Genomic DNA, 114,769 nt, shown 5'->3' on the forward strand with positions numbered 1-114,769 from the left:
AGCCCACACACGATCAGATTTCCCGATAACAAGATCCGATTGCACATTTTCCATCGGAAAGTCAGACCGTGTGTACAGGGCATAAGTTGAGCCACAAAGGTGCCAAATCTTACAATATTTGTGTGATTTCCTGTGTCCTTAGATTGACCTGAAAGCTAAGGGTAACCTGGCTGTAAGACCCCTTTCACACCAGGGTGTTTTTCAGGCGCTATAGCGTTAGAAATAGCACCTGAAAAACGCCCTAAAGAAGCTGCACCATTGTCTGTAGTGTAAAAGCCCTTAGGGCTTTCACACTACAGCGGTGCGCTGGCAGGACGTCAGAAAAAAGTCCTGCCAGCAGCTTCTTTGGAGCGGTGAAGGAGCGGTGTGTTTACCCCTCCTCCACCGCTGCTGCCCATTGAAATCAATGGGGCAGCGCTGTATTACCGCCGGCAAAACGCTGCTATTGCGGCGTATTGCCGTCGGTTTTAACCCTTTCGTGGCCGCTAGCGGGGGTAAAAGCGCCCCGCTAGCGGCCGAAATGCGCCGCAAATCCGCCGCAAATCCGGCGGTAAAACGCCGCTAAACATAGCAGCGTTTTACCGCCGCCGCTATCAGCGGTGTGGTGTGAAAGCAGTCTAAGACCCCATTCACACCTGAGCGTTTTGTAGCCCTACGCCTGAAGCTACAAAACGCTGGAGGGGAAAAAATACATTATTCTCAATGGAGATGGTTCACATCTCCACTCCATGTCGCCTGAAGCCCTACGCCTGAAGCTCAAACAAGTTCCGGACCCTTTTTTGTCGCGCGAATCGGGCTGATTTGGGCGTTTTCATTCCCATAGAAACTAATAGAAACGCTCGATTCGAGCGTTTAGCGTGACAACAAGCATTTCTATGGGCGTTTTGACGCTGTATCTGCAATGCTTAACATTGGTGACCTTTTGCCCTGCACAAATTCGCGACAAAACGCGGCAAAAAACGCCGCAATCGTGGTAAAAAACGCTGCAAATCGCGGTAAAAAACGCCGCAAATCGCGGTAAAAAACGCCGCAAAAAACGCTTGAAAAAGCTACGCTCAGGTGTGAATGCAGCCTAAGGCCGCGTACACACGGGCGGACTGTTCGCCCAACTAAGTTCGTCAAACAATCCGACAAACAGTCCGTTCAAAATTTGCATGAACGGACTTGACCACACACGATGAGCAGACAGTCCGCTGAAAGCGTGCGCGATGACGTGTACAGCACGTACGACAGGACTAGAAAAACAACGTCCTATACACTGCAATGCAACCTTCCGCCGTGTAAACCCTTTCTGAGCATGCGCCATACTTAGTCTGTCCAACTTGCCTACACACGAGCGGACTGTCCGCTGAAACCAAGTTTGGACGGACAAAATCAAGTTTGAACGGACTGTCTTACGGAAATTCCCTAAGACTTTGTTCGTCAGACTGTCCGCTGAAACAGTCCGCTGAAGCCCACACGAGCGGACTGTCCGCTGAAACACTGTTCAGCGGACTAAGTTGGGCGAACAGTCCGCCCGTGTGTACGCGGCCTTAGAGTCCATTCACACAGGGGCAACTTTGGATCCGACTTGAAGTCGTCCTAAGTTGCCTCAAGTTGTGCAACATGATAAAATCAATGTAAGTCAATGGATCCCTCTTGATGCACACTACTGAAGTCGCTCCGACTTCAAAAAAGGTTCCTGTACTATTCAAGCCTACTTCTAGGCGATTTGTACCCCTTGATTTCAAGTTGCCTCCAAGTCTGATCCCCTGTCTTAACTGAAGCAACTTTCCAGGAAGTAAAAATAGTTTTCTAGGCAAAGCCCTCCCTCCCACAGAGCTGATTATTATGTGATTGGCTACTGGCAAATAGTGATGGCCGAACAGTTCTCCCGGCGGTCGTTTTGCGGCGAATTTCGGCTGTTCGCGGTCCGCCAGTTCGGCGGACTATTGGCGCCGTTCGCCCCGGCGGACTTCCATGTTTTTACTGTGTAAAGGAACTTTGACCTGATGACACATCCATCATGGGGTACAGGACAGCCAATTGAGACATGACAGCACATGGACACTTGGACATTCCCCCTAACTTATAAATACACCCAATCCGGCGGCCATTTTACATTCTTTCTTCTGTCACTATAGGGAAAGGTTGCTGTTTGGAGCAGGAAGAGATAAACCACTAGCTATTTGGTACACAAAAGTTCTTTTCAGGACTGGTATAGGTGTTAGGTGTATATAGGTTTGCTGTGCTACTGATTGTTGCAGCAGCCTGAGTGTCTTTTGTCAGTTTAGATAAAGGGACAGGGCGCTGTGTCTGCTGCTATTTTAGGGACAGCCAGATTAGTCATCATCATCATCATCATCATCATTAGCTGTTACTATCAGGTGAACAAAAGAGCTATTCCAGTAACCAGTAATCGTTCCAGTCTCCTCTGTTTTGCCAGTTTGTATAGGGACAGGAAGGAAGCAGTGTGTCAGGCAGTGAGGGTCAGTTTAAAGAGTTGCTGTTACTATTAGTTCCACAAAGGTTCTTTTCAGGACTGGTATCAGTGGTATGGTAATAGGCTTGTACACGTATAATATTCTTTCTTCCAAATATAGAAAGAATATTATACTTGACTGCTGCCCTTCTGCTGCAGTCTGCTAATCATTCACAACTCACTTGTTCCACAAAGCTCTTTATCAGGACTGGTAACTTGGTCTGTCTAGGGTGCTACAGTACATAGGGTTGAGTGAGGTACAGTCTGCCGTTCTGTAAGGACTGGTATCGGTCCACAATAGATAGGGTTGACGTGCACCACTGCTGACCGCTGCCCTATACTGCAGCAGTCCTTCATTGGTATAGGGACTGACGTACAGTCTGCTAATCAGTCACACACAACCTACTTGGTTCACAAAGGTCCTTATAAGGACTGGTAACTTGGTGAAGGGTGCTACAGTACATAGGGTTGAGTGAGGTACAGTCTGCCGTTCTGTAAGGACTGGTATCGGTCCACAATAGATAGGGTTGACGTGCACCACTGCTGACCGCTGCCCTATACTGCAGCAGTCCTCCATTGGTATAGGGACTGACGTACAGTCTGCTAATCAGTCACACACAACCTACTTGGTCCACAAAGGTCCTTATAAGGACTGGTAACTTGGTGAAGGGTGCTACAGTACATAGGGTTGAGTGAGGTACAGTCTGCCATTCTGTAAGGACTGGTATCGGTCCACAATAGATAGGGTTGACGTGCACCACTGCTGACCGCTGCCCTATACTGCAGCAGTCCTTCATTGGTATAGGGACTGACGTACAGTCTGCTATTCAGTCACACACAACCTACTTGGTCCACAAAGGTCCTTATAAGGACTGGTAACTTGGTGAAGGGTGCTACAGTACATAGGGTTGAGTGAGGTACAGTCTGCCGTTCTGTAAGGACTGGTATCGGTCCACAATAGATAGGGTTGACGTGCACCACTGCTGACCGCTGCCCTATACTGCAGCAGTCCTTCATTGGTATAGGGACTGACGTACAGTCTGCTATTCAGTCACACACAACCTACTTGGTCCACAAAGGTCCTTATAAGGAATGGTAACTTGGTGAAGGGTGCTACAGTACATAGGGTTGAGTGAGGTACAGTCTGCCGTTCTGTAAGGACTGGTATCGGTCCACAATAGATAGGGTTGACGTGCACCACTGCTGACCGCTGCCCTATACTGCAGCAGTCCTTCATTGGTATAGGGACTGACGTACAGTCTACTAATCAGTCACACACAACCTACTTGGTCCACAAAGGTCCTTATAAGGACTGGTAACTTGGTGAAGGGTGCTACAGTACATAGGGTTGAGTGAGGTACAGTCTGCCGTTCTGTAAGGACTGGTATCGGTCCACAATAGATAGGGTTGACGTGCACCACTGCTGACCGCTGCCCTATACTGCAGCAGTCCTTCATTGGTATAGGGACTGACGTACAGTCTGCTAATCAGTCACACACAACCTACTTGGTCCACAAAGGTCCTTATAAGGACTGGTAACTTGGTGAAGGGTGCTACAGTACATAGGGTTGAGTGAGGCACAGTCTGCTGTTCTGTAAGGACCGGTATCGGTCCACAATACATAGGGTTGAGGTGCACCACTGCTGACCGCTGCCCTATACTGCAGCAGTCCTTCATCGGTATAGGGACTAAGAGTTTTGTCACAGGGTCATTTAAAAAATGACAGGCAGAGGAAGAGGCAGGCCCTTCCACAGGGGTGGAAGGGGTAGGGCAGGAGCAACAGCCTTGAGCCAAAGTGGGAAGTTGCAGAAGGTGCGTTCAATTACTTTAAAGGACGCACCAGACTTGGTTGAGTGGCTCACTCAGCCTTACTCTTCTGCACCCTCCTCATCCTCTCGATCTGCACCCTCTTCTTCACTCTCTGCTATGTGCACCCCCAAAGCCACTACCACCAACAACACCACCACCACCACCACATACCTTCCGCTTGAGTCACAGGAATTATTTTCCGATCCATATCAAGAGGACATTTCTGATGCGCAGCCACTCTTGGTATTGGATCAGGAAGAGGAGGTAGCAACAACCGCTACTCAGCAGTCTGACGACAGTACCCAGATCAGCCCAAGGAGGAGGTTGGTCCCCGGTGTTGCTGCCTACTCCGAGATCTCTACTTATAGCGGTGGGGAAGGTGACGTCGATGATGACGTGTCTAGTGATGTCACGTGGGTGCCCACAAGAAAGGAAGAGGAGGGGAGTTCAGAGGGAGATATGGACCAGCAGATAGGGAGGAGAAGCAGGACTAACTTACATTGCACAGGAGGGACAAAGCAGACTGCAAATGTATCAGGAGCGAGTCATCGACCATGTACGGTCACATCTGGCGCTCCCAGGACACCGGCACATGGCTCCGCAGTGTGGGCTTTTTTTAATGTGTCCGCTGCTGACAATAGCGTTGCCATCTGCAATCTTTGCAGTCAACGCATTAGTCGCGGTAAGCTCAACATTCACCTAGGGACGACCGCCTTAAGAAGGCACATGGGCAGCCATCACCGAGCCCAGTGGGAGCAACGTAACACACAAAGCCACACTGCAGGCTCTCACCGTCCAGCCTCGTCTTCTACTTCTCCTTCTCCTCTCTCCTCACAATTGTCCTCCACTCCACCTTCCATCACGCCAAGCTCACGTTTTTCTGCAAAAAGGCAGGCTTCCATGGGCCTAATGTTCGAGCATAAAAAAATGATGACGCCGGATAACCCTCTTGCCCAACGATTGACGGCTGGTTTGTCAGAACTCATAGCCCGCCAACTACTGCCATATAAACTGGTGGACTCGGAGGCCTTTCGCAAATTTGTGGCCATTGGAACTCCACAATGGAAGGTCCCAGGAAGGAAGTATTTCTCAGAGAAGGGCATACCAGAGCTATATGGCCATGTTCAGCGGCAAGTGAATGTATCTCTGGCACACAGTGTCGGTGCCAAGATACATCTGACCACAGACACGTGGTCTAGCAAACACGGGCAGGGAAGGTATATCACTTTTACTGCCCACTGGGTGAACCTTCTGACGGCCGTCAAGCATGTAACCCGTGGCACCCGCGTAGATTTGGTTTTACCGCCACGGATTGCATGCAGGTCTGACTCTTCTTCTCCTCCTCCTCCTACTCCATCCTCCTCCCTCTCCTCCTCAGCTGCCTCCTCCTTTTCTGCTGCTAGCGTCTCTTCCACTGCACCGCCCAAGCTCCCCAGAACCTATTCCACATGCCAGGTGAGACGTTGCCATGCCGTGCTGCGTCTGTTGTGCCTGGAAGTCAAGAGCCACACTGGCCCGGCACTCCTTTCAGCTTTGCGTTCACAGGCAGATCAGTGGCTAACACCGCTCAATTTGACAGTTGGTAAAGTGGTGTGTGACAACGGTGCCAATCTGCTTAGCGCATTGAAACAGGGCAAAATCACACACGTGCCATGCATGGCACACGTCTTAAACTTGGTCGTGCAGCGATTCGTTGTCAAATACCCTGGGGTCCAGGACATCTTGCGGCAGGCAAGGAAAATCTCGGCCCATTTCAGAAGATCTTACACGGCCATGGCTCGCCTTGCTGACATTCAGCGGCGACACAATCTGCCGGTCAGACGTCTTATTTGCGATTGCCCGACGCGATGGAACTCAACCTTCTATATGCTTGATAGGCTGCTCCAGCAGAAACGTGCAGTTAACATCTACCTGTATGAACTCTGCGGCAGAACAGGTTCTGGGGAGCTGGGTTTTTTTTCACCGTGCCAGTGGCTGCTCATGCGCGACGCATGCAGACTTCTGCGGCCATTTGAGGAGATCACCAAACTGGTCAGTCGCAGCCATGGCGCCATCAGTGACATGGTACCTTATGCCTTCTTTATGGAGCGTGCATTGCGTCGTGTCATTGATCAAGCTGTGAAGGAGCAGGAGCGGGAAGATGAGGAAGTCGCAATGCTGGATGAATTCCCAGGGGGGGCTACTCTATCTGAGACAAGTCAACAACAGGAGTCTGATGAGGAGTCAGAGGAGGATGGTGTCGGGGCGGATGAGGAGGAGCAAGAAGAGCATGCTTTAAACCTTTCTGGGATCCCTGTTGTGCGTGGATGGGGAGAGGAGAATGAAGAGGACGACATTATCCTGGATGATGAGCAGGAGCCAGGCCACCACACCGCTTCCACTTTAGTGCAAATGGGGGCCTTCATGCTCCAGTGTTTTAATAGGGACCCCCGTATAAAAAGCATAAGGGTCAAGGACCAGTACTGGGTGGCAACGTACTTAGACCCCCGGTACAAACACAAAATGGCGGAAATGTTACCGCCGTCGCAGAGGGCTGTCAGAATGCAGCACTTCCAGGCCTTGCTTCGAGAAATGCTGCATTCTGCTTTTGCGAGCGCTGGCAGAGGAGCAATTCCCACTCCCAGAGAAGGATTTGCGGGTACCAATCCAACAGCGCCTGCAAGAAGAGGCCGGTTTGAAGATGTGTTGGTGACTTCGGATATGAGGTCATTCTTTCAGCTGACCCATCGACAGGTGTCATCCGGATCCAGCATCAGGGAACGCCTAGACCGTCAGGTGTCCGACTACATCGGGTTAACAGCTGATGTGGACGCTCTGAGGAGTGATGAACCCCTGGACTACTGGGTGGGCAGGCTTGACCTCTGGCCAGAGCTTGCCCAATTTGCAATCGAACTGTTGGCTTGCCCCTAATCCAGTGTCCTGTCCGAAAGGACGTTCAGCGCAGCAGGGGGGATCGTGACCGATAAGCGTACTCGCCTAGCTCACGACAGTGTTAACTACCTCACATTTATAAAAATAAATGAGGCATGGATCTCGGAGGAATTCAACACATGTGACCAGTAGACCATGTATATGTCTATAAACAATTTTTTTAATCAAGCACACAGACCTTCTTTCTTCATTTGGCTCACTTCCTTGTCCCAAAAAAGCACACCGTACTATATGCCCCTACCCTCCTCTTTGAAGAGTTTGAACGGTGTCATATTTCTACTGGGGCTGCTTATGAGGGGATCACACCATCCCTGTGCTGTGCTGACTTCCTCCTGGGGGTTCTTATTATGAGGGGATCACACCATCCCTGTCCTGTGCTGATTTACTCCTGGGCCTGCTTATTATGAGGGGATCACACCATCCCTGTCCTGTGCTGACTTACTCCTGGGCCTGCTTATTATGAGGGGATCACACCATCCCTGTGCTGTGCTGACTTTCTCCTGGGGGTTCTTATTATGAGGGGATCACACCATCCCTGTGCTGTGCTGACTTCCTCCTGGGGGTTCTTATTATGAGGGGATCACACCATCCCTGTCCTGTGCTGATTTACTCCTGGGCCTGCTTATTATGAGGGGATCACACCATCCCTGTCCTGTGCTGACTTACTCCTGGGGCTGCTTACGGTGCTGCTGTCAGTGCTGTATATCACGGTGCTGGTGTGAGTGCTTAATGTCACGCTGCTGCTGTCAGTGCTGTATATCACGGTGCTGATGTCAGTGCTTAATGTCACGCTTCTGATGTCAGTGCTCTCTATCACGGTGCTGCTGTCAGTGCTGTATATCATGGTGCTGCTGTCAGTGCTCTCTATCACGGTGCTGCTGTCAGTGCTGTATATCACGGTGCTGATGTCAGTGCTTAATGTCACGCTTCTGATGTCAGTGCTCTCTATCACGGTGCTGCTGTCAGTGCTGTATATCACGGTGCTGCCGTCAGTGCTCTCTATCATGGTGCTGCTGTCAGTGCTGTATATCATGGTGCTGATGTCAGTGCTTAATGTCACGCTTCTGATGTCAGTGCTCTCTATCACGGTGCTGCTGTCAGTGCTGTATATCACGGTGCTGATGTCAGTGCTTAATGTCACGCTTCTGATGTCAGTGCTCTCTATCACGGTGCTGCTGTCAGTGCTGTATATCACGGTGCTGCTGTCAGTGCTCTCTATCACGGTGCTGCTGTCAGTGCTGTATATCACGGTGCTGATGTCAGTGCTTAATGTCACGCTTCTGATGTCAGTGCTCTCTATCACGGTGCTGCTGTCAGTGCTGTATATCACGGTGCTGATGTCAGTGCTTTATGTCACGCTGCTGATGTCAGTGCTCTCTATCACGGGGCTGCTGTCAGATGACTCTATCACGGTGCAGGTGTCATTGCTGTATGTCACGCTGCTGATGTCAGTGCTCTGTATCACGGTGCTGTTGTCAGATGACTCTATCACGGTGCAGGTGTCATTGCTGTATGTCACGCTGCTGGTGATCATCTCCTGCACCCTCTTCTTTGCCTACCCTGGTCCCTGACCTTCCGTCTCCTCCATTGCCTTCATGCGCTCCACAGTCCTGAATTGTCAGAACAATTTCCCATATAAAAAAAGAATGCTTGTAGTTATCGATCCCAAATTCACCTCATACATGTATTATGTCATTGGTCATGTGGTGGGACTATGTTTGCCCAGCTAATAATTATTTTGTGGCTGCAAATTTGACATAAAGGTTTGCGAAGTTCGCCTCCCATTGAAGTCAATGGGGCCCGCCGCGAACTTTCCGTTTCGCGAACTATCGGCCGCGTTCGTGGTCCGCGTTCGCGAAACGTCCCGTCGGAAGTTCGTCCATCACTACTGGCAAAGTCCCCTGTCTTGGTGGCAACTTTAAGTTGCCTTGTAAGTTGCCCCAAGTCGTGTTGTGATTCATACTCAAGTCGTGTCCAAGTTGCCTCCCAAATTCGCGCTGGAAGTCGTGTTGCCCCTGCGTGAATGGACTCTCAGGGTTAATGCTTTTCCTGCCATTTTCAGGCCAGGTTACCACCGCTTACAGGTCAACCAACATACACTGGATTACCAAAAAGTATTGGGACACCTACCTTTACACACAGACACATGAACTTTAATGTCATCCCAGTCTTATGCTGGCCATACAATATACGAAAAATCGGCTGAAATTTGGTCATTTAGACAGTTCGTTTGTTTTTCGACCAGTTAATGGGTACAAAATCAATAATTGTTGGGACGTTTTTGAGCCGAAAAAAAAACGAAGGACAAGTTTGGAAATTTTCTGCCGAACGAACGATAAATTGAAAGGTTAATGTGTTTCCCGTCTGCACTAGGTATATTTAAAAAACATACAAAAATGCAATCATAATGTCCGCTGAATGATTTATTGGTCATTACATGATGACACTATTGTTTGCACTGACGGCCAAATGGGTTCGGCCAATTTTTCGTATAGTGTATGGCCAGCATTAGTTCAATATTGAGTTGGCCCACCCTTTGCAGCTAGAACAGCTTCAACTCTTCTGGGAAGGCCGTCCACAAGGTTTAGGAGATGTGTCTATGGGAATGTTTGACCATTCTTCCAGAAGAGCATTTGTGAGGTCAGGCACTGATGTTGAACAAGAAGGCCTGGCTCGCAGTTGCCGCTCTAATTCAATGCATAAAGGTGTTCTATTGGTTTGAGGTCAGGACTCTGTGCAAGGCCAGTCAAGTTCCTGCCCCTTAAACTTGCTCATCCATGTCTTTATGGACCTTGCTTTGTGCACTGGTGGGCAGTCATGTTGGAACAGGAAGGGGTCGTCCCCAAACTGTTCCCAAATTGGGAGCATGAAATTGTCCAAAAATGTTTTAGTATGCTGATGCCTTAAGAGTTCCCTTCACTGGAACGAAGGGGCCAAGCCCAACCTCTGAAAAACAACCCAACACCATAATCCCCCCTCCACCAAATGATTTGGACCAGTACACAAAGCAACGTCTGTAAAGACATGGATGAGTGAGTTTGGGGTGGAGAATGGTCAAACCTTCCCATAGACACCCTCCTAAACCTTGTGGATGGCCTTCCCAGAAGAGTTGAAGCTGTTATAGCTGCAAAGGGTGGGACTATTCAATATTGAACCCTACAGACTAAGATTGGGATGCCATTAAAGTTGATGTGCGTGTAAAGACAGGTGTCTCAATACTTTTGGTATATATTGTATATTTAAAAATAAACAAAACGGTTTTCTTTTTCCTTTACATTGAAGTTGCCTTTGTGTAGTCACCCTGGGTGTGCTTCGAAGGAGACGTGATGCGGAGAGATGGTGAGCAGTGATTTCAGCCCGCTGTTTTCTTCTGCCCCCAGAACATGGAAAATCAGAGAGGAAATTTTCAGACATCCCTGAGGATTGAAGTGCAGGAGCAGCGATGTCTGGGTAAAAGCCCGTGGCAGCACATAGAACGCACAGCGGGCTCCGGGGGGGACCGACTCTTGGCGCTCATCCGAATTATTAGGGACTGAGGCTCAGAAAAGACGGAAGACAATTCCGCTACACAATGACAAACACAATAGATTGATTGGGAGGGAATAAGTCATTTCTTCAACGTTAAAAGGAAACTCCGCTGTAACAAATTCAATTCTAAATGTGTTTTGCCGTGACTTATCTCCTAGTGTCTGGCTGGGTTTGAATATTTAAAGCTAATGAAGAAATAGTCACATTAAAATGGACAGCCAACAAAGGCAGACCGACTTTTTTTCCCCCCCTTAAAAAAATTATTCCAGGTATGGATATATTTGTTAAGTTACATTGGACCAATGTGGACCATGCCTGCACCATAACTGTGGCATCCCACATTTGGCATGCCGTTTTTTTGGGGGGAGGGGAGTCTGTACTCTTTTTTTCATGGGACTTCCTCTCCCACTTCCTGCTTCCTATCTTCGGCCACCTAGGCGATTCCTCCTCTCGCCCTAGGCGGCCCATCCCTGCCAGCAATCTTCTGGGACACAACTCAGGTCCCAGAAGATCGGCTGGCCAATAAGAGAGCGCAACGTGACTAGCACATGGCCTTGAAGCCATAAGCTGTCATGGCTGGGTGCCCACAGCTACCATGATGGTGCAGAGGAGAGGAGGGCAGAGGGGAGCTAGCCTTCGTGTGTCCACATCGCTGGAACGTGGGGCAGGTAAGTGTCGGTTTATTAAAGGGGTTGTAAAGTAAAATTTTTTATTTTTTTTAAATAACAAACATGTCATACTTACCTCCACTGTGCAGCTCGTTTTGCACAGAGTGGCCCCGAACCTGCTCTTCTGGGGTCCCTCGGCGGCTGTCTCTGCTTCCTCCCGCAGGTGCTTCTCACGTTAATGCGAGCTCCCTCGCATTGGTGAGAAGCACTGCGGGCGCGCTCCCGTGATACAGCCGGCGGCTATAGCCGCTCGCTGTATCACAAGGCTCCGCCCCCCGGCGCGCTGCGTCATTGGATGTGATTGACAGCAGCGTGAGCCAATGGCTGCGCTGCTTTCAATCCATCCACTCCAGCCAATCAGCGGCCAGGCTGAGCGGCGAAGAGGACGGCGGGGGCGAGCGCGGGATTTTCGAGGGGTCAGGTAAGTAAAACGGGGGGACTGGGGGCGCCGGCAGTGTGAGATGTTTTTTCACCTTAATGCATAGAATGCATTAAGGTGAAAAAACATTTACCTTTACAACCCCTTTAAGTCAGCAGCTATGCTTTTTGCAGCTGCTGGCTTTTAATAAACAAAAAAACGGGTGGAACTCCGCTTTAAAGCGGGAGTCCACCGGGACTCCGCGTTTTTTTTTTTTTTAAAAGCCAGCAGCTACAAATACTGCAGCTGCTGACTTTTAAAATAGTAACACTTACCTGTCCAGCGCGCCCGCGATGTCGGCACCCGAAGCCGATCTCTAGATCGTCACTCGGGTGCTGCCGCCGCCATCTTGGGTATGGGAATCAGGAAGTGGAGCCTTTCGGCTTCATTTCCCGGTTCCCTACTGCGCATGCGCGAGTTGCGCCGCGCAATAAGGACGGTCCCCGCTGCCTCTGGGATCTGTGTGTTTCCCAGCAGGCAGCGGGGCACTTGCGGAAGGGGGCGGGCACTTGCGGAAAGGGGCATCATCTACGCCCCTTTCCGCAGAGAGCTATCCTGGAAGTGGGTGCAGTTACCTGGATTATCCAGGTAACTGCACCCCCCTCCCCCCTGAAAGGTGCCAATTGTGGCGCCGGAGGGGCGGAGGATTCCGATGAGCGGAAGGTCCATTTTAGGGTGGACCTCCGCTTTAACTAGGCAGGTGCTACAACTCCTTATCCTTGTGAGCAAGCCAGGAGTGACGAAACACATCAGGGAAGGTTGGTTTTCAGGTGGACACATGTTGTATGCAGTGGCTTTGGTGTCAATCAATAAATACAGCAAGATGAGTTAAAGTGTTACTAAACCCAGCAGTCTGCAGTCACTATATCTGGTCTCCCCAGCAGCCTGCAGTCACTATATCTGGTCTCTCACTGTACACAGAACATGGAAATGCAATTATTTTAGTAAATATAAACTGCTAAAAACCTTTTCTCATCAGCAGTATATAGCAGTCTTGTGAATTCGATCAGTGTCCAGCCTAGCACTGCTTAAAGCTTGTAGGAGGAGTTTCCATTCTCCTCTGACTGTCCTGTGAGGCTGCATGACCCCTGACCCTCTGTCTGGACAGTGCTAATTAGCCCTGTCCTGATCACATGCACCCTCCCCAAAAAAAAAACTTCTAGCAATACGCACCAAACTGAGCATGTGCAGAGTGTTTCCTAGGGCTCTGTGCTATCAGCAGATGTATCGGGGACAGTAAAAAGAAAGGGAGGATCTGTGCATACAGAATCAAACAGCTTTTTTTACACAATGCAGAGGATTAACCCCTTGCATGCTTTACTGCATATACAGACTGATTTTACTGCTGTGGGTTTAGTAAGACTTTAAATTTGGAGTGCAGCTGATATTTTTTTATATCTTCGATGGAGAGTGGGGATAGGCTATTGTAGTGTAATGGAAATTTGTAGGTTCTGTATATAATTGTATTCTATTTTATATGTATTGCACGATGCCCTCACTGTGCACACGGCACTAACAATGTTTTCAGTACATGTTTTGCATTCTTTCAAGTCCTGATTAGAATTAGCCTGCCTATGTAATGCCCCTTGTTACCATAAACGTACAATTGTAATATTAATGCGATACCTATGTAATCATGTGTATAAAAGCCTTCAAATGCGTCATAATAAAGGAGAACGGTTATTTGGAAAGACGCTGAGCGTATCTTTTGTGTCTGTTCCCTACTGCAGTAGTTATTAATTTGGAACCACTAATCAATATGAGGATAGGAGTTGCCTATCATCAAAATATCCATTTCAGTAGCCAGCAACTGGATTGCCCATGTATGTTAAAGCGGAGGTCCACCCTAAAGTGGACCTTCCGCTCATCGGAACCCTCCCCCCCTCCGGTGCCACAATCGGCACCTTTCAGGGGGGAGGGGGGTGCAGTTACCTGGATAATCCAGGTAACTGCACCCACTTCCGGGACAGCTCTCTGCGGAAAGGGGCGTAACTTACGCCCCTTTCCGCAAGTGCCCACCCCTTCCCGCAAGTGCCCCGCTGCCTGCTGGGAAACACACAGATCCCAGAGGCAGTGGGGACCGTCCTCATTGCGCAGCGCGGCTCGCGCATGCGCAGTAGGGAACCGGGAAATGAAGCCGAAAGGCTCCATTTCCTGATTCCCATACCCAAGATGGCGGCGGCAGCACTCGAGTGTCGATCTAGAGATCGGCTTCGGGTGCCGACATCGCGGGCGCGCTGGACAGGTAAGTGTCACTATTTTAAAAGTCAGCAGCTGCAGTATTTGTAGCTGCTGGCTTTTAAAAAAAAAAAAAAAAACGCGGAGTCCCGGCGGACTCCCGCTTTAATAGGAGAAAATCTTGAGCCGAGCTATGGGTTTGGCTATGTTCTTTTTTTTTTTTTTTTTTTTAAATGCTTCCATGTCTCTTGTTGACAAGACCATGCAGAGAAGTTTGAATTTGTGTTCCTGTGTGTGTCCACATTTAATTTTCAATTAAGTAGGTATCTACCAGAACAAAACGTTCTACTCAGAGACAGCCTTCTCTAATCTGGTCTATGAGGGCTGAGCTGTCAGACATCATTGATGATGTAGTGGAATGAGTTGGGTGCACATGGTATGAGAGGGTGTCAAGTGCTGAGTTTGCATATCAGTTACTTGCCAAAGCAAGGGAAGGACTTCAAAGAGCTGAAAGTAATTTAAAGAGTTTTTCAGTTTAAACGAATCTCCTTCTTTGTAATGAGATTGTAGCTCTTTAATTTTGCTGCTACACTTGCTGCATGTTAAGTGATTGCCCCGGTTTTCCTTTTGTTTGGCTGCTCAGCAATGCCCAGAATCAACCTACGTATTCCGAAAACAGAAATCACATTAATTAGCGGGAACTATTTAGAAAGCCTCTATTAGGGAGCTTCAGAATAATAAAGTAATCGGCAGCGAAAGAATCACAAAGAGAACATGAAGTCCCAAGCTTGAGGAGACGGCGATTCAGAAGGAGTCTGCATAAACAGGGGAGATGGCGAGATTACCATTCCCCAAGGAGCTCCCACATTTCATATTATAATACAATTAATAAGAAGCCTTCAGGGTTGACCATCATTGGGTCAAGAAAAGCAAGAGCAACAACGCGCAACAACGCTTCTGAATCTTCAAAGCTTCTCCCCAAAGTTGTTATGAAGAGTAATGTCTGAAAGTGGATGAATAAAGAAGTATCGTATACAAGGCCGCTGATAGAAATCATGGGGCCCCGTACAGTCTACCTGACGGGGGCCCCCTTCAGTTCCACCCTTGGTCCTGCCCGTGGTCCCTCCTTTAGCCCCACCCTGGCCCTGTCCCTGGCCCCTCCCCCTCCCCCGCCTTGAAAAAAAGTGCAGGTTTGTCTACAAGTGATTATTATTTTCTTTTGGGGGTATTTGGTCACCTCTGCGGTTTTTACTTTTAAAAAAAATAAAAAAATAAAAACTATTTTGAAAAAAAAAAATATATATATATATATAAATATATATATATATATATATATATATATATATATATATATGCCACCAATGCCGTAATGTATAGATGCTGCTGCAGTAGTAGTAGATCTCAAATCCCCCCCCCAAGCAAGCACACACCTGTGTTAGCCTGGCCCCAGGGGTTACTTTTTCCCTGATCCTGCTGCTGCCTGGACTGGAGTGCGGGTGTCCACAAACTATTCCAGTCAGATGCCAGCTGCTTCTTTTCTTTCTTCTGCCGCTGGTGGCCCTGCTCGCTTCACTGCTTCTTCTCTTGGGCCGAGTGAAGAACAGAGCAGAGGGAGAGGAATCACTCCGCTGCGCCAGGAAAGGACGTGCTGGCTGGGACTTGAGCCAGCATGAGGAGCGGGCGTGGAAGAGACATTCTTCCACGCCCACAATAGAAAAAAATAGTCCCTCCCCCTGTCGCCACCTGCAGATATTGAGCTATCAAAATAAATAAAATAAAAAAAACTCAAACGGGGGGGGGGGGGGGGGAGGAGGACGACTCGGACAGACAATGTTTGGTCATGGTGGCTGGAGGATTTTTTTTTTTTTTACATTAATTAGTTCTGTGTTCAGGTTTCCCAGGCCCCCCTGCTGGCCAGGCCCGGTACAACAGGGCCAGTTGTACTGGCCTATCAGCGTCCCTGATCGTATACCCAACAATCTGGCCCACACTGAGTACAGTCGAAGAAGGTGGAATCTGCAAAGCTTTCCTGATCCCCCATGAGATTCATACTAAAGAATAGGCTGCTGTTTTGATGAATGTTGTACAGCCAATAGCCACATAGACCTCCCTGGAGGTTTATATCAGCCCTTACACTTTTTATTATTGGTCAGGTGCCTCAGGAAAGCCACCCACTGGGCACCTCCCTTCTTCTACGCTCCTCCCAGGACCTCCTGCTCTCTAGCTCCCTTGTCATCTCCTCCCATGCTCACCTTCAGGACTTCTCCAAAGCCTCTCCTATCCTCTGGAACTCCCTGCCCCAGTATGTCCGGTCAGCCCCTACCCTGTCCTCCTTTAGGCTATCCCTGAAAACTCACTTATTCAGGGAAGCCTACCCCACCTCCACCTAAGAAGCCTACCCCACCTCCACCCAAACCATCTCCATCAGATCGTCCTCCCCGCAGCTATTACCTTTTGTACCACCTCCCGCTCCCTTTAGATTGTAAGCTCCATGAGCAGGACCCTCCTGTCTCTTATGTATAGAACATCAAGAAAAGAGAATCCCCCTTCATTGGGACTTTGTAGGCAACAACCACACATATATAAATTTAAAAAATATAATTCATTGGGTGAACATAAAATCATTTGATCCTAAGATGACCATGTATTTAAAAGGACATAACAAAAATTGTACAAAAATGTACCAAAAAATGAAACAAGAAAAACAAAGAAAACCGCGTGTGTGTGTATGCTCCATCGAACATTTGTTTTCGGACTTTCTGGCAACAAATGTTGGCTAGCAGGTTCTCAAATTTCCCGCCAACAAATTTTTTTGTTGTTGGACTTTCCGATCATGTGTACACAAGTACGTCGGACAAAAGTCCACACGTGCTCGGAATCAAGTATGAGCCGGAAGCGCTCGGTCTGGTAAAACTAGCGTTCGTAATGGAGATATCATGTACGTCTTGTACGTCACTACGTTCATAATTGTTGGCTAGTATTTGTGTGTCCGTGTGTATGCAAGAAAAGTTGGAGCCAACCCACTTCGAACAAAAATACACAGTTTTGTTGTCAGAAAGTCCGATCGTGTGTATGGTGCATTTCACCTTCACACAGGCTAAGCCAGTTCTTTATATTGCAGAGGGTGTATAGCAGTGGTCATCAACCCTGTCCTCGGGGCCCACTAACAGGCCAGGTTTTATGTATTAACTTGGGAGAGATGCAGACTAGAATACTGAGCAGCAAATGATATCACCTGTGATGCATTTCAGTTATCCTTTAAACCTGGCCTGTTAACGGGCCCTGAGGACAGGGTTGATGACCACTGGTGACCCCAGAATTCCTGTGTGCTATTGGCTTAAGAGACAACTCGGTTTGTCCTAGATGTGGCAATCCAGGGTTCCTGATACACCTATTATGGCGCTGCCCAAAATTCTAGAGGTATTAAAGTGGTATAAAGTGCTTTTCGGAACCCCCCCCCCCCCCCCTCCAATCAGTGCCATCTTTAAGGCAGGGCAAAAGGGGCAGCTGCCCTGGGCCCTGTCATTGTTGTGGGGCCCAAAGCAGCTGCCTCATACTTACCAACTATCCTGGTTTAAATTTCCTTGTCCCTTGAAGTTTTAGCCCTGTTGTTGTGTATAGATGTCCAACTTAGTCCGCTGAAACGTGTTTCAGCGGACAGTCCGCTCGTGTGTGGGCTTCAGCGGACTTTTTCAGCGTGCAGTCTGACGGACTAAGTCTTTCGGAATTTCCGTAATATTGTCCGTCCAACTTTGGTTTCAGCGGACAGTCCGCTCGTCAGTAGGCTAGTTGGACGGACTAAGTATGGCACATGCTCAGAAAGGATTTACACGGCCGAAGGTTGCATTGCAGTGTATTGGACTTCCTATTTCTAGTCCCGTCGTACGTGCTGTACACGTCATCGCGCAAACTTTCAGCGGACTGTCTGTTCATCGTGTGTGGTCAAGTCCGTTCATTCAAAAGTAGGACGGACTGTCCGTCGGATTGTCTGACGGACTTAGTTGGCCAGACAGTCCGCCCGTGTGTACGCGGCCTTAGATGTGAAACTTCCAGTGGATCCTCTTACATGTTTATTGGGCTACGTTAACTGTTCATTGCTTAAGCCACCAAAAGCAGATTACTTTCATAGGAGCGCTGTGACTTGGAGACAAATTTTCTCTTACGTGGACTTCCCTGTATCCCTTCCCTTCCCTGTATATCTGACTGGATATTTGATTTTAATAAATGCGTTTTCTATGTCCGACTTACAGTATTTTCTTTCCAAGAAACTCATCTTAGCCCCTGTACACACGGTCGGACATTTCGACAACCAAATCCGTCGGATCTTGTCCGAAACTGTTGCACACACACGGTCGGACCAAGTTGTCGAAAAAATCAGATCTTTCAGAACGTGATGACGTCATTTCGTTACGATGGGACTACATTCAGGCTAGTAGCCAATAGCTTTGATGTAGGAATTTGATCTGAGCATGCGTGGCACTTGGTCCGATCGGAATTCTCTACACATGATCGGAGTATGTCCGATCGGACCAGTTGGTCGGAAAATTTTTTCAACATGTTGGAAAACTTGGTCCGATGGATATTCCAATGCATACCACACACAGTCGGATTATCCGACAACACGGTCCGATAGGACACATTCCGGCGGATTCTCCGACCGTGTGTACAAGGGCTTAGAGGTTTGACTCAATTTGGTCATCGTGGCTATGCACCGATACCATTTTCACAACGAGTACGATTACTAGACTTGTGCACAACGGAAAATTTTGTTTAGTTTCGGGTTCGTTGTCATTCATAAAATACATAATTTCGTTCTGTTATATTCGTTATGTTACGTTAATACGTTTTCGGGTAATTTGTTATTTCTGTAGAGCGTCAATATTCGTTATACTGAATCTCGAAACATGTCAAATTAATTTGTTATATGCGCTATAATTTCGTTCTTATTCATTGAAGTTCGATATCTATGTATGTATATATATTTGTGATAATGATTTGTAGTTTGGAAAGTCGTTTTGTTTATTGAATCTTTTATCACACACAATGACAACGTCTCTTCTCCTCGGCTCAAATACAATACAACACCCTTCTAACTCACTTCTCAGGAATGCACTTTGCCAGTAATCCATCCTCCGGCACAAAATTCATCAGCTGATTGGACTGTAAGATTTACTTTGAGTTGACCTTTTGTTTCATTAGATCTTTATATAAATTACTGAATCATGTCGAATTCATTGGTTATATTCGCTATAATTTCTTTCGTATTCGTTGAAATTTGTTATTTTTTTATTTGGACATTCGGATGCATCCAAATGTCCGAAAGAAGCAAAATTCGGCCAAATTTCGATTCATTACGAAACTAATTGCATAAGCCTAACGAGCACCAATTCTTTTTTTTTTTTTTTTAGTACTCGCCAGTACCAATTACCTACCACAACTGTTTTGTTTACACTTCAGCTGTCAGCAATGGTACAAAGCATTGAAAAGTTATTTACAAATGAAATACATTTTTTTTTTTTTTTTTACATTTTACGTTTTCTGTTTTAATGTGAAACGTGTAAATATATGTTAAAGGTGGGAAAATATTAACGAACGCCGATGTACATCGGCAGGATGGCACGGGCAGGCATATTGGCATACAGGTACGTCCAGTTTTAAATACCGCCCTGCCATCGCGAGCATGCCGCCGCCGGCGCGCTCGCATGCCGGTCGGGACCCCCTTGAGTCCAGTCGCAGGTCCCGTGGACTCGATCGCCATGGGCATACCCGCGATCGTCTCACGTGGGGCTGCTGAACGAGGAGATGCCGTTGTAAACAGCATCTCCCTGTTCTGCCTAGCAACAAGTGACGCTGATCTCTGCTCCATGTGATTGGAGCAGAGATCAGCGTTCACTAAAACAAAGCCCAACCCCCCCACAGTTAGTAACACGCCACCCCTAGGAACACTTAAGCCCTACACTGCCACCCACTGCTTAACCCCTTCACTGCCAGTGTCATTTACACAGGAATCACTGCATTTGTATAGCACTGATTGCTGTATAAATGACAATGGTCCCAAAAATGTGTCAAAAATATCTGATGTGTCCGCTATAATGTCGCAGTCACAATAATAATCGCTGATCGCCGCCATTACTAATAAAAAAAAAATATTAATAAAAATGCTATAAAACTATCCCCTATTTTGTAAAGCTTTAACTTTTGCGCAAACCAATCAATAATAGCTTATTGCGATTTTTTTTTTTTTTTACCAAAAATATGTAGAAGCCTAAACTGAGGGAAAAAATTTTTTTTTATAGATTTTTGGGGGATATTTATTATAACAAAAAGTAAAAAATAATGTGTCTATTTTTGTTTATAGCGCAAAAAATAAAAAACGCAGGGGTGATCAAATACCACCAAAAGAAAGCTCTATTTGTGGGAAAAAAAGAATGTCAATTTGATTGGGAGCCACGTCGCACGACCGCGCAATTGTCAGTTAAAGCGACGCAGTGCCGAATCACAAAAAGTGGTCTGGTCTTAAGCCAGCAAAATGGTCCGGTCTGAAAGTGGTTAATCGTTTATAAAATAAAAGGGAACAAAAAAAGTCAGCAGGAAAATAATAATTAAATGGAGGAGAATAGGCATTAATGATGATTAGAGTAAATTAGGGACTAATAAGGGGTTAAACAGAGGGGCATTTAATAAAAAACACAAAACTATTTTTTTTTTTACTTGACGGGTTGCTTTAAACTGAATTCATCTGCAGATGGAAGTTCATCCCTTTGATCTGTAGATGAATAAACAGAAAGATACAAAAAGTAACAATGTAATGTAATAACTTATTATTTTTCTGTTTCAGCAGCTGAGCAATGTTGTTGATAAACATTAGCCGACTGCTTTTTTTTTTTTTTTTTGACAGCTTCAATTGCTTGACTTTAACATTTCAGCTGTCAACAGGTGCGCTGTTTGTGACTTGGAGACAAATTTTCTCTTAAGTGGACTTCCCTGTATCCCCGACCATATCTGACTGAATATTTGATTTAAATAAGTGCCTTTTCTATGTGCGACATACGGCATTTTCTTTCTCAGAAACTCATCTTAGAGGTTTGACTCAATTTGGGCATCGTGGCTAGCCCACATGAGTTCGGTATCAAGCTAGGGTACAGCCCTTTTCAGATATAGTTGTATTGTTAGAAATAGCTCTCATCTGCAATTTTTTGTTTGCTCGGTTATATCAGGGGGGGGGGGGGGGGTTGGTGATTGCTTTTGGCTTGTTAGGATTCTTTGAGATATGTTTTTGTGTGTGTGTGTGTGTGTGTGTTTAGTTGTTCATAAAATAAATGAAAAAAATTAAATCATAAAATAAAATCTGGATAAAAAAAAAGAGAGAAATAGTGGTCTACAAAACAGAACCTCCCAATAGAACCCAGAGAGCATTAAATAAACAAAAAATAAGTCCTAACTTTTTTTTCTTTTTTTAAAAAGCCAGGTCCTACAATGGAAGATGCTAGACCTAAAATACCCAAGAGAAGCTTCAAGCCAACTGAGGTCAGCATAGCCTAACCTTAAATATCACCTTATCTATTGTTTAACCACTTAAGGACAGTCCCACGTACATATACTGAGGCAGGGGGACGCTTAACCACTTGAGATCCGCGCTATAGCCAAATGACGGCTACAGCGCGGATCTCCTTTTCCGGGACTACGTCTATTGACGTCGTCCCGTGCACGAGCGGCCTGCGCGCCCCCTGAGGGGCGCGCGCGGTGCGCACTGTGATCGGCGAGTCCATGAGACTCGTCTGATCACCGATCCGTGCAAGGGGTCGATCCCGACCCCTTATCACGTGATCAGCTGTCAGCCAATGACAGCTGATCATGTGATATAACGGAGCCGGTAATCGGCTATTATTCCTCCTCGCGCTGACAGCGCGAGGAGAAAAAATAAAAGCCGATCACCGGCGGCCGTGATCGGGACATCAGTCCCGATCACGGCCAGCCCTGCTAGTGCCCACATGCCCCTGCCAGTGCCCACCTGCCCCCTGCAGTGCCAAATGTTTAAAAAGTAAGTGCCCCCGTCAGTGCCACCCAGCAGTGCCCACAGTGCCACCCAGCAGTGCCCACAGTGCCACCCACAGTGCCACCCAGCAGTGCCACCCAGCAGTGCCCACAATCTGCCTCAAAGGTGCTGCACCCCAGTGCCACTTATCCATGCCCATCAGTGTCATCTACCAGTGCCCAGCAGTGCCGCCTATCAGTGCCCAGCAGTGCCACCTATCAGAGCCACCTATCAGTGCCACCTATCAGTGCCTATCAGTCCCATCTATCAGTGGTACCTATCAGTGCCCATCCGTGCCACCCATCCGTGCCACCCATCCGTGCCACCCATCCGTGCCACCCATCCGTGCCCATCTTTGCCCATCAGTGCCGCCTTATCTGTGCCCATCGGTGCCGCATTATCTGTGCCTATTAGTGCCGCCTTAACTATGCCTATCAGTGCCCACCAGTGCAGCCTATCAGTGCCCACCAATGCAGCCTATCAGTGCCCACCAATGCAGCCCATCAGTGCTCACCAGTGCAGCCCATCAGTGCCGCCTAATCAGCGCACTTCAATGAAGGAGAAAAATGACCCGTTTGCAAAATTTTATAACAAACTATTAAAACATGATTTATTTTTTTTTTTTTTGCATCTTTTTTTGTTTGTTAAGCAAAAAATAAAACTCCCAGCTGTAACTAAATACCACCAAAAGAAAGCTCTATTTGTGGGAAAAAAATGATAAAAATTTCATTTGGGTACAGTGTTGTATGACCGCGCAATTGTCATTCAAAGTGCGACAGCGCTGAAAGCTGAAAATTGGTCTGGGCAGGAGGGGGGTTTAAGTGCCCAGTAAGCAAGTGGTTAAGCGCAAAATCGCGTATCTGTATGTGATATCTTTCTAAGACTCTGGGTGCGCACGAGCTGCTGGAGCCCCACATCCGGCTGACCCGATGTCCGCAAAACCCCGGCAATCTTTAGGAGAGAAAGGCAGATCGCCAGTTCTGCTAGTTAGGCCCCTTTCACACATGCGGATGATATGTCCGTATTTCATCCATCCGTTTGCGGATGAAATACGGACATACATGCATCCCTATGGGATAGCGGGTGTCTGCGGAGGAACATCCGCAGACACCCGCTATTGTCCGCCTCCGCAATTGTCCGATTCTGCAGACGGAGGAAAAACCTATTTTTCTATCCGTCTGCAGAGCGGATCGGATGAACACGGACACACGGTCTGTGTTCCTCCGATCCACCATAGAGAAGAGTGGAGAGCTGACAGGGCGGTCCCGGCACAGTGTGCCGGGACCGCCCTGTCTGCCGCCGGCTTAGCGGGGACAACGGAGCCATCCCAGCTGAGCGAGCGGATCATCACGGGGCGGATCATTACTGATCTGTCCCGTGTAAAAGGGGCCTAAGGAAGACAAAGATCTTGCGTTTCTGCTAAGCAGGAATGCGGATCTCTGTCTTCCTACAGTTAAACCATCCCCCCATACAATTAGAAAGCACTCCCAGGTAACACATTTAACCTTTTGATTGCCCCTGATGTTAACCCCTTCCCTGCCAGTGTCATTAGTACAGTGACAGTGCATTTTTTTTAGCACTGATCACTGTATTAGTGTCACTGGTCCCCAAAAAGTGTCAACAGTGTCAGGTATCCGATTTGTCCGCCGCAATGTCGCAGTCCTGCCAAAAATCGCTGATCGCCGGCACTACTAGTAAAAAAAAAGTAGGTAAGTAAACAGTCCATAAATCTATCCCACAGTTTGTAGACGCTATAGTGTTTCCGCAAATCAATCAATATACGCTTAATGGGATTTTTTTTTTAGTTTAAATTGAGCCTAAGCCTAAATTGATGAAGAAATTCGATTTTTTTTACATTTTTTTCTTGGATATGTTTTTGTGACGCACCCCAGGTCTATGTCCACAGTAAATGCTTCCTTTGTCCAGAACCAGCACTATCCAAGCCCCTTTAGCCCACCCAGTCACCAGCCGGAATTCAGTGTAAGGTGAACACCATCATCAAACTTCTTTATTCAAACAAATGTTACAACAGATATACAACTCAGAGGCACTCCCTCTACCCTTGGATTCAGGGCGGGGTAAACTGCCCAATCACAATAGACACACAGGTCAGGTGTATTCAAACTTCTCATCAGCAAACAGTCTGTAACCAATCTCACAGCTAGTCTATATACGCATCCCATAATATCCAAGGCAGACAGACACAATAGAACAGTGATGGCGAACCTTGGCACCCCAGATGTTTTGGAACTACATTTCCCATGATGCTCATGCACTCTGCAGTGTAGTGGAGTATCATGGGAAATGTAGTTTCAAAACATCAGGAGTGCCAAGGTTCCCCATCACTGCAATAGAACATTGGAATACAGCCACACCCCAAACGATCACAGCAAAGAGTCCACAACAGCATGAGACAACACACAATATATACATTTATACAACATTCCAGTGTGGCTGTACAATGTGTCTAAATAGCACAAATCATAGTGGGGTTCTCAGTCACCATGTGCCCCTAATGGACACAGGGTGCTTTACACATAAGAGGGGCCAGCGGAGCAAAACCCCCACCCAAAATCACTCCTGTCACAGTTTTAAAGCAAAAAGTTAAAAATATTTTTATTTTTTTTTTGTTTTTATTTTTTCAAAATTATTGGTCTTTTTTTTGTTTATAGAGCAAAAAAGAAACCGCGGAGGTGATCACATACCACCAAAAGAAAGCCCTATTTGTGGGCAAAAAAAGGACATCAATATTATTTGGGTACAGTGTCACATGACCGCACAATTGTCAGTTAAAGTAACGCACTGCCATACTGGCAAAGAAAAGGGCCTGGTCATGAAGGGGGGGTAAACCTTCCGGAGGTGAAGTGGTTAAACAGCATTTATAATTTACAGGTTACCAATACATTTCCAGTTATTGGGGAAGGTTTTTTTGTTTTTTTTTATGTGGGGAGGCCGTTTTCGTGCGTTACATATGGATTCCATGATCTCTGTGCACGGCACAATGCAGGCATTATAACATCAATGAATCTTAATGGACAATATATTCCGTTAATGCCAGTATTAACAATGTTTCTATTTTTCTATTTAAAAATGACAATGTGGGGGGACATAAAATAAAATATAATTGCTCAGTAATTACAAGGCAAGGTGAATAGATTGTTCAAGCATGTACGAAACATCAATAAAACCCAACGAAAAGGATAATTGAGACACTAGAGCTGGAAATGACACTCACGACGCTACGTTGTTTTCTGAAATGCCAGCTGCTAATAACACGCCGACCTCTGATCTGTTTAATCTATTGTGAAAAGCTAAGTGCTCTCCAATCAGAAAGGGTTGGGGGGGGGGGGGGGGGGGGGATAAGGCAGGAATCATTATTGTGCCATCTGTGACCTGAAACATGGACACAATATAAGTATAAACGGATCACTCTACACTCGTTAAGTTGCGCCTTGAGCCGTATCGTATTGTATGATCACATTACTCTTATCCTTCTGTAATACCTAAAGTGCACCGCAATCTCCCAGACACATTTAAAGGTACATGGCAAACATAAAAACAAAAAAGAAAAGATAAAAGTGCAGCGCTTAACCTCTAAATGTAAATGTGACTTAAAGGGGTTGTAAAGTAAAAATTTTAATTTTTTTAAAATAACAAACATGTTATACTTACCTCCACTGTGCAGCTCGTTTTGCACAGAGTGGCCCCGAACCTGCTCTTCTGGGGTCCCTCGGCGGCTGTCTCTGCTTCCTCCCGCAGGTGCTTCTCACGTTAATGCGAGCTCCCTCGCATTGGTGAGAAGCACTGCGGGCGCCCTTCCGTGATACAGCCGGCGGCTATAGCCGCTCGCTGTATCACAAGGCCCCGCCCCCCGGCGCGCTGCGTCATTGGATGTGATTGACAGCAGCGCGAGCCAATGGCTGCGCTGCTTTCAATCCATCCACTCCAGCCAATCAGCGGCCAGGCTGAGCGGCGAAGAGGACTGCGGGGGCGAGCGCGGGATTTTCGAGGGGTCAGGTAAGTAAAACGGGGGGGACTGGGGGCGCCAGCAGTGTGAGATGTTTTTTCACCTTAATGCATAGAATGCATTAAGGTGAAAAAAAATTTACCTTTACAACCCCTTTAAAGCGGGAGTCCACCGGGACTCCGCGTTTTTTTTTTTTTTTTTTTAAAGCCAGCAGCTACAAATACTGCAGCTGCTGACTTTTAAAATACTGACACTTACCCGCCCAGCACGCCCGCGATGTCGGCACCCGAAGCCGATCTCTAGATCGTATCTCGGGTCCTGCCGCCGCCATCTTGGGTACGGGAATCAGGAAATGGAGCCTTTCGGCTTCATTTCCCGGGTTCCCTACTGCGCATGCGTGAGTAGCGCTGCGCAATAAGGACGGTCCCCGCTGCCTCTGGGATCTGTGTGTTTCCCAGCAGGCAGCGGGGCACTTGCGGAAGGGAGCGGGCACTTGCGGAAAGGGGCGTAATCTACACCCCTTTCCGCAGAGAGCTATCCCGGAAGTGGGTGCAGTTACCTGGATTATCCAGGTAACTGCACCCCCCCTCCCCCCTGAAAGGTGCCAATTGTAGCGCCGGAGGGGGGGAGGATTCCGATGAGCGGAAGGTCCATTTTAGGGTGGACCTCCGCTTTAATACGAAAATTTATGAATTTTGGTAAAAAAACCTAAATAATGAGAATCTAAATATTGTGAATCCAAATAGTGTGAAAATCATTAGTGAAAAATATTTTCAAAAATCAATTATCAGATAAAAAAACATTTGTCTGTAACTCAAATGTCCAATACATTTAAAAAAACAAAAAACAAAAATGAAAAATTCAAGAGATGTATAATAGTGCAACACAGTGTAGATAATGTCCCATGTGAATGAACAACAAAAGTGTAGTTGATCTTGTTTGTTCAAACAAAAATAGTGCTTGACCACGTGGACCCTTCACCGCTGTAAATCAGTAAGGAATGGAGGCTTACCAGATCACCGGTCGGTATACGCAGATACGGACACCTAGACGTTTTGATGCGGAAAACCGGAAAAGGACCCACTCCTTCAGATATCCCGCAATCACCGAATCAGCTCGGATCCTCTCGTGAAGCGGTCTGCGCGGCTGCGGATATGTAGGAGTTTTGATACAGGAAGCCGGAAGACAACCCACTCCTTCGAATGTCTCGTAGTCACCAAATCCGCTCTGGTCCACTCCTTCGAATGTCTCGTAGTCACCAAATCCGCTCTGGTCCACTCCTTCGAATGTCTCGTAGTCACCAAATCCGCTCTGGTCCTCTCTGTTCTGAACACATGAGGGGAGGCTTGTGAGAGGACCAGAGCGGATTTGGTGACTACGAGACATTCGAAGGAGTGGACCAGAGCGGATTTGGTGACTACGAGACATTCGAAGGAGTGGACCAGAGCGGATTTGGTGACTACGAGACATTCGAAGGAGTGGACCAGAGCGGATTTGGTGACTACGAGACATTCGAAGGAGTGGGTTGTCTTCCGGCTTCCTGTATCAAAACTCCTACATATCCGCAGCCGCGCAGACCGGTTCACGAGAGGATCCGAGCTGATTCGGTGATTGCGGGATATCTCAAGGAGTGGGTCGTTTTCCGGTTTTCCGCATCAAAACGTCTAGGTGTCCGCATCTGCGTATACCGACCGGTGATCTGGTAAGCCTCCATTCCTTACTGATTTACAGCGGTGAAGGGTCCACGTGGTTAGAGGTCGACTGATATGGGTTTTTCTCTGGCCGATGCCGATGCCGATATTTAGAAATCATGGTGGCCGATAGCCGATATATAATGCCGATTTTTTTTGGGCCGATATGTTAGGCCGATTTTATTTTATTTTATTTATTTATTTTTAATCCCCCTTGATCTAACACACCTTTCCCACTGGGGCGTTTTTTAAGGCGCTTTTGGGCTAAAAATAGCGCCTGTAAAGTGCCTGCAAAATGGCTCCCCTGCAGTCTGTGTGAAAGACAGAGTGCTTTCACACTGAGGCGATGCGCTGGCAGGATCTTAAAAAAAAAGTCCTCCAAGCAGCACGTTTGGAGTGGTGTATACCGCTCCTCCACCACTCCTGCCCATTGATATGAATGGGCACCACTGCCGAAGCGGTGCTTCATGGGCGCATTTAACCTCTTCCTTGGCCGCTAGCTGGGTTATATGTGCCCCACTAGCAGCCAAATAGCACCGCTAAAATGATGGTAAAGCGCCGCTAAAACTTGCGTTTTACCATCAACGCCTGCCCGCTCCAGTGTGAAAGCGGCCTTCATTAGTGATACAGAAAATTTCTTACACTTAAACATTTATTAAACAAAACAAACCTCCAATCAGTTTACTTGTATGTATGATCTAGATTAAAAAAAAAAAAAACCTATATATTAAATAAAAACGGGTAGTCAAAACTTTTGGACAAAAAAAAAAAAAAATGGACTAACTTTACTGTTTTTATTTTATTTTTATTTTTTAAATGGTGTATTTTTTTCCCAAAAAAATGCATTTGAAAGACCTCTGTGCAAATGCCGTGTGACATAAAATATTGCAACAACCGCTATTTTATTCCCTAGGATCTCTGCTAAAAAAAAATATATATAATTTTTGGGGGTCTAAGTGATTTTCTGGCAGAAAATACAGGATTTTTACTTGTAAGCAACAAGTGTAAGAAAAGTATTTAAATGGTTAAACTGAGAACTTCTACACAGAGATGATTTCATTCATTCAGTGTAAACATTGTATCATTTAGTTCTTTTCTTGGCAGTCTGCCCAGAGAGGAGGAAAGTGTTGCTATGACAACTCAGCAACTCACACTGACTTCTTACAGAAGTCATTTCAAAGTCCCGCTGTAGAATCGGCTTTTTATCAGCAGAATCGGCCGATGCCGATTATTTAAAAAACGGCAAATATCGGCCGATATATCGGTCGACCTCTACACGTGGTCAAGCACTATTTTTGTTTGAACAAACAAGATCAACTACACTTTTGTTGTTCATTCATATGGGACATTATCTACACTGTGTTGCACTATTATACATCTCTTGAATTTTTCATTTTTGTTTTTTGTTTTTTAAATGTATTGGACATTTGAGTTACAGACAAATGTTTTTTTTATCTGATAATTGATTTTTGAAAATATTTTTCACTAATGATTTTCACACTATTTGGATTCACAATATTTAGATTCTCATTATTTAGTTTTTTTTACCAAAATTCATAAATTTTCGTATTAAGTCACATTTACATTTAGAGGTTAAGCGCTGCACTTTTATCTTTTCTGTTTCGTTGTGCCTAGTATCCTGGTTATAGTGTTCAGCTGCTGTTTTTAATTTAATTTTTTTTACTAAGCGCAGATTTTCTATTTTTTTCTTGTTAAACATAAAAACAAAACATAAAAAAACACACGTGCATTTAAAAAAAAACATTGTTGTTGTAGAGAGGAGCCAGGGAAAGAGAAACAGTGTCTTTTTATTTCCACAAATGTGTGGCTAATATTGAGAAATTTTGGAAAAAAATTTTGGTAAATGCTTTCAAATCAATGGGGAAGGTGAAATGAACCATTTTCTGACCATGGCTTTTTCTGACATTTTTTTGTTTACAAGTAAAAATCTGTATTTTTCGATAGAAAACATTATATATATTTTTTTTAGCAGAGACACTAGAGAATAAAATGGTGGTCATATTTAATGTTGTGCTGTATTTTTTGGGAAAAAAAGACGCTCTAATGAATTTAAAAAAACCAAAAACAGTAAAGTTAGCCCAATTTCACACTTCTCCCCAGCAAGTGGGTATGTTCTACGGGAGAGGTTGGCTGGGTGAGTAAGACTCTGTTTCAGACAATGTGTTTGGGGTACTGTGTGGGTACGGGCATTGGGGGACTGGAGCTACAGGCTAATTTCAAAAGTCAACCCATTTGTGATCTTCTTCTGTGTTAGTCTTCTGCCGAAAGGGGAGATGTGTGACGGGAGTCACTTTGGGCAGGGGGGCTTGTGGAACCCAGCTTACCCTAGGGAGCTCTGGAAATGCCTTGTCCAGCTCCTCCGGCCCCTCCTATGTGTGAGTTACACTGTGCCTATTAGAGGCACAGGGAGGCTGAGAACCCCCGGTGGGTCTGCACTAACTAGACTCACCTTACAACCACACCGGACACATTTTGTGTTATCCCTGATGTCCTGGGTTCTATATATGTGGTTTCTGTTGAAAGAATGAAGGGGTTCTTTTCACTTGGGAGAGTAATACTTCTGAACAATATCCCTCATGAAATATATGAAGATAAATTAATTCCACCTTTCTGGAATATTATATGAGCTTGGTCTCATAAACTGTTGTAGACTTTTTACTAAATCGTTTGAGGTGTGGCTGTATCCCATTGTTCTAGTGTTTCTGTCTGCCTTGGGACATAGTATTATGGGATGTATATGTGTTTCTAGCATGTAGACTGGGGGCAGGGTGGAGGGAGGGGGGAATTCCTCCAACAACCCTCCCTGGTGATAAGATGGTCTACTGATGAGAAGTTGGAATACACCTGTATGTCTCTTGTTAGTGAACGCATTTTACCCTGTCCTGTGTCATTATGGAAAGAAGAAGAGGGGGTGGGGGATGGTCCCTAAGTGTATATCTCTTTGTACCTGTGTTTGAATAAACAGTCTTATGCTTCTTCACCCAACACTGATGCTTCGACAAGTGACTGGGTGGGCTAAGGGATCTTGGATCGTGCTGGTACCGGGCAAAGGAAGCTTTTACTGCGGACATACTCTTAATGTTATGCCAAGTAAGACAGGTCCTCTTTATTGAGAGATGTGGGGGTCAAAAAGACTCCACGTCTCTCATTTACCTTTTAAAAGAAAAAAAAAGCAATTTTGACTTAAAAAAAATTAAAACAAATCCTGTCAATCTGTCCAACGACCAGAAGTGACATCAGATGTCGCTCAGGTCCTCCAAGGGCATAGTCGAGTGGGGACAATCTTGCCCTCACTCAGCTTCCTGCCTAGCTATTAGCCGCATGGGATCAGATCAGAGCTTACCAACGGCGTTGGTAAGCTTGGAATTGACCAGGAAGCAACGGGGGTGGGGGGGGGGGTGGCGACACCTCTCATGGCACCTATAAAAGTGATCTTGCTGCAAATCTGCCACTGCGATCACTTTTAGCTGAAAGCCGGCTGCCTGACTGAAAAAAATATACAGGGCTTATGGCAGCTAGTTGGCTAAATATTTCAACGGGGACACTAGTTCTGGTAACAAACAGGGATTCCCATACTTTGGAGCAGTGGGCGGCCACACCATTAGGGGCCACCACTGGCCCTACCTCAGATCACCCGAGGAAGGGCCATGGCCCGATGAGCATTGTCAAGACAACAGCCACGCTTTCTCCTTGCTTCCCTCGACTTTTTCTTCACCATCTTGAGCTCCAAGCCTCGCTTTGAATCTGGTCTCCCTGAGCATTTGACGTCAGGCCCGGAAGTCCCACGCTCACTGGTTCCTATTGGGGCTTGCTTTGACTGTCTCCCGGGCCTGTTTCCACCTACATCTGGCTAGCTGTGCTGCCGCTCACCGCTGGATACCATCAGGGACTCGGTCCAGGCTCTACATCGTCTCCCGGTCCACACTAAATTTGGGGTTTCCCTGCCCCTTCCCCATTTGTGTGGATTCCATAGGGGATGCATGAGGATTCCAACACTGCAGCAAATCTATCAACAAGCTGGTCCATTGGCCTTTGCCATAAGGTATCATTATAGTGGTGAGCAAGCTGATTGTCTACCATCTACGCAAAGGAGAGTTTTAATCGTTTTTTTTTCATTTAAAAAAAAAATCATCTTATGGCAACAATAAATTGATAAATGGTTCTTCTTATTGATTTTTGCCTGTGTATCTGTCTGCACAAGACTGGCTCGAATTTCGATTTTCCTTATGGTTGTCATTGACTGTATATAATTTTTTTAAAGTGTATCTGAACTGTAACGTGGTTGTAAACCCTTACTTCTCAGTTCCAGCAGGCAGGAGGCCAGGATCTGACTTCACACACTGCGCAGCAACGAGCAGGGAGCTGAGTGTAATTTGAGACCTGAGTGGAGGGAAAGGGCACTCCCGCTCTACACAGTCTCAAAAAGAATCATGCACAGCTGAGGCCGTCATTCACCTTTTGTGTGCTGGAGGGGGGCTGGAATATCTCTTGAGAGTCTGTGGGGTCAGGATAACTTGTCAGAAGTGAATAATGCAGATAGCAGAGGGAGGAGAGAGGAGACAGAAATCGAGCTGCTTTGGATTGAGGCCCATACACACTATAGAGGGATATGCATGGTTTATTTTTCATTTCTGAGGTTTAGTATTTCTTGGGAAGCATTAAAATTAGGGATGCACCGATACCATTTTTACGAGTACCGATACTTTTTTTTTTTAGTACTTACCAATACCTATTACTGATACCTACTACAACTGTTTTGTTTACACTTCAGCTGTCAGCAATGGTACAAAGCATTGAAAAGTTATTTACAAATGAAAGAAATATTTTTTTTATTTACATTTTGCGCTTTTTTCAATGTGAAACATAGAAATATATGTTAAAGGTGGAAAAATATTAACGAACAAAGCAAACAAAAATAAAGTTTTCATTATTAATTATTAACAATGTATATTTTTATTTTTATTTTTCAGCGGCTGAGCAGTGTTGTTGATAAACATTAACCGACAGCTTTTTTTTTTTTTCGACAGCTTCAATTGCTGGTCTTTAACATTTCAGCTGTCAACAGGGGAACCCCACTGACAGCGGGATGAGTCATCGTTTGTTAAGGAGGCGGTGGCCCAGATCCTTAACAACCTATAATTGACAGATTTTTTTCTTTCTACATTTCAGCTGTCAGTGGGAGAATCAGGCCGGCAGCTGAAGGAACCAAGTCTGAAAGTATTGGTTTAAAGCGGTTTTGTACCTAAAAATTTAACTTCATATTATTAAAAGCACATGATAGAATACTTACCTAAATGAACCCTGAAAAAAAAAAAATATTCATTACTTACCTTATATTTCAGATGTTTGTGCTGACTTCCGGGCTGTCCTCCCGTGGGAGTAGGCGTGGTTATCATCCTTGCAATGGTCACTGGGAAATTTCTAAGCTGTTTCCCAAGAATCCATGGGGGACAATGAAATTGCGAAATCTCGTGAGATTTCGGGAGGACGCCGGTCACATGACGAGGGCGTGTCCGAAATTGCCATTTTTAAAGTGGGCAGGCAGCTGTATCTGCCATTACCACCGGAGCATGCTGGGAGCTGAGCGTCATAGAATAGAGGAAGTAAATGCCTGTGGGCTTCAGACGCCCACACTTAAAATGGAAAACGCCTGAGTACTTTTTTAAAACTTATCCGAAGCAAAAGAATCGTCGCGCCGGGGGTCAAAAACACGCCGATCGTGGATGCTAACCGACGGTAGCAATCGCCCACCTGTGACACAGGTAAGAAAAAAAAAAAGCAGCGGAATCCCGCTTTAAGTATCAGTGCATTTGCTCGAGTACCGATACTTGAGAAAATGCTTAGTATCAGTACCGACTGGTATCGGTGCAACCCTAAATAAAATATGATTACACACCTGGAGATCCTGCCAGGTCCCTTCACCCTGTTTGTTTCTGACCACACTAGGCGGGGAAGCAGATCCATCTTAGCATGGTCAGTTTGGGTCTGTGCCCTCTAAACAGGAACAACAGGATGCCTGTGCTCTCACAGTCAGACTGCTGCTAGCACGACCACCCACCCAGGCCTGCCTTCTGCTGAGAAACGATGTGGCTCTACTCACCCATGGTCAGATCTCTGCAGGATGCCCTACCACCCACCCGAACCTGCACAGTTGCCTGAGAGCTGCTGGGATATGTGACCTCAGTAGGAGCTGTCAATAGACCCTAGGAGTCCCCCCCCCCCCAGAGCCTATGATGCAGAGCCTAAATAGCAGTTATGTCACTGCTCATAAACGTACTAAAAGTAAATGCATGTAGAAGTTTTTTTTTTTTTGTCTTAAAAGGGTTGCCATAGGTTAGTATTGAAAATGAGTCAAATGTTTTAGGATAGACAAGGTTCACATTCACTTTAAGCATATTTTTCCTTACATTAAAATAAGTGAAATGTTACTGTAAAATCAATTTGACTGAAATCACTCCAACGGGCTGATATGACCCTGACGACAGTGAGCGGGGGGACATTTCTCCATCATCTGAGCTTCCTTTTGCTGTTGCTTGTATTTCTCTCCTCGTGGACTAGACCGGAGCACATGTGTTGAAAGTGTAACTTTACCTATATTGGGTAACATAAGTTCTCCCCTACAGCTAACACAGTTTACCATCTGGTTCCTCAGACACTACTGTATCTGTGTAGCATACAGTACCAGTGAGCAATGCCACATCACCTGTTCTGGATTACCCTATTGGCTCAGATCCACGTAGTTCCTCCCTGAACTTGCCCTTTTCATTACTGTTAAGCCTTGTTCTGCCTGCCAGAGTTGTTCCTCAAGTTTTAACCTTCTTGAACTGGGAGTATCTGGAAGCCACTTAGCATCACCATTAGTGCACCATCAAAGGGGCCCCAACCATGCCGGCAAACAATAAATTAAAAATCTTATTTATTATAATATATATATATATATATATATATATATATATATATTATATCATTTTTGGAGTGTTTTCCTCCCTGTTCATAGTATTTTGACTTTAGCAACGTTTCACCTTCTAGGAACACTGAAGTCCTGCAGGCAGACTTGGACCTAGCAAAGTCACTCCAAGACCTAAGGCAGCATAGCTTCCAGGGGTTTATATTATCTGTTTCTGGCTGCCCTTATGATTATCTAGGTGACTGTGTTACAGTTTAAGCTGATTGGTAAAACCTAGGGCCAGTTACTCATAATTATCCTGTATTTTAAGTGTAACTTTACCATTGTTATTCATATCACCCCTTATCTCTGTCTACCTTTACCTACGCTATTTTATGACAATGTAATTTGTTTGTTTTACTAAATAGTCTGGTGCTTGCATTCTTTAAAATAGTATTATAGCTGGGTACTAATATACTATAATAGTACTCAGCCTGGTGTATCAGAGGGGCTAAAGTATTTGGGAAGGTCAGGCCAGCAACAGAGGACCCATCTTAACTAGCACCTTCGGGGGTAGCGCTACACAAGGACTGAAGATGGGTCCTTAAAGTGGAAGTAAACTCCCCTATCGTTTTCAGCCAAGGAAGCCGCCATCTTTGCCTCTGTTTAATCTTCAACTGCTATGGTGCTGCACATGTGATTCGTTATGACACCAGCCATTGGATGGTTTGATAGTTTGGCTGAGAGCACAGCTAATGTGCAGTTAGCATTCCCGGCATGCCTTTTTTTTTTAACTGTTTAAATCCATGGGTTTACTTCCACTTTAACCCTCAAATACATTAAATGTATTCCTTTAACCAATATGATATGAATTCCAGTTATGGATGTTTTGCATAGTTATCTAGCTTGGATTAATGTAACTATGCACAATCCATACCTGACCAATCTCCCTGCAAGCTGGCAATCGTTGTTGTAGGTACCACTACTACAGTGATCTCCACTAGCTTCCAGGTCTCTTGCCGAGTGGTTGCCCTTGGTCAAATTCTCGGCATGGGCACCATTTAGAGAACACTTTTTTTCAATGAATGCAAAAAGTTCTTTGATTTGACAAGGTGGAGAGGCAGGGCAGTTATATCATGATCTCCAGCTCGTCCAATCAGAGATTGCTTTACATTTATTGAGAAAAAAAGTGTTCATGTAAAGTTCAGGACTCGGAAGCTAGGGTTGATCACTGTACTAGAGGTGCCTACTACAGTGATCTCCAGCTTCCACAGGCTCGGCCAAGTATGGCACATACATACTTACATTGGTCCATACTGGTCCAATGTAAGTAAGCATAAAATCCATATCTTCAATTCACCTTTAAGTCTAGAATCAAAATTTTCATGTGTATAATTCTTCACTCAAGGCTCAACTTGAAGAACCAGCTCCCTGCCTGGTCCCTTCGGGAGTAGACCAGCCCAGGACACTCACAAGGGCCCATAGACCATTTATAAGGGAGGCTCAAAGCTGAAACTCTGATTATAAACAAAAATGGACCTTGAATTCTATCCAGCACACCTAAAGCGTTCTAGAACATTATGCAGCAAGTGAAAAGAGAATTCCCGACCGCCATGTTTCTTTGGGGCCAGTGACTCAGCTGGTGTTGAAGATATTGGATCCCAATTAAGTAACATTTTCAGACAAAAAAAAACTGACCACTACTGATGGTAATTATTTTTTATTTTGCAGTTCCATGTCAATATGGGTTACATAGTTACTCTGGAAAATTTTCATCAGGATTTTTGAAGTGAGATGATTGGACAGATTTGTTATGAGAGCTTGCTGATGTCTTCAGACCAAGCAGTCATTTGAAGAGGTTTTCCATCCCACCAAAGACAGACCTCAATCTGATAAGACTTGCTGCAACAGAATATTACAATCCCTGGTATATAGAGTACTTGTATCCAAATGCATCTGACTTCTGCAATAACTGTTTATTGGTGTAACACGGGAAGTACGGAGTAGCGCACTCATTAGGACCTTGACCTGGTTGATCATTTTCAGGGTACACATCTGAACTTGCATTGTATTTATGAAGCCATTTCTCATATATCCTAGAAATAGTTATGGAAAGATAAAGATAATAAATCTCCATACAAAAATCCTAATACAAAAAAGTCCTATTTCAGTTTTGCCATTGGGGGATTCTGTCAACTTCTCTTCTCCTGTATCACCCAATTACTCCAACCCTGTACAGCGCACACACACCCCACAATTATCCCACATTTCTGGCTTCCTCTGTCCCTGACCACCAAAACATGTCAGACCCCCATCAGTCCCTGATCCTCCAGAGAAATGTGGCTGGAGCAACTAATAGCAAAAACTTCCAAGTTAGCCCTTTAACATTCACAGCAGCTCACCTCCCATTCCATATCCATTCCTGGCCACCTTACTCACTCCTCTTTATCCACTAAAACATATTGATTCCTCTGGCTACCTTATCACCCCTCCCTTCCCACCTTACACCCATCCCTCTCTGATAGTCTCACTATCTTTCACTGACATATCCATTTCTGGCCTCCTCCTCCCCATCAATTCCCTACCCCAATGACAGATATCCATTTCTGGCCTCCTCCTCCCCATCAATTCCCTACCCCAATGACAGATATCCATTTCTGGCCTCCTCCTCCCCATCAATTCCCTACCCCAATGACAGATATCCCTTACTGGCCTCCTCACCCCCTTCAAATCCCTAATCCATGTGCCCGGTCCCTAATATAGCAGGGTACCAGGCGCATGGATTCCAATTTTTTTTTTTTGAAGCACATGATTAATAATTGGCTTCAAAAAAGGATGGGCTTGGGGTGCAGAGCACTGCTCCCCGGAACTGACCCAGTTGTGTGACAGTAGCAAATTAATATTCACTATTGTCTTCCTGATTCTCCTCCAGGCCAATCAGGAAGCAGGTCCTGAGACCCGACTAGCCAGGGGGTATTCCAGACTTCCTATTCCTGGTGCAGGCCTGTGGCCAGGGAGGGCTGGAGCTGGCCTCTGGAAGCCGTAGTGAGCATGGAGGCTGAGGTTGGGCAGGAGCTGTGGGTCGGTGGAGCAGATGACGAATGACATGCTGGTGGTGACTGGACTGCCAGAAGAAGTGAGTACACCCCCTCCCCGCCCATACACCGTACAATCTCATTGATTACCGCATTCCCACCTGTCTCCCGCAAGAGGGGCGGGCTTGGCGCTAGATTGCCCCCCCACCAAAAAAAATATTGAGCACCTGCCACCACTGACGCTACTGTACCCCAATGGTTGCCCTGACCTTGCAAGTCTCCTGACATCTCTGACACCCAGACATTTTAGCAAAGAAATATGGATGCAGACACAGAATAATTCACAGTAAACCAGTTGAGTTTAACTTTGGATTTTGCAGTAAATAGAATCAATAAAAAATGGATCAGATAAGAGAAATCAGGTTATTATTACACTCTTTCTATGAACAAACAAAATGAATGGTCAACTGAAGTCCCTGAATCAGCAAGTTTAACCAATCAAGGTCTATGGCTGCAGGCCAGAAGAGGGTAGGAGAATGAGCAACGTGGAGTCAGACCACTTTCTTCAACCTCCTGATACCATAGCTCCTCTTTAACACAAACACTTAACACAGTTAGCAAGTTGTGTCTGAAGTCTATGAAGTAGATTTCTTAATAAAGAGAGTTTCTTGGTGATATGGGGCCGGATAGATGCCCAATGTTTCTGTCCCTTATGGGGGGATAAAGTAGTAAATGTAGAAATCTTGTGTCTTCAGCTAGATCTAATGGAGGGGCCCAAAGTAATTGTTATTAATAACATTCGGCAGTACATTAGATATTATAGATGTCTCCTTATAGAGCTCTAATGAAGGAGCCAAAGTAACGGTGTTTGCATATCCTTGGGCAGGGCTCAAGTCCTGCGGGAACGCATGGGAACGGAGTTCCTGTACTTTTTCCACAACAGGAACTCGGTTCCCGTTAGCTACCTTGTTCTGCAAGACTTTGAAGTATGCGAGCTGTGTGGCAGGTGCTACACCAGCAGCTCGCAATAGTAAGTGCCGCACACCTGACCATTCAGCCATTACCAGTAGGGGGCCCCATGACAGCTTCCACTTCGATCTACCTGTCAATCACAGCTAGCTGACAGGTTGATCAGGTCCCTGCTGCTAAGAGATTGTATTTAGTCAGACCTCTCGTGATGCGCTCCTCCCCGCCGGCCCCTCCTGATTTTCTGTCTCTTCATCTCCCCCCCCCCCCCCACACCCCAGTGTCTTGTTTACTTGCTCTGTGTGTAGGGCTGCAACTAACGATTATTTTCATAATCGATTAGTTGGCCGATTATTGTTTCGATTAATCGAATAATCGGTTAATAACCTAAAAAAAAAAAAAGGTTTGCTGCAATTTGCATTTTTACATATTTTTTTTTGGCCAATTTGTTGTTGGGCAGATTAAAAAAACACAAATTGCCGCAAAAACGCATTATTACATGCTTTTCTGCAGCTTCCCCATTGAAGTACATTGAACCAAAATAGCACCGTTTTGCGTTAAAAAAAAAAAAGTCCTCGTCTTTTCCAAATACGCAGCAGCTGAAAAAATCATGGATGTGAACGTGTCCCATAGGAAACCATGTAAATGAACTGTAGTGCGTTTCTGCAAAAAAAACACCAAAAAACAGAGATGTGACCCAAGCCTGAGATGTTTAGTAACAAATTGGGATTAAAAAAAAACTAAAATTAGTACAAAAAGAGCAAATAATCGCTACTATAAGGGGTTAATTTTTTACTATGGGGCAGTGAAAGTAATATTTACAGTAGCGATTTGCTCTTTTTGTACTATAAAGGGCTAATTTTATTTTTTGTTAACCCCATTATGTTAGTGGCTGATTATTCGATTATGAAAATAGTAATCGATTAATTTCATAATCGATTAGTTGTTTCAGCCCTATCTGTGTGTCCCGCTGAATTCCCCCTCTCCTCTATCTTCAGTGCCATATGATGAGAGAACCCAGAGGAGGAGCACAGCTATTCTGCTCACAGGACATGCAGGGAGAGAGGTGAGCTGAGGGAGGAACATCAGTTTGGGGTGGTAAGCTGGGCACAATACCTGGCAAAGTTTAATGCCAGGAGGGAAGTTTATGTGGAAATATGTGAAGGGTTGGAATAGCAGCGAGTGTGTGTTGGAGCCCCTGCAGAGTTTGCAGCCCCCCCCAGGCTAACATGCATCTCCTAAGCAGGAACACATCACTATCTCCCCAACATTCTGTCCAGATAATGTGCAGTTCATTTATGACCTTTCCGTTTAACCCTGTGTTATCCAAACTCTGTTCAATGAAAAGTGTAAACTCACCACATAAACACTCTATATACAAAATAACATCCCCAATAAAGATCAGAACATGATGTTCACATTTACATGGAAGAACAACTGAATGAATGCTGATTATTCAGAGAATTACCGGATTTATGTTTATTGAGGATTGTTTTTTTTATGTACGAACAGTTAAGCTTCATACACACAATAAGAAAATTGGATTAAAAATAAAATTTTTGAAGTGTTCGTGCATATGAGAGTATCATTTATTTATATTTTTGGTGGGGGGAGTGGATCTTGGGTGGGAGTTCCCACACCATTTTCGCCAGGACTTGACCCCTGTCCTTGGGTGTAAAGAGTGTAAAGGGTGGCTTTCACCCACTCACCAATTTGGGCGACAAGAAGCTCAGGAGAAATGATGAGAAGATCCTGCAGCCTCTGCAGATACAATGCTCAAGGCATGGCTCTCGACCCCGCACCTCTCAGCACCGCAGCTCTGCTGGATCTGTGATGCAGGTGATGAGGGTGTCTTCTTGGCTAAGACCCGATGACCTGATACTGTCAACAGCAGATGTGCCAACACTTGATCCCAGAGGCTTTGCCTTGCCACCTAGCCCGCAGCAGAGCCCTGGCCTTTGGATCACTGCTTTCAGATGAAAGCCGTGGTCTCAAGACACCAACTCCTCCCCAACACAGGCTATTTATCCCCTCTCCCATCATTCTGTTCTCTTCCTTCAGCCGGCTGGAACTTGTAGTCCAACACAGTCTGGCTCCAATGCAAACTTGGCTTTCCGAACTAGATGTCTCAGGATCCTTTGCTCTTCTCTCACAAATCCTCACTTGCTCTGCATTCAGAATACAGTAAACAGTCTGTGCTGAACAGCGGCAGCCCGTCTATTAAGGGCGCACGCCACCCCCCTCCCCCAACCATGCTTCCGGCCTCCTGATCTACATAATCTACATAAGCAAACAAATACTCTTGCAGTTATCTAGTGTTCAAGGGATAACCTCTCAGGCCTTGCTACCCTCCAGGATAGGGGCATCCTAGCAGTCATAAGAGAAATAAAGAAAAGAGGGCACACCGGCCTTGTGCATTATCCTCAATAAATCTATTAATGCAAACAGATTAAAAACTACTCACAAACAAGTGAAGAAAAATCGCTGTTCTCTTAGGAGTAAAAAAACGCTCATATAGAGCATTATATGTATAAAGTTTATACGAGTTTAGAAGAGTTTTACGTTTTTTTTTCTGCCAGTGAGCTCCAATCAGAAATGCGATCCATAAGATTTTTTTTTTCCTGCCTCTAAAAGTTGATCTCAAAATATGCCTGGAAACTTTTTTTTTTTTTAAATTGTAATTTTTATTGAGAGAAATTTTACAGAATATAAAGACATACAGAACTGACAATAGACAAGGAATGTCTGGAGCATACCGTATTGGAGAGACTGATAGAACCTCATGGTGACTACAGGTATACAGTAGCAGTCAAAAAATAAAAATAAATGAATAAAAGAAAACAAAGCAAAACAAAGCACATAAAGGAAAAAACAAAAACAAAAAAAACCCAGAAAAGTAGTACGTAAAACAATATTAAAATAAAAAGAAAGACTGAGGCTGCGTACACACGGGCGGACTGTTCGCCCAACTTTGTCCTCTGAACAGTGTTTCAGCGGACAGTCCGCTCGTGTGTGGACTTCAGCGGACAGTTTCAGCGGACAGTCTGACGAACAAAGTTTTTTGGAAATCCCGTAAAACTGTCCGCTGAAACTTGGTTTGAGCGGACAGTCCGCCCGTGTGTAGGCTTGTTCGTCAAACTAAGTTCCGCGCATGCTCAGAAAGGATTTACACGCCGAAGGTTGCATTGCAGTGTATAGGACGTCGTTTTTCTAGTCCCGTCGTACGTGCCGTTCACGTCATCGCGCACGGTTTCAGCGGACTGTTCGTTCATCGTGTGTGGTCAAGTCCGCTCATGCTAATTTTGAGCGGACTGTTTGTCAAACTGTTTGACGAACAAGGTTGGGCGAACAGTCCGCGCGTGTGTACGCGGCCTGAGAGTCATTGTATATTTCGTAATGCAGAGGTTGGGGGTTTTGAACTGGTGCTTCAATAACATGACTAAAATCTGACAGAAGAGGGCTTCCTATCACTATAAAATTTCCTCAAGAGATAAGGTAAGCTTCGAGTGGCTGTTGGGCCAGTAAAAAAGACTTAAAGTACCGACATGATACCAAACACTGGGGATCGAGAAGGATAGGGAGCACTAGGGGATAGCTAATGACTGGGTGGCTAGGGGTACCGAGGGCACCTGCGGGAGCCCAAAGGTCGAGGCGTCCCAGGGGGCCCAAATCACGCCAAACCGGTCAGTCCCATCCTCCACCATAGCCGTCAGTTGTTCCATTCTGCGTATGTCCTTGATGGTTCGTATTAGCTGAGTCTGGGTTGGGGGCTGAGTAGATAACCAATTAGAGGGGAATAGCTCTTTTAGCAGCAAGCAGAACATAGGAGGCTAATTTATTAGCTGCCTTCCCCAACCCCGGGAAGGGAAGGCCTAGGAGAAGGTGGACAGGGTCCAATGGAATGGAGGTGTCAAAAATCTGCTGGAGCATGTGAGATACCATGGACCAGAAAGGAGCAATTAGAGCACATTGCCAGAAAATATGATAATGTGTTCCCTTGGCATTTCCACACCTCCAGCACATGGGAGAAAGAGAGGGGTGATATCGATGAATAACCTCGGGGGTGCTATACCAGAACAGTAGGACTTTATATGCTGTCTCTCTCTGTGCAACGCATCTGGAAATTTTAGAGGCGGAGGACCAAATTCTGGACCATTGTGAGAGAGTGATTTGTTGATGAAGGAGCTGCGACCATGCACCTGCAGGCATCATCCCGGTACCGTTTTGTTCAGCGGGCGATTGACTTTCCAGCCATAACAACCGATGCAGCTAAAAGCCGCTCGGCTGTTATGCCGGAGGAGCGGGAGATGACGTCCCTCCCTCCCGCCGCCTCCCGCCACTGTTACCGGTGCTCCCGCTCGATCGGGAGCACCGATTCCTGCTGTGATGCCTCCGGCTGCTGGGGAGGAACTGGAACGAAGCCGTAATCGGCTTCGTTCCAGTCTCCTCATAGTAAACACGGAAGTAAATGACGTCACTTCCCGTTTACTCGGCTGCCAATGGCGCCGGTTTAAAAAAAAATATCCAGTATTCAGAATCGCCGTTTTCGGCGATCTGAATACACTGAAGTGTAAAGGAGGGGTGGGAGGTCTTTTAGACCCCCGATCCCTCCATAAAGAGGACCTGTCACCACCTATTACTGTCACAAGGCATGTTTACATTCCTTGTGACAGCAATAAAAGTGATCAAATTTTTTATTTATTTTTTTAAACAATTTAGTCATTTTAAAATAAATAAAATAAATAAAAAAATAAAATAAAATTTTTTAAAGCGCCCGCCGTCCCCGCGAGCTCACAAAGCAAAGAAAACGCATACAGAAGTCGCGCCCGCGTATGTAAACGGTGTTCAAATCACACATGTAAGGTATCGCCGTGATCGTCAGAGCGAGAGCAATAATTCTAGCCCTCCTCTGTAACGCTAACCTGGTAACCGTAAAAAATGTTTAAAGCGTCACCTATTGAGATTTTTAGGTACCGTAGTTTGTCGTCAATCCACAAGTGCGTGCAATTATAAAGTGTGACATGTTTGGTATCTATTTACTCGGCGTAACATTATCTTTCACATTATGCAAAAAAAATGGGATCATTTTACTGTTTTTTTTTTAAATTCATGAAAGTGTCCCTTTTCCCAAAAAGTTGCATTTAAAACACCGCTGCGCAAATACCGTGTGACATAAAATATTGCAACAATCGCCATTTTATTCTCTAATGTTTGGGGGTTCCAAGTAATTTTCTAGTAGAAAATATGGATTTTAACTTGTAAACACCAAATTCCAAAAATAGGCTTAGTCATGAAAGGGTTAAAGGTGTTTTTAACTAGCCTGCTGGAAATGTCATTCTTAAATGTGTGCGCTGTAATATGTTCTGTACTGTTTGTTGGTCTTATAGCAGCACCATCTTGAATTTAAACGCATTAGGATGTGCCCTCCAAATATGTTTTCTGTATATTGTAATAGACCCTGACCAGGTTTTTTGGGGATGGCGCACCCCTCCCCCTCTTCATTACCTCTTATTTAGTGGCCATCAGTGCATAGGAGGAATCCCTTCAGTTCTCCCACATGGAGGGTTTTGGCTCCCATGGTTGAGACGCAGGATCTTTCATTCTATTACTAGGGTAGGACCCACTAATTCTGGGTACTTTGACGCAGTAAGTGGGCTTAGCACTATATAATCATAAAGTGTGACCAAACCCCCGTATTTTTTGAATATGTTCAGGCGTTTTTAACTAGCCTGCTGGAAATGTCATTCTTGAATGTGTGCGCTGTAATATGTTCTGTACTGTTTGTTGGTCTTATAGCAGCACCATCTTGAATTTAAATGTATTAGGGCGTGCCCCCCAAATCAGGGCCAGATTAAGAACATCATGGGCCTGGTGCTGAGGATTTTGGTGGGGCCTTTTATAAACAATAAATAAATAAAAAATGCAAACTATTTTTTGTTATAACAAATTGAATTAAAGAGAGAGAGGGAAGATGAGAGAGAGAGAAAGAGAGAGAGAGAGAAAGGGGGTGAAAGAGGTGTGGGGGGTAAGGGAGGGAGGATGAGAGAGAAAGGGGGGATGGGAGAGAGAGGATTCACATGAGGATGTGTGGGAATGACATCAACGCAGCCTGGCCAAGGCAAGTGACCGAAGGCACAGAACCCAGAAGGAAGTCCGGGTGAAGATGGAAGTGCCCGGGCCCCGCCGGACTGATCACAGCACAGCACTGGAGGGCTCAGTCTGACCATTTAAGTGTACCCTAATGTGCTAATATGCTGGGCATACTTGTACATTATGGCATAACCTACCCCAGGGCCTCTAAAAAGTAGTAATGTTAGAAAAGTTTACTAGCACTTTAATATCACAGGAGCCTCTAATGGGGCCCCCTACTGCCCTGTGGCCCTTGGGCAGTGCCTAAGTGCATAGTTGTCAACATTTCAAAAATAATTTCAGGGACGCTTTTTTTACAAGTGCTATATTTAGAGTAGCTGACATCCCCCATGTTCCTCTATACATCACAATAGTAATTACAAAATGAAATAAGTACTAATAATGGGGCAGAACAAATATGAGGACTGTGAGATTTCCTTTAGTTGAACTGACAAAAGTGTGCCCATTGTAGAGCTGGTAACATTGAGGATATTCAGTATCATTTTAAAGAACAGTTTTTGTGGGTAAGAGGCATAGGGGAGAAGTATGGATGGTATAAAAGTGGGAAGGATTTGCAGATGAGGGAGAGGAATGTGGAGGGTCTAACAGTGGGCACTATGTACATGAGAGGAGTGCAGAGGGTATGGCAGTATGCACAGCAGAGGAGTGTAGAGGGTATGACATTGGGCACTATGTATAAGAGAAGAGTGTGGAGGGTATGACAGTGGGCACTATGTACAGGAGAGAACTGTGGAGAGTATGACAGTAAGCAGTAATTACAGGAGAGGAGTGTAGAGGGAGGATATGACCGTGGGCACTATGTATAGGAGAGAAGTGTTGGAGGTGTGACAGTGGGCACTATGTATAGGAGAGGAGTGAGGAGGGTATGACAGTGAGTAGTATGCATAGAAGAGGCATGTGGAGGGTACGACAGTGGGCACTATGTACAGGAGAGAAGTATATGACAGCGGGCACTATGTCCAAGAAAGGAGTATGTAGGATATGACAGCAGGTGTTATGTATAGGAGAGAAGTGTGGACGGTATGACAGTGAGCACTATGTATAGGAGAGAAGTGTGGAGAGTATAACAGTGGGTACTATGTATAGGAGAGAAGTGTGGAGAGTATAACAGTGGGTACTATGTATAGGAGAGGAGGATGAAGTAATCTGGGAAGGAAAAATGTAAAGGTTTGTGGAAGGATGTTTAGGGACTGCGTAGTGGTTAAGCGGGCCAGACATGGAAATTACACCAATTAAGCAGCCATATTTGATCTATGTATGGGTCAGGTTTTCCTCAAAACAATCAGTGCTGCCAGCTATAGTTAGCAACACGAATCATTGTATTCACTGGCAGAACACAATAACACTGCGGGAGTGATCGCCCCATTCACAGGTCAGCAGGTTAGAGGGTGTGTGGGGACAGGCTGGGGAGAGATACTAGTCAGTCCCTGGGTAGGTACTGGTTAGTATCAGAGCCAGATACACACATGTTACATACGCCACGATCGCTAGAGCGAGAGCAATAATTCTAGCACTAGACCTCCTCAGTAACTCTAAACATGTAACCTGTAAAAAAATGTAAAGCATCGCTTAGTACACAACAAAAAATTGTGCTAACTTTAGTGTTTTTTTTTTTATGAATGAAAGTTTCTTTCCAAAAAAAAGTTTGAAAAATTTGCTGAGCAAATATCGTGTAACATAAAAAGTTGCAAAGACCACCATTTTATTCCATAGGGTCTCTGCTAAAACATTATATAATGCTTGAGGGTTCTGAGTCATTTTCTAGCATAAAAATATGATGATTTTTACATGTAGGAGAGAAGTCTCAGAATGGGCCTGGGTGGCAAGGGGTTAACTATCATAAGTAATATACAAATAATTATTATAAGCACTGTGAGGTCATCCTCTCCATCTGCTGCAGAGTGTTCCAGCTTGTATTTATACTGGCCACTCTGTATGCAGCTTCTGACAGGCTGTACAAGGAGCCCCGTATCTCCCGAACCATAGATGATAGCAGCCCCATATTTTAACCAGTGCTGGAGTGTGTCTTTAGCTACTTACCCCCCCCCCCCCCCCCCCACCCCGCCAAGCTGAGCTACAATCCTCGAAGTCGATCTTTATTTATTTTATTTTTTTGGGCAAATGGGCCTATCTTGATAAAGGGGCCTGGAGCTGCAGCTCCAATAGCCCCTATGTTAATCCGGCCCTGCCCCAAATATGTGTTCTGTTCACAAATCTGTCACACAAAAGTTAAAAGTACAGACACACATGTTTCGAATCAATGCTAACCAAACACAAAATTAGCAGAAGGGGCCAAAAGGGTGGCGCTCAATAGATGAAATTCCTCATAGTACGTCTAGTACGTCACTGCATTTTGTTTGTTGGCTGACAATTGTGAACCATTAATATGCAAGACAAGATCCAGGGACACGCCCCGAAGACAAACATCTGACGCTCGATTGGCCAACAATTGTATCGTGTGCACAAGGCTTTAGAATGTATTACAGCTGAAAAACTCCGCTTCAAACACACTCCTTCTGGGTTTTTTTTTTTTCCAGGCAGAAAAAAGCCATGGATATATCTTAAAGATTTGGTGAGAAGACTTACTTGTCAATAAAACAATGGTGCAGTAGAAACATTGGATCATTGCTGGAGATTGGAACCTCGCCCATCGTCCCACCAAGGAAGTTATGGACCAAGTTATGCATTGTAGTCTGTAACGTTATCCCATCTTTTGGATTTAGAAAACCTGCAAAGATAATATAACAAGGTTATGATCCTCTGGTTACATTTCTTTTAGCCCTTGTACACACGGTCGGAGATTCCGTCGGAATCTTTCCTATCGGACCGATTTGTCGGATATTCCAACTGTGTGTGGTCTGCATCGGACTGTTTCCGACGGACCAACTTTTCCAACTTGGCGGTAAAATTTTCCGACAAAATGCTCCGATCGGACATACTCCGATCATGTGTAGCCTACTCCAAAAAATTGCCACGCATGCTCAGATCAAATTCCTAGACCAAAGCTATTGGCTACTAGCCTGAACGTAGTCCCGTCCTAACGAAATAACGTCATCACGTTATGTACAATCGGAATTTTCCAACAACTTGGTCCGGCCGTGTGTATGCAACATCACTTCCGGACCTCTTCCGGAATTAATCCGTCGGAATAACTCAGACGGATTTGGTTGTCGGAATCTCCGACCGTGTGTACAAGGGCTCAGAGCTCCCATATCTTTCTATTTTCCCCTAATAGGTCTGTAGGTACTACAAGCTAATGTTGAGTTTGGCAAATTAAAATATTAAAAATCCCTACTAAGCTATTATTATGTTTGCTATCTGCATGTAGAATGTCCCTGTGACATAAACTAAACAAATTTCTACAACCATTTCTGTAGCACAGGTTTCTATGGTTTCCCCCATGGCTTTAAAAATCAGGTACATACCCAGGAATTTGAATTTCTTTACCAGTGCTGGGCAATTTCCTCAATGTGTCAAAATGTAGTTAAAGGTCCAGTCAGGAAAGGGGGGGACAAGCCCCCCTTCCTGAACCATACCAGGCCACATGCCTTCAACATGGGGGTGCTTTGGGATGGGGGGAGCTTTTTAAAGGGGGCGTCCAGATTCTAATAAGCCCCCTGCTCAAAGATCCCCACAACCACAGCCCAGGACTGTTGGAACAGAGGCCCTTGTCCCCATCAGCATGGGGACAAGGAGTCTTCTCACCCCAAACCATCTTGTCCCCATATTGATGGGGACAAGGGCCTCTGTTCCAACAATCCTGGGCTGTAGTTGTGGGGATCTGCGAGCAAGGGGCTTATCGGAACCTGGAAGCCCCAGATCGTGCCCCCCCCCCCCAAGTGAATGAGTATGACGTACATTGTATCCCTACTCATTCACCCAAAAAAGTGTCAATAATAAAAAAAAAACACAGTTTATTAAAAAAAAATTACAACAAACGTCCCCCCATGTAGATCCATCATCAATCACGATGCCTGGCACCACAGACGAACCCAAAATCAGGAGAAAAAATAAAACTCTGCCCACAAGGAAGGCTGACCACTGAATGCCCGCGCTGCCGTTTGACAGTTCTTAAATAGGTAAGGGACGGGTCCACCTGGTGCCATTGACCCAGCATACACCGGTTGGCGAAGTCACAAGGTAGTGGGGCCAGTAGGTGACGTCACAAGGTGACCCTGCCCCTTACCTATTTAGGAACTGTCAAACAGCAGTATTCAGCAGTTAGCCTTTTTTTCGCGAGGGCGGAGCAATTTTTTTTTTTTACGGGTGCTCGGGCGTCCTGATTGACAATGGAGCTCCATATGGGCACTGATAGGTGGCACTGATATGTGGCACTGATGAGCACTGATAGGCACTGTTAGGTGGCACTGATGGGCACTGATAGGTGGCACTGGTGGGCACTGATAGGTGGTACAGATGGCCACTGATGGGCATTGACGGTGAGGCGAGGAGAGACGATTACCAGCATCTCCGTGTTTACATGTGACTAGCTGTGATTGGACACGGCTCTTTACACCAATCGGGTCACGCCGTGCTCTAGGAACAAGCCGTGGCCGCGATCTCCATGCGGGCACATGAGAATGGCTGTTCTGGGACAGCAAGCAGCTAAAGGAATTTTTCATTTTTATTGTTTCACCATTAACCACTTACAGACCAGCTCACGCCGATATACATCGGTACTTTGAAGGAGAATATCTTTGTTATGGCAGCGGCTAACAGCCGTATCCTCTTCTTCAGTGAGCGGTCCGGTTTAAGATAAAAGTGGTCTCTGCAGCGGATTCGCCGCAAGATCACTTTTATCAACGGCGGGAGGGGTCCCCCCAGTCTGGCCAGTTTTTGACAATTCCTTTATTTAAAGTCTTCTTCTTTCCATCTTTTTCGGGTCTTCTTCCTTCCTTCCTTCTTCCTTCATCCTTCGGTTTCTTCCTCCATCTTCTTCTTCCTCTGCTTCTTCCTCTGATCCTCTGCTTCTTGCTCCGGTGTTCTCGTCCGGCATCTTACTCCACAGGGTCTTCTTCCCTGCTTCGTTCTTGGGCCGCTCCGCATCCATGGGAGGCTCCTGCTGTGTGACGCTTCTCTTCTTCTGACACTTCTATAACGGAACTGTGGGTGGGCTTCCAAATACCAATAAGCCCCCCCGCAGACCCCCACACCCACCGGGCAAGGGTTGTGGGGATGAAGCCCTTGTCCCCATCAACATGGGGGCAAGGTGCTTTGGGGGGTTACCTCCAAAGCACCCTTCTGATGTTGAAGGCATGTGGCCTGGTGCGGTGCAGGAGGGGGGGAGACGCTCTCTCGGACCCCCCTCTTTTCCTACGGACTGCCAGGTTGCATGCTTGGATAAGGGTATGTTATGGATTTTGAGGAGTACCCCACACCATTTTTTTCTTAATTTTGGTGCGGCGTTTCCCTTAATATCCATACCAGACCTAAGGGCCTTGGTGGGGGACCCATGCCGGTTTTTTATTTAAACTTAAAGTAGCCTGGCCTGGGGGGCGACTTAAAGTAATGTTGTAAGTCGCCCCAAGTCGTGTTGAAGTCGCCCCAAGTTGCGCTGTGATTCATACTCAAGTCGTGTCCAAGTTGCCTCCCAAAGTCACGCTGGAAGTTGTGTTGCCCCTGTGTGAATGGACTCTTAATGATACGGCGTGCACTATTATCAATGGAATATTATTATTGCTGTTGCGCATACGAGTGTGTCGGTTCACACGCTCAATTATTGGTTTATCTGGTGCACCAATTAAGGTATGAACAGGCGCAGCACATTCATCTTAGTAAATGACCCCCAATGTCTCTCTCACAGCTCCATGCTGCACTGGCCCACACCCTGACCTGGGCAGGGGAGTTCTTGAACCCTGAATCACTGCCCACCCCTTAACTATAAAGGCTGTGCTCACCTGTACAGTCAGGCTGCTGGTCTCTGGTAAGACATGGACATCGAAGTAGAGGCTTCTTTCCTCTTGAGACTCTTTAAAATCTCTGGACTCCAGGACCCAATCCAGCAATCCAGGAGTTACCAATTCTAGAGAAAAGTGTAAAACCAGTTTTCTCTGCTAAAAGTAACCATCCTGGAGTCCCTCACCCTGCATCAGTGAGAACCCTTTGTGGCATGTAATCCATCTAAAGCCGCGTACACACGGGCGGACTGTATGGCCTACTTAGTCCGTCGAAACACATTTCAGCGGACAGTCCGCTCGTGTGTGGGCTTCAGCGGACTTTTTCAGCGTGCAGTCTGGCGTACTAAGTATTTCGGATTTTTCAAAATTCTGTCCGTCGTACTTTGGTTTCAGCGGACAATCCGCTCGTGAGTAGGCTAGTTCGACGGACTAAGAATGGCGCATGCTCAGAAAGGATTTACACGGCGGAAGGTTGCATTGCTGTGTATTGGACGTCCTATTTCTAGTCCCGTCGTACGTGCTGTACACGTCATCGCGCAAGCTTTCGACGGACTGTTTGTGCATCCGTGTGTGGTCAAGTCCGTTCATTCGAAAGTAGGACGGACTGTCCGTCGGATTGTATGACGGACTAAGTAGGCCATACAGTCCGCCCGTGTGTACGCGGCTTAACACAGTGGCGAGGAACTACAATATTACAGTCCCCTACTGGAATGATTCAATTGTTCTGTTTCTTATGGTGACCATTTTCACCTTAACAGAAACTGGTGGGGAATCCAAAGTTCCTTATTCGTAACAAAAACAGGAAGTGAGGGGGAATCGTCCAATGGGGACACCGGATTTTGTCACAACTGTCTAAGAGGTTATATCCCTGACATTTACCCTTACTTCCTGTTGTGTCTCCAGGACACAGGGGGGTTCTGCTCTGACAAAAACAACATTACATTGTTATTGCCAGATATACACTTTGAGGGGTAAAAAAAAAAGAACGTTACAGTGCTGCTTGCCCACCTTCTAAGGCATTACGGAAGCTATTTTGTGCCTTTCTGTTGTATGGAGGGCGGTCAAAGTGTTCCAATTTCAAAGTGTCCTCTACATCTTGGAAGGTGGGTGGGCTTCGGGCGTGAGGATTAGCGCCGGGCTTCCTGTGCAGTCTTTCCAGCTGATTGAAGTCATCAGCAGCAAGGCAGTAAGAATCATCATAGTTGTACCCACTGCAAATAGACTAAAAAATGGAAATATAAAAAGCCTTGTTAATACAGAAAGGCGAATGCTGATTTTCAAAATCATCAGTACTTCCTGTTGATCTTCAGTTAGTTATTGGGAGAGCATTCCTCCAGGACTCATGTATTGATATCTGAACCCAGCCTAGGTGATGCTTTGCCCCCTAGTGTGTGTGTGTGTGTGTGTGTGTGTGTGTGTGTGTGTGTGTGTGTTGATCAAGTGACAAGTTTTGGCCATATTTTATATATACCATGCTGCAATCAACGGCACGCAAGGGGTGGGTTTGAGCTTAGTTCTAATAGAAGAGCATAACAAGGACAGTATTGGTTATCAATAATGGGGAAGGAATTCACAGGTGGTTGTCATTGATAGAAAGGGGATTCCAGTTGGTCATAATTGATGGAGAGGGGATTCACAGATCATTATCAATGATAGGCAGGAGAGTCAAAGTGGTCATCCTTGGTGGAGAGGGAATTTCAAGATGGTCATCAATGATAAATGCTGATGACATGTTCAAAGGTTGAGGGACAATTCAGATAAGATATATATTAACATCTGTTCATAGAATATTAGCACTCTGATTAGTTGGGAACAACAGGCAGAAATAACACAAATTTTTAGTTTAGATATGTGCAGAATGGAAGAAATTTGTATATATTTGTTATGTTAATAATGTTTGTATATATTGTATATTGTGGATAGGTGACCCCATTTCATGATGTGGATTAGCATTTTCACACTGGTTCTTGTAAATAGAGGCATGCTGATTGCACACCTGTGGGCTGGGCTCATAAACATCCCAGGGATAGAGCTCAGGGTTCCCACTTGGAGACAGCTCCACCCAAGGAGACAGGAAGTCTCGCTGAGGAGTCAGGAGGATTCCGCCCTACAGTCACGAATCTGTGTGTGAATATTGGCAAGACACCCATGTTCTTTAGATAGACTGCAGGTGGCAGTTTGAACCCTGGGTAAGCTAGGAGAGAGCTTGACCCAAGCATACAGGCCTATGGAACAGACCTATGGCCTAGGCATGATGCCTGAAGCAGCTATGTCGTCCGTAGGTAAGCCAGGAGGCTGAATAACCATGATGCAATAATGGTGTGTAGAACCCTGTAGCTTAGCAGGGAGCTCCTCACAAATTTACTTGCCAGGGATAGTTTTCCTGGTTGATTGACACAGATCCATTGATTTCTCCCTAAGTATGGCCTTGTTGCTACTTTTCTCTTCTTCCACTAGGTGACTGGGTACTTGGTGGTACTAGATATGAGAAGGGCAACCCAAGGTCAGGTTATAAGTATATTGGGTATCTCAGCCAATGGGCAGGGGTTTTCTTGACTCCCTTGGCCTGCTGGGAGCACCTATATATTTTGGTGGAATCAGGCGATCTGCATTCTGTGCCACCCAGGCAGCTGTCTGGTTGAATGTGTGTCATGTGCCCTGGGTTGCTAGGCCAGAGATTGTGCCTATCCCGGGGCTATCTGGCTGCTGAGCTGTCTGAGGGCCTATCCAGAAGCAAGAGAGCAGCGCAGGGTTGGGATTGCAGCTTGCAGTCCAACCAAAAGTGACGGTTCTGTCGGGCCAGAGAACCCGTCAGTGGTCAGAGGTAGAAGGGAAGCTGTCGCCACAAAGGGACCAACCACCTGATTACCAGGGACCACAGTGAGTAACTGAAGCAAGTACCAGAGTAGTATTCTTACTGGTGTGGTTTTGAAATATGATACATTTTGTTTCCTTTTCTAACGAATTCCATATTTTTAGAACGATTCAAATTGGGAATGGTCGAGAAATGATCAACTGATTTGAATTGTGTGTGAAGGATAGCTAGTTGTTAAGCAGCAGGGCAGAAAAAGTCATCAGCTGTCAGCGGGCTTCCCTACTGACAGCTGAAATGTAAACAAAGCAATGCCGGCAATAGAAAATTCCACAAAAAATACAGTGTGGAGACACCCCCCCCACAATCAATACCAGGCCCTTCGGGTCTGGTATGGATTATAAGGGAAACTGCACACCAAAATAAAAGAAAAAAATGTGTGGTCCCCCCAAAATCCATACCAGGCCCTTATCCAAGCATGCAGCCCGGCAGGCAAGGAAAGGGGGCGAGCACCCCCCCTCCTGAGCCATACAAGTTCACATGCCCTAAACATGGGCATCCATTCATCCCCAAAAACCCTGACCGATGGTTGTGGGGGTCTACAGGCAGGGGGCTTATCGGAATCTGAAGTCCCCTTTAACTAGGGGATGTCCAAATGTCCAAATACATCGTACCCCAATCCATTCACCAAAAATGTGTAAAAAGTGAATAAAGACAGTAAACAAGTTAAAAAAACCTTAAACAATCTCCCTATGTAGATCCATCTCACGCCGCCCGCCCCACCACCGAACCTGAAAAAAAGAAAAACAAAAACCTCCGGCCTCGTTGAACATTCCCCGTGGACTACCTGCTCCTCCAACTGACATTTCCAAACTATGTAAGGGGTGGGGCCACCTGGTGATCCCGTCCCATTGTAACATCATCGACCCAGCATGTCCCTGGATGATGATGTCACAAGGGTGTGGGGTCACCTGCTGACATTATCGGGTGACTCTGCCCCTTAGCTATTTAAGAAATGTCAGGTGGAAGAGAAGGCAGTCCATGGGAAGCATTTCTGGATGGATCTACATCGAGGGACATTGTTATTTATTTATTAACTCTCATTTACTGTCTTTATTCACTTTTTACACATTTTTGGGTGAAAGGGGCTTCCAGTTTCCGATAACCCCCCTGCCTTCAGACCCCCACGACCCCCACAACCAACCCGACAGGGTTGTGGGGATGAGGCTGTTATAACCCCCCCCATGTAGAGGGCATGTTGCCTGGTGTGGCTCAGGACAAGGGGAAGCTTGCCCCCCCTTTCCTGGCCTACATGCTTGGATAAGGGTCCAGTATGTATTTTGGGTGGGACCCCAGAATGTTTTTTTTTATTTTGGCATGAGGTTCCCCTTAGAATCCATACCAGACCCAAAGGACTTGGTATTGATTGGGGGAGGGAAGACTCCGCTGTGTTTTTTTCTGGAATTTTCTATTGTTTTGTATACATTTCAGCTGTCAGTGGGGAAGCCAGCTGACAGCTGATGAGTGATTGTTGTTAAGGAGCTGCTTAACAACCAGCTATTCTTCACACAAAATTCGAATCGGTCAATCATTTTTCGACCACTCCGAATTCTAGTCATTTTGAAAATCTGGAATGCGTTGGAAAACGAATAAACAAAATTAATTTTAACGAATTTCAACAAAATTCGTTACTATTTAATTCAGATATTCAGATACATCCAAATCTCTGAATAACCAAAAATTCATCCGAATTTGTATTTGGACTGAAACTAATTGCACATGTCTAAATATTTTTTTAATAGAGACGGAAAAGGTTAAAGTCCCTGTTAGCTTTTTAATATTGTTCACATTTCTGTTCCAAATTTCCCCTCACTTCCTATCGGATGAAATTGTTTTCAACCCAACAAAGTTAGAGGAAATCTTCCTAATGAAGCCCAAGAGAGCAGGAAAAAACAGACAGAATTTCGAATTCCTTCCTACTTTTGGCTGCACTTACACTGTATACCTATTGTTAAAAATAGTTATAGTTTCCTATTTACCTTCCAAAAAGCAAAATGGGAGTATTGACTGAGAAACCCTTCAACATCATTATCTCCGAGGAAGGCATTGGTGCAGATTGAGCATTTTTTTTCTCCTCTCCAGTCCCAATAAGGAAGGGCAAAATTTTCATCCCCCGTCATGAGCTGAATTTGTCTCTCCAGGAAGAGGAGGCCCAATCGATGCCAACCGGGAAAAGCTGGACCTTGATGGGCGTAGTTTGTGCTATCATCAAAGGTCCCGTTCTTTAGAATTGGCTTTGTGGAGTAGTAATGGATCCAAGAAAAAACATCATAGATGGCGGCATCAACAAAGCGGTAAGTGTCTTTGTGGTGGCGGTCTCCGGTGTATAAGATAACAAAGTCCGGACTTTTTGTGATTTTGGCCAGCGCCAAGTAGCTGAAAAATCTTTTCCTTTCAAGCAAAGAAAGTTCTCGAATTTCCTTCCGCACTATTGTAATTTTACGATCACATTTTTCTCCAAAATGCCCGTACTTACAGTCACCGCAGCCGTAGCCGCTGTAGTTTCCATGGCACTCACAGGCATGGTTAAAGTAATACTTTGGCCAGCTTAGGCGGTCATCATTGTATTGGGGCAGGTGGCCAGATGCTCCCAAAACAGGCACAATCTGGTCACGGCATATGCCACGGCCTGAGCTGAAGCCACAGGGGCTGAGGTCCGTCCAAAGTGGGCAACAGGATTTGTTCTTCAAAGCCTCCTCTGTGACACAGACCCGTGGAAACTGAGCTTGGACCAAATCATAGCAAAGAACAAGGAAAACACAAAAGACAATCATGGCTTGCTGCAGAAAATTCAACACCTGGAGAAGACAGTGGAGCCAGAGGATTTACGAACTCTAGCCTAAATAAAAAAAAGAAAGGTGTTGTAAAATACAAAGCCCTTTAAACATATGGGAAATGATCATGTATATTCAGCAAGTAGACCTTTCACATTTTTACCTCCTTTTTTTTCCGTATTTTGCTTATTCAAATGAAAAAAATATATATATAAAATAATATACGGCACACAAAACAACATAAAAAATGTGTAAATCAAAATAAATAATACATAAAACTGCAATCTTGCATAATTCCTGTATCACTCTTTGCTCCAGGTGGCCTCTGATGCTGTCAAGTAGGGAGGACCCGAACACCCCCCGGTTCGGTTCGCACCAGAAACTGCGAACGGCCCGAAAATTTGCACGAACTTTAGAACCCCATTAAAGTCTATGGAAATCCAACGTTCGAAATCAAAAGTGCTAATTTTAAAAGCTAATATGCAAGTTATTGTCATAAAAAGGGTTTGGGGACCCAGCTCCTGCCCCGGGGACATGTATCAATGCAAAAAAAAGTTTTAAAAACTGCCGGTCTTTCTGAAGCACTGATTTTAATGGCGCTTAAAGTGAAAAAAAAAAAAGTGGCACGTGTTTCTCGTGTTTAGAACAGTCCCTGCACAAAATGAGATTTTGCATTTTTCACAGAAAAAAATAGTAATTTAAAACTGCTTACGGCTTTAATGTAATGTCTGGTCCCGGCAATATGGATGAAAATCATTGAGAAAAATGGCATGGGTACCTACCCCCCCCCCCCCCCACATCCATTACCAGCCCCTTTGAGTATTGTACAGATATTAAAGGGAACCTCGTACCCAAATTAAAAAAAGGAAAGGCGTGGGGCCCCAGGCCCTATATACTCAAAACAGCAGTATACAGGTGGTGCAAACAAGACAGGGACTGTGTAGGTTTGTTGTTAAGTAGAATCTGATTGTAATTTTGAACTGGTACATTTTTAAAGTGTAATTCCAGTCAAAAAATCTATTTTTAAGCTTTTTGGAAAACATAGGGAAGGGTTATCACCCCTGTATAATTTTTGTTGCTGTCTGTGCACCTCTTCAGAAGATTTTACCTCACTTTCTGTCCCAATGACCAATGTTTTTTTTCCCATATCAACTGGTGTTGCCACAACACTGTAAGCCCTCAAAGTGACTCTTGGTGGGCGCTGGAACGCCCTGCTGTGAACTATTATATCAAGAATTGTAATTACATGCCATTGTTGAACAGTGGTAGAAAAATTGGGCCTTTGGTGGTGGTGGTGCCATAATACTGTAATGCCGCGTACTCACGATCGGAATTCTCGTCGGAAAAAGCTCTGATGGTTTACCTGACGAAATTCGGCTCAAGCTGTCTTGCCTACACACGGTCACATCAAATTCCGATCATTTATAACGCGGTGACATACAACACGTACAACGGGACTAGAAAAAGGAAGTTCAATAGCCAGTAGCCAATAGCTTTTGTCTCGTAGTTGAATTTGAGCATGCGTGATTTTTGGCATGTCGGAATTGCATACACACGATCGGAATTACCGCTAGAATGTTTTTCCTTGGGGAAAATTGAGAACATGCTATCAATTTTTGGCTGGCGGAAATTCGGACAGCCAAATTCCGATGGAGCATACACACAGTCGTATTTTCCGATGAAAAGGTCTTTTTCTCTCCGGAATTCCGATCGCGTGTACATGGCATAAGTCCTCACAGTTACTCTTGGTGGGCTCTGGAACGGGCCCTGCTGTGAAATATTATATCAAGAATTGTAATTACATGCACCTGTTGAACAGGGGCAGAAAAATTGGGCCTTAGGCACTGGTGCCACAACACTGCGACTCCTCACAGAAACTCTAGTTGGAGAGCAGGAATGAGCCCTGCTACAAAGTATTGCATCAAAAATTGTAATTACACGCCCCTGTTAAACGGGCTGAAAAATTGGGCCTTAGGCACTGGTGCTGGTGTCACGACACTGCAACCCCTCACAGATACTCTAGTTGGAGCGCAGGAATGAGCCCTGCTGCAAAGTATTGCATCAAACATTGTAATTACATGCCTCTGTTAAACAGGGGCTGAAAATTTTGGCCTTAGCCACTGGTGGCGGCGCCCAGAACCAAAAATGTTCTTCCAAGCTATCAGCAGGATCATTGAGGAGGAAGAGGATAGTCAGTCAGCATAACAGGATAGTCACTCAGCATCAGCATAGGCAGTCTTGAAGGGATTACTGGATTACTGGAGTTGCCTGCGGTATAGGATCAGCAGAACACCAGCAATTGGGGTAGCTTTAGGTGCACACTGTGCAGATGACACAATACACCAACTGTAATTACTGGAGCTGCCTGTGATATAGGATCAGCAGAACACCAGCAATCGGGGTAGCTTTAGGTGCAAACTGTGCAGATGACACAGTACACCGACTGTAATTGCTACAGCTGTCTGCGGATAGAATCAGCAGAACACCAGCAATTGGGGTAGCTTTAGGCGTACACTGTGTAGATGAGAAAAAACACCTACTGTATTTGCTGCAGCAGCTGCCTGTGGTATAGGATCAGAAGAACACCAGCAATTGGGGTAGCTTTAGCTGCACACTGTGCAGGTGGCACAATACATCCACTGTAATTGCTACAGCTGCCTGAGGTATAGGACCATCAGAACACCAGCTATTGGGGTAGCTTTAGCCGTACACTGTGCAGGTGGCACAATACACCCACTGTAATTGCTACAACTGCCTGTGGTATAGGACCAGCAGAATACCAGCAATTGGGGTAGCTTTAGGTGTACACCGTGTGGGTGGCACAATACACCGACTGTAATTGTTACAGCTGCCTGCGGTATAGGACCAGCAGAACACCAGCAATTGTGGTAGTAGCTTTAGGTGTACACTGTGCAGATGACACAATACACCAACTGTAATTACTGGAGCTGCCTGCGGTATAGAATCAGCAGAACACCAGCAATTGGTGTAGCTTTAGGTGCAAACTGTGCAGATAACACAGTACACTGACTCTAATTGCTATAGCTGCCTGTGGTATAGGACCAGAAGAATGCCAGCAATTGCGGTGGCTTTAGGTGTACACTGTGAAGGTGGTACAATACACCAACTGTAATTGCTGCAGCAGCTGCCTGTGGTATAGGACCAGAAGAACACCACCAATTGGGGTAGCTTTAGGTGTACACTGTGCAGGTGGCACAATACACTGACTGGAATTGCAACAGCTTCAAAGGAAATTCAGACACTGTCTCTCTGTCTATCTCTCTCTCTCTTAGCCAACGCAACAGACTACGCAAGGCCACCACACAGGCAGCTTTATATAGTGTGGGCGTGTACTAAACCCCTTGAGCCATAATTGGCCACAGGCATCCAGCCTGTGGCCAATTATGACTCTCTTCACTAATGGCGCTGTGATTGGCCAAGCATGCGGGTCATAGTGCATGCTTGGCCAATCATCAGCCAGCAACGCACTGCGATGCCGCAGTGAATTATGGGCCATGAGCGCCACTCTAATTTGGCACGAACGGACCATAATGTTCGGATTTCGCGGAACGGGCGAACAGCTGATCGAGTCGAACATGGGTTCGACTCGAACATGGGTTCGACTCAAACACGCAGCTCATCCCTACTGTCAAGGTGACAAAACACGTTGGTACACTACTATTACTGAGTGAAACACTCAGTTTATTGAAGCTCTGTACACATTTAATTGGGGAGGGTACCTTATCAGGAGTAGTACACGAATCAGCCATACCATTATGACCACTGACTGGTAAAGGGAATAACATTTATTATCTCATTACAATGACACCTGAAATTGGGTGGGATATATTAGGCAGCAAGTAAACATGTTGCCCGTGAATTTGATGTGTTGAAAGCAGAAAAATAGACAAGTGTAAGGGTTTGAGGGACTTTTTTTAGCAAGGGACAAAATGTAATGGCTAGACAATAGGGTCAGAGCAACTCCAAAACTGCACCACTTGAGGGATGTTTCCATTCTGCAGTGGTCAGGACTGAACAAAAGTGGTCCAAGGAAGGAAAATCGGTGACAGGGTAATGAAAGGTCAAGGCTCATTCATGCATGTGGGGAGGGAAGGCTCATTGATGGAGGTGGGGAGGGAAGGCTCATTTACGGAGGTGGGGAGAAAAGGCTAACCCGTAGTAGTCTGGTCCAATAGAAGCGCTACCGAAGCTCAAAATGCTGAAGAAGATAATGCTGGCTCTGACAGAAAGGTGTCAGAAAACACAGAGCATCGCAGTTTGTTTTGTATGTTGCTGCTTAGCCGCAGACTGGTCTGGGTGCCCATGCTGACCCGTGTCCACAGACAAAAGCACCTACAATGGGCACGTGAGCTTCAGAACTGGACCACCCAAGCAATGAAAGAAAATGGTCTGGTCTGATGAATCGCATTTTCTTTTACATCATGTGAATGTCTGGGTGCCAAATACCACAGCATACCTTCAGAAGTTAAATGGAGTCCATGCCTGGATGGTTCAGGGCTGCAGGTTGGGAGTAAAGAGCCCGGGATCAGTGGGATGGGCCCAGCCGGGGGTCAGGGGGTCCTGTATCGTTTCTTGCATTGGGGCCCTGAAGGGTAGAGTTATGCTTCTGAGTGGGTGGGAATATTGTTATGGTTGATGGATGTAGATACCCCTTTCTTATTGAAGTAGAGGGGCTGATATCTAATTTTTAACCCCCTGTATACATTCCCCCACAACCACTGGGTCAGGGTTGTGGGGAAGAGGCCCTTGTCCCCATCGACATGGGATAAGGTGCTTTGCCAGTAAGGCCCCCTCCTGTTTTTTACATGTGAGGAGGACACTGTACCATTTTTATTTTCTGTTTGTTTTCTTTGAATTTATTTGCATGGGGCCCACTTGACATCCATACCAGACCCTAGTTAAGGTCTCAGGACTGTGGGGGGTCTATTCAAGTTGCAGTGAATGCATACTTGCCAACAGTCCTGATTTTCCTGGGACAATCCTGATTTTTGGACCCTCGTCCCAATTAAAATCCCAGGATTTTGCTTTTGTCTTGGGAAATCGGGACTGTTTTTGGCTAAAACAGCAGCAGGCTACAAAAAGATGTCCATCACCGCCACAAAGGACTCTTTGCCCGTGTGTTTAGTGGAGAGGGGAGGGGTAGCCAATCGGGTTATTCTCAGTGTACAAGTGGACAATTCTCTTGTACACTGAAGCTGATTGATTGCACAGATCAGAGGCGCCTCCCCTCTCCACTGAACACACAGGGAAAGACGGGAACTCATGTAGGTGCGGCCAACCCTCCGCCCTGTGTCCAATGAGAGGGGACACTAATGTAAGGAGGGGCTCCACTGATGGGGGCACTGATGTAAAGAGAGGCTCCACTGATGGGGACACTAATGGAAGGAGGGGCTCTGCTGATGGGGACACTGTTGCAAGAATGGGCTCCGCTGCTGGGGACACTGATGTAAGGAGGGGCTCCGCTGGGGACACTGATGTAAGGAGGGGCCCTGCTGGGGACACTGATGTAAGGAGGGGCTCCGCTGCTGGGGACACTGATGTAAGGAGGGGCTCCTCTGCTGGGGACACCTGATCTAAAAACGATCTCCACTGCTGGGGATAACAGATGTAAGGAAGGGCTATGCTGCTGGGGACACCTGATGTAAGGAGGGGCTCCACTAGGGGGATCTGATGTAAAGAGGGACTCTGTTGGGAATGTCTGACATAAGGAGGGACTCTACTAGGAATGCCTGATGTAAGGAGGGACTCTGCTGGGGCACCTGATGTAAGGAGGGATTCTGCTGAGAATGCCTGATGTAAGGAGGGATGCTGCTGGAGGCACCTGATGTAATGAGGGACTCTGCTGGGGGCACCTGATGTAAGGACGGACTCTGCTGAGAATGCCTGATGTAAGGAGGGACTCCGCTGGGGGAACCTGATGGCATCTGGTGGCAGGCAACATGGCAAGTGACACGCTCAGGGCTCCCACTGATTCTGCATTATGGTGAGTTGAACTATTTAATTTTGTATTACAATGTAATAATAGAAATCCTGACACCATAACAACCATGGTGCCAGGATGATTGAAGCGCTAACACCGGGTGTTCGGAGTATCTTTATCTGCTGATTGTTAAACTTTCTGGAATACACATATTTTTATTGTAGTGTAGAATCTGGGCCTGCTGCCCTCCATCCCTCTTTCTTTCCTTCCTTCTCTCTCCTTCCCTCCCTTCCTATCTCTTTCTTTCTCTCTCTCTCTTCCTCCCTCTTCCCCCATCCCTCGTTCATCTCAGACTCTAACCACATCCCCTTTAAGCCACGCCCAACATTCCTCTTAAACCACACCGATTTTTTGCTGCTGCGCTTACCGTATTTTTCTTTCCCCACTTTAACACGTCTACAACTGAATTCCCTGCCCCCTAATTATGACAAGACCCCACCTACAGGAAAAAAGTGTCCATATATATTTTTGTACAATGTTGGCAAATATGTGAATGTAGGTTTGCTTTACACTCTACTCCCCCTAGTCCCACAAACTGCATGGCCAGGGTAGACAAGATGTTCCACTTTCTTGAGACTGCCAACCATTAAGGATGAGCTGAACCTCCCCCCAGATTAGCACCAGAACTTGCGAACAGACCTAAACTTTGTGTGAACTTTAGAACCCTATTAAAGTCTATGGGACTCGAACGTTCAAAATCAAAAGTGCTAATTTGAAAGGCTAATATGCAAGTTATTGTCATAAAAAGTGTTTGGGGACCTGGGTCCTGCCCCAGGGGACATGTATCAATGCAAAAAAAAAAGTTTTAAAAACTGCAGTTTTTTCAGGAGCAGGGATTTTAATAATGCTTAAAGTGGAACAATAAAAGTGTAATATTCCTTTAAATTTCGTACCTGGGGAGTGTGTATACTATGCCTGTATGGGGAGCGTATGTTTGTTTCCCATGCTTAGAACTGTCCCTGCACAAAGTATAATTTCTGCAGGAAAAAAAGTCATTCTGATAGTCAGGTCTGGTAAGGATTTTAAGGGGAACTCCACGCTAAATAAAAAAAAAATGGAGTTCCCCCTAAAAATCCATACCAGATCCTTTATCCAAGCATGCAACCTGGCAGGCTGCAGGAAAAGAGGGGGGGCGAGAGAGCATCCCCCCCTCCTAAACCACACCAGGCCACATGCCCTCAACATTGGGAGGATGCTCCCAAAGCACCTTGTCCCCATGTTGATGAGGACAAGGGCCTCATTCCCACAACCCTGGCCTGTGGTTGTGGGGGTCTGCGGGCAGGGGTCTTATCAGGTCCCCAAACACTTTTTATGACAATAAGGTGCATATAAGCCTTTAAAATTAGCACTTTAGATTTCTCGCATAGACTTGTACAGGGTGTTCCGCGGCTTTTCGAATTTGCCACAAACACCCCAAATTGTTCACTGTTCGCCGAACAGGCAATGTTCGAGTCAAACATGAGTTCGATTCGAACTTGAAGCTCATCCCTACCAACCATTGTATACTCCACCCTTAACCTCACTTAACTTTACCTACAATTAACTAGACCACACTTGAGATGGAGTATAACTGGCCATAGCAGCCTTTTTACTCAAAAATATAAAATATATAACAATAATTTCACATAACAAAACTCCAACTATTAGTTGCTCCCCCTAGTGGTCTTTGACGGCACTTCCCAACTTAGCTCTGTTCCACTTCTACACAGCGGGCATTTTTCCATACTAAACCTCCAGCCATGTAACACCAGCTTGGAGACAACTTATTATCCACAGTGCAACCATTACCATCATCCAGCTAAACCATGTTAGCTGGAATACACCAGAGGGCCCATACCATCGATGAGTCCCTCACACTTCCATCTCGTAGGCTGTAGTGAGAGCCAGTGCTCGGAGTGGGAGCGTCAGTGGAGCTCCCGGCCCCGCCCCCGGACCTCTGTATTCCCCAGCCAGTATAGAGGGGGCGGGGCCGGGAGCTCCACTGACTCCTCCACTCCGAGCACTGGCTCTCACTACAGCCGCTCTGTTCCGAGCATACAGGCTGCACGGGGGCGGGGTCAGAGCGTCAGTGGAGCTCCCGGCCCCGCCCCCTCACAGCTGGCTAGCGCGGGAATACAGCCTCCAGTCCTCTTGTCCTCTGTGCACTCTGCAAAACCTTCATTGGGGCCCCAATTCACGGGTAACAGGGCCCCCCTACAAAGCATCAGTGGAGCCCCCGGCTGTTATAGTGAGAGCAGAGAATGGAATCCCTCTAAATGTATGTAGTGAGTTTGGCTGCTCAGGTATGTCCTTGCACCCATAAAATGCCTGACTGCTTAAACCCTGAGCTGTGTTATTCAACTGTCAAGCTGTGCATTACTGAAAATTCTCTGACCATCTCCTGTAGCATGTCCGCAGTCTCTGATTGTCTCCTGCAGTATGTCCGCAGTCTCTGATTGTCTCCTGCAGTATGTCCGCAGTCTCTGATTGTCTCCTGCAGTATGTCCGCAGTCTCTGATTGTCTCCTGCAGTATGTCTGCAGTCTTTGATTGTGTCCTGCAGTATGTCCGCAGTCTCTGATTGTCTCCTGCAGTATGTCCGCAGTCTCTGATTGTCTCCTGCAGTATGTCGGCAGTCTCTGATTGTCTCCTGCAGTATGTCCGCAGTCTCTGATTGTCTCCTGCAGTATTTCGCCAGTCTCTGATTGTCTCCTGCAGTATGTCGGCAGTCTCTGATTGTCTCCTACAGTATGTCGCCAGTCTCTGATTGTCTCCTGCAGTATGTCCCCAGTCTCTGATTGTCTCCTGCAGTATGTTGCCAGTCTCTGATTGTCTCCTGCAGTATGTCGCCAGTCTCTGATTGTCTCCTGCAGTATGTTGCCAGTCTCTGATTGTCTCCTGCAGTATGCCGCCAGTCTCTGATTGTCTCCTGCAGTATGTCCACAGTCTTTGATTGTCTCCTGCAGTATGTCCGCAGTCTTTGAGTGTCTCCTGTAGTATGTCCGCAGTCTTTGATTGTCTCCTGTAGTATGTCCGCAGTCTTTGATTGTCTCCTGCAGTATGTCGCCAGTCTCTGATTGTCTCCTGCAGTATGTCCCCAATCTTTGGTAATCTCCTGCAGTATGTCCGCAGTCTCTGATTGTCTCTTGTAGTATGTCCCCAGTCTCTGATTGTCTCCTGCAGTATGTCTGCAGTCTCTGAACCTCTCCTGTAATATGTCTGCACTCTCTGACACTCTCCTGTAGTATGTGTGTGTATTAATGTGCCCCTTTACTTGCTCAATTATTTAGGATTGCTCCACTGCTCAGTGAGAGGTAATGATGTGCATTAACCTGTAGCAACCAATCAGCGAACAGTAGTGATCTGCTTTAATCTCTAGTAGCCAATCAGTAAGTGGTAATGATGTGCATTAACCTCTAGCAACCAATCGGCAAGCAGAAATTATGTGTTGTAACCTCTAGCAACCAGCCAGCGAGCAGTAAGGATAGGCTGTAACCTCTGGCAAACAATTGCAATCACTGCGTGATCTGCTGCAGTAAACTGATTTTGAGTCTACCTGCTATTTTTTGTATGCCTCAATGGAGGAGGGGGTGGGCAAGAAAATGTTTACCCAGGGCCCAATCCAAATTAAAGACGGCCCTGCCTAAAGCCCAATTTTGGGGGCATGTAATTACAATTTTTGATCTAATATTTCACAGCAGGGCCCATTCCTCCACCCACCAAGAGTAACTGTGAGGACTTACAGTGTTGTGGAAACACCACCACCAAAGGCCTAATTACAAATGACTCCTACTTACAACCCCTAGGAAGGGAAATTCTCTCCTGTAAGCCCTTGATGGAATTCTGACGAAAAATGTCAGATCGAACCGTGTTGTCGGATAATCCGACTGTATGTGGGCTCCATCGGACGTTTTCCTTCCGAATATCTGACTGACAAAGTTTTAGAGCTTGGCTATAAAATTTTCCGACAACACGATCCGATTGGACCTTGTCCGATCGTTTGTAGAGAATTCCGATCGGACAAAGTGCCACGCATCAAATTCCTAGACTAAAGCTATTGGCTACTAGCCTGAACGTAGTCCCGTCGTAACGAAATAACGTCATCACGTTACCTACGATTGGATTTTCCGACAACTTTGTCCAACCGTGTGTATGCAACACAAGTTTCGGACAAAATCCATCAGATTGCGGGGTTCCCCTTAATATTAATACAAGACCCAAAGAGCCTGGTAATGGGCTGGGGGGTTACCCATGCTGTTTTTCTCAATAATTTTCATCCATATTGCCGGGACCAGACATTACATTACAGCCGCAAGCAGTTTTGAATTACGTTTATTCCTTTAGAAATGTAATTTTGTGCAGAGACTGTTCTAAACATGGGAAACATGCGCCACTTTACAGGCATACTATACACACCCCCCCCCCCCCCCCGGTACGATATTTAAAGGAATATTTCACTTTTATTTTTTCACTTTAAGCATCATTAAAATCACTGCTCCTGAAAAAAAATCAGTTTTTAAAACTTTTTTTTTTGCATTGATACATGTCCTCTGGGGCAGGACCCGGGTCCCCAAACCTTTATAAGGACAATAACTTGTATATTAGCCTTTAAAATTCACACTTTTGATTTCTCACGTTCAAAGCTTTAACGGTATTCAAAAGTTCATGCAAACTTTTGGTCCGTTTGCATGTTCTGGATGCGAACCGAACCGGGGGGTGTTTGGCTCATCCCTAGCCACCATCAAAGACCACCACAGCTAACAGGGGTGACCCCTTACCCTTGAGAGCTCCTCCACACTCTCAGAGCATGCTGAATCCCATCCTGCAACCCCAGGGATCATAAATCAATCCCCTCCACAGACAAGTGAACCCCATCCCTCCTGAGATAAAGCTGGTATCCTTCTCCAATTCCCTATGTCTTATCACCATACCCCCGTTCTGAATCACAAAAGTCCCACCATTTTGTTCACTTTAACACAGGCTTTGTTGATTCTGCCCACTGACCGCACCATTCGCATGTCCTCGCCACAATGTCGGACCACTCGACCAACATATCTGGGAAGTCTGTCCTCAACCGTAGGAAGTCAAACTTTACGTCCTTGATGAGCTCCCAGATGGACCGAAACCCCAGATTGTACCCACCGACATGGAGCACCACAATGCCCAGTGGCCTGTCCAGACATGCAAATGGATGCACTTCCGGTACAACCTTACTCCACACCATACCCAGCCATCCCAACATGCCTCCCCTCTGGAAATCCCCAGCTGTCTGCCATTAGGCCTAATGTCTGCACGCCTGGCCCCCCCAAAACACGTAAGAGTGGCCCATGATCCAGACGAGGCGCAGCTGATCTCCACCTGAAAGAAAGGAGCAAAAAACTATAGGATAACCAATAGACAAACCACATATGCTCACCCCATTTGATAAACATGACATATGCATGCTTGCCAAAAACACACACACACTCCTGTCTTATCTCTTCGACCACCAAATGCAGGCAAATGTAGGAAACTCTTTGAGTCCCTTCTACTAATCTGTTTAACAGCCGCCTCGTCCAACACACATAGTGCGGCCTCTGCTGCCGCCTCGATGCGGAAGGAGTGCAAAGTATATTGTGTGCCATCCAAACCCGCTGCTTTTAGGCATTTTCTAAATGCTACCACAAATTAGAACTTAGTCATTTGGGGACTCATCTCGTGGCCCATCAGAAACCAGACAAAGTCCCAGGAACTCCCAGGAACTCCCATACCACCCCCACCAGGCACACAGGAGAGCCCGGTAGAGAAAACAGCTGTATTCTGACACCCTTGCCACCCTGGTCCATCTTGGATAGGCGTAGCAACAACTAAATACTGTTTCCCTTGTAAACCACATCATGTGCCCCTAAGCCCCCTTGGACCTGCTTAGATGGGCTGACCAGTTCACTAATCCTGAAGGCTCCAAAATAAGCCAACGAAAATGCCACTTTCAACAATGCAACCTCGTAAGCCGATGTACACAACAATCCCAACCGAGCAACCAGTGTTTGTAGTTTGTCAAAAGATACAGGCCTCCGAACATCCCTGCGCCTACACATTCCATGATAACCTTTCATCGCCTGTCTTACCCAAAAATCCTTGGTCAAATCAACACTGCCCCATAATTTGAACAAGAGCGTCAGACCCGCCAGTTTTCGGTCCATGGCTGACACTGGAAACAAAATAGATGACTAGCAACTGTACCTCTGTGCCATCTGGATCCACCCCTGGCCTGCCTCACCAAGTCCCACCATTCCCACCATATCTTATTGTAGGCTTCCCTTTTGGCCTCACTCACCGACCTCCTGATCCATCCAGCAATCGCCCACAGCCATTGGGGACACGGAACCCCCTGTCAGGCTGCTGCCGGAGCTAGCTCTTGAAACTTGACCCACTGAAAGCGAGATAAAGCATCAGCCAACGTATTGTCCACCCCTGGGAGGTGTGCCGCATATAGAAAAATATTCAACTGTAGGCAACATACACACCAGGTGGTCTAACAGCCGTGCGACATGCTGTGATGACGCTGAGATGCGGTTAATAACTTGCACTACTCCCAGATTTTCACAATGCAATCTCACTTTCAAGTTCCTGAATGATTCACCCCATATTTCAATCGCTAATACTACTGGAAAGAGCTCCAGTAGCACCAGATTCTTTTGTAGGCCTGCCTCCAACCAAGAACTTTGCCAATGCCCGGCGTTCCAGTGACCCTGGTAGTACACGCCATACCCCGTTGACCCAGCAGTATCCGTAAACAGCTCCAACTCACCCACACCTTCAAATCCTCCCAATATTCCCTATTGACCTGAATAAAATGTGTGGGGGACTGGACCCCTGCAGTGGCTGCCGCCAGCGGCCAGCAAAACACCCTGCCCATAGGAATAATACAGCAAGCGAAATTCTATTTACCCAGCAAGGATTGCAGCTTCCTCAGCTGAATCTTGTGGAGCCCCAAGACCTCACTAATCTCCCCTTAAGCGATTCCAGTTTCTGCTCTGGTAAGCGACACGCCATGCGATCTGAGTCGATCACTATGCCTAGGAAGCTGAAAGCGGCGGTTGGGCCCTCTGTCTTGTCCTCCATCAATGGAATGCCGAATCTACCCGGCATGTGTTGCAATGTGGATAACAGTACCACACACACATTGGACAAAGGAGAACCCACACAGAGGAAGTCATACAAATAATGAATGACGTAATTAAGACCTGAAACGTCCCAAACCACCCACTCTATAAAGGAGCTTCATGTTTTGAACATTGCATACGAAATGGAGCAGCCCATTGGCAAGCCACAATCGATGTAAAATTCCCTTTGCCAGCAGCACCCAAACAGTCAAAAGCTGTCCAGATGGAGCAGAAGCAAGAGGAATGCAGACTCTATGTCAGATTTTGCCATCAGCACCCCCTTTCCGCAGCGGCGAGCCCAACCCACTGCCACATCAAAGGATGTGTAAGACACTGTGCACTCTTCCAGATCTATCGCATCATTGACTTATTAGGCCGAAACTTATTAGGCTCTTTTTTGGGCACCACTCCCAGCGGGGAAACCCCTAGCTCTGGAAGAGGCTGCTCCTGAACAGGGCGGACCATGCGACCCAATGCCACTTCCTTTCCCAATTTTTCCATGACCACCCATCCCCCCCCCCCCCCCCCGAAAGAAGCAAGTCAGATCGCAAATTCTTCGCCACCAGTGGCATAGTAGACAAGCAGCACAGAATACGAAAACCTTCAGAAAATTCCACCCCCAACTTTTACCCTGTTATCCTTAACCCCTTGATGTCCCCTTCTCACTCCAGTCATGGTGGCCCTCTGCTAGCTCCATTACTTTCCACTCACTCTGGGCCTCACTATTGCAATGCATCATTGGCAATATACAGCAATGAATATACAGTGAAACCTTGGTTAACGAGCAATGCGGTTAACGAGCAATGCGGTTAACGAGCATTTTGAAAAACAAGCTACTTTTTTTTATTTTTTTATTCTGACTCAGTTTGCGAGTGTTGTCTCACAAAACGAGCAGAATACACGCTAATGGGGTGTGCACTGCCACATTTGGCCAGAGGTGTGGGGGCGTGGCGACACTCAGAACAGTTTGGAGCCGTTTGGAAATATTCAGAAACACTCGGAAATACTCAGTTCCCAAGTGTTTCGAGTTCAGCCGAGTTGTCCCTGAGTATTTCCGAAGCTCTGCGGCACCCCCCCACCTCTGGCCACATGTGGTATTGCATGCAATAGAAAGCAATGCGGAACTAATTATCTTCGTTTCCATTGACTTCTATGGGGAAACTCGCTTTGATATGTGAGTGCTTTGGATTACAAGCATTCTCCTTGAATGGATTATGCTCGTAATCCAAGGTTCCACTGTAGTCCAGTATATAGCTCTCTAGTAGTACGTTATACTAGCAAACTCTTCTCCCTAAAAACTCTGCAGGCTGTTCTTCACCTTCACTAAACTCCAACACACTGATAGAGGGCTGCCAGGAAAGCTGGTCTATTGCAGTGTGTGCTGGGACTTTTGCTAAGAACCATCATTGGCCAAAGCGCAGAGGTCAGTGATTGTTTTTGGCATTGCATTGTGGGATGTTCAGCTAGGTAAATCAGACTGAATCCATACCTTAAAAAAAAAAAAAACCCGGAGCTTGTTCCTAATGAGAAGCTTTGTTCCTCTTTCTTGAGCATTGCACACTTATATCCTGGTACAAGAACATGCTAATCTGTCGGTGGGATGTCCATCTATGGTTCAAGACCACAGAGGAAAGCAAGTTTGATTCCACAGAGAGGAGATCATGAGATGCTTTATGACTACAAAAAAGTTTCGATGCAGCAAGTTCCAGCCTAGAAGGTGGTGAGATTGCACCTTGAGTAATGAGTGATATACATGGCTGAATTTATGGATCATCCAAGATTGCACATAGAGATATGGACAATTCATGTATGTTTTTTTTTTTTTTGTATATACACTTTTTTATATTTCTATATTTATTTGTGTTAAAGTGATACTAAAGTCTAGTTTTTGTTCGTTTATAAATATCAAACATGTTATGCTTACCTGCTCTGTGCAGTTGGTTTTGCACAGAGCAGCCCGGGTCCTCTTGTTGGACCCCTCGCCGGCACTCCTGGCACCTCCCCCCTGCTTCCTGTCCCACAGCAAGCAGCTTGCTATGGGGGTACCCGAGCTTAGCCACTGCTCTGTGTGTCCACTTAGATATGCGTCTCGGCCCCACCCTCTCTCTCTCCTCATTGGCTCACTGACCTTGATCCTGATCCTGCTGCTGTCTCAGCCAATGAGAAGGGAGAGCTGAGGGTCTCAGGCAACATCGCTGGATCGAGATGGGGCTCAGGTAAGTATTAGGGGGGCTGCTGCACACAGAAGGTTGTTTTTTTTTAATCTTAATGCATACAATGCATCTTCTGCCTTCAGAACCACTTTAATTTATATTTAATATTTTTGTTTAATTATTAAACCCCTTAGTGTTTTAGTTGTGCCCATTGAGCACAAAGGCTAAAAAGAAAAAAAAAAGTTCCCAGTAAAATATTTATTGAAATTCTTACCCCGTTACTTGCAGTTTACACCTTTTAATGCTGCTGGCTCCTGCAATCTCAGTGTGGCTTCTGTTAACTTACGGTTAACAGGGGACACAGTGCAGTCTCTAGTCAGTTGGTTAGCTTGGAAGGGGGAGGAGAAGGGAGGGATAGGAGAGTGCCTTGTCACCCTGGGCTACAGGGCTGTGTGTGTCTATTGAGGCACACAGCATAGGGTGACAGCTCTGGTGCCTGCATGCAAGGGTGGCTTTATAGGATGATGCAAGAGTGGAAGGCAGGGATGGGACAAGGGGCAGGCAGGAGAGGCCTCTTCCCCCGGGCACTTTAGCATAATTTGAGGTGGGGGGGGGGGGGGCGCCACAAGGAGATTGTGTGGGAGGGGACTTATGATAGTAGGGGGAATTAGTAGGGTGGCAGGGGGTACGTTTTGGTCTAGGAGAGGAAATTTAGGGAGGAGGGGTGCTAAAAGTGGTAATTTAGGGGGATTTTTGTTCGGAGGGGGATAAGAAGATGTGTGCTAGAAAGGGGGGGATTTTGGGAGAATTTGTGCTGGGGGGGGTGATTTGAAGTGGGTGGGGGGGGGGATGTGCACTAAGAGGGAAAATTTTAGGGGTAGAGGAATTGTGCTAGGATCGTTGATTTTGTTTTTTGTTTTTGGGGAGGGGGCAAAGACTGAGAGAGGAGATTTCAGCAGGGGGGGGGTAGATTTGTACTGGAAGGAGGGGAAATTTATACTTGGAGAGTAAGCATGCAGATTAGTGCTCAGTGCTTTTGTGAGGAGATGTTTGACACATAATACTCATACATTTTGAGGGGGGGTTCCAGGTTGGCATGTTCGCCCTGGGCTCTAGATGACCTTGTCCCAGCACTGGTGCCAGGACTTTTTTTCTCAGAGAATAGGTGCAGGTACTAACCGTCTCTTGGTTACCCTTCAGCAGCCAGCAACAGTAGATCCCTGATAACAACAACTGACCCATAGGTGTGCGCAGCCAAATTGCATTATGGTGTGCACCAGTGGTGCCCCTTCCATTAGGGGTGGATGGGCGCAGCCCCTCAATCTACATGCAGGGCCCCCGATGCATAAATTCCAATGAGGGGGGTTTGAAGCATGTGATTAGATCCAGAGGCTCTAATAGGCTTCAGAAAACCCACTGTTCCGCCCACCCCACCCAGTTGTGTAACAATAGCGAATGAATGTTGACTATTGTCACATTGATTCTCCTCCCGGTGAATTGTGAAGCGGGTCGAGGTTGGCCTTATGCCCCGTACACACGACCGGACTTTCCAGCAGAAAAGGTCCAACAGTCTTCCCGACAGACTTCCAATGGAGTTACGATGGACTTCCGACCTAACGGACTTTCCCACACACGAACGGACCAAAGTCCGTTCATTTTGAGCGTGATGACGTATGACGGGACTAGAAAAGGAAGTTCAATAGCCAGTAGCCAATAGCTGCCCTTGCGTCGTATTTGGTCTGTCGGACCAGCATACAAACGAACGGTTTTCCCAATAGAAATGGATTTCGTCGGACAGATTTGAAACTGAAACAGATTGTTCTATCTCTAGGTCCATCTGAATTTTTGAAGAAAAAAGTCAGATGAAGCCCACAAACGATCGAAATATCCAACGGAATGATTCAGTCTGACCTTTTCTGACGGAAAGTCCGGTCGTGTGTACGCGGCATTATGCTTTGCACATTTCGGCCGGTTCTTCATGAATTGGCCAATGAGAATCACTTCTTATGTCTGGAATCCCAGAAGAATGGAGCCTCAAAAGGATTCTCACTGACTCAGATTTTTTTTTTAGTTCAGTCTGTAAATTGTGTATGGACGGCTTTACCTTTTCACCTGTTTTGTGATAAGGTGAACCAACCCATTAAGAACATTGGCAATGCTACCATGCAGTGGCGTAACTAGAACCTTCAGGGCCCCGATGCAAGAAACCATGAAGGGCCCCCCTAAACCCCAGCCAGGGCCCGTCCCTCTGAGTCCGGCGGTGGAACTCCAGGGCGTGGTCACAGGTATGACCTTTGTGAGCCCTGTAGTTCCACCACTGGTATCAGTAGTTTTTTTTTATTATTTTATTTTTATTTTTAGGTGCCCCATTGGGGGACTGTCCCTAGGCAGGATGGGGTCCCCGTCCCCAGAATAGATGAGGTCCTTTTCTCCAGGGCAGATGAAGTTACTGCCCCCAGGTGAGAAGGGGTCCTTGTTCCCAGGAGAAGTGGGGGTCCCAGTCCCCACGTGAGAAGGGGTCCCTGTCCCCAGGGGGAGATGGAGCGGGTATGTAATGGTGTGTGGGGGATGGGGTCCTCTCACTCACCATGACCAAGCTGTAGGCCGCGCACTCATCCATGTTGGCCTGGGCTCCATCCAGTGTGCTGGACGGGCGATCAGCATATCTCCCAAAAAGACCTTTCATCATCTGTGTATGACGGCGGAGGAGGGGGGCTGGCAGACAAGCCTGCAGTGTCCTCCGGGGAGCCGTCTCTCATAGGGCTACACTGCATCTGTGTGCTTAAAGTTTGTTTACCCGGGAGAAGTATGCAGTGCAGTGTTGGCCGGACTCTGGCTGGGGAGAACAGACATCGGACTGAGCGGCAATGCATGGAGCAGGAGAGGGGTACTCTGAGGAGCCGGCCGAGGACACAAGTCATGTGGGGAATGCACAACTAAAGAGCAGCCAGTGCGATAGTCGAGCATGGAGCTCCGCTAGTCACCCTCTACCTCCAGCCACCCGTGTGCATGGTGCACTGGTAACCCTAGCTGGCTGCCTATGCTGCTGCCAGCCATATGTAGAGGGGGTTGCATGGGCCCCCTGCAGCACAGGGCCCAGTTGCGGTCGCGACTGCTGCACCCCCTATAGTTACGCCCCTGCTACCATGGCAAAAAAATAAAAACTTACTTGTGTCCGGGAATGGACGTCTCTTCTGTCAGGATGAAAGACTTCTTGCTGATATGGATATAATTCTGAGGATTTCTCCTTTGTGCTTCGGCTTATAAAGTCAGAAAATTGACATAAATAATAAATACTTCCCAGAAAAGGCATGACCAAGAATCCAATGTAGCCAATACAAAGAACGTATTCCATTCAGAAAGGAAACTGTTAAACTTTTATTTTGCAGCATGTAGTGTAAGCAAACATAGTATTTTTAATCTTGGTAAAATTCTCTAGAAACTGAAAGTTTATTTGCTTAAAATGATGTGCAATAGAGCACAAGCCGATTTATGTTGTAACATTACATAGGTCAAGGGCTGCAGATACTCTAGGTCTCGCTTCCCACATGGATGAGACCTTCTATATTGTTAGGTACAAATTCAAGGGGGGGGGGGGGGGGGGATGCTTTTGCAAGGCACTGTATGTGTTCCTTGTTCCCATTTTGTTGCATTGCAGCCTTTAGTTCAATGTTTTTTTTTAATCTGAATTATATGTGATGGATCAAAACACAATAGTCTAAATTGGTGAAGTAAAATTCGAAAAATACATACATAAAACGATTTTTCAGGCACAAAAGACTGATAATTGGCATGTGCGTATATATTCACCCCCTTTGTTATGAAGCCCATAAAAAGCTCTGGTGCAACCAATTACCTTCAGAAATGATGTCCACCTGTGTGCAATCTAATGCCGCGTACACACGATCTGACTTTGCGGCAGACTTGGTCCGGCGGACCGGAAATCCGTTGGACAATTCGATCGTGTGTGGGCTCCAGTGGACTTTTTTTTCCCCAAAAGTCAGATTGACCTAGAAATAAAACATGTTTCAAATCTATCCGACGGACTAAAAAACGGGAAAACCGTTCGTCTGTGTGCTAGTCCGCCAGACCAAATACAAAGCAAAAACAGCTATTGGCTACTGGCTATTGAACTTCCTTGTTTAGTCCCGTTTACGTCATCACATTCAAAACTAATGGACTTTCGAACGGACTTAGTTCGGTCGTGTGTGGCCAAGTCTCTTTTGTTCAGAAAGTCCATTGGACCTCCGCCGAAAGTCCGTCGGGAAGACCGTCGCACCTAGTCCATCGAAAAGTCCGGTCGTGTGTACGCGGCATAAGTGTGACATGATCTGTTATTACATATACACACCTTTGTGAAAGGCCCCAGAGGCTGTAACACCTAAGCAAGAGGCACCACTAACAAAACACTGCCATGAAGACCAAGGAACTCTCCAAACAAGTAAGGGACAATGTTGTTGAGAAACACAAGTCAGGGTTAGGTTCTAAAAAATAACCAAATATTTGATGATCCCTTGGAGCACCATCAAATCTATCATAACCAAATGGGAAGAACATGGCACAACAGCCAACCTGCCAAGAGACGGCCGCACACCAAAACTCACGGACCAGGCAAGGAGGGCATTAATCAGAGAGGAGCACAGAGACCTAAGGTAACCCTGGAGGAGCTGTAGAGTTCCACAGCAGAGACTGGAGTATCTGTACATGGGATGACAATAAGCCGTACGCTCCATAGAGTTGAGCTGTATAGCAGAGTGGCCAGAAGAAAGACATTACTTTCAACAAAAAACAAAATGTCAAGTTTTGAGTTTGCGAAAAAGGCATGTGGGAGACTCCCAACATGTATGGAAGAAGGTGCTCTGGTATGATCAGACCTTTTTGGCTATCAAAGAAAATGCTATGTCTGGCCCAAACACAATACATCACATGAAACATCAAAGAACACCAATCAGAGCTGAGGGAATGGCCTAGTCAAAGCCCAGACCTCAAACCAATATAAAATCTGCGGTCAGACGTTTACATTGCTGTTCACAAGCACAAACCATCCAACTTGAAGGAGCTGGAGCAGTTTTGCAAGGAGGAGGAATGAGCAATAATCCCAGTGGTAAGATGTGGCAAGATCATAGAGACTTATCCAAAGCGACTTGGAGCTGTAATAGCCGCAAAAGGTGGCTTTCAAAGTATTGACTAGTTATGCACATTGACTTTCTGTTATTTTGTCCTATTTGTTGTTTGCTTTACAATAAAAAAAATCTTCAAAGTTGTGGGCATGTTCTGTAAATTAAATTATGCCAATCCTCAAACAATCCATGTTAATTCCAGGTTGTGAGGCAACAAAACAGGAAAAATGTCAAGGGGGGTGAACACTTTTGCAAGACACTGTACTGCCCACTTTCACTTTCCTCTACTATACATAGTTCCCACTGTTATACCCTCCACAATCCTCTCCTGTACATACTGCCCGCTGTCATACCCTCCACATTCCCCTCCTGTACATAGTGCCCACTGTCATACCCTCCACACTCGTCTCCTGAACATACTGCCCACTGTCTTACCCTCCACACTCGTCTCCTGTACATACTGCCCACTGTCTTACCCTCCACACTCATCTCCTGTACATACTGCCCACTGTCTTACCCTCCACACTTGTCTCCTGTACATACTGCTCATTGTCTTACCCTCCACACTCGTCTCCTGTACATACTGCTCATTGTCTTACCCTCCACACTCGTCTCCTGTACATACTGCCCACTGTCATACCCTTCACACTCATCTCCTGTACATACAGCCAACTGTCTTTCTCTCCACACTCCTCTCCTGTACATAATACCTTCCACACTCCTGTACATACTGCCCCTATCATACCCTCCACACTGCTCTACTGTACATAGTGCCGGCTGTCATACCCTCTACACTTCTCTCCTGTGCATACTGCCCCTATCATACTGTCCACACTCCTCTCCTGTACATACCATCCACTGTGATACCCTCCACACTCCTCTCCTGTACATACTGCCCACTGTCATATCCTCCACACTCCTCTCCTGACATACTGCCCCATCATACCATCCATACTCCTCTTCTGTACATACTGCCAACTGTCATACCCTCCAAACTCCTCTCCTGTACATACTGCCAACTGTCTTTCTCTCCACACTCCTCTCCTGTACACAGTGCCCACTGTCAACCCTTCACACCCCTCTCTTGTATATAGTGCCCACTGTCAACCCTCCACACTCCTCTCCTGTACATACTGCCCCCATCATACCCTCCACACTCCTCTCCTGTACATACTGCCCACTTTCATAAACTTCTCTACTATACATAGTGCCCACTGTCATACCCCCCACAATCCCCTCCTGTACATAGTGCCTGCTGTCATACCCTTCACATTCCTCACCTGTACATACTGCTCACTGTCATACCCTCCACATTCCTCTCCTATACATACTGCCCACTGTCCCCTTCCACACACCTCTCCTGTACATATTGCCCACTGTCCTACCCTCCACTCTCCTCTCCTGTACATACTACCCACTGCCTTACCCTCCACACTCCTCTCCTGTACACACTGCCATCTGTCATACCCTCCATGCTGCTGTCCTGTACCTACTACCAAATGTCTTTTTCTCCACACTCCTCTCCTGTACATAATACCTTTCACACTCCTCTCCTGTACATACTGCCCCTATCATACCCTCCACATTCCTCTCCTGTACATACTGCCCCCATCATACCCTCCACACTCATCTCCTGTACATACTGCCCACTGGCATACCCTCCACACTCCTCTCCTGTACGCAGTGTGTCACATTCTCACGTACTTGACTGATGAGCGCAGAGGAAGGCCTCCCTTACGTATCTGACTCGCGGCCCCTGGTAGAGCTAACAGGTGGCCCGGAAGTGCAGAATGTTATGAGTGCCTGGCAGGATCAACAGCAGATGGGTCAGATGGCTGTCACAGCAGACAGGACCAGCAGGCTGGATGGATCAGCAGACAGGTGAGCAGACTGGATGGATCAGGAGCAAGTAGTACAAGACTCCACATAACTCTTAGCCCCTGTACACACGGTCGGACATTCTGCCAACCAAATCCGTCGGATTTTGTCCGTTGGATTTAGTCCGACGGATTGTGTCCGAAACTGTTGCATACACACGGTCGGACCAAGTTGTCTGATTTAGCGGTTGCCAAGAACACGGTGACGTAAGCCGTGTACGGCGGGACTAGAAAAAGGAAGTTCAGCACCACGTCCGGCACCCTTTGGGCTCCTTCTGCTGATCTCGTGTCTATCGCGTGTTAGTAGAAGTTTGGTGAGAGACGATTCGCGCTTTTCAGATTAGTGATTCAGATCGCTACTGCTCTTCCATTTCTGCTTGTCTTTGCGTATCTGATAATCAGTGCGTGCAGTCATTAAGTATTTGTTGATCATTGTGGACATTGTGGACATTGTGCATTTTTTTATTGTCTGCTTGCTTCTGCTATTCAGGTCGTTCTTTCAGGCCTTGCTGTTTATCGGTGCTTTCCGGTGTCCGTTGTGACGAGCCGACTGTTTTCCAAACATGTTTCGTCTACGTACTCGTCGCACAGTTTGTGCTGTGCAGGGGCTTCATGTTGGGGTTCTTACTTTAACACAAGCCCGGTCCATGAACAGGGAGGGGAGACGTTTGTGGACCAGGAATTGGTTGCGCCAGGGTGACCAGTTCTCGCACATGCCTTTGCTCCGTGAGATCCGGGAGAATAATCCTGATCATTTCAGGAATTATCTCCGGATGACGGACCCCGTTTTTCACCGTCTGTTGGCTTTGCTGACCCCTTATATCACCAGGCAGGATACCTGCATGCGGCAAGCCATCACTCCGGAGCAGAGGCTCATCTCCATGTTGCGCTACTTGGCGACAGGGAGAAGCCTTCAGGACCTCAAGTTCTCTACAGGCATCTCCCCCCAGGCTCTGGGGATCATTATTACAGAGACCTGTTCTGCCATCATTCAGGTCCTGCAGAAGGACTATATTATGCTAAGTTTTATCCTTAAACATCACATTCTATGGCCGCGTACACACGGGCGGACTGTCTGACGGACTTGGTCCGCTGAAACGTGTTTCAGCGGACAGTCCGCTCGTGTGTGGGCTTCAGCGGACTTTTTCAGCGGACAGTCTGGCGGACTAAGTCTTTCGGAATTTCCGTAATATTGTCCGTCCAACTTTGGTTTCAGCGGACAATCCGCTCGTGAGTAGGCAAGTTGGACGGACTAAGTATGGCGCATGCTCAGAAAGGATTTACACGGCCGAAGGTTGCATTGCTGTGTATTGGACGTCGTATTTCTAGTCCCGTCGTACGTGCTGTACACGTCATCGCGCAAGCTTTCAGCGGACTGTCTGTTCATCGTGTGTGGTCAAGTCCGTTCATTCAAAAGTAGGACGGACTGTCTGTCAGATTGTCTGACGGACTTAGTTGGACGGATAGTCCGCCCGTGTGTACGCGGCCTTTGTATTTCATGATTGCTAATGTCTTGCATTTCTTTCCTCATTCCCTAATTACCATCATTGCAATATGCTCTAATTCATATACTCTGCCCCTTTGTCCTCATGCAGATTTGCCTCACTAACTTCACCACCATGCTCTTCTTGGCCCATAAAACTATAGTCTAGTCACTTAACAATGTCTTTTGGCAGCTCCATAGTATTGCTTTCCCCTAAACACCCCCTAAAATCTCGACAAATGTGATGTGTGTGCTTCAGTTCATGCAAAGTGACCTTTTTTTTATGGGGTTGTGCCAAACTCATTAGTAACACCCCTCCCCCCAACTGCTAGCTCAGTTGATAGCAATCTTCTATCTGATGACTTGACCCAACCTTTATCATGATCACATTTATGGACAAATTCACCAAAGCATGTAGTGTAAGGGCCTCAATACTTTCAAATGTTTTTGTTATTTTTTTTAACACATTAATTTTTTTGCTATGTAATAGCAGAATGTCAAAATGTGCTTCCATTTAGTTATTATGACACTTCTTACCTGTCCGGTGGGCTGCCAATAGTGTAAGTAAGGAGGGGCTTCCCAAAGTATCACACATTATTTAGGCATTCAGCTCTTAATCAAGTGGAGAGCGTTACCTGTCCAAAACATCCCCCCTCATTTTTTAGCAACGGCCCATCATATGGGGGGGGGGGATGGGGGGTGATGACTCTCATAAGGGGACCTTATACTTTAGGCTTTAAATACTCAGTTCCCAAAATGTTAGAAGAATTTATCCCAAAAATGTGGGTGTCTAATCTGCATGCAATGTTGATTTGTCAAATTACTAGTTTTTGTTCTTGTTTCACTACACAGTGTCCTTCAACGCCACAGGGATGGCAGACTGTGGCCTCCCACTTTGCCATTTTTTTTCAAGTTGTGACTTTTTCACCAACAGTGCAAACCCAAGTTCAGAGTGAGATGAGGGGACAGTCTCTTCTTCAGATAATCTTATTATGTTGTGGGTCTGCTACACACACACCTTGTTTTTGTAACTAATGTATGTAGTGTATTACTGACCAAAATCGTGATAATTTTCACCACCATGGCAGGAAAATGGCATGATTGTCCAAATTTACACCTCACTCTGGGTGTTTTTTTACTAAAGGCACATCCACTATGCACTACAAGTGCACTGCAAAAGTACACCTGAAACTGCACTTGGAGTGCAAAGTGGAGTTGCCTTTAGTAAATCGCACTCCTTCTCAGCACAAACTCAAATTTGACTACAAATACATTTTATGCGCAATGAAAAAGGAAGCCACACATTGTTGAGAATTTAACTTTTTAATACAAGCACATTCACATGTGCGTTTAGTAAAGGTTTTTACAACAAACCAAGAGATTTTGTGTATCCAAAACAGAGTTTAATCAGATTTTTTTTCCTTGTTGTTTTTGTGTAAACAGGCATGTATCAAACCGTAAAATACAGAACACAGGAACTTACAAAGTTCAGCTTTGAAAAGTGAAGACAATATCAGACCTGAGTATGTACAAACTGGGCTGATATTGCCTTCATCACATGGGGTGTGACCCCTGAAAAATCCAAATTTGGAAGATGCACACAGTGTGTCAACATGTGCTATCTCCCATCATGGGGGATCAATGTACATGCTTTGGGGTTGCAACCCCTTCATCTCAGACACTTTACACAAAACATGTACATTGATCCCCCATGATGGGAGATAGCGCATGTTTACACACTCTGTGCATCTTCCAAATTTTAAATTTTGCAAAATACAACATTTAAAAAAAAAAATGCAAAAATAAAACCCTATCTAGTTTTTTTGGTTTCACACTCTCCCCAAAACATTAATGATGTTCTTCGTTTTATTTTTAACATCATTGATGTTTGTTGGACAAATTCCAAATCCCGATTGCACCCCATTATCTCCCCGATCAAGATCTGGGCACTTTCACTGGTAAAACGGGAATCTTCTTCCACATCACCTACAAAACAAAGCAAACAAACACACCATGTAATTCAAATATGGTGATATACATTGATGAGCTTACCGGAAGCTGTGTTCTCCGACACTCATCTGTTGTGGTGACAATTTGTCCAACCTCCACATTCTCTCCTTCCTCCTCCTCCTCCTGCTTCTGCTCCTGCTCCTCTGTTTCTGCTTTTGGAAGTTGCCCTTCATTGGGAGTGGTGTGGTCCCTGGTGTCCTCATACTTGCCGAGTCTTCTCTCCCCTATGAGAATGTAAACAAAGATTAATTAGCAAACAGAGGGCAGAAATAGGAATCAGAAACATTGCTTGGAAGTGTTTTTGGGCCGAGTTACAAGGTGAGAACATTATTGGGGACACTTTGTTAAGCTGGAATACTTCCCTGCAGAACGATGTTTCATACGAACGAACGAAACCATGACCTTGAAAGTGGCCATTTTAAAATGCACAACATGAAATCTAAGCATATGGAGCATGTATGCAAGCAAGAATAATCATATGAACACACGACAACTACTTACTTTTTTTAAGAACACGCTTGATCCTTAGGTACTGCTCGTGCTCCCTCAGTTTCAGGTCTGACCAGCGTTTTCTCAGTTGATCCTTGGATCGGCGTACCCCAAAATTCTTCAGAAGACTCTTCACAACTTTATTCATGATCTTGACCTTTCTGATATTTGGGTTTGGGTAAGGTCCATACTTCCCATCATAGTCGGTCCTATTCAATATGTCGACCATCTCCAACATCTTTTCAAAAGACATATTTGAGGCCTTAAATCTTGTCTTCCTGGATCGGGACGTTTCAGGCTCCGGGCTTTCCTCACCCTCCTCCTCGTTAGTGGAACTATTATTAGTGCGCACCTGCGTTGTCTCCGCCATGTGCTCTCCCCACTGCCCGGGAAGCGAAGGGGCGGGGAATAGTCTGAAAAGAACGTCAGGGGCGGTCGGAGTTTCACGCATGCGCACTGTATATAAAACGCAACACGTGTGAATCGTCCGTACGATCTGGGAGGAGAGTGTGAGGCGCGGACGCGACGAACGTGGAAATGAAGGTAACATTTTTAACTTGGTGCTTCACTAGACTAGACTGCTTCTATCTAGGCCGATGTTGGGACAAGATTAGGTGGGATTTTAATTGCATTATTAGTATTTGAGGGTTTGTCTTGTGTTGTGTCTTGCAGACAATATGGATCCATTCACAAATGCAAACTTTATGGGGCTATTCATAGAACTGTACACGGAGATGCCCTGCCTGTGGCAGTTCCACAACAAGTTTTATACTGACAGAACAAAGAGGAATGCAGCACTGGAGAAACTGCTTGCTTTGTTGCGGATCATGGTCCCCACGGCAGACATGACCTATCTGAATGGTAAAATTGAGGACATGAAGCTAACATATCTCAGGGAGAGAAAGAAGCACCTGGAGTCCTTGAGAGCAGGAGATCCAGATGCTGTTTATTACCCCAGGATGGTTCACTTTGACAGGCTGCATTTTCTGGTAGACCAAGGGGTACCCAGGCCACCACTCAGGCCACCACTCTCCAGGCTTCCTCCAAGGCATCCTTCACCTGAGGCTTCTGATGTACAACCTGGACCTTCCAGGCAGCACCATGTGGTGGGGCCCAGCTTGAGACAGGTATTGCATTGTTGAACATATTTCTTGTGTTACATTTAATGATGTTAACTAGATGTTCTTATTGATCAGTAAGTTGTGATATCTCAAAGTGGTTTACATCTCAATAGACAGTAGTGACCAAAAATTTTTGGGACGGGAAAGAAAAATGCTGGTGTCAGAATGATAGTCTGTTCTATTTGGTAACATTCAATTAGCAAAAGCCAGGAGCACAAAATGGTGTGATTGATGATCAAAAAACTAAAACTATGTCCCCTTTTCATACACAGGAAGACCTCAGTCGGGGGGAGGCTGTGGCAAGTGGCAGCCAGGAGGTTGACCAACGCCCTCCTTCTCCTCCTGCCCCAGCTACAGGAGCCCAGCCACAGCCTGGAAGGATGCCTGGTGGGAAGTCACAAAGGAAGACCAGAGAGTGATGGCCTGGGTTGAGTCTGGTCTGCCAGAAGATGCAGCCTCTTGAAGATCCATATCCTGGGGACAGAAATGGAATCTGAATTTCCTGCTCTCTAGGACTTCGGGACCAGACTTCTCTTCCTGAGATATGTACTCCTCAGGCCACCAATTTTTTCAATTATAATTTAGTCATGTCTGCCCTGGGGGCCAAAGGCTGCACCAAAGTTAAGAAGTTTCTCCAGTACTGCGTTCCTATTTTTAGTTTCTAGCAAACAAAATAATTTTTTTTTTTTGTTTGATGAAATACTTGTGTAATGTGTTTTCCTTCCAAAAGTACAGTTTGTTTGTGAGCAGACAGGTACATTTCAAAAATACAAAGTGAACCAAATAACAAGGGGTCACAACACTAAACAACCTCCTGTAGATTAAAAAAGAAAATATAAAAAATACAATAGTGTTGTTGTTGTAAGTTTACACACAAAAAAAATAAATAAGGAGAAATGAGCAAACTGTCTTTAAAAGGAGATTTTTAGGGAATCCCCCCCAAAAACATCCAAAAAAGAAAAAACAATCTAAAATTGTGTAGATGCGACGCAAACTAAAATTGTATTGCTGAAATGGTTAAAAAGGAGTAATGAAATCCGTTCGGGAGAAGTGTGTGCGACTATGAGCATAAAAAGAAGTTGGTTCTTGTAGCATTGTAAAGAACAAGAGAATGCGCTTGATGAAAGAATTTTTAACATTGCAGCCTGACGAATGTGCTATATCGCTTACGAGCGGTTGTTTTACCTGAGCGAGCGCTTCCGTGTCGGAATTTGAATGTGAGCATGCGTGGCACCTTGTCCGTCGGAGTAGGCTACACATGATCGGATTAGGTCCGACCGGCCCAGTTGGTCGGGAAATATTTCCAACAGTCGGAATCAGACGGAATCAGTCCGATGCATGCTACACACAGTCGGATTATCCGACAAAACGGTCCGATAGGACACATTCCGACGGATTCTCCGACCGTGTGTACAGGGGCTCACAGTCGCCTACCACCTGAGGACACTAGAATGTGCATTGTACCAGTTCAGCCGTCTTCAGAGCACTGAAGTGCCCGGCCAGCTTGTGGTCATGACAGAGCTCCAATACTGCCTTAGGTACAACAATTTTACCTTCAAGCCACATAGGCCATCCTGTGCCTGTAAGCTGGTTTCAGAAGATGAAGCAACCTCAGCAGAAGGCTGTTTGATTTGGGATAGCATATTCTCCTATAGTATTAGAAAGTTTCCTCAGGGAAGGATGGTGTCTGGAAGTGTGGACCTCTCAGAGTCGTTGAACATACATGAGAGTGCATCTGGTTTTGTATTCTGGCCTGTACGCTATATGGAATGAGAATCTAGAGAAAAAAAGTGCCCACCTTGCCTGCCGTGGTTTTAATATCTTAGCCGTTCTCAGATATTCTAAATTCTTGTGGTCCGTGTAGACCAGAATGGAATGTGCTGCACCTTCAAGTAAGTAATGCCATTCTTCTAATGCGGACTTGATGGCCAAAAGCTCACGGTCTCCCACATCATAATTTCTTTCCGCTGTAGATAATTTGCGGGAAACAAAAGCAACTGGGTAGAGAAGGGCTTTAGCTCTTTGCTGTTGAGACAGCACAGCCCTTGCTGCAATTCCGAGGCATCAACTTCAAGAACAAACGGTAAGGCAGGGTCAGGGTGCTTCAAGATGAAGGCTGAAGTGAACAGTTTTTTGAGGGCTTCAAATGCGAAATTATGCGTTGGGAGACCAGAGGAATTGGGTTCCTTGTTTAGTTAGTTTGGTAATCTGGTAGAAGTTGGCAAACCCAATGAAGCGTTGAACCCCATTCTTGTTCACAGGAGCTGACCAATCTAAGATGGCGGTGACTTTCTTGGGGTCCATCTTGATGCCTTCAACAGAGATTATCAGACCTAAGAATTGGATGCACTGCAGTTCAAATTTGCACTTCTCCAGTTTGGCTCAGAGGCCATGTTAGCACATTTCGGACATGCATACAGTGGTCATCTACTGTGGAAAAGAAAATCAGGATGTCATCCAGGTACACAATGACGTTGTCACGTACCTTAAGGCAGAGCCCTGAGTGCAGGGAGTGGCCTCTCGGAAACCTCTGACTCGGGAGGCCCTGATAGAGATGACAGGGGCTCGGGAGCACAAAGGAGCACAAGCGCCTGACTGGATGGCTGGTGTAGAAGGCAGGAGACCGCTGGTAGTAGGGAGGTGTCCTGTAGTCCAGCCGCAGGATGCAGATGATATCAGGATGCAGCAGGCGGTTCCAACCGGAATCAATGGACAGCAGGGATGTGCCTTGTAGCCCAGTGGCGGGATGCAGACCGCGGGCAGAATGCAGCTGACAACAGGGAGGAGTCCTGTAGTCCAGCAGCGGGATGCAGGTGACAGCTGGATACAGCGGACAACGGGAAGGAGTCCTGTAGTCCAGCAGCAGGATTTAGGTGGTAGTAGAACACAGCAGAAGGCACCAGCCGGATACAGCGGAGTACAGGGAGGGGTTCTGTAGTGCAGCAGCGGTAGGCAGGTAACTGGCAGGTTGCAGAGTAGTTAAACAGTTCGGGTCAAACACAGGCGAGCAGATCAGGTACCAAAACGAAGTCCAAGAGAATAGTCAGGTTCAGAAGCCAAGGTCGGGGGCAGGCAGCAAGCAGAGAAGTCAGGATCAGGTAGATTCAGATACAGGGTAGCAGAGTACACAGGAACGCTGTTGATCGGGCAGCAAGACAGCAAGGCAAAGATCCCCTTTAAATAGCGTCATTGCGCCAACTGCCGCCAAAACGGCCGCGTGCGTGCGCGCACTGCCAATCTCCTTATTGCTTTTCCTGCGCACAGGTATTCTTCCGACCCTCACACCACTCGGATGTTTGCGGGAAAGGTTTTCCCGACAGACGTACAAGTCCAGATAGTCACGAAAAATGTAACTGACAAAGTGCTGAAAGGTGGCTAGCGTGTTGCATGACTAGTTACTTGAAGTGCCCGAATCGGGTATGAAAAGTCGTTTTCCACTCATCTCCTTCTCAAATACGGATTAGGATTAGGTTGTATGCTCCCTGGAGATCCAGTTTAGTGAAGATGACTGTGATTCCCATTCTTTGAAACAGTTTGGGCACAAGAGGCACTGGGTAACGGTTTTTGACAGTAATCTTGTTCAATTTTCGGTAGTCTACGCAGGGGAGTAGTGAATGGTCCTTCTTTTCAACAAAGAAGATGCCTGCGCCAGCCGGAGAAGTAGATGGGCGAATAAATCCTTTTTTAAGGTTGTCATCAATATAGTCCTTCAACGTGCCCAACTCAAGCTCGGTTAAAGGGAAAATCCTTCCAAAGGGGACCTCAGCCCCTGGTAACAGTTCAATAGGGAAGTCGTAGGATCTATGGGGAGGTAGGGTCTCTGCACCCTTCTTACTGAACACGTCCAGAAAATTGTGGTATGCCACTGGGCAGTGGCATAACTAGAACCTTCAGGGCCCCGATGCAAGAAACCATGAAGGGCTCCCCTGAACCCCAGCCAGGGCCCTTCCCTCCAAGTCTGACGGTGGAACTCCAGGGTGTAGTTCCACCACTGGTATCAGTAGTTTTTTTTTATAATTTTTTTTATTTATTTTTAGGTGCCCCATTGGGGGACTGTCCCTAGGCAGGATGGGGTCCCCGTCCCCAGAAGAGATGAGGTCCTTTTCTCCAGGGCAGATGAAGTTACTGCCCCCAGGTGAGAAGGGGTCCCTGTCCCCAGGGGAGGTGGGGGTCACTGTCCCCACGTGAGAAGGGGTCCCTGTCCCAAGGGGGAGATGGAGGGGGTATTTAATGGTGTGTGGGGGATGGGGTCCTCTCACTCACCCTGACCAAGCTGCAGGCCGCACACTCATCCATGTTGGCCTGGGCTCCATCCAGTGTGCTGGACGGGCAATCAGCACATCTCCAAGGAAGACCTTTCATCATCTGTGTATGACTGGGGAGGAGGGGGCTGGCAGACAAGCCTGCAGTGTCCCCCGGGGAGCTCTCATAGGGCTGCACTGCATCTGTGTACTTAAAGTTTGTTTACCCGGGAGAAGTATGCAGTGCAGTGTGGGCCGGACTCGAGGGGGGGGGACTGAGCGGCAATGCATGGAGCAGGAGAGGGGTACTCTGAGGAGCCGGCTGAGGACACAGGTCATGCGGGGAATGCACAACTAAAGAGCAGCCAGTGCGATAGTTGAGCATGGAGCTCTGCTAGTCACCCTCCACCTCCAGCCACCCGTGTGCATGGTGCACTGGTACCCATAGCTGCCTGTAATGGAAATTTGTAGGTTCTGTATATAATTGTATTCTATTTTATATGTATTGCACAATGCCCTCACTGTGCACACGGCACTAACAATGTTTTCAGTACATGTTTTGCATTCTTTCAAGTCCTGATTAGAATTAGCCTGCCTATGTCACGCCCCTTGTTACCATAAACGTACAATTGTAATATTAATGTGATACCTATGTAATCATGTGTATAAAAACCTTCACATGCGTCATAATAAAGGAGAACGGTTATTTGGAAAGACGCTGAGCGTATCTTTTGTGTCTGTTCCCTACTGCAGTAGTTATTAATTTGGAACCACTAATCAATATGAGGATAGGAGTTGCCTATCATCAAAATATCCATTTCAGGTGGCGAGCCAGCCAGGAGGGGTTATCAGGTGACCCTGAGTATCCAAAACGAGGCGCTTGAGACGATCTGGAAATTTCTGATAATCAGCCGGCTGAGGTAAGCCTTTTGCTTACATTTGAGTTATCAGACTTCCTTGATCGGTAAGGCATTTTCAGGATAAAGGGTACCTATTTTACTCCCCTTAATCGAACTGTATTGATTGGTGGTTATATGTTATATCGTCACTGTCTACTGTCCATCGGAGTGTTATAGAGAAAGGGAAGAATAGTGCTGTTCACAGGTATATGTAGTACATCTGCTAGATAAAGTAGTTTAGAGGCAAAAGGGTATAGGCACACGTAGAGAAGACTGGCCAGTCATTATGGGCATTCAATTAAGTAAGGGAATGAAGGGTAAGAGACCCTCAAAAATGCCCAGCGCAAGAGGAGCGCTATATATGAACCGAAGGTGCGGTTCCGCCTATACTGAACCCTTAGATTAATGGATAAAGTGGACTGGGTTACCACCAAAGTCCACAGGGACAAAGAATCATGCAGAGTATACAGCTAGAGAAACAGCTATTTATGTGAGCAGGATGGATCAAGAGTGACATTAACACTAGAGAGAAAGAGACTTTTTGATGTTAAGTTGTGGGATGAATTTGGGGTCAGGCATTACAACTAGTAAAGTCAAGAAACAGTAATGAGAGTTAAAACAGAATGCTTTATATGTTGTCAGATAGGGAAGATGGGACGAGCACTATGGCTGCCCGTCTGATCATAGAAGGTACAGTATGTGAGGTATGGTATTACATTGCATTGGATGCAAAGGATATCAGAACAAAATAAAGAAAGCAGAAGTTTAAGCAAGGAAGTATTAAAAAAGCATTAAAAGAAAGAGAGAGAATGATATGCATGTGTTGTGTACAAATGGGAATAATGTAGGCACTTTTAGAGATATATTTGAGTATGTTTGTGAATGCTGGAACCTTTAGTTCTATCACTTGTATGTGTCATGTATGCAGATGTGACCCCCTCCTTTGTGCTCTCCTAAAAGAATGTAGCTGGCATGAGAGGTTGGTGATAAGCTGGAAGGACACCATGCCAATTTCAGTTTTTTAGACAAAACATTTATAACAAAATGTGCCGGGTTAATGAATCTAGTGATAAACAATGTGATCACAATTATTTTTTAATCTGTTTTCCAAACATGATAAAATGAAGGTTACAAATTAACCGTGTTTTACACAAATTTAATATCCTGCAATAGTGGAAACAGTGCATTAAAAAAAAGAGAGAGAGAGAGAAATTGAGTAAAATTAAGCAATATGTCCCCCTTTACGGACATTTATCTGTGCATATATATTAGTGTGTGATATTGAAATTATCATATGAGTATTAATTTCTAATATGAGTTTAACAATTTTATTAATAAATATAGATATATTGAAACTGGTTTAGACAACCTTTGGTTGGAAATGAAATCAAAGTTAATGGGGAAATTGATAAAAATTGAATTAGTTTAGATTAACCACTTACAGACCGGACCATTTTGCTGGTCAAAGACCAGACCACTTTTTGCGATTCGGCACTGCGTCGCTTTAACTGACAATTGCGCGGTCGTGCGACGTGGCTCCCAAACAAAATTGACGTCCTTTTTTTCCCACAAATAGAGCTTTCTTTTGGTGGTATTTGATCACCTCTGCGGTTTTTATTTTTTGCGCTATAAACAAAAATAGAGCGACAATTTTGAAAAAAATGCATTATTTTTTACTTTTTGTTATAATAAATATCCCCCAAAAATATATAAAAAAACATTTTTTTCCCTCAGTTTAGGCCGATACGTATTCTTCTACATATTTTTGGTAAAAAAATCGCAATAAGCGATTATTGATTGGTTTGCGCAAAAGTTATAGCGTTTACAAAATAGGGATAGTTTTATAGCATTTTTGTTAATAATTTTTTATTATTTTTTTTTTTACTAGTAATGGCGGCTATCAGCGATTTTTATTGTGACTGCTACATTGTGGGGGACCCATCGGACATTTTTGACACATTTTTGGGACCATTGTCATTTATACAGTAATCACTGCTATATAAATGCAGTGATTCCTGTGTAAATGACACTGGCAGTGAAAGGGTTAACCAGTGGGTGGCAGCGTAGGGGTTAAGTGTTCCTAGGGGTGTGTTATTAACTGTGGGGGGGTTAGGCTTTCATTTAGTGAACACTGATCTCTGCTCCAATCACATGGAGCAGAGATCAGCGTCACTAGTTGCTAGGCAGAATGGAGAAATGCTGTTTACACGGCATTTCCTCCATTCAGCCGTCCCGTGAGACGATTGCGGGGATGCCCGCGGCAATCGAGTCCGCGGGTCCCGCGACCGGACTCACGGGGGTCCCGACCAGCGCGGGAGCGCGCCGCCGGTGGCGCGCTCCCGAATGGCAGGGCGGCATTGAATATTGGACATACTTGTACGCCAATATGCCTGCCCGTGCCATTCTGTTGACGTACATCGTCGTGCGCTGGTCGGGAACGGGTTAAGATAACAATTTTGTAATTTTACATTTATTGAGTGTAAAGAAAAAAAAAGATTAAGATGAGGTTGTTAATTTGAATACAGCTGCAATAATGTTTAACAAAGCCAAGATCGATGGGATACATAAGGAAGTTTTTCTACAGAAATCAAATCTTAAAGTCTGATAATAACTTAATGTGCGGTCCATGATGTGAGAGTAATAATAACATTTAAATATAACAGACCCATCACATCGAGTCCACACTAGTTGGTTTATAGTTTTTGATGGCCGAGTGCTTTCTGGTCCATCATATATATTGTTGATCCTTTTGTTTTTATGTATTTTTATTTTTGAAATCCAAAGCAGAATGTGTGGATTGTGAAATGATGCGCCCCTTTTCCTTGTAAGTGCAGTGGGTATAAGTAGAAGAATATTTTGGATTTATGGACATCTCTGCATGACTGCAGGGTATTCTTATCATTTGTTATAATACTGCCAGGAAAAAGTTGTCTTTTTGAAACATACAACTGGAGTTCTTACACAAACAGCATGATAGGAAAAAGCCATTGTTATATTTATGCAAGCTGGACCCAGTAATGAAGGGTTCACTCAGATGTATCAGAGCTGTAGCTTTATGCAATGTTGCTATTAGACAAAGTTACAGATATTATTTTGGTTGAATATTAAATTTTTAATGGTCCGACATTCTGTACAGCAAATATATAGCTAACTAAGTGTTTGTCTAATGAAAGGTTCAAAATATGAATTTGTTTTGTTTATGTACAAATCTAAAGCCGCGTACACACGGGCGGATTGTCTGGCCAACTAAGTCCGTCAGACAATCCGATGGACAGTCCGTCCTACTTTCGAATGAACGGACTTGACCACACACGATGAACAGACAGTCCATTGAAAGCTTGCGTGATGACGTGTACAGCACGTACGACAGGACTAGAAATAGGACGTCCAATACACAGCAATGCAACCTTTCGCCGTGTAAATCCTTTCTGAGCATGCGCCATACTTAGTCCGTCCAACTTGCCTACTCACGAGCGGACTGTCCGCTGAAACCAAAGTTGGACGGACAATATTACGGAAATTCTGAAAGACTTAGTCCGCCAGACTGTCCGCTGAAAAAGTCCGCCGAAGCCCACACACGAGCGGACTGTCCGCTGAAATGTGTTTCAGCGGACTAAGTTGGACAGACAGTCCGCCCGTGTGTATGCGGCTTTAGAATGAAAAATGCGTACATTTGAATCCAGCCACCTTATTGCCTCTATTGGAGGAGGCTGGAGACAAAGAAAAAGCACATGTGTTAAATTGATGACGAGGGAATCAGCTGCTGTGAGCCCAGTGCAGGACACACTCCCTGGAGACCCGAGTATTTATTTTTTTGTAGTGTTATTCCCCGTTTTATACCGAGGATGAAGTTTATCACCCAGAAGGATTCCCTGTATTCAGAGTCATTGGATCCTTTTTCCCCAGCTCAAGAAGCAGAGCTCCGTGTTTTAGAAAAGCCTGTGAGCTATAAAAAGAGTATATATTTATATAGATAGTCGAGATATAGAGAGCTTTTGGTTCCATTTGAAGGGCCAGAAGTTTGTTTTTACTTCGGCGGGTAAACCAATCAAGCATGCTAAGTTAATTTGATCGGCTGTTTTCAGCCTTCCAGGTTCTTGCTGAGGTAGCCATACTAACAGTAAAACTCACACATGGAAGCAGACCAGGCGACTCTAATGCCGCGTACACACGAGCGGACTTTTCAACATCCAAAGTCCGACGGACTGATTCCGTCAGACTATTCGATCGTGTGTGGGGCTGCAACGGACTTTTGATTCACCAAAGTCTGACAGACTTTAGAATATGGAACATGCTTCAAATTTTTCCGACGGAACTCCGCCGTACCCGTTCCCTCCGAAAAATTCGCTCGTGTGTATGCTATTCCGACGGACTAAAACCGGCGCGAGGGCACCTATTGGCTACTGGCTATGAACTTCCCTATTCGAGTCCAGTCGTACGTCATCACGTTCGAATCCGTCGGAATTTAGTGTGATTGTGTGTGGCCAAGTCCGCTCAGTCGAAAAGTCCGTCAGAACTCTGTCGGAACTCCGGCAGAACTCCGGCAGAACTCCTTCGGAAGTCTGTCGGACATAAGTCCTCTCGTGTGTACGGGGCTTTAGGATGCTCCATTTACAGCCCCGGACACTTGCTGGGTCTGTGCAACTCACAGATTTCACCCGAGTTCTGGCCCAGTATAGCTGGGATTAATAATTCAATTTTAAGGACCCCAGAACGAGAAGAACAAGTGGTCCACAGAGGGCAACTTATTACGAAACAAGACTTTGGAAAACATGATCATTTATGTTTGCCAGACACTCTTTTCCCTTCGGCTTGACACATGGAGTGAGTCATCAGTCACAAGTAGTTATGGCTGCCTTAGTAAATGAGCGTGGGATAGAGCCAGGGTTCACCACAGTTGTTTTTATAACATACCACTTCTTGTTTTACCTGTTACCAAAGGTGTTACCAAAAGCTGAACATCCCTTCCAGAGATAACAAAAAGATATATCCAGATGCCCAAGTCAGGATCTTACGAGTATGTATTTTGTTTGTATGGACATGTTTTCTGGATGTCCAGTGGCAAATGCTACTGCAAAGGCCACAGTAAAAAGTGTTATCAGAAGTAGTTCATAAGTACAGAGTGCAGAATCTACAGAGTAACAGAGGAAATCATTTTATAGGAGAGTCCTTACCATTGGCGGCCCGCCCATAGGGGGCGCCCGGGCGCCGCCCCCCCTCTCCCTAGGTGTAAAAAAAAAAGTAAAAAATAAAAAAAAAAGTTAAAAAAAATAAATAAATAAAAAACGGGCCCTTTAAGACATTTAAAAAAAAAAAAAATGTCATTTAACAATTTGACATAGTGTACTGTGGCGCCGGTCACAGTGCACTATGAGAAGCGCCACGTCGATGCAATCACAAGATTGCATCCATGGCGCTTCATTTGCGGGTTAAAAACCCGCCTTGCGGCGCACTGCAGAACGCCGACTAGCTTCCGCCCGTAAAATCACTGTGATTCTACGGGCGGGAGCATTGTCATTCTTAGACAGGCAGTCACTTCCGGCTTTCGGCTGCTTCACAAAACCCGGAAGTAACGTCAGCAGCTCCGTACCTTAGCCCGAGCGGAGCTGCCAGACAGTGAGACAGGTGAGTCACCGCATAAAGGCTTTCTAGTTTCTACTTTGTTGAGAATGTTCATGCATTTAGCTGAATGAATGCAAAATGCTTTCACAGCCAGAAAGGTTTCCCCAGGCCAGGCGACTTTTGCCGTGGCCAATCAGAGAATGAGCTCTGAAGGGGGAACTCCACGCCAAATTTCTGAAAAAAAATTTGATGTGGGTTCCCCCTCCGAGAGCATACCAGGCCCTTAGGTCTGGTATGGATTCCAAGGGGAACCCCCTACGCCGAAAAAACGGCGTGGGGGTCCCCCCCAGATCCACACCAGACCCTTTTCCGAGCACGCTACCTGGCCGGCCAGGAAAGGGGGTGGGGACGAGCGGGCGCCCCCCCCCTCCTGAGCCGTACCAGGCCGCGTGCCCTCAACATGGGGGGGTGCCTTGGGGAGGGGGGGCGTGCGACCCCCCCACCCCAAAGCACCTTGTCCCCATGTTGATGAGGACAAGGGCCTCTTCCCGACAACCCTGGCTGTTGGTTGTCGGGGTCTGCGGGCGGGGGGCTTATCGGAATCCGGGAGCCCCCTTTAATAAGGGGGCCCCGGATACCAGCCCCCCCACCCTATGTGAATGAGTATGGGGTACAATGTACCCCTACCCATTCACCTGTGAAAAAATGTACAAAAAAAAACACAACACAGGGTTAAAATATTTTATTGCACAGCTCCGGGGGTCTTCTGTCTTCGGGGGTCTTCTCGCCGGACTCCTCCGCTATCTTCTTGTAGCTCTTTTGCTAGCGGAGGAGCCCGGCTTTCTTCCTCGCCGCCGGCCTCTTCTTCCGACTTCGGGGGGTCTTGTCCCCCTCTTCGGTTCTTCTGCTGGGCCACCGCGCCTTCTTATAGTTCTTTTACAGGCGGTGGCCCGGTCTTCTATCGCCGCCGCCACCGCCGCCCGTTGTTGTTGTTGTTCTTCTTCTTCTCCAGGAGATGTTGCCTCGACGATCTCCCTGGCCAGAATGCCAGGGACGCGCTGCGCTGCCACTTATATAGGGACAATGGGGCGGTGTCACATGGGTTGATGTCACATGGGTTGGTCACATGGGTTGATGTCACAACCAACGGCCAGGGTTTCAGATTACATAAGGGGCGTGTTTTATGATAAGTGGGAGGGACCAAAATGATGGGCGGGGTCATTGTGGGCGGGGTCTGGCGCCCCCCCATCCAAAAACTTCACCAGCGGCCACTGGTCCTTACTAGAAGTTTTGAGGTTTTATTTTTACACCCCCTACTGTCTACAATGTAGTGGACAAAGTAGAGTAAGAAACTAGAAAACTAGAAAACTTTTACCTGAATGTTTTATTATATTTTATCAAGCCCGTTGGGGGATGTTGGACTCTCTCCCTATGGGATTTGGGTTGGGAGTGTGTTACTCACTTGCTTATATTTTGTCTCAGCAGCTGAAGTCCTCCATTCGGATCTCACAGAGAATGTTGCTGATTTTTTTTAAGGTTTTTGACAAACTCATTTATGTGTTTTCTCCCCAATTCCAGATCCTAAATGTTTGGAAGGATCTAAAACTAAAGCCAGGTGACTTGTGGATTTTTAAGAGACATTTATATATAAGGAAATGTTTGGAGACTCAATACAGCATCTATTTCATGTACAGTTTTGCAAAACTTGAAAGAAAAGTCACCTGGATCCACACCAGACACTGCAATATGACTAAATTAAAGAAATCTCTGTGTTTGATTTGTTTCCCTTTTGCGATAACAGTCTAGGGTACTTTTTGATTCAATTACTTTAATTATAAGGGATATATATATATATTTGAAAAGTAGTTTAGCCATGTTGAAGTCATATTTGTCTTTTGTACCTCTTCCATTTTATGTACAATTGTCTGTGTTTACATGTGCTGATAAGTCAGCATACCAGCAATTAAGCTAGAAGGCCATTCTGGCCACAGGAGTGTAGCCAGTACTCTGTAAATATGTCTTATCAATCATTTGTTTTTCACAGTGAAAAGTCATTTTGTAATGAAAAAAGCTGCTCAGCTATTATTTTTTCTACAATGGAGTTTTTGCCTCTTTGGCCAGGACTACCTCCACCTAAGCGTGTGGAGGTTCCAGGTTAAAGGTGAGAGCAGGTATGGTTAGTGATCAAAATATTGATCAAAAGAGAGGAGACTGTAATGGAAATTTGTAGGTTCTGTATATAATTGTATTCTATTTTATATGTATTGCACAATGCCCTCACTGTGCACACGGCACTAACAATGTTTTCAGTACATGTTTTGCATTCTCAAGTCCTGATTAGAATTAGCCTGCCTATATCACGCCCCTTGTTACCATAAACGTACAATTGTAATATTAATGTGATACCTACGTAATCATGTGTATAAAAACCTTCACATGTGTCATAATAAAGGAGAACAGTTACCGTATATACTCGAGTATAAGCCGAGATTTTCAGCCCTTTTTTTTAGGCTGAAAGTGCCCCCCTCGGCTTATACTCGAGTCACCGCCGTCTGTCTACCTGATCAGGCATGTCATGTAGACAGACGGTGGCCAGCGTGTCATAAAAACATACGGCGGCCATTCCAGTATTTAAAAGCCGCGCCTCCTCCTCGTCTGATAGGCAGAACACTCAATTTCCCAGCAGTCAGTTTTCAGCGTATCACGGACATCCCCTCAACCTCATACCTCAGACGAGGATGAGCGGATGTCCGTGATAGGCTGAAAACTGACTGCTGGGAAATTGAGTGTTCTGCCTATCACAGACGAAGAGGAGGCGCAGCTTTTGAATACTGGAATGGCAGCTGTATGTTTTTATGACACGCTGATCGGTGGCTGCAGATGGGCACACGGAGGCATGCACAGGACACAAAGGATGAAGATTAGCATAGGTAGGCTGCAATGGACACAGGGAGGTATACACAGGACACGGTGAGGTAGGCAGATCTGCACAGGACACAGGGAGGCATGCAATAGACACAGTGAGACATGCAGCTGCAGATGGGCATTGTTGACCCTCTTTGCCACTTACAGTAGCTGCTGCATTTCCCACCCCCAGCTTATACTCGAGTCAATAAGTTTTCCCAGTTTTTTGTGGTAAATTAGGGGCCTCGGCTTATATTCGGATCGACCTATACTCGAGTATATACGGTATTTGGAAATATGCTGAGCGTATCTTTTGTGTCTGTTCCCTACTGCAGTAGTTATTAATTTGGAACCACTAATCAATATGAGGATAGGAGTTGCCTATCATCAAAATATCCATTTCACTGCCTATGCTGCTGCCGGCCATATGTAGAGAGGGCTGCATGGGCCCCCTGCATCACAGGGCCCGGTTGCGGTCGCAACTGCTGCACCCCCTATAGTTACGCCCCTGCCACTGGGATTGAGTGGCATAATTCAGGATCTGTGTCAAGGCAGAGTAAGGGTGTGGGGTTGACTGAAGCCTCTTGCAGACAATGTTGCTAGCAATAACTTGAAGGAAATTTGATTTCTCCAGTGGCCCAGTTGATGTGGGGGATTATTGGCCTGCAGCCAGGGCATATGGGGAACAGAGGTGATGAAATGGCATCCAGGCATAAAAATTCTTGGTGATGGGCGGCAATGATAGCCAGCAAAGGTACAGTCTCCTGTGTGACTGGATCGGATTTAATGACAGAGCTGTCAGCAAGATGTACGGCTAGTCCCCGGGTCTTTGGTTGAAGTGGAATGAGGTGTTTGGCTGCAAACGTCAAGTCTATGAAACAGCTGCAGGTTCCGGAATCAATTATGAAGGATACCTGGATACTCTTTTCTGGGAGCTGTAACATGATGGGGAGAGCAAGGTGAGAGGCTTGATTAAGTAAAACAGTAACATGTGTTGAATATATTGAGAGTCACTTACGCATCTTTGCAGGACAAGACCTCACATAATGCCCGGGTCCCCCACAGTACATACAGAGAATATTTATTCATCTACACTGTCATTCCTCCATGGTGAGAGAGGGATAAAGCAAAATCAACTGCATGGGCTTGGAGGAATCCGGAGCCGGAGCAACTGGAGCGGGTGGAGTCTGGCTGGAGAAAATGGGAACTTTAAGTAGCATCCAAGTTGGCCGATATTGACCTATGGATCTTTTAGTGTGACGTTCCCTTAGGACAGGAATGTCCAAACTTTTTTTCAAAGAGGGCCAGATTTGATGAAGTGAACATGTGTGAGGGCTGACCATTTTGCCTGACATTCTTTGAACCATTAAAATTCGGTCTTAGTGTGTTCGTCCGAGCGCTAATACACTGCCCAACAAGAATTCTCATGCCTTTGTGGCTGTGTGTGGTGAAGAGATGAACTCAAGTATATTATTTGGATACACTGTATTTATTGGCATATAACACGCACCTTCACTTTAAGAGGGAAGCTTCAGAAAAAAAACTTAAAATTTTAAATAAAGAACTGTGAAGCAAAATAAGGGTCAGTGCCCATCTGCAGATCCACAATTGCCAGGAATGAAGCACCCACCATTGCTAGGAATGAAGCGCCCACCATTGCTAGGAATGCAGCGCCAACCATTGCTAGGAATGCAGCATCCACCATTGCCAGGAATGCACTCACCATTGCCAGGAATGCAGCCCCACCATTGCCAGGAATTCACCCACCATTGCCAGGAACGCACCCACCATTGCCAGGAATGCAGCCACCATTGCCAGGAATGCTGCCACCATTGCCAGGAATTCACCCACCATTGCCAGGAATTCACCCACCATTGCCAGGAATGCAGCCCCACAATTGCCAGGAATTCATCCACCATTGCCAGGAATTCAGCCACCATTGCCAGGAATTCAGCCACCATTGCCAGGAATTCAGCCACCATTGCCAGGAATTTCACCCACCATTGCCAGGAATTTCACCCACCATTGCCAGAAATGCAGCCCCACCATTGCCAGGAATGCACCCACCATTGCTAGGAATTCACTCACCATTGCCAGGAATGCAGCCACCATTGCCAGGAATGCAGCCACTATTGCCAGGAATGCAGTCACCATTGCTAGGAATTCACTCACCATTGCCAGGAATGCAGCCACCATTGCCAGGAATGCAGCCCCACAATTGCAATTGCCAGGAATGTAGCCACCATTACCATCAGTGCAGCCATGGAAGGCAGGTTAAGCGCCAAAGACATCCTACAGGAGAATCTCCTGTTTACACAACGGCCTCTTTAAGAGAAAGTCCCGCCTCCTTTGATGGACAGAACAGTCGTCCAATGGTAGAGGCGGGACTTCCTATTACAGAGGCTGCCGTGTAAACAGGAAATTCTCCTCCTGTGTGCACGGCACTTGTCCCGCCTCCTCCCTCCAAGGCAGCCGGACTATATATCTTTTGTGGCACCGGCACTGGGAGATCGCCGGGGGCCACAAAAGATATATATGTTTAAATAACCAGGTGGGCCGTACAAAACCGGACCGCGGGCCGGACTTTGGACATGCCTGCCTTAGGAGTCAGACAAAATAATAAGTTCGTCCAGAGATTGGGGTATCCCTACTCGTGCCAGTTCATCTTTTAGAGGATCAGATAGTCCCATCTGAAATTGGTAACGAAGGGCTGCATCGTTCCAATTGGTATCAGAACTCCAACGCCTGAACTCAGCCACGTAGTCCTCTGCCGCTCTGCGGCCTTGCTGAAGTGCATGCAATGTGGCCTCAGCAGTGGCAATCTGCTGGGGGTCCTCATAAAGTTGTGACATAGCGACAAGGAATGTGGTGAGGTTGTTTAATGATTTGGCCCTTTGTTCCAGAAGGCGATGTGCCCAGGCCTGGGGTTCACCAGTCAACAGGGAGATAAAGAAGCCCACTTTTGCTTCCAGAGAAAAGGTGCAGGGTTGTAGGGCAAAATAGAGTTGACAAGCATGACAAAAGGCTCTGTATTTGCTATGTTCACCCGTAAATCTTTGGGGCATGGGTACCCTTGGTTCTGGTGGTAACATCACTACCGAAGGTGCTGAACTCGTTCTTCCAGCCGAATATATCCCTCTTGTAGATCTCTAACAGCTTGTGTCAAACCGGCCAGGTGTCGGCACAGTTCTTCCATGGGGAGGTTCCTTGCTCGGGCTCAGATATTGCTGTCTGATACTGTCACGTTCTCACGTACCTGACTGATGAGTCGAGTGTAGAGGAAGACCTCCCTTATGTATCTGACTCGCGGCCCCTGGTAGAGCAGACAGGTGGCATGGAAGTGCAAAATGTTATAAGCGCCTAGAAGGATCAGCAGCAGATGGGTCAGATGGCCGTCACAGGAGACAGGACCAGCAGGCTGATTGGATCAGCAGACAAGTGAGCAGACTCAATGTATCAGCAGACAGGTGAGCAGACTGGATGGATCAGCAGACAGGTGAGGCAAACCGGGACTGGAGCTGGATGGCTGCAGTAGGTAAGTATAACAGACTGGAGGAGAGTCTTGGAACGTCAGGCAGACCGGGTCCGTAATCAGACAACAGAGGTACAAGAGGAGCAGGCAGAAGGAATCGTCAAACAAGCCAAGGGTCAGATGCAGGCGGATAACAGGAACAGTCTCAAAACAAGATGGGTCAAACAGCAGCATATATCAGATCTTCAGGAAACGCATACAAAGAGCTGCAGATCAGACAGCAAGAACACAGTGCTGCTGAGGTGTTTAAATAAGGCAGCCTGTTGCCAATCACTGAAATCAGCCTGGACTAAATTAACCCTTAGGTAGCAAATCCATGACACAGTGCCCATTGTCAACCCTCCACACTCCTCTTCTGTACATACTGCCCACTTTCATAAACACCTCTACTATACATAGTGCCCACTATCATACCCTCCACACTTCTCCCCTATACATAGTGCCCCCCTCATACCCCCCACGATCCTCTCTTGTACATAGTGCCTGCTGTCATACCCTCCACATTCCTCACCTGTACATACTGCCCACTGTCATACCCTCCACACACACCTCTTCTGTACATACTGCCCACTGTCCTACCCTTCACACTCCACTCCTGTACATACTGCCCACTGTCATTCCCTCCACATTCATCTCCTGTACATACTGCCCACTGTCATTCCCTCCACACTCCTCTCCTGTACATACTGCCCACTGTCTTACCCTCCACACTCGTCTCCTGTGCATACTGCCCACTGTCTTACCCTCCACACTCGTCTCCTGTGCATACTGCCCACTGTCTTACCCTTCACACTCCTCTCCTGTACATAATGTCAACTGTCTTTCTCTCCACAGTCCCCTCCTGTACATAATACCTTCCACACTCCTCTCCTGTACATACTGCCCCCATCATACCCTCCACACTCCTCTCCTGTACATACTGCCCACTGGAATACCCTCCACACTCCTCTTCTGTACATACTGACCATTGTCAACCCTCCACTCTCCTCTCCTGTATATAGTGCCCACTGTCAACCCTACACACTCCTCTCCTGTACATACTGCCCCCATCATACCCTCCACACTCCTCTCCTGTACATACTGCCCACTGGAATATAGACATGTGCAGAGTAAAATATTTCGTTTCGGAATTTCGTTTTCGTCTGAAAACTTAATTTATTTAGTTACTCCCGAAATTCGTTTTTATTTATTTTGTTTTTCGTTCAAAAATTGCATTCGTCCGAAAATCCACATGAATTACGGTCGAATCTGTCTTTGAAGGCTTATGGTGTCTGTCGAATGTATAAAGAAGATTCGACGGAGCTAGTATATAGCATACTTTAGAACCCTATTAAAGTCTATGGGACTCCAACGTTCAAAATCTAAAGTGCTAATTTTAAAGGCTAATTTGCAAGTTACTGTCCTAAAAAGTGTTTGGGGACCCGGGTCCTGCCCCAGGGGACATGGGTCAATGCAAAAAAAAAGTTTTAAAAACGGCCGTTTTTTCGGGAGCAGTGATTTTAATAATGATTAAAGTGAAACAATAAAAGTGTAATATTCCTTTAAATTTCGTAGGGGGGGGGTTGTCTATAGTATGCCTGTGAAGGGGCGCATGTTTCCCGTGCTTAGAATTGTCCCTGCACAAAGTGTCATTTATGCAGGAAAAAAAGTCCTTTAAAATCACTCGCAGCTATAATGAATTGTCGGCTCCCGTAATACAGAGAACACTCATTGAAAGTCATTGATAAATAAATAAATAAATAAATAAATTTAAAAAAAAGCGTGGGGGTCCCCCAAATTCAATTACCAGGCCCTTCAGGTCTGGTATGGATATTAAGGAGAACCCTGCCTCAAATTTAAGAAAAAATTTGACGTGGGGTTCCCCCTAAATATCCATAACCAGACCCTTCAGGTCTGGTATGGATATTAAGGGGAACCCCGCGTCAAATTAAAAAAAAAATTGACGTGGGGTTCCCCCTAAAAATCCATACCAGACCCTTTATCCGAGCACGCAACCTGGCAGGCCGCAGGAAAAGAGGGGGGGACGAGAGAGCGCCCCCCCCTCCCTCCTGAACCGTACCAGGCCACATGCCCTCAACATTGGGAGGATGCTTTGGGGGTCCGTGACCCCTCAAAGCACCTTGTCCCCATGTTGATGAGGACAAGGGCCTCATCCCCACAACCCTGGCCGGTGGTTGTGGGGGTCTGCGGGCGGGGGGCTTATCAGAATCTGGAAGCCCCCTTTAACAAGGGGACCCCCAGATCCCGGCCCCCCCCCTGTTTGAAATGGTAAGGGGGTACAAAAGTACCCCTACCATTTCACAAAGAAAGTGTAAAAAATGTTTAAATAAAACAAACACACTTTTTAAAAATTCCTTTATTAAAAATAAAAAAAAAGATTCCAGCAGCGGTAATCCACTCTTGCTATCCAGCGACGGACGGTCATCTCTCCAGCGATGTCTAATGTCATCCAGCGCAGCGCAGCATCCTTCTTCTGTCTCCTCCACGGAGACACTGCAGGCATTCCGGCGGATGACGTTTCTTATATACGGAGGGCGGGGCCACCCGTCACCTGACCCCGCCCCCCTCTGACGCAAGGGGAAACCCGGGGTTCCCCGTGACGTATGGGTGACCCCGCCCCCCTCTGATGTAACGGAAACCTGCCTGTGTTACATCAGAGGGGTGCGGGTCACCCCTACGTCACAGGGAACCCCGGGTTTCCCCTTGCGTCAGAGGGGGGCGGGGTCAGGTGACGGGTGGCCCCACCCTCCGTATATAAGAAACGTCATCCGCCGGAATCCTTGCAGTGTCTCCTCCACGGAGACAGAAGGACGGAGGATTCGCTGCGCTGGATGACATGAGACATCGCTGGAGAGATGATCGTCCGTCGCTGGATAGCAAGAGTGGATTACCGCCGCTGGAATCTTTTTTTTATTTTTTTATTTTTAATAAAGGAATTTTTAAAAAGTGTGTTTGTTTTATTTAAACATTTTTTACACTTTCTTTGTGAAATGGTAGGGGTACCCTTTTGTACCCCCTTACCATTTCAAACAGGGGGGGGGGGCCGGGATCTGGGGGTCCCCTTGTTAAAGGGGGCTTCCAGATTCTGATAAGCCCCCCGCCCGCAGACCTCCACAACCACCGGCCAGGGTTGTGGGGATGAGGCCCTTGTCCTCATCAACATGGGGACAAGGTGCTTTGAGGGGTCACGGACCCCCAAAGCATCCTCCCAATGTTGAGGGCATGTGGCCTGGTACGGTTCAGGAGGGAGGGGGGGCCGCTCTCTCGTCCCCCCCTCTTTTCCTGCGGCCTGCCAGGTTGCGTGCTCGGATAAAGGGTCTGGTATGGATTTTTAGGGGGAACCCCACGTCAATTTTTTTTTAAATTTGATGCGGGGTTCCCCTTAATATCCATACCAGACCTCAAGGGTCTGGTTATGGATATTTAGGGGGAACCCCACGTCAAATTTTTTCTTAAATTTGAGGCAGGGTTCCCCTTAATATCCATACCAGACCTGAAGGGCCTGGTAATTGAATTTGGGGGACCCCCACGCTTTTTTTTAAATTTATTTTTTTATTTTTTTATCAATGACTTTCAATGAGTGTTCTCTGTATTACGGGAGCCGACAATTCATTATAGCTGCAAGCGATTTTAAAGGACTTTTTTTCCTGCATAAATGACACTTTGTGCAGGGACAATTCTAAGCACGGGAAACATGCGCCCCTTCACAGGCATACTATAGACAACCCCCCCCCCCCTACGAAATTTAAAGGAATATTACACTTTTATTGTTTCACTTTAATCATTATTAAAATAACTGCTCCCGAAAAAACGGCCGTTTTTAAAACTTTTTTTTGCATTGATACATGTCCCCTGGGGCAGGACCCGGGTCCCCAAACACTTTTTAGGACAGTAACTTGCAGAATCTTTTCTCTCTGTCAAATCTTTTTTCTCTGTCGAATATTTTCTCTATATAATCTTGGACTAATAGAGGTAAGGTTAGGCACATTCGAACACAGGTTCTATAGACACAGATTGTTGTCAGAGTCATGTCGAATCTCCTATTCTATATCGAACTGTTGTAACAATGAAAACGAAAATAAAGCATTTATTTATGTCGGATCTTTCGTTTTTCGGATTTTGTGCTTTCGTTATCGTTTGTCAAAACGAAAACGAAAATAGCTGAAATTCGGACGAAAATGCATTCGGACGAAAACGAATGCACATGTCTACTGGAATACACGCCCAACTCATCTCCTGTACATAGTAGCCACTGTCATACCCTCCCAACTCCTCTGCAGTAAATGTTGACAATTATGCACTTGGGCTTTGCCCAAGGGCCACCGGGTCAGTAGGGGGGCCCATGAGAGGCCCCTGGGATCCTGTGATATTAAAGCGATAGTAAACTTCACTAACATTATGTCAGAAACCATGAACCAGACTGAGACAGAAGTATAGTAAAATCATACTTGTTTATTAATAAAAATAAAAAGGTAAATAGAGTAAGTGTAGTCAAAGCATAGCCAGAGTCCAGAACCTGGATCGGGAAGTCAGCCAAGCCAGAGTTCAGAAATCAGATCGGGTAATCAGCCAAGCCAGAGTTCAGTAACCAGATTGGGTAATCAGCTAAGCCAGAAGTCAGGGATCCAAGTAGAGGAACAGCATGCAGGATACAGAGCCAGAAGGGATGTCAGCAAAGCCAGTTTTTAAACAGGAATGCAGGAGATGGTTTCTTGTGATGTGACCAAGGCAAAGGCAGAGATCAAGTGAACTGGACGGCTTTAAGTAAGCAGGACTGACAAGCAGAATCAACAACAGTTGGGTAACCGTGGAGAGAGATGGGAGTTGGCAATTAGCCGACGGCTGAGCAGCCAGCTCAGAGAAGGAAGGGCTGAGCCCAGCCTTGACAGTACCCCTTCCTCAATGACTCCTCCCCCCCAATGACCACCGGGCTTGAGGGGAAAACGTCTATGGAAATTTCGGAGGAGGACAGGGGCATGTACGTCCGAGGATGAATCCCAAGAGGGTTCCTCCAGACTGTACCCCTTCAAATGCACCAGGTACTGTATGAGCCCTTGGAACCTACAGTCATCAATGGATTGTACTTTATACTCCTCATGTATAGGGTGAGGATGTGGCACAGAGGTGGTAAGCGGTTGCAGACCAAAGGTTTCAATAAGGAGACATGAAACACATTTGAGATGCGCATTCTAGGAGCAAGGTCCAAGGCGTAAGCCACTGGGTTAATCCTGCAGAGGATACGGAAAGGCCCAATAAACCGAGGTGCGAACTTCAAAGAAGGAACACGAAGTCGGAGGTTGTGAGATGACAGCCAGACGCTGTCCCCAACATCTTAGGAAGGCGCAGGCAGGCGTCTGCGGTCAGCATGGAGTCTGTACCTATCGTTAGCCTGTTGCAAAACATCCTGAACTTGTGCCAAAGTGGAATGAAGACCACGGAGATGCTCCTCTAACGCAGGGATACTCTGCGGAACAAACGAGTCAGGAAACATGGAAGGTTGGAAACTATAATTCACCATAAACAGGGTCAATTCGGAAGCAGAATTCAAGGCACTGTTTTGAGGAACTCTGCTCATTGTAATAGGTCTGAATAGTTGTTATGTTGGTCAGAAATATAGCAACATAGTAATTGCTCCAAGGACTGGTTGGCTCGTTCTGCGGCCCCATTAGACTGTGATACGCAGAGGAAAAAGCAAGCTAAATTCCCAACTGTGCACAAAAGGCTCCCCAGAGGGGGACAAACTGACTACCCCTGTCCGAGACAATCACCTTGGGTAGCCCATGTAAGCGAAAGATCTGCTGAGCAAAAATGGAAGCCAGTTCCTTAGAAGTAGGCAACTTAAGTGGAATACAATGACACATCTTAGGCCGCGTACACACGCGGGGACTGTTCGCTCAACTTTGTCCGTCAAACAGTTTCAGCGGACAGTCCGCTCAAAATTAGCATGGACGGACTTGCCCACACACGGCGAACGAACAGTCCGCTGAAACCGTGCGCGATGACGTGAACGGCACGTACGACGGGACGAAAAATACGACGTCCTATACACTGCAATGCAAACTTCGGCGTGTAAATCCTTTCTGAGCATGCGCGGAACTTAGTTTGACGAACAAGCCTACACACGAGGGGAATTTCCGAAAAACTTTGTTCAGCAGACTGTCCGCTGAAACTGTCCACTGAAAGCCCACACACGAGCGGACTGTCCGCCGAAACACTGTTCAGCAGACAAAGTTGAGCGAACAGTCCCCGCGTGTGTACGCGGCCTTAGAGAACTGGTCAACCACCATAAGGATAACAGTGATTCCTTGGGAGTTGGGTAACTCCACAATGAAATACATAGACAGGTGGGTCCAGGGCCTCTCTCCATTGGGTATGGGTTGCAGGAGGCCCACTAGAAGGTGTCGAGGAGTCTTACTCTGAGCACACATGGAACAGGCAGCTACGAAGGCAGTTACATCAGCCTGTAGACTAGGCCACCAGAATTGTTGGGAAATGGCCCAAATAAGTTGATTCTTCCCAGGGTGGCCAGCTGCCTTGGGAGAATGGTAAGTCTGGAGCACGGCAGTATGGAGACTCTCTGGGAGAAAGCAGTGGTCACAATGTTTCTCAGGAGGAGCATGGACCTGAGCAGCAAGAATTTTGTCATCCAAAGGAGAAGTAAGACTGGTGGGAACCGTAGCCAGAATACGATCAGGAGGAACCACAGGAACCGAAACTGCCTCCAACTTGGAAGTGGAGGACAATTGTCATGACAAGGCATCAGCTCTTTCATTCTTAGTCCCGGGTAAGAATGAGACAATGTAATTAAAACTCAACAAGAAAAGAGCCCATCCCTTCTGGGAGAGAGTCGCTTATCCTCAGACAACAATATGAGATTCTGATGGTCATTAACCACTTGCTTACTGGGCACTTAAACCCCCCTCAGTCCCAGACCAATTTTCAGCTTTCAGCGCTGATGCACTTTGAATTACAATTGTGCGGGCATACAACACTGTACCCAAATGAAATTTTTATCATTTTTTTCCCACAAATAGAGCTTTCTTTTGGTGGTATTTAGTTACAGCTGGGAGTTTTATTTTTTGCTAAAAAAACTAAAAAAGATGCAAAAAAAAAAAAAAAAAAAATCATGTTTTAATAGTTTGTTATAAAATTTTGCAAACGGGTCATTTTTCTCCTTCATTGAAGTGCGCTGATTAGGCGGCACTGATGGCTGCATTGGTGGGCACTGATGGGCTGCATTGGTGGGCACTGATGGGCTGCATTGGTGGGCACTGATGGGCTGCACTGGTGGGCACTGATAGGCATAGTTAAGGCGGCACTAATAGGCACAGATAAGGCGGCACCGATGGGCACAGATAAGGCGGCACTGATGGGCAAAGATGGGCACAGATAAGATGGCATGGATGGGTGGCACGGATAAGTGGCACGGATGGGTGGCACGGATGGGCACTGATAGGTACCACTGATAGATGGGACTGATGGGCACTGATAGGTGGCACTGATAGGTGGCTCTGATAGGTGGCACTGCTGGGCACTGATGGGCGGCACTGCTGGGCACTGATGGGCGGCACTGCTGGGCGGCACTGCTGGGCACTGATGGGCGGCACTGGGTCGCAGCACCTTTGAGGCAGATTGTGGGCACTGTGGGTGGCACTGTTGGTGGCACTGCTGGATGGCACTGTGGGTGGCATTGTGGGTGGCACTGTAGGTGGCACTGTGGGCACTATGGGCACTGATGGGGGGCACTGATGGGGGGCACTGATGGGGGGCACTTACTTTTATTCAGGATGGCACGGCGGTGGGCAGGTGGGCACTGGCAGGGGGCAGGTGGTCGCCTGTACTGCTGGCCGTGATCGGGACTGATGTCCCGATCACGGCCGCCGGTGATCGGCTTTTTTTTTCTCTCCTCGCGCTGTCAGCGCGAGGAGGAATAATAGCCGATTACCGGCTCCGTTCTATCACATGATCAGCTGTCATTGGCTGACAGCTGATCACGTGATAAGGGGTCGGGATCGACCCCTTGCACGGATCGGTGATCAGGCGAGTCTCACGGACTCGCTGATCACAGAGCGCGCCGCGCGCGCCCCTCAGGGGGCGCGCAGGCCGCTCGTATCCGGGACGACGTCAATAGACGTAGTCCCGGAAATGTAGGTCCGCGCTGATGCCGTCATTTGGCAATAGCGCGGATCTGTAGTGGTTAAGAATGAAAACCTGCACAGTTGTACCTTCAAGGTGAGGTCTCCATTTGTTGAGGGCTAAAATGATCGCCCCCCCCTCCTGAACCGTACCAGGCTGTGTGCCCTCAACATGGGGGGGTGCTTTGGGGAAGGGGGCCCTGCGGCCCCCCCAACCCAAAGCACCTTGTCCCCATGTTGATGAGGACAAGGGCCTCTTTCCGACAACCCTGGCCGTTGGTTATCAGGGTCTGTGGGCGGGGGGCTTATCAGAATCCGGGAGCCCCCTTTAATAAGGGGGCCCCCAGATCCTAGCCCCCTACCCTAGGTGAATGAGTATGGGGTATGATGTACCCTTACCCATTCACCTGGGTAAAAAAGTGTTAATAAAAAAAACACAACTCAGGTTTTTGAAGTACTTTGCTATTTACTATCCTCTGTTCTTTTACCATTAGCTCTTTTACTAGCATCCAAATGTCCGAAAGAAGCAAAATTCGGCCAAATTTCGATTCATTACGAAACTAATTGCATAAGCCTAACGAGCACCAATTCTTTTTTTTTTTTAGTACTCGCCAGTACCAATTACCTACCACAACTGTTTTGTTTACACTTCAGCTGTCAGCAATGGTACAAAGCATTGAAAAGTTATTTACAAATGAAATACATTTTTATTTTTTTTTACATTTTCCGTTTTCTGTTTTAATGTGAAAAGTGTAAATATATGTTAAAGTTGGGAAAATATTAACGAACGCCGATGTACGTTGGCAGGATGGCATGGGCAGGCATATTGGCATACAGGTACGTCCAGTTTTAAATACCACCCTGCCATCGCGAGCATGCCGCCGCCGGCGCGCTCGCATGCCGCCGCCGGCGCGCTCGCATGCCGCCGCCGGCGCGCTCGCATGCCGGTCGGGACCCCCTTGAGTCCGGTCGCAGGTCCCGTGGACTCGATCGCCATGGGCATACCCGCGATCGTCTCACGTGGGGCGGCTGAACGAGGAGATGCCGTTGTAAACAGCATCTCCCCGTTCTGCCTAGCAACAAGTGACGCTGATCTCTGCTCCATGTGATTGGAGCAGAGATCAGTGTTCACTAAAACAAAGCCCAGCCCCCCCACAGTTAGTAACACGCCCCTAGGAACACTTAACCCCTACACTGCCACCCACTGGTTAACCCCTTCACTGCCAGTGTCATTTACACAGGAATCACTGCATTTGTATAGCACTGATTGCTGTATAAATGACAGTGGTCCCAAAAATGTGTCAAAAATTTCAGATTTGTCCGCCATAATGTCGCAGTCACAATAAAAATTGCTGATCGCCACCATTACTAGTAAAAAAAAAAATATTAATAAAAATGCCATAAAACTATCCCCTATTTTGTAAAGCTTTAACTTTTGCGCAAACCAATCAATAATCGCTTATTGCGATTTTTTTTTATACCAAAAATATGTAGAAGAATACGTATCGGCCTAAACAGGGAAAAAAATGTTTTTTTATATATTTTTGGGGGATATTTATTATAACAAAAAGTTAAAAATAATGTGTCTATTTTTGTTTATAGCGCAAAAAATAAAAAACGCAAGGGTGATCAAATACCACCAAAAGAAAGCTCTATTTGTGGGAAAAAATGGATGTCAATTTTGTTTGGGAGCCACGTCGCACGACCGCGCAATTGTCAGTTAAAGCGACGCAGTGCCGAATCACAAAAAGTGGTCTGGTCTTAAGCCAGCAAAATGGTCCGGTCTGAAAGTGGTTAATCGTTTATAAAATAAAAGGGAACAAAAAAAGTCAGCAGGAAAATAATAATTAAATGGAGGAGAATAAGGCATTAATGATGATTAGAGTAAATTAGGGGCTAATAAGGGGTTAAACAGAGGGGCATTTAATAAAAAACACAAAACTATTTTTTTTTTTACTTGACGGGTTGCTTTAAACTGAATTCATCTGCAGATGGAAGTTCATCCCTTTGATCTGTAGATGAATAAACAGAAAGATACAAAAAGTAACAATGTAATGTAATAACTTATTATTTTTCTGTTTCAGCAGCTGAGCAATGTTGTTAATAAACATTAGCCGACTGCTTTTTTTTTTTTTTTTTGACAGCTTCAATTGCTTGACTTTAACATTTCAGCTGTCAACAGGTGCGCTGTTTGTGACTTGGAGACAAATTTTCTCTTAAGTGGACTTCCCTGTATCCCCGACCATATCTGACTGAATATTTGATTTAAATAAGTGCCTTTTCTATGTGCGACATACGGCATTTTCTTTCTCAGAAACTCATCTTAGAGGTTTGACTCAATTTGGGCATCGTGGCTAGCCCACATGAGTTCGGTATCAAGCTAGGGTACAGCCCTTTTTTAGATATAGTTGTATTGTTAGAAATAGCTCTCATCTGCAATTTTGGATGTTTGCTCGGTTATATCAAGGAGGGGGGGGGGGGGGGGGGGGGTTGGTGATTGCTTTTGGCTTGTTAGGATTCTTTGAGATATGTTTTTGTGTGTGTGTGTTTAGGTGTTCATAAAATAAATGAAAAAAACTAAATCATAAAATAAAATCTGGATAAAAAAAAAGAGAGAAATAATGGTCTACAAAACAGAACCTCCCAATAGAACCCAGAGAGCATTAAATAAACAAAAAATAAGTCCTAACTTTTTTTTCTTTTTTTAAAAAGCCAGGTCCTACAATGGAAGATGCTAGACCTAAAATACCCAAGAGAAGCTTCAAGCCAACTGAGGTCAGCATAGCCTAACCTTAAATATCACCTTATCTATTGTTTAACCACTTAAGGACAGTCCCACGTACATATACTGAGACAGGGGGACGCTTAAGCGCAAAATCGCGTATCTGTATGTGATATCTTTCTAAGACTCTGGGTGCGCACGAGCTGCCGGAGCCCCACATCCGGCTGACCCGATGTCCGCAAAACCCGGCGATCTTTAGGAGAGAAAGGCAGATCGCCAGTTCTGCTAGTTAGGCCCCTTTCACACATGCGGATGATATGTCCGTATTTCATCCATCCGTTTGCGGATGAAATACGGGCCATACATTCATCCCTATGGGATAGCGGGTGTCTGCGGATGAGCATCCGCAGACACCCGCTATTGTCCGCCTCCGCAATTGTCCGATTCTGCAGACGGAGGAAAAACCTATTTTTCTATCCGTCTGCAGAGCGGATCGGATGAACACGGACACACGGTCCGTGTTCCTCCGATCCCCCATAGAGAAGAGTGGAGAGCTGACAGGGCGGTCCCGGCACAGTGTGCCGGGACCGCCCTGTCTGCCGCCGGCTCAGCGGGGACAACGGAGCCATCCCAGCTGAGCGAGCGGATCATCACGGGGCGGATCATTACTGATCTGTCCCGTGTGAAAGGGGCCTAAGGAAGACAAAGATCTTGCATTTCTGCTAAGCAGGAATGCGGATCTCTGTCTTCCTACAGTTAAACCATCCCCCCATACAGTTAGAAAGCACTCCCAGGTAACACATTTAACCTTTTGATTGCCCCTGATGTTAACCCCTTCCCTGCCAGTGTCATTAGTACAGTGACAGTGCATTTTTTTTTAGCACTGATCACTGTATTAGTGTCACTGGTCCCCAAAAAGTGTCAACAGTGTCAGGTATCCGAGTTGTCCGCCGCAATGTCGCAGTCCTGCCAAAAATCGCTGATCGCCGGCACTACTAGTAAAAAAAAAGTAGGTAAGTAAACAGTCCATAAATCTATCCCACAGTTTGTAGACGCTATAGTGTTTCCGTAAATCAATCAATATACGCTTAATGGGATTTTTTTTTTAGTTTAAATTGAGCCTAAGCCTAAATTGATGAAGAAATTCGATTTTTTTTTACATTTTTTTCTTGGATATGTTTTTGTGACGCACCCCAGGTCTATGTCCACAGTAAATGCTTCCTTTGTCCAGAACCAGCACTATCCAAGCCCCTTTAGCCCACCCAGTCACCAGCCGGAATTCAGTGTAAGGTGAACACCATCATCAAACTTCTTTATTCAAACAAATGTTACAACAGATATACAACTCAGAGGCACTCCCCCTACCCTTGGATTCAGGGCGGGGTAAACTGCCCAATCACAATAGACACACAGGTCAGGTGTATTCAAACTTCTCATCAGCAAACAGTCTGTAACCAATCTCACAGCTAGTCTATATACGCATCCCATAATATCCAAGGCAGACAGACACAATAGAACAGTGATGGCGAACCTTGGCACCCCAGATGTTTTGGAACTACATTTCCCATGATGCTCATGCACTCTGCAGTGTAGTGGAGTATCATGGGAAATGTAGTTTCAAAACATCAGGAGTGCCAAGGTTCGCCATCACTGCAATAGAACATTGGAATACAGCCACACCCCAAACGATCACAGCAAAGAGTCCACAACAGCATGAGACAACACACAATATATACATTTATACAACATTCCAGTGTGGCTGTACAATGTGTCTAAATAGCACAAATCATAGTGGGGTTCTCAGTCACCATGTGCCCCTAATGGACACAGGGTGCTTTACACATAAGAGGGGCCAGCGGAGCAAAACCCCCACCCAAAATCACTCCTGTCACAGTTTTAAAGCAAAAAGTTAAAAATATTTTTATTTTTTTTTTGTTTTTATTTTTTCAAAATTATTGGTCTTTTTTTTGTTTATAGAGCAAAAAAGAAACCGCGGAGGTGATCACATACCACCAAAAGAAAGCCCTATTTGTGGGCAAAAAAAGGACATCAATATTATTTGGGTACAGTGTCACATGACCGCACAATTGTCAGTTAAAGTAACGCACTGCCATACTGGCAAAGAAAAGGGCCTGGTCATGAAGGGGGGGTAAACCTTCCGGAGGTGAAGTGGTTAAACAGCATTTATAATTTACAGGTTACCAATACATTTCCAGTTATTGGGGAAGGTTTTTTTGTTTTTTTTTATGTGGGGAGGCCGTTTTCGTGCGTTACATATGGATTCCATGATCTCTGTGCACGGCACAATGCAGGCATTATAACATCAATGAATCTTAATGGACAATATATTCCGTTAATGCCAGTATTAACAATGTTTCTATTTTTCTATTTAAAAATGACAATGTGGGGGGACATAAAATAAAATATAATTGCTCAGTAATTACAAGGCAAGGTGAATAGATTGTTCAAGCATGTACGAAACATCAATAAAACCCAACGAAAAGGATAATTGAGACACTAGAGCTGGAAATGACACTCACGACGCTACGTTGTTTTCTGAAATGCCAGCTGCTAATAACACGCCGACCTCTGATCTGTTTAATCTATTGTGAAAAGCTAAGTGCTCTCCAATCAGAAAGGGTTGGGGGGGGGGGGGGGGATAAGGCAGGAATCATTATTGTGCCATCTGTGACCTGAAACATGGACACAATATAAGTATAAACGGATCACTCTACACTCGTTAAGTTGCGCCTTGAGCCGTATCGTATTGTATGATCACATTACTCTTATCCTTCTGTAATACCTAAAGTGCACCGCAATCTCCCAGACACATTTAAAGGTACATGGCAAACATAAAAACAAAAAAGAAAAGATAAAAGTGCAGCGCTTAACCTCTAAATGTAAATGTGACTTAAAGGGGTTGTAAAGTAAAAATTTTAATTTTTTTAAAATAACAAACATGTTATACTTACCTCCACTGTGCAGCTCGTTTTGCACAGAGTGGCCCCGAACCTGCTCTTCTGGGGTCCCTCGGCGGCTGTCTCTGCTTCCTCCCGCAGGTGCTTCTCACGTTAATGCGAGCTCCCTCGCATTGGTGAGAAGCACTGCGG

General features: G+C 46.0%; 1 protein-coding gene across 1 annotated transcript; it reads right to left on the minus strand.

Moving 5' to 3' along the window:
• Nucleotides 1-36,297: 36,297 nt before the first annotated feature.
• Nucleotides 36,298-74,843, minus strand: LOC143956517 (tyrosinase-like). Its single transcript, XM_077466718.1, has 5 exons — nt 74,734-74,843; nt 55,493-56,352; nt 51,650-51,863; nt 47,331-47,472; nt 36,298-36,689 (listed from the first exon to the last, which is right to left on the minus strand). The coding sequence occupies exons 2-5, from the start codon at nt 56,285-56,287 to the stop codon at nt 36,509-36,511; spliced, it is 1,332 nt and encodes a 443-aa protein (XP_077322844.1). The 5' UTR covers nt 56,288-56,352; nt 74,734-74,843; the 3' UTR covers nt 36,298-36,508.
• Between the last annotated feature and the right edge of the window lie 39,926 nt (nt 74,844-114,769).

The sequence above is a fragment of the Lithobates pipiens genome, unplaced genomic scaffold (assembly GCF_037356315.1).
Source record: "Lithobates pipiens isolate NorthernLeopardFrog02 unplaced genomic scaffold, aLitPip1_a1.2 Scaffold_37, whole genome shotgun sequence".
NCBI classification, from domain to species: domain Eukaryota; kingdom Metazoa; phylum Chordata; class Amphibia; order Anura; family Ranidae; genus Lithobates; species Lithobates pipiens.

Bases quoted from the DNA above. Each gene is read 5' to 3' on its own strand.
- LOC143956517 (XM_077466718.1), bottom strand. From the start codon at position 56,287: ATGATTGTCTTTTGTGTTTTCCTTGTTCTTTGCTATGATTTGGTCCAA. The intron at 51,864-55,492 runs GTAAATAGGAAA...TCCATTTTTTAG, and splicing joins CCCATTTTGCTTTTTGGAAG to TCTATTTGCAGTGGGTACAA. The intron at 36,690-47,330 runs GTAAGTCTTCTC...AACTATTTCTAG, and splicing joins CACCATTGTTTTATTGACAA to GATATATGAGAAATGGCTTC.